We start from the raw sequence: 117,140 nt of genomic DNA on the forward strand, positions 1-117,140 counted from the left end.
AACGATGCTGTGCTTGATATAAATGCCGGCTTCGTTCACCTAGGGTGCTTTAGTTCGTCCAGGAGAAAAAAGTTTGGCTTCTTCCATAGTATATATCAGGCTTAACTTTTCCACAACTTCCCAAAAGAAGAAGAAAAAATAGAGAGGGATGGATGATGAGTCAGAAGAGAGAAAGGTACCAGATTTACTATCACTTCATCACAGCTGGTGACTATTTATTTTTATTTTTTTATAAGTCTAAGGTAATATAATACAAAGACTTACATTTATGCAAAACAATTAAAAAACTGCAAATATAAAATAGTTTGCTTGATTTACGCTGATAAATCACAGTCCATTTCTCCTTTTGTGTTCCACAGAAGAATTCAAGTCATATGGGTTCATTTTCGTTATGGAAAATGTGGGTGAGTAAATTATTACATAATTTTGTTGCTATGACTAGCTTTTCCTTCTCATGAACAGCCAAGTTGGCAGAGTCTATCTCTGCCAAGTTTGGAGCCTGTTAGGTAAGGGTATTTCTGTGTGATTGTGTTTTGCTATTTCTACTGTAGCTACACACCCACAGTATGGTACACAGTATAGTTGTATGATTTATTCTCTGCTAAACTGAAAAAATAAAATCATATAACCCAGCAGACAAATGCTTGCCAACGCCCTCGCCTTCACATAACCCTCTTCACATGTCTTTTCTGACAGTTGATTTATGGTCCTTTGTTCCAGAGTCTTACAAATCTCCTGCTCAAAAATATTTAATCATGAAGTTTTATATGATATTTGTTGTCATCAACTTTCTCTATGTAACCAAACAAATGCTTGCATACCAAATATTATATTATTTCATGAATATTGTACATGTAACAAAACATGAAAATCCCTGGTTACAAAATCATATTGGTTTTACACATCATTGTATTTTATCAAGTTAAGCCTTATAATTACCATTCTTAGTAGAATGAGATGAATCATACAAAATTAAAGATTATATTTATCAATTATAAGTGATTGCACATCGCTACACACATTTTAAAGAGGTCCATCAGTCTATAATCATTAATTTGTCAGGTACAAAAGTTACCACAGTTCAAAGCGATTTTCAGCATTATCTAGCAAGGCTAGATTAAGATGAAATGTCTTAGAGTTGCACAAATCTGATGGTCCTTGTAACCTTACAAGGGTGTGGGGGTTCCTGCTGAGGGCCTGTAATTTATGACGTTGAAACATTCCAAACTGAAAGGCTGGGGTTTTCCTAGATTCAAATCATGTTGCTGGAATTCTTCTGCGTATATAATCTTACACAGAGATGCTGGGCAAAGGCAAACAAGTGGAAATGCTTACGGAGTTCTTCTGGGCTGTGGCTGACCTGTTGCAAGATGGACTTCTTCAGCACCGAGTAGTCCAGGAGGTTTGCAAGCGGAAGCTGTTGTGCCGTGATCTGGGTAAGCAGCAGCAGAAGATTGACCGCCCACTGCTCCGGTGGCCATTTCAGAGCTTCAGCGGTGTGCTCAAAGAACTCAAGGTAGGCCTCCGGATCATCTTGAAGCCCCATCTTGTTGAGCAACACGTGGGGGTGTACTGCTGCCAGGGACAGAGAGGCCCCCCAGTCCTGGGGTACAAAGCTCTGCAGCACCCACCGATCCTCCTCCTGGGCCCAAAGGAGCACCTCAAAGTGCTGTTGCTACTCTATCCAAAGCTCCATGTTGGCCTGGTGTTGGCCCTGGTGGATTCTGGCAAGAGACCGGAACACCTTCTGCAGCGATGATTCCATGACAGCCTATCCTTCTTCCTCTAATACTGGCCGACCCCAGTTCTGTGCGGTTGCTATGGTGTTCTATGGTTGCTTGATCGTTACTTACTGGTGCAAGTAAACATTTTTAAAAAAGGCCCACCCTGACTGCCACCCCTGGAGTTACGAGTTTGAATCCAGGGAGTGCTGAGTGACTCCAGCCAGGTCTCCTAAGCAACCAAATTTGCCCGGTTGCTAAGGAGAGTAGAGTCACATGGGGTAACATCCTCGTGGTCACTAAAATATGGTGCACTCTCGGTGGGGCACATGGTGAGTTGTGCCTGAATGCTACAGAGAATAGCGTGAAGCCTCCACATGTGCTATATCTCCACGGTAATGCGCTCAACAAGCCACATGATAAGATGTGCAGATTGACGGTCTCAGACATGGAGGCAACTGAAATTAGTCCTCTGCCACCCGGATTGAGGCGAGTCATTACGCCATCACGAGGACTTAGAGCGCATTGGGAATTGGGTATTCCAAATTGGGGATAAAAAGGCGATTTCTCCATCCTATGATTGCCATATTTAAATATAAATTCACTAATGCTGAGCAGCAACATATTGCTATGGTCACATTGATCATTTTGTTTCTATAAGTGAGAGAGAGTTTCTGTTGATTGCTATTTTAACCCCACATGATATTTAGTTTTGAAGTTTCTTGGTTTCTCCATCTATTCCATGATTGCTCACTCATGTGTGGATTGTGCCTCTTCCAAACTTTCGTATGGCGATGTAGTTCTGTTTGGGAAGAGTACAGTTTACATACAGTATATGGCCTGATCAAACAAAAATTTATTTAGTCCCAAAATATACTCTATGCAAGTATGTGAACACAGATGCTTCTAGCTACACAAGCTTGATTGTTGCATTCTAAAAAGCTTCAGACTTTAATTAATTATAGCATTGCATTCTCAGCTTTGCCACAAGGGGTGCTATAGTCTGTATTAGTGTGAAATGTCTTCTTCTATGGTGAGTTTTCTTATATAAGTCAACTACTATCATGGCAGAGAAACAGTTTGAAGTGAGTGAGTTAAAGTCAAGTTATTTACAGCAATTTACCAGAATAAAAACACATCTGCTCTAAAGGCAGAAACTTTTGAAGCTAACTCTATCACCCCTTTACTCTACTGAGGTTTGTTACCACCACAATTGCGCAAGAATGCATGATAAATATGTTTAACCTGACCACTCATTGGCAAAGCGATGGCCTAACACTCACGTCTGTTTTTGCATACTTGCGTAAAGTATGTTTCTACCTTACACATAGCTGAGTTGCGTATTGTTTGCGTCTGGGAGCAATGCGATTTCAGGTTTCATTCCTGTCCATATTACAAACAGAGGGGGATGAGTACCAAAGTTTAATACTTAATGTTCAACCAACTCAAGTAATAGTAATAGTGATGCTTGCCATAGGAAGCATGACTAAACATAGAAGGATTGAAAATGATTTTATAGAAGCTATATCTCTACAGCTGAGAATGCTATTGTTTTGTGTGTACATGTGCAGGCCATATGCACGTGTCATAATAGTGAATGCATTCACTCGACTCTGTACAGCAATAAAGCTCATGTCCAAAAGCTGCTTTTTAATAAATGTGACAGCCTGCTTGTGTGTGCATTGCACTTACACATCTAACATGTATTTATTTAAGTGTTAGGGTCTATGTTGCATTGTCTTCTGGAGCTGGGCAGTGTGTGATGAAGCGTGTTTATGTTCCAAGTCTGAACCACTTCCGATCCCAGTCACTTTCCCAGGATGTGGAGAGAGCCAGAACGGGCTGTTTACATAAACTCTGGGTTATAATAGAACTTTGAGTCTACAGCATGTACACACCACATACACACACGTACACTGAAATACACTCTTGCACAGTAAAGCCAAGAAAACACAAGTCAAACCATCATACAAACAAAGCTTTGGGAGGTGCTATACACTGCCCGCGCACAACATAAATAGTAGATCTGGGGTGTAAATGATCCATGCAATGTTTGTGTGTGTGTGTGTGTGTGTGTGTGTGTGTGCTTTCAAACTTTTCCTGGCTCAGCATCATATACAAAACCCCCAAACCTTTTGTCCATTAACTCTACAGAGAGAGCTCCATTTCATTCCACTAACCTAAAGTACCATGTAATAGCACGTTTTGGACATGTACTGTACCATTGTAGTACCATGGTATTGCTGACTACTGACTGCTGTTTGAAAAAAAAAACAGTGGTCAATGGGGCCATATTGAAGGAGGGAATAATATATAAACTGTGATCTAACACATACTTGTATATGCTATATTTGATTTATTAAATTTTTTTATTAAAATTCAGTAGATTTCTTGACAACTTGTAAAACTTAATGAGAATGAGCAACAGGTTCTGACTTAGTGCACTGAAAAGTTCGTTTCTCGACAGCTTATGTTAGCCCTCCTATAGATTTTCCTTGCTCTGCTACAATTTTAAAACTTCTTCAAGAGTAGTGGGTTTTTTCACAGGTATACCAACAGCAGCGCACTGAGCTTCTGCTGTCTCAGACACAACACTTCTGCACTTCTGTTACTAATTTTGTGACATGAGATTTAGGATCCTCTCCGGGAACCAGCACCTTATCGTGGTGGAGAGGTTTGTGTGCCCTTATGATCCTGAGTGCTGTGTTGTCTGGAGTCATGTGCTCCTGGTAGGGTCTCCCAAGGCAAAGTGGTCCTAGGTGAGGGGCCAGTGTAAGAATGGTTCACACAGACTCTATGAATAAAACGGAAAGAGGAGGAGTTACCATGCCCGGAGGAAGCCCGGGGCCCCCGTCTGGAGCCAGGCCCAGATGGAGGGCTCGTCAGCGAGCGCCTGGTGGCCGGGCTTGTCACGGATCCCGGCCGGGCACAGCCCGAAGAAGCGACGTGAAACCCCCCTCTACATCCCTTGGGCCCACCACCCATTGAAGAAACTGCAGGAGTCGGGTGCGCTGCCATATGGGTGGCAGTGAAGGCCGTGGGCCTTGACGGACCAGACCCGGGCAGCAAAGGCTAGCTCTGGGGACATGGAATGTCACCTCACTGGGGGGGAAAGGAGCCGGAACTGGTGAGGGAGGTGGAGCGTTACCAGTTGGATCTGGTGGGGCTTGCTTCGATGCACAGTTTTGGCTCTGGATCCGTACTCCTGGAAAGGGACTCTATGGACTCTATTCTTCTCTGGAGTTTCCCAGGGTGTGAGGCGACGGGCGGGTGTGGGGATACTCACGAGCCCCCGGCTGAGCGCAGCTACGTTGGAGTTTACCCCGGTGGACGAGAGGGTCGCCTTCCTACGGGTTGTGGGGGGGAAACTCTGACTGTTGTCTGTGCATATGCACCGAACAGCAGTTCAGAGTATTCGGCCTTCTTGGAGACCCTGAATGGAGTCCTGAATAGGGCCCCAGTAGGGGACTCCATAGTGATGCTGGGTGACTTCAACGCACACGTGGGAAATGACAGGGACACCTGGAAAGGCGTGATTGGGAGGAACGGCCACCCCGATCTGAACTGAAGTGGATGTTTGTTATTAGACTTCTGTGCTAGTCATGGATTATCTATAACAAACACCATGTTCGAACATAAGGATGCTCATAAGTGTACGTGGTACCAGAGCACCCTAGGCCGAAGGTCGATGATCGATTCTGTAATCGTGTCATCGGATCTGAGGCCATATGTTTTGGACACTCGGGTGAAGAGAGGGGCAGAGCTGTCAACCGATCACCATCTGGTGGTGAGTTGGGTCAGGGGGTGGGGAAAGACTCTGGACAGACCTGGGAAGCCCAAGCGAGTAGTGCGGGTGAACTGGGAACGTTTGGAGGAGGTCCCTGTCCGCGAGATCTTCAACTCACACCTCCGGCGGAGCTTTTCAGGCATCCCTGTGGAGGTTGGGGACATTGAACCGGAGTGGGCAATGTTCAAAGCTTCCATTGCCGAAGCCGCGGTGGAGAGCTGCGGCCTCAAGGTTTTAGGTGCCGCAAGGGGTGGTAACCCTCGAACACCATGGTGGACACTGGTGGTCACGGAAGCTCTCCGACTGAAGAAAGAGGCCTTCCGGGATTTGTTGTCCCGGAAGAGGGGAAAACAGTTTAAACAATAAAATTCTCATTAAGCATGTTCACTTAATTGGAAGACACTCTGGGCTATAAATCATTAAATAAGATATGATTAATACTAAATTGACAAACTCAGTTCTCACATGTATGCACAAACGTGGTCAAACTCCACACATGCAGTCCATATGCATCCTTCAAAAACAACCCATAACCAGGGCTGGCCCTTGGGTTTGTGGGTACCTAGGCGAAATCATGAAAATGTAAAAGGTCTGCAAAGTTACAAAGCACAAAGTCCATGCCAAAGGGAGTTACTCTCTCCCACAGAAAACACTGCTTCTGAACTGCCGGAAATGCCAGGTTTGCAGTCCAGCCATTACTTCTGTGACTTAGCTATGTTACTATGTAATGCATTTGCATAATGCCCAACCTAAGGTATACTTCAGTTATGGTAAGGACCATTACATTTCCGACACACGCTCTAAGCGGTTGACCAATCATAACAGACTGAGCCAGCTGACCAATCAGAGCAGACTGGGCTTTTCGGAAAGGGGGGCTTTCACACAGGAGCTACAATAGTGCGTTTCAGATGTGCTGCAGCAATGTACAGTTTAAGAAAAATTATTTTTTTGAACATTAAAGCATGTAAACCTATTCTAGTAGACCCCCCAAGATAAAATTATGAACATTTAAATGAGCAAAATATGGGCTATTTAAGATTATTAAGTATTGTTCATTGTTAGATCATGTCAGGGGCGGAATGGCCATCGGGAGAACTGGGAATTTTCCAGGTGGGCCGGATGCAACACGGGGCTGAATGGGCCACGATAAGCTGAAATAGGCCACCGCATTATGCAGAATGGCCACAAAGTGGTGGCGCGATATGCCGAAGGGGGCAGCGATATGCAGAAAAGGACAGTGATCCCCAACCTTTGGGTCAGATTTCCCAACCCCTCCCTGTTCAACAAACCTTGGACCAGTTTCTATGTAAAATCCCGGGCCAATTTCTCTTCCCAGTCCGCCTTGGTTCATGTTAAATAATGTTAACAAATAAAATCTTAAGTGTTACCAATTTAAGTAACACAAAATAAGAAAATGCTATTTAAAATAGTTTAAATATTGGGAATGTATAAATAAAATTACATATTTTAAATAGGGCCTATAAATACAACACCTCGTAATATATATTTGTAAACATATGTAAAGAATAACAACACATTCTCACTCCCAAGGCATAAAACAAAAAGCAAAAAAGAGCCCAGCGCATCAATCTACAGACGCCAAAGGCAGCCTCTGGCATCAGTTTCAAAAAGTGTATTCTCTTCAGCGAGAAACCTTTGACGTCAAATGACTGACGCGAAGAGCATCAGAATTTAGCATGGTTTAATTATACGTTGGGGTACAATTTTGTCATTGTGACATACACCGATCAGCCATAACATTAAAACCACATGCCTAATATTGAGGAGGTCCCCCTCATGCCACCAAAACAGCACCATCCCACATCTCATAATAGCATCCTGAGATTTTATTCTTCTCACTACATTTGAGAAGAATAGGTTATCTGATTTACCATAGACTTTGTTAGTTCAAACTAGTCTGGCCATTCTCTACTGACCTCTCTCAGTTTCACAGAAGAAAGTCATACAGGTTTAGAACATTATGAGAGTGAATAAATGATGACCCCGTTGAAGTTTGAGTGAACTATTCCTTTAAAGTTTTTTAAAAGCGTTTAAAACTCGTCACTACATGAGCAATATAGTGGAATGGAGCTAGCGCAAAGGAAAATTAGGAAAATTTGCTAAAAGGAAGAAAAATCCATTATCCATCCCTCCACTTGAAAACCCAATTTTGTCCTGATCAGCCATTCAGGGTCAGGATTTATTTTCTATTTATGTTTGTTGGTAAGAGTTAAGATTCCAACGTGGCCAAGACTCACCACACAATCCACATCTCAATACTTCACACAAACACACACTTATAGAGAAGCATACACATGACTGACTAGCACCACTGCAAACATTAATTTCAGGCTGTCTGGGCCTGACAAAAGTGCATGCACACACATAATACATTCATAAGACATAACATTGACACACAAAGTAGATTTGTATTACTATAACACAGTGTCCAAACTAGATGCAACACAATGAAATGATAAGCAATAAACATCTCGTCCATGTAAATATGAGTTATTTTTTTTGTCCTAACCAACTTGGTGTTGAGCTGGGTACGGCCACTTTCAAATCTCATTAGTTCAAAATCCCACTCCTCATAACTCTACATTATATCATATGGGTGTAATTTCTGTGCCAAATAATTGCAAAAATTCTGATTGTTTTCAAACAGGTTTCTAGAGCACTCATCTGTATGCCACTAGTCAGACAAAAAGGTAGTGTCACCCCAAACTCACCTCATTGCTATGTCGGGATGCTCCAACAAAAAGAGGGAGGTTTTGATATTGCTACAGATCCTCAGTGTTTGCATTTCAGGAAAATGAACCTACAAATGGACAGGAGAGATAGGAAAAAGTATTTTAACATGGGGAAAAAAATACATCAGCTTTAACATCAAACATCGGATTTGCTGCAATTGTGTCACGTCGCACAGCAGTTTTGTGTTTAATGTGGACAGCCAAATCGCTTGTCGCTGGAAATGGGTTGTACTGTATATGTTGGCTAAAATGTCTGTACATGTTGTCTATGCACTTAGGATGCTATGTGAAACACCATCTGAAACTCTTAACAGCCAGATGAAGTGTAATGTATGTTTATTTTGATTCTGCTGGAGTTTGTGCCTGCAGTGTGCATGTGTTTGTGATTTAATGGAGTGTGCGGTCAGAGCCAGCAAACATATGTGACACATACGACTCTGATGTCTGTTTTTTCATAGAGACTGGAGTTCTGTGTTTCATTTCAAAAAGTCTCCATTAAAGCACATAGTTCTGCTGGGAGAGGCACTCATAAGCCTGTTCACTGAAACTCTTTCAGCCTACAGTACATGGAGCTTTCGAGATCAAAGTGTTGTGACAGATTTAGTCCTTAGTCATTTTCAGCCTAAATAAGCTTCACCATTTTCATGGCCATAGTGGATATGTATAACAGCAACATGACGTTTACAAGGAAATTAGAGATTTTGAGACTTGTGGATGTGTTAGAGCTGTGTTAGAGCTGTGTTAGAGTGATTTTTCGATGGATAAGTGGCGTAAATAGGCATGACGAAGACGTACATCCTGTCGTGGCTTATTACATTTATAAAACAGAGGCAATATTATAAAAGACACCAATGTTCGATAAACGCACGGGTCTCGAGATTTATTTTCAAACAGCATTTAACTAGATGCAGGATCCTAAAACTGCAGAATTTATGAGCGTAGCACAGGAAGACTTATCTCAGGGTTTGTTTTTTTTTTTTGCACAGATTGACGTTTTTTAGCTAATTTCGTTTTTTGCATATCTAAAATCAAAACACTGCCCCCAGGGGCCAAAGTTGTAAGTGTTGTTGGCTGTATCATCACGAGTGAGCTTCATTTTCTGGGTGTAATGTCCACAGAGGGGCGCCAAAAGTGAGGTTTGAAGCGAGTTGTTTTCAGCCGTTCAGGCCCTAATCCAGTGAAGATGGATGTTTTACAAACTGAACCAATTCAATGACGTAATTGCTGCAGTTAGTGCTGTAACGTCTATAAACAGAGAGGGGAAATGGGCCTGGGGTTTTTGTTAAACGCTCCTGTAGGTATCTTCCTGTAGTTGAAGCATGCTTCCCTCACACACATACACAACCTGGAGTACCCACCCAGAGGCTGGCATGAGAAAGGTGCTTAAGGTTTCAGAATTTGATGTCTTCAGTCTGGCACGGGTTTCCCTGGCATCTCAGTGTGCAAAATAAGCAAGTTCAACCCCCGTCCCCTCTTTTATTTATACCATGATCAATGGAAACATGGAAACACTTCACACTGAAACCAGCCCCACCACTCCCCTCTTCCAATATTCAAGCCAAATCTACGCCCTTGTCAGTGTGGCATTCATGTCTGCTCCACTGTTAAAAAATGGCCCGCTCAAGTTGGCCAGCAGTCTTTCTACAATCCTTGAACTTCTGTCTCAGGACAGTAGTATCAGCCATAAGTTCCTGGGGGAAACGGGGGAAAATTTGTCTTTTTCTTTCTTCAAATGCATGTATTTAGTGGTGCCTGCAAAATTAAACATCATACATACTACTGCTCATACTTAGTTAAATCTTTTAAAACCTTCAAAGCATTAAACTTCAATATGTAAGTTGTGCTCTGTTTGTGCTACGGACATGAATAATATCGTGGCTCCACAGGAGTGCAAATGCCACCCAAAATAAAAGCTTGCACACCCAAATGAAAGGCTTCACTGTGTTACACTCATATGTTGTGGTTATAATGTGAGAGCATGCACTGTGCAAGAGAGCTCCTTGTTTGGTCATAGGTTGAAGTTTTTTTTTACGCTTAAATATATGTAGGACTGTAAAATTGCATCAATATTATGCTGAAACTTTGATGCTTCGATTACAGAATTTAAAAATCAATAAATATGATTATAATAATACATAATATGTTACAGAGGCCATCTCTGATTACACGCACACTCTAGCAACAGATGCAGGGCGCGTGACTGAGGAAACAAACACGCACTTTAAATTAAGAAAGTTTTGTTCAGATTTTGCCTCATTGTTCATAATTGCATTTGTCTAAACAAGCAAAATATGTTACCTGTTCTTTTCTTTCCCAATTACGATATATTATGCATATTTTAGAATATTATGGGAATACACTTGGAAAGGTATACTGCACTTTTACTCTCAATCAATATTTGTCCTTAACATGTTATACGTCATTACGTTTTTAATTCTATGTGCCTGCTTGTCTTAAAGATTTAACTTTTCTGCCTTTATATTTAACAGATTTCATTTATATTGCAATTATTGGTTCAGTAAATTTTGAATACATTTTTTTGATAAAATCCCTTGATTATATGCAGAACTATTACACAGGCGTTTGTTTGTATGGGTACTGTAGCCAAGTGGTGAAATTTCATGAAATTTAACTCCAGACGTAAATTAGATGTGGCCCCTTTAAGAACCAGAGTTTTGCGAAATCTGCTTTCCGGCATTCTCTCGTGTTAGAGACGTGAGAACATACGTACAAGAGAGCGGCTGTGTTCATCATTTGAGAATAAATTGGGTAAATATAAAATTTCACACAAGATGTTCATAAATTGTTTTATATATGTTCAGAAGAGTTGTATGTTAAAACTGAGTGATTTTTATGGGTTATTTTTGAAGGATGCAAATGGATTGCATGTGTGGAGTTTGACCACATTTTGTGGTCAAGGTTTTTTAGTGATTTCTAGCCCAGAGAGTTTTCCAATTAAGTGAACATGTGTAATGAAAATGTTATTGCGTTAAACTGTTATATATGTCCTTAAAGCCTGATTAAAATGCATACATTTAAATGTGCATTAAATGCATAAAATGCTTTTAGTGATTTAAGCATGCGTTAAATCCATAAAATTCTGTGAATTATATATTAAGTTGATATATGCTGAAGCATATGGGTAGGCTAATGCCCTGTTTGTATTTTCATTTAACATTAGTCTCTACCGTATTTTAATTTTTTTGTATTTCAATACTTTATTTAATTGAACCATATTTCAGTTATCATAATTTCTTTCTATTTTTGTCTTTTTTGATATTCAATACATTGACTGCTGTTTTTTTTTTTTTTTTTTTAAATACGTTAGAGGTGAAGATACTTGCCTGTGAGACACAGAGTGGAGGTTGTCTTCAGTAGTGCAGTGGTCCAATGAACATGCGTCAGCCCGAGGTGACATGGTGAGGTGACGAGACTGCTGGAAAAGAGAGAGAGTTGCTGATTCCGTGGGGTACAGTTTGATGAGACACCTATCCAGTGACTTTCTACAAGCATAAAATAAGTATATTGGAGAGACATTCTGCAGCATAACCTTTGGTTTCAATGTTACAGACTGATTAAGAGACTTTTTGTTTTGCCTACCAAGTGAACTAACACCATTTTTTTCTGAGTTAAACTGAGATCATTTGAAAATTTCACAATGTCACAATCTGATGACAATAGTCCAGTATTACAAAACATTGAGGGTGAACATGGTGCAGGTAGTAGTATGCATGATAGTCAGGGACAGATTCAAGAAGTCAACAAAATGCATTACGACACCATGGAAGCTATCGATAATTTGAGTAGAGAGCCTATCAGGTCTTATGTTTATGTGCCAAGAAATTGTCACATCCAACCATTTAGGGGTGATTCCCGCAAAGATGGGAGGCATGTTGATTAGTTCACTGAAGAAGTAGACAGGGTATTACATGCTAGAAATCAGACCACAGAAGAGGTCAAATTACAGATGGGAAATGAACCAACGAGACCATGTGACCTCTTTGTGTACCTAAGAGAAAAGCGTAGTGTCTCAGTTATTACAAACAATCTATGCCATAAATAAATGGAAGGCGAGGATTTTCGTGCTAAATCTCCTGATTTGTCTCAAATTCTGAGTTCTATCCTGAAACAATCATCAACAACTATATCAGATGTGAAATGAGATCAATTTATTGAGGGGATTAGGGACATAGGCCACAGAAGGGAGCTTCATAATCTTGTGAGAGATAAGCCACAGTCAACATTAATTGAAGCCCTTATGTGGTCTCTAGAAGATCCAAAATCTTGTGTCACAAAATTGGTCAGCGACAGAAGTGTTGTGCCTGAGACAGCAGAATCTCAGTGCACTGTTGTTGGAAAACCTGAGAAAATAACCGCTACTCTTGAAGAAGTTTTAAAAATTGTAGCAGAACAAGGAAGAGCTCTAGGAGAGATAACACAAGCTGTAGAGAAACTCAGTTTGCAGTACATTAAGTCAGAACCTGTGGCTCATTGTAAACCCAAGATGCAGCCAAGGTTTACAGATGATGGTCAGCCAATATTTGTCCAGTGTAATGCTAAATCATCAGTTCAGCAGAGGAAACTTGCTCCCTCATTTGCTGTGAGCCAAGCAGTGTAAGGGCAATCCATAGGCTCAGCCAGTATAGATACATATCGTGAACGACTACACAAGCATGCTGTGGGAAAATGTACTGTCACTAATCTAAAGATTAGTGGAGTAATGGTCTCTTGATTACTTGATACAGGAAGACAAGTCAGTACTATTTCTGAGAGTTTCTTCAGAGAACACCTCTCTGGGGAGGATGAATATATGCTGTCCATAGCAGGTTGGCTGAAGTTTACAGCTGCCAGCTGTTTAGACATACCTTACCTAGGTTATCTTGAGTTGGAGGTTGAAACCGTTGGTATTACCCTACAAGAATGTGGTTTTCTAGAAGTCAGAGACTCACAAAACTCATGAATTACATGAATTATCATTAGTGTATCCCACCCACTCAGTGTAGGGAAATCAGAGAACATATCACCAAACTCCTTAAGAAAGGAGTGAGCCAAGAAAGCACTAGTGCTCATGCTTCACCTATCGTGCTAGTTAGGAAAACTGATGGCAGCTTCAGGCTTTGTGTCGATTATAGGCAGCTCAAAGACCAAGCAAGACTCATTTCCTCTGCTAGTGGATATCATCAGGTTGCTGTCCATGAGTGGGCTGGTATAAGACTGCATTTACGACTCCATTTGGGATCTTTGAGTATTCTCGGATGCCCTTTGGGGTTTGCAATGGACCGTTGATGTTTTAATGTCTTATGCAGGCTTCCATGGGTTATCTAATTTTTCAGATCATGCAAGTGTACCTTGATGTCATACTAGTGTATTCGCCCACTTTCTCTTAGCACTTTCTCTGAGACTGGAAGTAGTCTTTAACAGACTAAAAACAACAGGTCTCCAAGTTAAGCCTACTGATTGGTACTGACCCAGGTAAAGTTGAAGTGGTCAAGCAATGGAAAATTCCCAGTACAGTAATGGAATTACGCTCGTTCTTAGAGATTTGTAGTTCCTACAGAAAGTTTATTGAGGGTTTTTCTAGAATTGCTGGACCCCTCTATGATTTAATGAACCTGTCTATCTAGCAGTTTGGTGACACAAAGAGAGAGCTTAGTGCTTTGTGGTCATCAGAGTGCCAACCAGCATTTTAGCTGCCGAAGGTGAAGCTTACTTCTGCTCCTGTGTTAGGGTATGCAGATTTCAATCTTCCTTTCACATTGGAGGCTGATGCAAGCAGTGAAGGCCTAGGTGCTGTCTTATGCCAGCAGCAGGGTAAGGGTGGCAGAATCATCGATTATGCCAGTAGGAGACTACATAAAGAAAAAAGGAATGACAGAATTACAGTAACATGAAGCTTGAGCTACTGGCCCTGAAGAGGACTATCTCTGAAAAATTCCATGGTTATCTGCTGGGTTCCAAGTTTGTGGTTAGAACAGATAACAACCTCTGTGCCATCTAAAAATGGCCAATCTTGGTGCAGTTGTGTAAAGATGGATTGCTCGATTAGCCATTTTTATTTTTTAGGTTAAATACTGACCTGGACACTCTGACATCTGCTGATGATCTAATGCAGCCGGTTGGGTCCAAATCCAGCAGAATAAAAACAATAGTGCTCAGGCTGAATGTAATTTCTCCTCATTAGTTGAAAGACCAGGCCGTCTGCCCAGTAAATCTTAACTTCAGTCATTTTATTACTCTTCAGAATGCTAATGATTTGAGTCGGATGTGGGATCCCAGAATGCTTTTTCAGAAAGTCAAGCGATCCAGGGCAAAACAAATGCTAACTTTTGGGACACTGCCTTCGAATGCAGTAATAACTGGTACAATTGAAGCATCCAGTAGTGGCTGGTGCTTTTAATGAGTGGGGAATTGTAGATGTCACTTATCAATGGCAAAAAGTTAACTTCAATATTTTCTTTTTCTTTATTTTAGTGTCTTGCTCCTAAAAGCTCTATGTTTGTGGCTGTGATTTTACAGTTCAAACATTGCTTCAATAATTGGTCATTTCTTGCAAAGTCCCATCTATTTGAGAGCATCACCCAAACATACCCAGACAGACGCTTTACCTAATGCAGTTATGCTCTCATAGACGCCATAATTCAGACAGACAGGCAGACAGACAGACAGACAGACAGACAGACAGACAGACAGACAGACAGACAGATAGATAGATAGATAGATAGATAGATAGATAGATAGATAGATAGATCGATCATCTGACTTAGATGTTCATATATCAGCCATGTTAAAGAAAATATTGGATGTATCGCTAAATCATGCTTGTGCTCCTAAGATCACTTACACACAAGCACATGCATTAGTGACTCCTTTAGAGAAGGATGAACTGATGCCAGCTCCAACCATAAGACATGGGATACTTCATATGCCATTGTCTGAACCTTGGATTTAGGATGGACCTCACCGAACCTCACCGACATTACCAGGCAGGTTGAACTGTGATGCACCTCACTGATCTCTGCCAGCATCCGTATATTGATGGACTACACTCTTATTATGGAATACACAGACTATCAATTGCCAACAAAAGCCTTCATCAGCCAATTAACAAGGACAAAATGCATCTATGTGAACCTCTGCAGATAATCCATGATGGACTTCAAAGACATTAGTCATTAATCTTACAGTTCATACCAAATCTATGTTTAAACACTGACCCTTAACACTTACTTAAGTTTATTAATTTTAAACCATGACTTGAACTATACATAAGTCGTATTTTCATTATATTCATGATGTTAGCCAGAGGGGAACTGGCCACAGTGAGTCTGGTTTCTCCCAAGGTTATTTTTCTCCATTAATCAACATCTTATGGAGTTTTGTGTTCCTTGCCACAGTCGCCTTCAGCTTGCTCACTGGGGTTATCAATACAATTATTATTGAATTACTTATTTTTAAACGCGATTAACAATCATATTTTATCTAATTACACAATGATGATTCATCAACATTATAGACATTACAGTGTTATCTTCTGTTAATGCCTGATCTTCTGTAAAGCTGCTTTGAAACAATGTGTGTTGTGAAAGGAGCTATACAAATAAAATGTGTTTCTTAATTTTAGTGTCTTGTTCCTAACAGCTCTATGTTTGTGGCTGTGATTTCACAGTTCAAACATTGCTTTGATTATTGGTCATTTCTTGCAAAGTCCCATCTATTTGAGAGCATCACCCAAACATACCCAATCAGTCGGCTTCCAAGCGGGACAAAATTACATTGAATGAAATTCAAATTTCTAATAACAGATCGGATGCTTTACCCAATGCAGTTATGCTCTCATAGACACCATAATTCAGACAGACAGCCACAGTCGCCTTCAGCTTGCTCACTGGGGTTATTAATAAAATTATTATTTATTTACTTATTTTTAAACACAATTAACAATCATATTTTATCTAATTACACGATGATTCATCAACATTATAGACATTACAGTTTTATCTTCTGTTAATGCCTGATCTTCTGTAAAGCTGCTTTGAAAAGATGTGTGTTGTGAAAGGCACTATACACAAATAAAATTGACTTAACTTGAATAAGATTCATTCTCAATCACCCCCTGCAACAAACAGCAGTATTGTGAGGCATGGTTATTGTTCCCCCAGGTTATTGTTATAAACATGAGCCTTGTATGAATGGTCGAAGAGGATCTGTTGCTACAATTTTCAGAGAAGTTTTGGTGTTACTTAGAGGACAGGATAAAAGTTGAAGTCTTTTGAACTAATAATGCTTAATATGATATAACAGAAAAAATAAATACAGTCTTCTCTAGCAATCTTGATAGTGTCGCCCCCCTGCGATTAAAGAAAATTAAAGAAAAAAGCCCTGCACCATGGTACAATGATCACACTCATGCTCTCAAGACAGCAGCTTGGAAAATGGAGGGCAAGTGCAATAGTGTCTGTAGCTACAGACAGGCACTAAAAGCTGCCAGGTTAGCATATTTTAGCAAAATCATAGAAAATAACCTCAAAAATCCTAGGTGTTTATTCAGTACTGTGGCTAAATTGGTTAGGAATAAAACCTCAACTGTACCAGATATTCCATCGCAGCACAAGAGTAATGACTTTAATGAATTTCTTTAATAATAACATTTAAATAATCAGAAATAAAATTGGAATTATGTAATCATCGTCTCATAATTTTCCTCATGTGCAACTTCAATCCTTCACTGTCATATATCATGAAGTGCTAACAAATCTTATTAAAACATCAAAAGCCACAACATGTATGTTAGATCCAATACTAACTAACCTCTTAAAAGAGGTATTCCCTGTAATCTCAGAACCTGATTCTCAGAAATATTCTTAAAATTATTAACTCCTCGCTATCCTTAGGACATATCCCAAGAAACATTAAAATGGCAGTTATCAAACCGCTAATTAAGAAGCCACAACTTGATCCTGGAGAACTGGCTAATTACAGACTGATTTCAAATTTCCCGATTATGTTGAAAATACTACAAAATGTAGTATCTTCCCAAATATTTTAATTTCTACATGTTCTCCTTGTATATGCTTCCCCTGGGAGATATTATCAGGAATCATGGAATAAATTTCCACTGTTATGCCAACGATACCAAACTTTATATTTCTTCAAACCTGACAAAATTTCACAATTTTCCAAATTAGCAGTGTATCAATGAAATAAAGGACTGGATGGCCAGAAAACAGAGGTACTAATTATTGAACCAAAAACCTCTAAAAACAAGCGAATAAACAAACTAAAGACTAAAGAATCATCTTTTCACCCAAGCATACACCTAATTTATCCTTCAATTCACAAACAGGCTGCTTTAGTTAGGTCTGCCAAAACCAGACACATATCATGATCTATAAATCAAAGCCTTAATGACTTCTACGCTAATATTATTCTATTTGTATCACTATCCTATCCCGAAGGTCACCGGAACCGGCCAGATCCAGCTCCGTTCTTGCTTGGTGTCAGCCTTCACTGCTACATGTGTCTGAGTGACGATGACTAAATGCAGCTGGTGCCAACCAGACATCACTTCAGTCTATTATGATGAACTTCAGAGAATGAACTGATGCCAACTCCAACCATAAGAGGATATTTCATATGTCACTGCCTGAACCGTGGACTTAGGCAAGGCCTCACCGAAATGACCAGTCAGTTGAACTGCGATGCACTTCACTCATCTCTGCCTGCATCACCTTGGTCTATTGATGGAATACACTCCTGAAAAGGAATACATAGACTATAAATTAATTGACAACAAAAGCCTTCATCAGCCAACTAACAAAGGACAATGCATCCATGTAAGCTTCTGCAGTTAATCCAGGATGGACTTCAAAGGCATTTTACAGTTCATAAAAATCTTTTTTTAAACACTGGCCCTTAACTCTTACCTTCAATTAGTTTACTTATTTTAAACCATGACTTGCACTGTGCATAAATAAGCAATATTCGCTTGATGTTCATGCTGTTTGCCAGAGAGGATCTGGCCCCCACAGTTAGCCTGGTTTCTCCCTAGGTTATTTTTCTCCATTGACCAACATCTTATGGAGTTTTGTGTTCCTGGTCACAGTCGCCTTCGGCTTGCGAACGAGAGACATTGTGTCGTTGAAGTGACCATAGGGGTCGATCTTGAGAGCCTGAAACACCTTCAGATCTTTGATAAAAGGCCAATGAGAATTGGCGAGTTCAATTTGCATTCCACGCCCCCCGGCATACAGGTATAAAAGGGAGGCCAGCAGGCAAGTTCATTCAGGTTTTGCACTGAGGAGCCGATACAAGGTTCCGGCTGTTACAGTGGTAAAGTTCTGTCTGTGGCAAGAGGGACACAATGTCTCGTTCCCTCCATCAGGGAAAAGGTTACGACAGTAACCGAGACGTTCCTGTTCTGTCACTCACTCGATGTTGTGTCCATGTACCAAATGTGGGAGCAGGCCGCGTAAGCCTAAAAATACAGGGCCTAAAAAATGCTCATAAATGCGCTGGGGAAGGCGTTCTTTTCCATTTCTATTCTTTCAGGGGGAAAAGACCCCGCAGAGGCCACATCCTGCCCTGAAGATGAAGATGATAAACAGTGGCAAATACACCATATGAGCCCAATGGCCATACATGGGAGAGGTGCAGTGGTAAGTCCTGCCCTTCGCAGATTGACCACAGAGAGACCCCATGAGGGAAAAAGGCACGGTCTAGGAGGGTTCAGCCTCCTGGCACCTCTCAGCAACCTGATGATCAGGTCGTGCTTACCGAGGGACTTACATTGAACTACATCATGGTGTGCTGCTATGGCAGCTACGTAGACCTTGAGAGGAGGGGGACAGCTGCCCATCCAACTTCTCTTGCTGGAAGGCAAGCACTGACCCGACTGTGCAGCTCTGGGGGTCTTCATTCCGGGTAGAACACCACTAAGCGAAGATAAGCCAAGTAGAAGGGGCTCTGGCCTGAGTGATCGTGTTAACCACAGCGGCAGTAGACCAGTTAGGTCCACTGTGTCCAATCCAGGGACCAGACATCGAGATTCCAGAGGTCTGGGCGTGGGTGCCAGAGGGTGCCCCATCCCTGAGAAAGAAGGTCTTTCCTCAGGGGAACTCGCCATGGAGGAGCTGTCACGAGGAGTGTGAGGTCTGAAAACCAGGTATGAGTGGGCCAGTACAGAGCATGAGGGTGACCTGCTCTTGTCCTCCCTGACCTTGCACAGATCCTGTGCAAATAGGCTCACTGGGGGGAGCTGTGTGCCAGCGCATTGTTGTGACATGAGACGGGAGTGTAAACCGCCTTGGCAGTTTATGTAGGCACTGTCGAGGTGTCATCGAGCGCTGAGGGGACACTCCAAGCACTTACCTTGCTTCATGCATCCGGCACAAGGCAGGCCAGCGACTGAGGAGGAGGGCCTCTCGAGGTGTCCTCGAAACTCGTCACCGTCAGCCAGCCGGGGATGTGGTTTGTGTGGTGCAGCCAAGAATGAGAAGGGGGTGATCGCATTCATGATGTAATCACTCGGTGTTCAGTGGCCATGGGGGCGGCGACTAAGAACGCCGGCGATTGCTCTTTTCTTGACAATGTGGGTACTGCAACCCATGCGGGGTGCAGCGAACCGAGAAGAAGAGCTGCATTCAGCTCCTTCCTCAGGTGGCCCATCTCAAGGATGCTTGGGAGCCCTATTTGGGGTCTTGGCCACCGGCCGAGAAGTGGGGGGCTCTACTCCACAAGCAAGTAGTAGGCTCGAGCTGGGGTGGAGCCGGCTGGGTTGCCGCAGGGGGACGGCCTTGGCGAACAGACGGGGTGCACACTCTTGAGCCACGTTGGGGCAATATATGCTGTATAGCCTCCGTCTGTTGCTTCACCGCCGAGAACTTCCTCGACGGTGTCGCTGAAGAGGCCGGCATGGGAGATAGGGGCATTAAGGAAGCTTCCCTTATCAGTCACCGAGCACAGTTCTTGCAGCACATCGGGATCAGAAATACCCTTGTGCAGATCCCAGAGATAACCTCGTCCTACAGGCTTGGGAAAGGAGTTCCGGCCGATTCCGAACACAGGTGTGCCACGATCGCCTTATCCACCTGGCGAATTTTGGCATAACCCTCGAAGGATCTGGTCCAGGCAGCAAAATTTGCCCTCCACGACTGTATCAGCTCAAACAATGGAGGTGTGTGGTGGGGGGGTGAGGGTGCGAGCAGCGCGTCAACCAGCCAGCCACGAGTGATCAAGGACGGGCGGAGTTCAAGCCCGACACTCGCAGCGGCCCAGGAAAGCATGGCAGTGAGTTCATGGCAGTCCGGTCGAGTCTTCAGCATCTGACACCGCTAGGACGCCCTCCGATGCAGTGATCGACATCTCATCTGGGTCTTGGGCCCCGTGAGAGACATTAGGCTGGCACTGAGGCATGTTGCCTGTCTCATCCAGAGATGGACGGAGGCCAGCAAACGCACTGCACGGTGGACGGCCGGCGGAGAATTACCAGGTGGGACTGTACCCAGTGAAGCCCATTAAACGTCTCGCAGTGAGAACATGAACCATCCATGAACGCTTCCTCAACGTGACATTGGCCCAGAAACGTGATGCAGTGTTCATGACGTCAGAGGCGGAGAGGTAACAACCACATCCAGGAAAAGATACGTCTTTAAAAAGACATTCAACTTCACCATGCACACTCTTTTAGAGAAAATAAATTCTTCAGAAGGATGAGTGGAGAGAGATTACTGGAAAGAGCCGTAGATCCAACAGCAATGCTTTTAGAGGGAAGGTGAATGAGTGAGCAGACGACTTCAGCTTGCTGTAGTGCGACCACTCGGCCCCAAAGAAGAAATCTGGATGAACTTGCCTGCTGGCCTCCCTTTTACACCCGTATGCCGGGGAGAATGGCAAGCAAATTCTCATTGGCCTTTTCTCAAAGATCTGAAGGTGTTTCGGGCTTTCAAGATCGACCCCTAGTGTCACTTCATTGACGCAACATCGAGTGAGTGACAGAAGGGGAATATTGATTAAGAAAATATAGCCCCTTTTTATGGTTTCACGATCAAATGTTATTTCGGGATTTTCCATTTGCGCACCTGTGTATATGTGAAACGTTAGCAGCCCAGGAGAGATATAAGGAGGGATGCTTCGGTGGAAAAATGCAGAGCAGAACATGGCTTCAAACACTGTACATCTTTAGTTCTTCAAAAACATGGAAGCATACATTTCTACATACTCAAAGCAAATATCTATGAACATACTTAGTTATTTCATGTAATTCAAACCCCTTTGCTTGTTCTAGATATTCCCTTTCTGGCATCATGTTTCATTAGGATCAAAGTTGAAGAGTCAAAGTTCAAGAGTGACCATGTTTCCTGCCCAAGTAAAACTGGACCAAAGCACACACAAGTCTTCTAAGTTTAGTTCTCTTTTCAACAATGGACAGATCAGCTGTGTCAGTTTTATTGCCGTCCACTTTGCACCTGAGGCCATATATTCTGTTGTACACTTCTATCTCTCATTTGGTCTCTCGAGGGTTTTCAGTGCCTCTTCTCATTATTTCAGTCTAGGCTCTACTGCTCATTACATCTCCGCTCCTCTGCGTCTCCTCCAAATCTCGTCTGACTGCACATGGAATCTTGGAATTGAGACAAAGAATATAATCTGAGGCCCAAAGGTGGCTCCCCTTCCAAGGCCCCTTCTGGCAATTAAGAGGTTATATTCTTTAAGCAGGAGTGCAACTCAGAATGTAACAAATCTCTTGGAAGGCACTCAAGTGCAACAGTGAGGTCTTTTCCATTTTCAGCTACAGATAAGAACCCTGAAAGCTTAAACAGACATCTTTTCCCCAATTTTGTCTTCTTTATCAAGACTGTTGTCTTTTTCTGTTTTATTCTGCCTTTTTTGTTCTTTTCCCAGACAGATTTATATACAGTTTTGGGCCAGAGAGCACACATGAATTGGCATCCAAAAACCAAGATATTTTCTTGAAACTAATCTTGTGTTCAAGACAACTCAGAACTTGGAATTTTCCCACCTCCTAATTAGATATAATAATTGGAACAGCCACAGTCGGACATCTGACATGTGAAGTCAGGGTAGATCAATCAACAGAAGAAAATGAGAAGCATCATTTGACATCATTTCCAAGATGGTGTTGACCAACGTGCATAAACAATAGCTTGGTTTGTGAAATATAAAACATTTCAGTATTTTCACTGCACGAAGAGTTTGAATAAGCAGTATACAATAAATATACAAGAGGATGTTAAGAAGACCTGTTTATGTATCAATCAATGCCTATATTTTAACCTATTTTGCTCATGACAGCTAGTTTGCATCTGGAAGGCTGTGCATGTGTTTATGCATTTGTCATGTCACCATGTGACCATGCCATGTGATTGATTGGAACACACTGATGTCAGATGTGGGAAATTTCAGCTCAGATACTTTGTTTGGAACACAGCATAACTTCTCTTTTCTAAGCCATATATGATTTGTTTTTTTTACCAGAGCCAAAATGTCATTTTTCCTTCAATAAAATGTTTATCTTTTAAGCTTCACGAAAATCAAGCAGTGATGAAGGGGATGAGCAGTGTGGGTCTTTGCTCATTTATTCAGACATGCCAGTTATCTGTACTGCACATATGCCAATTATATTTATAACATCATCGATTCGGATACATTCAAACTGGTAATGCACATAGGATGATGTTAAAAATTCATGACAACCAGACTGTAGAAAGGCATGTCATAATTGTAACATGTAACAAATATAAAACACTATAATGTGAAGATTTAGCATATATTTAATGTGTATACACTAATGTTAGTCAAAAAAACAAGACATCATACGATTTTGAAGCACTGACTTCATTCACCTCACCAGACAACAATGTAAACATATTATTAAAATACACTAATATGCCTTGGTTGCTTTCTGTGTATCCTTCATGAGTTAAAACTAAGCAGCTCTTACATGTTTTAAAATGTCTTGATGTTTTGTAATATTGTGACCAAATCAGACCAGAAAACAACACAAAAACATTTGTAATTTCTGAATGAGAGATGTTTATGGTGATGTAATGTAGTCACCAGTCACACATCAGACCTGCCGCTGAACAGAGATTAATCATGAATAAAGTATATTTAAATGGCTGTGGAATTGTCTTCAGACCTGCATGAACTTTTCCTGGGACTTGGCATGAATCAACAGCATTATTATTTTTTTTGGTTTGTTTTTTCTTGATATAATTTTACAGGGTGTTTTTCTATTCTCCCGCTGATGGTCACAAATATGACGGCTACAGGGAAAAAGTGACATCACTGAAACAGGTCAATATACAGTATACTGCAATGTAAAATGTAAAAAACAAGCAATGTAAAAACTATTGAAACGAAATAGAGGAGAACAATAACGAAATAAAATGTTGGAGTAAAACAATGACTGCTTAACTTGTGCAGTTGTTGGCTGTCAGAATATCTCAAAGTATTAAATGATATCAGCATAACAAACATCAGGCCATAGCTTGTCATCTACCCACTCCATAAACTTTGACAGATGAGGCACTGTAAAGATGGTCATGGCAACTCTGAAAAGTATCAGCACTATGGAGCCACATGCTTTTTTTTGGCAATTGTCAGCTAAGAACATACATTGATGCAAGTGAAAACACTTGAGACCAGAAAACAAAAACATGCTTCTGGTATGAATCAGGGACACTTCTGCATTCATTAAAAGGGTGGATAAAGAGCCAAAGATCCATTGAGCCAATAACTGTAAATCCCACAAGGATGAGTTGTGAGTGTCACAGATGGTATGGAAATCCGTTATATATGACCATGTGATGCAAGCAGTTTTTTTAACTATTCATCTATTATCCAGTTGGCTCGCTCGTATGTGACATGTTAAGCCAAGGTACCATGGTGTCACCTGATTGGCCTTTTGACAAGTAAACTGGTAGCCAATCAACTCAAAGAGTTTTTCACTGAAAATGCTGTTTGCTTAGGAGGTTGCTGGGGCTTTTCTCTATCAGCTTGCAAGGTATGGTCTGCTTTTGGCCATGAAACATAGAAGTGTAAGCCTTGTTAATTAGCACTGGACTTTCCTGGTCAAGGTACACATTAGGAGTCAGGTTACTATCCATTTAAGCCATTTGGCCAAACAGGCCCAGACACACATAGAAATTGAGTTCATTAGTGTTATGCTATTTGGCACATGGCTCTTCAGAGCTGCAGCAGTACACATGTCTAGGTGATAGATCTGGGGTTTTTTTTTATTAATTTTTTTCTGTGCCATGCATTTTGTGAAGCTTTTCTGTTTTGCTGGGGGATTGTTTGTATTATTATTTCTGCAGCAGAATGTCTTACATGCTTTATGTAGCATGTTTTGTGTTATTCTAATTTTGCAGCAGCAGCAGCAGCAGCATGTTCACATGCTTAACTCAGTGTCACTGTGTATTTTCACCAGTATCTGTATTTTCTCTGAAGCAGCAGCAGCTTAGCAGATCTAGTCTGCCAAGACCAATATCCTATCAATATGCCATACCCACATTAACATGCTAAATCTTTCAGAGAGTTGTCATGACTGAAATGTTGTTGCAGCTGTATGTGAAAAGCAGGAGGTAGCAGAGGGGTGCATTGCCTCTGATCAGGACAGCGGACAAGGAATGTGCTTTCAATCTATACTGACCTTGTGTAGGAAAATTTAATCTTCCTTACAGTGAGCCTTTTCATCACATGAAACTGATATGCTCGTATCTGTGCTTCCTTAATCCTTGAAATGTGAATTTATGTATGAGAGTTTTCACAAGTTGAAGATTTATGTGACTGTATCCTAGTCTATACGAGGGTCCTAACAGAAGTGTGTATGTGGAGAATGTTTGCTGTGGCAGCCCCCCAATAGCAGAGTAGAGAGTGATGGAGAGTAAAATATCTTGGTGCAGGCCCCATTAACAGCTTTAGTCCAGTACCTTTTAGCCTGACATAAAACTGTCTGACAGGCCCACTCTCAGCACAGCACTTTTGGCCACCTCTCTGAGCAGCTCATTGTCAAAAACAGGGAGAGAGGTGTTCTTTTCTGTTACATGTCTTCTCCCTTTCCCTGAATCAACTTATTCTTGGCTCACCTTTGTGTATTTGCACTCTCAGAAACATTTTTCAACATGATGTGCATTAAAAACTCTTTGGCATTTCAGAGCTGTTCTCAAATTGTTTTCACTGGCTCCAAGAAGCTGTATATACTGTAGTTCTCTAAATGTTACTGAAACGATATGCGGTGTATGGGTGTTTATTACTGTAAATGCTTGTAACATCATAAGCTATAACATCTATCCAACAGTCTTGCTTGTGTCCGATAATCCAGCCCAAGGCATAATGGGAAATTTCACCTATAATTCTGTCATTCTCTTGCCTCATTTATTTATTCTGATAATGTAGATTTTGTGTTTCATTACCCATTGTCATGTTTCATGCAGGTTGGTACAACATAAGGTGAGTATTTGATTTTTGTTTTTGGGTCAACTATCCCTATATCCCTTCTGTTATGTTTAAAAATAATGAGACCTGTGTTGTTCGGGTTAAAAATGTCCCATAGACCCATATAGAGTTCAATAGACTTTCAGTAAATTTACAGCACACTTATCTATAAATTATGAACATGAAAATTGGCATAGGCTTACCTACATGTTTTGTTTTTACACTGAATAAAGGCTTCTATAGGACCATTTTAACCAGAAAGAGTGCCACCTATTTGTGCAATAGATAAACAGTAAAACAAAACAAAACAGACAGCTCTTTAACTCCTTATGTCTGAACAAATGATGTTCTCTTTCCATGTAGTGTAAATCAAAGAATCTAATGTAAATATTACATAAAGATACTTTTCTTTTTAGGCTAATACAAACGAACTGCTAAAAAAAAATCTAAAAGGGTAAAATGACAAGATAGTCCAGGAATTCAGTGCACCAGTCACCATCTAGTGGACATATGAAGACTTACTATGAACAAAAATATAATGATTAAATATTAAATTATATTTTAATAATTTGTTTTAATACAGCATAAAAAATACAGCCACAGTAAAATCATTGACAGGTGAAGTGAATACAATTTATTATCTCGTTACAATGAAACCTGTCAAGGGGTGGGATATAATAAGCAGCGAACAGTCAGTTCTTGAATTTCATGTGTTGGACAAGCGTAAGGATCTGAGTGACTTTGACAAGGGCCAAATTGTGATGACTAGATGACTGGGTCAGAGCATTTTCAAAACAGCAGATCTTGTGGGGTGTTCCCAGTATGTAGTGTTTAGTATCTAGCAGAAGTGGTCCAAGTAAGGACAACCGTTTAACCAGCGACGGGGTCATGTCTGCCCATGACCCTGTCGAAGGCTCATTGATGTGCATGGGGAGTGAAGGCAAGCACATCTGGTCTGATCTTAAAGAAGAGCTACTGTAGCACAAATTTCTGAAAATCTTAAATGCTGGCCATGATAGAAAGGTGTCAGAACACACAGTGCATCGCAGATTGCTGCTTATGGGGCTGCGTAGTCGCAGACCAGTCAGAGTGCCCATGCTGACCCCTGTCCACTGCCGAAAGTGCCTACAATGGGCACATAAGCATCAGAACTAGACCATAGAGCAATGGATGAAGGTGGTCTGGTCTGATGAGTCACGATTTCTTTTAGATCATGTGGACGGCTGGTTGCGTATGTGTCATTTACCTGAGGAAGTGATGGCAGCAGGATGCACCATGGGAAGAAGTCAGGCCAGCGGAGGCAGTATGATGCTCTGGGCAATGTTCTGCTGGGAAACCTTGGGTCCTGCATTCATGTGGATGTTACTTTGACACATACCACCTACCTAAAGATCATTGCAGACCATGGAGGCCCAACCTCGCAACTTACAGGACTTAAAGGATCTCCTAACGTCTTGGTGTCAGGTACCACAGGACACCTTCAGAGGTCTTGTGGAGTCCATGCCTTCATGGGTCAGAGGTGTTTTGGTGGCACAAGAGGGACTTACACAATATTAGGCAGGTGATACATTCAAATAAATGGCAAGAAAGCACTGTTCTTTTCAGTTGAAAGATATTTTTCTGACATCTAATTTTTTTATTTCTTTGATTATTGTATAGGCTTATACATGGTCAGGATGGATGGATGGATGGATGGATGGCAACATTATGAAAAAACCTAAAGAGATGATATTGTTATTGTGTGTATGGTTTCTTGTACAATATACTTTGAAAGGCTGAATGTGTTTGTGTGTGCAATAAAACTAAAATGGCAACAGAATTGTGATTTTTTGCTTATTTTATAACATAGATAATGACTTGTAACTCTGACTTGTATGCAGTTATTGGCGACTCGACTTGGACTTGACTTGGACTTGAGCAGTGAGGACTCCACTCGGACTCGAGATCTAGGGGCTTGACTAGAACACTGAAGTCAGCTGTTATGTGTAGTTTTTTTTTCCAGGTTTTAATTGAAAAAAAACAGGCATTTAATTAAAAATAGGTATTTTATTTATTTAATTGGTCTATGTGGCACTTCTGCTACACTATGCCCTTTACATTTGATCAGGGACCTCAAAATAGTGCAGAATCTTTATCTTGTTTTAATTTTTTTAAATCCTAAAAGTTAGGATTTTCCCATTTTAAATCGGGGAAAGCCCTGATATTTAATGTGTTCTCAGACATTTGGACCCCACTGTATATTAGCCTACTATATAAAATATTTTTTGTAAAAGACAAAAGAAAAGATTCAAAAAAATTAAGGAATTGAACTAACACATAGTTACTGTATAGCCATACACAAAAACACTAGTAGAATATGAATGAAAATGAATGAATAGAGAGTGATAGGTTGTTATACTGTAGATGATGAAGAAGAGGAAAGGGTGGGAAGGGGATAGATAAATAACTTCAGTACCTTCTGCAGGGACACAAACTACCATCCTGTAAAAATAAATCACACATCTGCTTCCAATGAGGTCCTGCCATATTAATGTCCCTAAGCTTATGGTATTCTTGTAATGGCCCCCTCTCTACTTCATGTCCAGGGCACAACATGCACGTCACCAACCCTACTCTTCCCCTTCCTCTGTCTGTTCATCATTAACATTAACTATTCTTTCTTTCTTTCTTTCTTTATTTCTTTCAAAAACATGATTTGGTCAATCATGCCATCCAGTGGTATAATATTTCTGGTTTATTGACCACACATCTGTGGATTAAGTGATATCAGACCAGACATCTGGGTATTGCTCTCTGATCCCTACAAGTAAACGTATAAATTTTTTTTTACTCAAATCAAAATGTTATGTCCTTTAATCCATTTCTTTAGCAAGTAGTCTTGTAATAAGCTGGATAATGAGCAGTCAAATTGTCATTTTTGATAAATAAACACCAACAGGTTCTTCAGAACTCTGATGCAAACCTGAGATCGTTTCTTGAGACTCTGCAGTCCTGCAGTCTCTTTCCTCTATAATGTAAATCAATATTTCAAGTTAAATTATTTATTTATTAGGCAGTGTGCCTGATCAACCCATCTGGGTTTATTTTGTGATAAGGACCAGCTGACTGTACATTATATCTTGCTTGTTAAACAACTCCCTGGAATCATTGATTGTAATTGGTCAATCGTAGCATTCAGTGGTCAAATATTTTTGAGTAATGTTGCTAAGCTCTGTAATTGACCATTGTCCCATACATTGATTTCCTACAGAGATACATAGTTTCACATTAAGGGCTTTGTAACTACTAGTTAGTTTGTAACTAAGTCAGTGCTTAATTTGGCTGCACCACCTGTTTTTAAGGCAAGACTTAACTAGTAGGTTGTAAACTCTCCATAAAGTAATGCGTTGTCGCATAATATGATGTTTACCTGTATTGATCCAATAAGCATCCTCCAAATTTGTACACAGAAGTATTAAAAAGCCGTGCATTTCAGTTTTATGTCATTACGGTTGATATTCAAACCTTGTAACCTGTAACTGTCAGCTGTAATACATTAAATCAACATTAAAATACGATACGTAATACAAGTAGCTACATTTGATAAGTAGTATGTTTGCCCTATAAATAAAAACTAATACAACAGGCTGGAAAAATAGACTTTTATTCAAATTAAATATCTTAAATATTTTGTATATGTTGAAGGCACCGGGTGACGCATCCTGAAAACGGCACGGTTAGAATGGTTTCATGCTGAAGAGCCACTTAAAAGAGTGTTAGAGCATGAAACTCCGTTACTCCTGGTCGGAGGCGTACGTAAACATTTAGTTTATACGTAGTGTTACATCCTACCTAAATTTAATAGTGCAATGCTCAAATATTTAGTAGTGCGTAAATTGTTACTTAGTGCCCATTTACACCACAACTAGGCTAAGTTGTAACATACGTATAGATGGTGCAACCAGCCCCTGGTCCTTATGACAAAATTAACCCATTCCGGGTGATAAAACACCCCAGTTAGGATCCATACAAAAATAAACATGAAGAGTATGTGTAGAAATAATGAGGTAGATTGAGCTAGCAGAACAATTTTAAAAAGCTCATAAAAGCTAAAATTTTAGTGTAGCTTTTATTCAGAAATTAAAGTAGGTTCTCATTACATGATGATTGTGGGTAAATGCATTTCCCCAATCTGTTCTTAGCTCACAGAATTATCTCCTGGACACCAAGCCAGAGCAAAGAACCCACATGTGGCCCTTGTTAAAGAACACAAGAACAGAAAGAATGGACACTGGTCTTTAAAGTGAGCATGAAACTGAACTGTGTAGCTAATTATCTGCAGACAACCTGAAAGAGCTTGTTTATTTATTTGAGAAAGATTGGTGTCCTACAAGGCAGATGCAGATATATGGTCCTCTCGCAGAGGGAGGCCTTGAAGAACTAAACTGTAGTTCCATCCAACTGAACTCAAACTACCCAGAGCCTATACAGAAACAGAGGAATTTAAAATGTTGTCCTTTTTATTATTTTGTTTATTATTTAACTTTATTGTTATTTTGTTGTGAATGTATTATTCATTCTCTGTTCATTTTAAATTATGGAGTAGGGTGATTCTTTTAAGTATTGCAAAAGCATACTGTTTAATTTACTGCAAACATAAATGTAAAAAAAAATAAAAAATCATAGTTTATAATTTTTTCTATTACATACAATATACAGTATATATACTGTAGTCATCACAACTACAGTCATCACAACCATACTTAAAGAACTCTCTTCTGAATGAAGAGCAGATTACAACAATGTACAGAGAGACAGCGTTATTGTGTGTCTTGGCATTTATCAAGTCAGACTGAACATTAATTTTCTTGATAAAACAATATGATCGTGTCTGATAACATGTGCATGTAAAATGGCTAGAAATAGCATTTTAGCTTAGCATAAAGCTGACAATTTACACAAGGTTTATTTCTATTTCTTCTGCTCCAAACGTACTTCTCTGTCTGCTCGTATGAATGTAACACATCATAAAAAAGTGTTTCACCGCTGTTCAAATGCACTTTGGATCGCATCATTTATATGTATAAATGTTTTCCATCTGAAAGGGCTAAATATTAAATGAAACAAATGACAATAAAATTCAAAGTAATCTCTTCAGTTATCAAAAATACTTTTTGAATGTAATCCCGTCACATGTATTCCGTTACTCCCCAACCCTGTCCATAATGCATTGATCAACTGAAATAAGGAAACTTCTCCATACATACACATAATTACAAACAATAATACAGATACATACTTCAGTCTCAATGAAACAAGCTTTTCATGCTTTCAGTTCCTGAGGCAGATGCATTGCGTGCCTAACATCCAGGGCCTTCGTGTCACTCTAAATGGATCGGACAGTAATTCACCCAAATCCTATCGCTACCTCTAATCTTATCACATGTGACCACCGCACGCTAATTACAGTGGTGATGCCCAGCCATTCGGTTCTAGTCTAGAGCAACTCTGCCAATCAACCAATTAGCCCACACTTCACCCTTACCCAACAGAAGGGTCAGTTGGTCTCATGAAAGACCCTATAATACTCAATCAAACAAATACTTAAATACTTAATCAGAAGTCCTACTTTTCACTATTGCCTCTCAGCCAGCATGTTTACTGTAGTTATTTGATTAGGCTTAGGCAGAATGACAAAGGACTTAAAGTTCACTACTAATTCTAAGACCTTGTGATTGCTACAAATAGGGTTAGCTACAAACACAGAAAGTTGATTTGCTTCTCATGGTAATTCTGAAATTAGCTAATTGTTCTTGGAGAAAGTACACAGGATTGCCTCTTGGGAAAAATCGGCATGGATATTTGAACAGCTGCCTGGAAAATTCTGTCGTCCAGTAAATTGTTGAAGAACAACACACTGGCTCTGTTCCAAAACCTAGTGAGTGCCTACTTTAAAAAGTTAGGCTAAGTTTAACTTCATTAATGCAACCTACAAATTAATTCCACAATGCAATACGATGAACAAAATGTTGATTATAAATAAAACTATTTCATTAGATACTGAAAAGTATCTATAAAATAATTCAGTGCAATTACAAATGCATAATTTCTCCCAATATTTTTGTGTGCTTCTCTTTGTGTAGTTACCGTTATGCCCGTCACATGTTCATTAAAAATCAACTGTGCGTCAAGTGACGTAGAGGATTGCTGCCTATGTAGAGCATTTCAAAACAGTCACTTATGAGCTGCCTTAAGAGACAGCTGCCTATGTAGGCAGTAGGTAATGAGACAGCACACTAGGGGGGCGAATTCAATAAACGTTGGCCTCTTGTGTGCCTCTTTTGCATGTGGTTTTTCAGTGCAAAAATCTGTGTTGTACTCACTAACCACCAGCAATCAAGTTGTACAAGCCACAATTAGAGCTGAATGCCGAGTATTTAAATTAAGCATTTTTCATTCTCCTTTCTATGTACATTAGGCCTATTATAGATTGCACTTTATTCACTTAACTATGGGATATTTTCTCGGTGCAATTACAGTAATGTTGCGCAGGGACATGCACAGACATTTTGGCGGGCACTTCTTATAATTATTATTATTATTTTTTTTAACAAAACATTAAAGATATTAACACAACTCTGACTTCCTTACCAATTTATTTGAATTCCCTCACACTCACGCAATTGTTCCATACTCAACAGATTTCTACAAAATAATCACTTCTTTAGTATTCACTAGGTTTATCACAACAGCAAAGGAATCTATGCCACAATGTGCATATTTTCTATGCTTCTAGTTTCAAGTATATATTTAGAATAAATGACTGCACCAAGGAGAGGGACATAGTTTCACTAATAATTTGTTTATTTTGCACAAGGCAATAAATCCTTTTTTTGGTGTTATTGGAATACATAACACTTCAAAATCAACAAAAATCTTCACACTAAACTGAAAAAGGCTGTTGCTGATATTTTGTTAATTTTACAGGACAAAACATCAAAAATAATGAAAAAACACGGCAAAAAATGATTGACAAAATACAAAAATACAGCAACTTAACTGAAATTATTACCAAAAAAGGTCTTGAACTTTGAAATAATATAATTATTTAATTTATCCTATTCACCTGTGTGTGCTGCACTGCTGCACGGAGACACGGGGGGAGGGAGGGAGACAGAGAGAGAGAGAGAGAGAGAGAGAGAGAGAGAGAGAGAGAGAGGGAGGGAGGGAGGGCGGGTATCGGAACTCGACAAAGTTTTATCTCCTGACCTGATATTTTGATTTGTAATTCAATAAATATATTAGTTTGACAGGGAAGCTGTGCATAAACAGGAGATATATATATATATATATATATATATATATATATATACACATATATTCATTTATTAAAAAAAGAAAGAAAAAAAAAACGCAACCCAGAAAAAAGGGCACTTTCTCTCGAGGAAGAAAAAGGGCAGGTGCTCAAGCCCACTTTGATGTCTATATGTGCACGTGCATGATGTTGTGGTATTACTGCTCCCAGAAAGCAGGCATGTAAATGAAATTTTCTTAAAATAAGGCATAGCTGTACATTTCCTAGTGGTGATGGCAGCAGTTATTAATCAAGTGATGGAGAAAAGCATTTTAACCAGATAAATGTCCAGCAAGGCTGGGACAAAGTGGGGCCTGGAACCAGATGGCATAACCCTAAATAAACCACAGCCAAAGGCACTATCTATAGTGGGCATACTGATCTTACAAGCTCTAGTGGATCTTGCATGTGGATAGTGATGTTAACACTTTGTGTTTCTATAACCCCCTTCCATCATGTAAAAGGAAATCACTTGTACCAAAAGAACCAAGGCAATTGTGCTCGAGAAGGGAAAGTTTGTGGACAAAGCACTGAAGTTGCTAAGGGAGGCTTGACAAAGGGAAAGTATTGTTCGATTACATGGCTGGGCAATATGAATATTAGAGCTTCTTGTGAAGTTGGACAATAGTCAGTCACACATCAGTCTGGTTTCCCTGGCCTGTCAGTGCCCTGCCGATTATTGAGCAAAGGACATTCATATGGCCTAAGAAATAATCTTTACCCTGGCCTGCTGAAAAGACCATTGTATGTTCTGGTCCCCCAGCAAAGAATGCTGGTTTGCTGGTGTCCCCACCAGGCATTTAAGCTAGTTTAACCAGCTCCATCAGAAAGAACATACTGCACAAAGAGCTTCACCAGCTAGGTTTTGAGGGTGAAAATCATGGCTATGTTGGTCTACCAGATAGACACACATCAAACCTGCAAAAACCAGCCAAGACCAGCATAGGAATCGATGCTGGTTAAGGTGGTGTGAACTTTAACCCTGATTGCAATCTAGAGAAGAAGCCTGGGTATTGATCTGGTCAGAACCTAGATGATGCAATGGCAGCCATGCAGTAGTTCACTAGAATGCTCACCACTCACTGGCTAATCTGGTTATGTATGCTTTAGGGTCAGGATTAGTTACAATAAAAAAAATATTGGTACTTTGCAATGCTGTAACCCCATAATTTATGATTGGGGTAATAGTTCAAGAATTGGCCATTGAAACTTCACCCCCACCCCACTTTTGTTTGTGTAATACTCACAAGACCAGAGACAAACACGCTCTCAAACCTACAGGTTCTCTACTGGAACAGTAATTCTTCCTTGGGCATCAGTAACCAAGAGAAATGCTTCACCACCACATACTTGGTTCAGTAAAAGTATAATAATTGTATTTATATTTAAAACACTGAGGGGAGCAGCAGGTCAAAAATAAAAAATACAAGCTTTTAGACTGAAAGCACATCAACACACAAATAAATATTTTCAGCTGGGGTTTCAATGTCCTTTTGTCCCAAATTCATTCCATTAGTAATTCATATAAACATCCCCAATACACACAAATCCAATACATACTAAATAACACACAAATATCAATAAATGCCCCACAATAAATGCACACCAAAACAAATATTAAAAGTACACACCATTGATACCAATCAAGCTAAATACATAGCTGTCGATTAGCTACAGTAGCTGATGTATGTGAGATAAATAACCTGCCTTCATACCCCCCACTCAAACACACACACTCACACACACACTCTCCCTCTCTCTCTCTCTCTCTCTCACACTCACACACACATTCTCTCTCACACACACACACACACACATTCTCTCTCACACACACACTCTCTCTCTCTCTCTCTCTCTCTCTCTCTCTCTCACACACACACACACACTCTCACACACACACTCTTACAACATACAAACACACACTACAAGTGCCGGGGGTCACTAGTCATCAACTTTCACAGTTAGACCCAGCCTCCCGTTGAAAAGGAATCCAAACAAGTCAAAGTTATTTCAGAGGCTTAAGTACCCTACATACTGCTGGCTTCCTCACCTGCTACAGGACTTGAAGAAACTTTCAAGCACATTAATCAAATGAGCAACAGGTGTGTGACCTCATTCCCCTCCAACGACAGACAGGGTGGGAATGCTGTAAATACTGACATTGCCCATCCTTTTTTTTTTTTATTTAACAGCTTATATTTGCGTAGAAACAAAACAATTTCCCCTTTTTCTACACCTCCCCCTTCTTTTAACTGACCTTTTGACATGACCATTTAGAAGAAAGCATTGATCTAAAGACTGTGCAAGCACAACCCAGCAATCCACAGCAGATAAGAGAGGAAACTGAGGAAAGTAACCAATTACAGAGTAAGATAGTTTTCAGGATTTCAGCAAAGGGTGATCAAATTCTACAATAACAGGCAATCATATTGAAAAAGAAAATAGTCTGATATTAAAGTGATTCTATTAGATATCGTGTGACTTATTAGATATCGTGAACAAAACATGGCTGTGATGCCCATAAAATTCAAGTGATTCAAGCTGGCCCAAGGACTGTGGCTCCTGTACTGGCCCTCTGTGATGGCCGGGAACCTCAACTTTAGCATGGGGAAAGTATGAAGACATGATTGAGCTATGCAAGAGGAGCGAGATGATGGACAACAGTGAGAGCCATTATGTGTCCAACATCCTCATCCTGATGGGACTGGTGACCTGTGGTTTGAATGCTTTTGATGGCAAATGTGCCATGACTCCCTCAACTCTGTCAAGTGAAAACCCATGTTGAAGAACTACATGAGTGGATTTGTGGTTTTCTATATCCCCCTATTCGTCACATCTCTGTTGTGTTTCTTGATGCAGAACTCACTGCACTTCACCCAAGCCAAAGGCCTGAATAATGAAATGAAGTACTACGAAGACACCGCCAGGACGATGCTTAATGTAGAGAACACTGGATATGACCCAGATTGAGTTCTGCTGCAGTGGTATCCACAACTACAATGATTGGTTCGAGATCCAGTGGATCAGCAACCACTACCTAGACTTCAGCAATGACGATGTTAAAGAGTGCTGTGAGGTTTTTTGTCCAAGTAAATAAGTAAAAAGCATGAAATACCATATTAGATAATTAGAGGTGGAGTATGATCTAAGGTGAATGGATTCAGGAAAACATAATTTATGTGATTTCTTGTTCAGATATTGTCTTGTGATGAACCTGGATTTCTGATTAAAGAGGTAAAATCATCTGTAAAATCTTAAGCCACTATCTTATCAGGGGCTCATTGAATGATGGATTGCCAAATTAATGATGAGGTGTTGTTGACAAGACCAAAGGTTTTGACCCGTATATTTCCAGTTTATTTTTCGGTTGAGTGAATGTTTAACCCAACAGCCTCACATCCATTCATGTACTACTCGTTGTCATATATTTTACGATAAAGCTGCATTAGACACTATAGACAAAAAATTACTTCTCTTGAAGGTATCACACGGCAGCTTCCAACTGGCAGCAGAGGAAAATTTGTTTTTGTAAGTGTCCAAATGTTTCTGTAACAAAGGAACATCTTTTTTACCATGTTCACCATCAATGTATGTTGTTCTTGGGCTAAATATCTGCCTCACAAGTTGAAGAAATGTGAATACAGGTTTTCTGCCTCAACACTGCACTGTTTAAGTGTGCGATACAGTTTTAGGATGGTTCACAGATGAAAATATTTGAAAACGCCTCAGGTGTGATGACTGAGGAAGCACCAACAGACAGCGTCTGTCAGAAAGATAGATCAATCGCTGTAGCGATCAGAGAGTCCCGCTTCCCTCGTATATATATAAATATATCGCTGCAGCCCGCTGCTCTGCCATTCTCAGCATATTTCTTCGCTAGTCTGCAATAAGGGTGGTGAGATGAAATACCTCACTTCTGTTATCAGAAAACCGGTGTTACGGAAGTAAACTAACATTCTTGAATGGGTTCAGGAAGGCAAGGAGGCGGCGGGAACTGGCAAAACATTCAACAGATCTTTAATGACAATGAAATTAACTTAAAACAACAATAAACACACAGACGCACACACACAGCAATCACGTGTCTCTCTCTCTCAAACTGGCATCTCTGGCTGCCTTTATCTCTCTCTCCTGCTGATTCATTGACTCAGTGCTGGCCATGCACCCTCACAGCCTGGCCACGCCCTCCTCCTCGTCACACTCCTCCACCACCCGATTCAGGCCAGAGTGCCATCCGGACTGGCCTACTCCCACCCAATCTCTGGAGGGTAGACCCTGCTCTTGCGGACATTCTGCCAGCCGATGGTCCACCCCGCCTCCAGGGAACCTGGGGAAAGATGAGGGAAGGACAAGGGGAGAGGGAAAGGACAAGTGGGTGAGACACAGAGAGAGAGAGCGAGAGAGGAGAAAAAAACTTGCTTGCGGTCCCTGGACATGCCGTTGCCTGATGCCTCAGCCACTCCTCCGCCCTCTGGCGGATGACAGACCCTCTTCCCTGAGTGGACGGCAGTGAATCCTCCAACAACTCCACAACAGCACATCCTTCCTGCTTCCCGGTTTTCTTCATCCCTCTCCCGGTTGATAGAACCGATTCTGCGCAGGACGTGCACCCTCATGGCCCGGCCATGCCCTCCTCCACTACCCGATTCAGGCTGGGGGAAACCACCAGCTTGATGTACTCCTCTCCCTTCCTGGAGGGGAAGTGTTGCCCTTCCGGCTGTCCTTCTGCCAACCGGTCTTCCCCGCCTCTTTGGACACTGGAAGAGACGAGGGGAGGGAGAGGGGAGAAAAGGAAAGAGTGGGGGAAAGACAGAAAAAGAGAGTAGAGAGAGAGAAAAAAAACCACTCCTGACCCCAACTGTGCCACCATTCGGTCCTCGGCCAGCGGTCCTCTGCGATGCCTTGTGATGGCACTGGACATCGCCTCCTGGCGGACAGCAGCAAGTGCATCGACCTCCTAGTGGATGTTGGAATATTGATCTGTCTGTCAATATCCCAACAAGAGTGTGAATCCTTGATGGATATCCACTAGCTACATGTGCACATGAGGGGTCCGTCCCTTCACCCTGTGCTCTCCGGTGTTGTAACAGTGGCCATTACTCCACTTCTTTCACCCTCTTCATTCTGTAAACTAAATAAACATGCTTGGGTGAGAGTGAAAATATATTCACAAGAATGAAAAATTGCCTTGACATGGTTGTTTACACTCGAGAATGAAAACACCCAGCAAAACAGCTAATACCGCTCTTCTGTACACTGTTGAGTGATAAATCCAATGTGTCTGATGAGTGCAGCTTCCACAAACTTCACAGGTAAGAGAACAAGTGTTCTATACGAAGGAGGCGGTACTCCCTGATCGCTACAGCGACTGCTCTGTCTTTCTGACAGACATTGTCTATTGGTGCTTCCTCAATTAGTCCCTTAATGCGTTCCCTTAATGAGATACCAAACAAATGTTAGAAAGAAAACCATTTAACACTTATTTGACCATCTTGGTGTAGTGCAATATCAAGACAGTCATCTCGTTTTCTATCAACTGCATGAAAATAAATATATCGCGACAATGGATGGTTAAAGAGTAAAAAAGGAAATAACAATCAAACTTCAGTATGCAAACAAATGCAGTTTAAGAAAAACAGATATAGCACACTTTTTTTTTCTTTCCTGAAATTATTATAAAATTATCATTAATGCTTGCAGGCACTGCAAAAACTAGATTTATACTAGAGTTTCCAGAAAAGTTCTGCCACCAAATTTGTGTTGTTTCCCTCAGCCACGGTAAAAATCGCTGTAACGCCACACCAAGAGTGGTTCATTTATTTTCTTTTTTAAACGACTGCAAACAGTAATATGATTAAAAACCCACAAATTTTCCGGAAATACTTCCATGTCCACAGTGAGCTTGCTGGACAGTGGCTTTCACTCTGGATTTTATCCTCTTCAGTGTTCCTGGAAGAGTGAGTCTTTGACTAAACTAGGACACATCCGAGAAAAGCTGTAGCCAGCAAAATGGGTTATTTAGGCCTACTATGAATTAGATTACACATTCACCTACATGAGCATACCTGCTCTGGAACATACAGTAGCCTGCCAGCATTTCAAGCACAATTACCGATGCGTACAAATCCTTTACAACACGCTATAATATATTTGTACTTTTCAGTTGACATTATGATTTAATAAAATTACTTGTCTGCATCTACGCGTCAACCCGGTCAAATTTCCATGACTTAAAAAAAAAAGTCAGAACAAGTATAAATGAAATAAAAACCTCTCTTAATATTATGTTTGTCTGTAGATATTAAAATGTCAACCATTACCAAATCTTGTATAGAAGAATTGATAACTGAACGGTGTGTATTTGTAGAAATACCAGCATTAAACTCTAAGCACCACCTTTTATTTTCATGACCAAAATTAAACAAAAACCGTCCGCCCGGTTACTTTTCTGTCCTATTATACATTCAATTGTTTAAAATGTATTACAAACCAGGGACTAAAAACGGTTCAAGGAACAAAAACAAAATGAAATATTAAGCTAACGTAACTGAAAACCTGAACAAAGTGATTTTCAATTGTTCTGGATTTAAAACTTAATTTTTAAATGCTGGTAACCGGTTAATTTTATTCCAATAATTTTTCATTAAACTAAAGGCCAAAGGGTTGGCAGTACATTTTTGGAACTACACCACTTCATGTTGCCTGACAAAAATGCATTCTGTGAACGAAGACCTTATTTAACAACTATGAATATTTACTACATATATTGTACATGCATGGCTAATCCAGATACAATGAAAACATTATTATTATCACTGAATTATTGTTAGATATGTTTCGACAGAAGTCAAAAGATCTGTAAATAAAATTATTCTTAACTGACTTTAAATGTAAATTCTCTCATCATTTGCACACCCTCATACCATATTTTCTTCAGCAGAACGTCTCAGCTCTGTAGGTCCATGCAATGCAAGTGAACAGGATCCAAAACTTGAAGCTAAAAAAGCTAATAAAAGCAGCATAAACGTAATCCAGAAGACTCCAGTGTTTCAATCTACGTATTCAAAGGCAATATGACAGTTGTGGGTGTTTAACAGATCAAAATTCACTCCTTAAACAACGGCGACTTTTGTTTTTGGCGATTCGCATTCATTGTACATATCAGCACCTACTAGGCAGGGAGATTTTTTAACTATTGATCTGTTTCTAATCACACCTATCATATTGCTTCTGAATATATAAATTAGAACACTTGAGACATATGGATTATGTTTATGCTGCCTTTGTGTGCTTTTTGGAGCTTCAAAGTTCTGGTCACTTGCTTAGAATGGACCTACAGAGCTGAAATATTCTTCTAAAAAATCTTTGTGTTTTGCCGACGAATGTCATACGCATCTGGGATGGCACGAGGGTGAGTAAATTAGAGAATTGTCATTTTCAGGTGAACAATTCTTTCAGCACAAGAATAGTTAACTGGCTTGTTCAACAATGCATTTTACCAACACGTTTCATTTAAACACAGTGTCTTTTTCTTTTTTTTATTTCATTAATGTTTTACAATATAGTACAATGCACCCATTTATACAAGAATTCACATATTAACAAGTCAGTCTGTGATGTGATATACTGCTGCAGCCACTGGAAGTGTCCCAGGAAATATGCTCTCTTAATTGGAAACAGGCATCTTATCTCAATTGAGCGAGGCATGAAAACTTGTATCAGAAAGAAGCAACAGTGTGTTTGTGTGTCTGCATCGCTGATAAAGAAAACTCTCTTGATTAGGACTAAAGCCTCAGTCTAAGGCCACTATAAAGAAAAAAAACAAGCAGTCTAAGGGAGATTGCAGCTTGAAACAGTATTAAGGATATGCAAATCTGCATTAATTACTGCTGCGGTGCAAAAAAAAGGCGCAGCAGTATCAAAACAAACAGAATGTCCAAAATTCACAAGACACGGCACACACATCAAAATCATGTTGACGAGCCACCTCAACTCATGGAAAGCATGTTTCTTTAGATCAAGGTCAAATACAACAAACGCCCTGCATGAAACACATAAATAACACACCACAAAAGAAAGTCGTAAAAACAGACCACCGTAGAAATTCATCAGATTAGAAACATACCAACTAAACACTCAAACACACATTCAAACATAAACCAGGCATTCAAAAGACAAATTCATGTGCTTGCAGACTTTCATCGTATTGGCTTGGCTTGTATTGACATCCAAGAAGCACATTGGGTGGCCTAAATTGATGGTTCACCCTTCAATGAAAATTCGGTCATCGTGTTGTTTCAACCCTGTGTGACTTATTTTCTTCTGTGGAACACAAGTGGTAAGAAAGTCAAAAGGGTTTGAAACAACATAGTTGTTAGTATGTGATGACAGAATTGTCATTTTGAAGTTGACTATCCCTTGAACAGAAATGTATTGCAGCATTTGAGATGATGGGGAGATGGGATGCTGTGTAGCCTGTATGTGGCGCTATACATGTGCTTGACTTAAAGGGAAGCAGCACCATTCAATTCCAAAGTGATTCTTGCAAAACTTAATATATTTGAGCAAACTACCTTTGAAAATAATTTCATATTATTTGGAAAAGACAGAAATTAAATAGCATTCCTATGAAGAGTATCCGAGTTGCAAAAGAACTCATTGCTGAGGTTCAACACCTTGGCTATATATCATTTTTAAATATGCATTTATACCAAATTAAAAAGAAAATAGGGAGAGAAATAAAATAAAGTCATGCATTCATCCACTGTCAGAAAGATGGAGGTGGAGAAAGAGAAAGAGGCCTTGGTGGTGGTGCCTTGGCAACCTCTAGCCGTGCTGTGCGGGTCCCCTGATGAGATATGGGTGGGCGTACGTGTGGAAAAACTTCACAGGACTTCACAGGTGCTGCCAGTCAATGCCCACCAAAGTCTGATTAGCCTCCTGGGCGTGGCCGATCTCCTCTGTGATGCTGTGCTGGCGCCACAGTTTCTGGATCTTTCTGTAGCGCTCTTGGCACAAGTGTAAAGGGTTTCCACGTCTAAGAGAGACAAGACAACAATTGATCTTTTACACCTGTTATGGGTAACTCCATGCTTAAAATATATGTGATGGTGGTTGTGACAGTTTGTTGCACCTGAGCCCTTGGTCTGTTTCCCCATAGTCATCCAGGTATGGGGGAGCGTAAAAACAGCCCTTTGTTTTACCAGCCAGAAACAGAACCTGACTTTCCCGCACCCTGACACACAAACACATAAAGATTAATGTCATGCTGACAATTGTAAAGCAATAAGTCACTCAAGGTTGTGAGTGGCAGTGGAGCTCCTAAACCCATAGACTGTTTAGCGCAAGATATAGCGCTTGTAGTAAAATTAATGGAAGAAAATGGAACAACCAGTATGGTGGGATTAGAAAGGAAGTCCCGCCTTATCAGTAAAGGAACCAATCAGCTTTTAGATACAGCCGTCAGTTACATCAAGAACGTGCATGTGCATTAGCTGGACCAGCCTGAAAAAATAGCATTAAGAGCTGAAGAAGCACAATATATGATACCAGTGTTGTCAGATTTTACTGCTGATTTGAAATATGTTCTTTGATCGGAATCTTGACCAACCTTTTTGGAGATTTCAGTCTTTCCCTGTTCAAGTAAATAGGAGTTGTACTTTTATGCCACTTGTCTCCATAGAAAATAGCATCCCGGGATGGGATGCCAAGATGGCTGCCAAGTGGACAGACTTGCCTTAAAAGGGACTGTGCCTAACAGTTCTACCTTGGTAAGATCCCTGTAACACTCGTGAACATTTGCATCATAATTTATTATGTATATGATAATAATCACAAATAATTGTTCAGTAATGTATTAATAGTTCTTATCCTAAAGCCACATCCACACTAATATATTATATATTGAATACGCATTTGCTACAGTTCTCATCCAAACTAGGAAAGTATTTTCTTTCTTCATAACCGCACATTTTAATACGTTAATAAAATTAAATCTTAAACCAAACAGTGTGGAAGTGGCCTTACTTAGCCTTAGTTCTTTGCCTTTTACAGTTGCCAAGCAAATCAGCAGGCTGGTGCATTTAAGTCAATATGAAATGGCATTCACAACTTGTATACTAATATACAGTACATCACAGTCGGTTCCGATCCTGCAATCTGATTGGCCAAACTGCGTTCCAAGACTGCTGATATACAGTCCAACAGCACTGGGACGCTTCACTATTTGTATCACTCTGCTTCTGTGTGCTTGTGGTGTTGGAGATTGCATATTTACATGAGTAGGTGGCGACAAATGAGCATATTTTATGTTTGTCAATAATTGACAACTAATTAATTTTATTTTATTTTTTTTAAACAATTTAATTCAGGAGTTGTACACAAACAAATCAATGCATGTGAATGAGAGTGATTTGTTCATGTGAAAAATATTATTTCAAAAACACGGATTCATAACAAATGAAATGTCACTGTAGGTCCATGCATTGTAGAGGGAGTTCTGCTTTATGCGCAATATTATTTAATTGTTTGTTAAAATGGGGTATAAAGGTAATATCACACTCGCAATCATGCTATAGGTCCATATCTCAGTAGGCCTGTGATTATCTGCAGCCTGTGTCCTTGTGCCTACAGCTGAATCATAGCTGTGCTGATATAAGGACCAACAGCACTCTTGCTCATGTGAAATATTTGAGTGAAACAGGAAATTCCACAAGGAAAAAAAAAAATAAAAAAAATGGGGGGCAGGGCTGATTTCAACCATCAGGAATTCAATGGATTGCGAAATGCGAGCGAGCATTAGATACCAGAATGAATAAGACTGTCGAAGGTGAGGGGTTTAAAAGTAACGGAATTATAAAGTAATTCAAGAAAAAGGCAGCTAATTTCAAAGGTTTAAGCAAGTTATTACATTATCAGTAAATACAACTATTTTACTATTTGAATAACACACATCACTGAATCGTTCACAGTAAGACCAGGAACATGCATTAAGAATGTTAATCGGGTCAGGTTTGATTTTATGTTGACTTTACAATGTTACGGCTTCAAAACCTAAAGCCAGAACTAGCATATTGATTATATAACGGTTCACCTACTGTATGTTATTCATAGATTTTAAACACATGCTAGAAAATGTGCACAAACCTGAGGAAGATGCCGACTCCAGCTCCGCATGCAAAAGTGTGCGCTGTGCATGCGCCCACATCCTCCCCCTCCAGCTCAGACTGACAGCAGTAGCTTTGAGAGCACAGCATGGCACCACATACCAGACACAGTGTAGGAGCACGAGACTTATCCCCTCCTGATTTAGGACACCTACACCAGGATCAAGGGAAGACAGGTTGATCATTTCATTCAGAAACTAGAAGTCTGTAGCTGCTATGCTCCCATCTGGAGGTCTTTGTTATTTGTGTGACAGAGGTGACTTACGTGAAGCTGGAGGCCTGGTTAATAAGGGCACTGTAGTCTTCTGGCAGTTCTATCAGATAATTGGACTCTCTGGGAAACCTAGGGCAGGTAATGGAGGGAAGAAAGAAACAGGTGAGCAATTGTGTGCCAGCTGCAATGAACTGAGTGATGAGGGTTTGCAATCAGCACATACCCGATAAGAGCCGCGCGGGTCTGAAGACCCTGCAGCACACCAGGATGAGAGCACCACCTGCAGAGCACAATTAACAGTGATCACAGCATTGTTCATTCAAGAAAGAGCTACACATGCAGAAGTACAGAACAGATGCAGCTAATTATTATGGCACAGTTCTTGTGACAGACATTTTTAATAAACAGAAGGGCTTAACAATGAGGATTTTTTCTTGCCATGCCTAGGGGTGTTGGGGTTGCAACTTATGACCATCACGGTGGTTAAGTGTAAACCACCAGCAGATGAACAGTGCTGTACAGTAGTTTGAGGGTAGTTGCGTTTGTGAGTGATATATTCTCATTGTAAAGTGCTGCGCATAGAGTAAAATATCCGTTTTGGAGTTTTAAGAATCAATATCGATAAAATCAACCAAAGATCGTGGTTGGTTGGAAAATCAATATTTTTGCAGGACTGTAGTGTTACATGCATGAGAGTACCAGTGTGTCAGCGACTGAAACAGACTCAGTTTCAGTCTCTCTTGTGCCTCAGAGCTCTGAATGCACTGAGAAACGCTGTTTTGCACTTATTTACGGTAGACAACCTGCTTCGTCTTTGTTGAACTGTTGGACATGATGTGCATGCACAAATAGTTGCATAAAAATATTGATACAGGGATATAAAGTATCAATATAATATTAATATTGGAACATCCCTAACGATTACCACACCTTAAGACATCGCTCAGGGTTTTATCTCAAGACATTTTCTGGTTTTCATCCCTAAAACACTCGTTAGAGAAACTACTTTCTTCTGCCACAGATTTAGCATCTTGCTTTAATACAGCTCAAGCCTCTGTTACTATTTTGAAAACATCACTTTAGAACTACCATCGGAGGCTTGCGCTGCTGTTAAGCCATTATTGGAGTAACAAGGAAGTGTGTGTGTGCATGTGTGAGCAAGAGAGAGAGAAACCGTGTGGAATTACCTCTCGTGAGCAGTAACATCCCTTTAAATTGCCAAGATATAAGTTTAAAGGAATATTCTGGGTTCAATACAAGTTAAGCTCAAATCAACAGCATTCGTGGTATAATATTATCACAAATTTATTTCCACTCGTCCCTCCTTAAAAATAAAGCAAAAAAAATCGAGGTTACAGTGAGGCACGTACAATGGAAGTGAATGGGGCCAATTTTAGGAGGGTTTAAAAGCAGAAATGTGAAACTTATAATTTTATAAAAGCACTTTCATTAATTCTTCTGTTAAACCTCATGTATTATTTGAGCTATGAAGTTGTTTATGCATGCGTGTGTGTGTGTGTGTGTGCAAAAGAGAGAGGGGAGCACGAGGGTGCTTTCCAGATATTAAAATTTGATAGGGATAATATATAAACTGTTGTATTGATCAAGTCACAGGGGTGTGTTTAATAAACATAACAATTCTCAAGAGCAATTTTTGAAGGGTTTTTTTTGTTATTATTTTATTTCTTAAACAATTATTTTAAGAATATATCATTATATTATTTACAATACACATATTTTAATGATATTTTAGGGGGGGGTCCTTTTCCGCCTATGATTAAAGCTCAGTTTGTTGATCACTGGTGTGTTAGTGTTTAAGCCAATGAATGTATGCGAGCGTGGGAGCGAGTAAGAGAGAGAGAGAGAGAGAGAGAGAGAGAGAGCGCGAGCAAGGGTGCTTTTAAACAGAAATTGAAATCAATTTAGTACATTGTCATACTTATCCGATGTACTTGGCCAATGTCTTTGTTTTAATTGGTTATTTTGCTGTGGTTCCCTGTCTAGCTTTTTGAAATAACTAGAATAATTTGGTAAAGTGATATGGAACCGTTATGTGGTCAAGACCTGGAACAAATTCATAGCCATGTATAAACTGAAAAATAATTGCACATTTTAGAACATCTGTCAACTAATAAGAATCATGCATTCAGCAGACCCGTGGTATAAATTAGATTAATCTGCCATATTACAAAAATATTACAACTAAAAGAACATCTGCACTTCTAATGAATCAAATGCACAGCTAAACTTAAACTTAAGTTGCGTGCAATATGCGTAACTTGTGTTATGAATAGGCCATTGCCGTAACAATACGCTATGTTTCGCAAAATCCTAAAGTCTTTAAAAATGGAAAATGAAGACTACACAACACATTATCAAAAGGATCTAATGCTTCACTACACTCATATGCTATTATTTCAGGTTTTTAGGGTCTTACATAAGTTGATCCATTAATGTGCGCATCGCCATCGGTTGTAACAGCGATCCTCGCAGCCCTAGCAATGCCAACATTTTCACTGGCCAACCACAAAAAGTAATACATTTTATGTTTATCATTATTAGCACATATTTTTTTGTGCCAGAAATCATTTACATGTGTTACAGTAGATGTCAAGTTTTCTTTGAGAGAGAGTCCAAATTCTTTTTTTTAATTTGCAACAATATCTGGAAAGTATACCACTACAGTATAATAAAACTACACAAAACGGTGAGTATGTTACCTCTGCAGCAATGGCTCCATTAGCTCCTGGTTGTTGTTGTAGAGCTGCACTAGGTTAGAGGGCAAACACAGATATCCACACAGAGCCTCCCATTCACCCGCACCAAGAGCTGAACACACAGTCATCATTAAAAACAATACGTAAGAGTAAAGGAACACTTCTAGTCAAACATTTGTAAACACCCACTTGTACTTTATTATTACTTTTACCCCACATTTCAGAGTACTAGTTAAGTCATCAAAACTATGACATAACAAATGCAAGTATGGCAATTACTGCATGTAGTGACCCATACATTTTATACAATCTTATATTTGAGCTTCAATTGTTATTGATCGTTATTAGAAAAAAATAAGCTTTGTAAAGAAAATAATACATAGGCAAGGTACATATTTGTCTGCAAACTAATTTTAAGGACAAAAAAGTTCCACAAGTAAGGGAAAGCAGTATTGGAGTTGTCATCTAATGTGAGAGTGATTTACCGTGTAGCTCAGGTGGTGCTGGAGCTCCGTTCAGATAGTGGAAGAATAGAGCTGCTGCTCTCAGGTAAGGCAGGATTCCTGCTTTCACACAGCGCCACAGATGCCAGCCAGAGCTCACCTCACGCAGCCAACTGAAACACAACCCTCTTAGTGGAGATATTCAAAGTTACACCATTTCAGAATCAACTAGTCAATAGATTGAATGAAGACAATACGCCACAAAACCATGAGCACAAGTCCCAGGTTTCCCTGTGTGGCAGGTGTGTTCTCACCTGCCCAGATGTGTCCTGAGTGTGTTGTAGAGCATACACACACTCTCCTCCTCCTCCCTCTCAGCTCCTGCACTCTCCTGCTCCATCCGCACCTCCTCTGATGATACACACAAGTTAACTTTCATGAACATGATCATCCAAAGCCCACGAGTGAAATCATGTATGAGTTTGTCATAGTCATATGCTTGTTTGTAAAGGCAGAGGTTCTGACCTGGTATGGAGGTGAGGAGAATCTGGACCAGGTGAGCAACAGTGACAAGGTGCAGGAAATGCAGCTGTGCAGTATCAGCACTCATCCCTGACGAGTCTAGACAGAGAACCGCTGGATGGGATAGCACCAAGCTCAGCTGCCACACAAGTAAAGTGAGTTCAGAGGACATGTGTGGCATCAAAGCTTCAGTCATTATTAAACGATTGAGTCTTCACTCCATGTACACATGTACATTTGTGTTGTTTTGTTTAGAGGTTGTGTGAGAACCATAGATAAAATACTTGCACATGTATAACATTGCTGTAAAAGATCCAGACTGATCTGTATGTGTCTGCATGTGAACAAAACTTTAACCCTTACAAGCTTTAAGAATTGAGAATCAGGAACCCGTTTTTGTTCAGAAGTTTATTAAAAGTGTAAATACTGATGATGATTCTAATGATCGTGATTCTAATGATTTTTAGTTATGTAAAAAAAAAATATGTTATGACATTTTGTTGGTGTACATTGAGGGGAAAAAGTATTTGATCCCCTGCTGATTTTGTACGTTTGCCCACTAACAAAGAAATGATCAGTCTATAATTTTAATGGTAGGTTAATTTGAACAGTGAGAGACAGATTAACAACAAAAAAATCCAGAAAAACACATGTCAAAAATGTTATAAATTGAATTGCATTTTAATGAGAGAAATAAGTATTCGACCCCTCTGCAAAACTTGACTTAGAACTTGGTGGCAAAACCCTTGTTGGCAATCACAGAGGTCAGACGTTTCTTGTAGTTGGCCACCAGGTTTGCACACATCTCAGGAGGGATTTTGTCCCACTCCTCTTTGCAGATCTTCTCCAAGTCATTAAGGTTTTGAGGATGACGTTTGGCAACTCGAACCTTTAGCTCCCTCCACAGATTGTCTATGGGATTAAGTTCTGGAGACTGGCTAGGCCACTCCAGGACCTTAATGTGCTTCTTCATGAGCCACTCTTTTGTTGCCTTGGCCGTGTGTTTAGGGTCATTGTCATGCTGGAATACCCATCCATGACCCATTTTCAATGCCCTGGCTGAGGGACATTGCCACGTCCATCGTCCCTTTGATGCGGTGAAGTCGTCCTGTCGCCTTAGCAGAAAAACAAACTTAAAGCATAATGTATCCACCTCCATGTTTGACACTGGGAATGGTGTTCTTAGGGTCATAGGCAGCATTCCTCCTCCTCCAAACACGGCGAGTTGAGTTGATGCCAAAGAGCTCGATTTTGGTCTCATCTGACCACAACACTTTCAACCAGTTCTCCTCTGAATCATTCAGATGTTCATTGGCAAACTTCATATGGGCTCTTTCTTGAGCAGGGCGACCTTGTGGGCGCTGCAGGATTTCAGTCCTTCATGGCGTAGTGTGTTACCAATTGTTTTCTTGGTGACTATGGTCCCAGCTGCCTTGAGATCATTGACAAGATCCTCCCGTGTAGTTCTGGGCTGATTCCTCACCGTTCTCATGATCATTGCAACTCCACGTGGTGAGATCTTGCATGAAGCCCCAGACCGAGGGAGATTGACAGTTCTTTTGCGTTTCTTCCATTTGCGAATAATCGCACCAACTGTTGTCACCTTCTCACCAAGCTGCTTGGCCTTGTAGCCCATTTCAGCCTTGTGTAGATCTACAATCTTGTCCCTGACATCCTTGGACAGCTCTTTGGTCTTGGCCATGGTGGAGAGTTTGGAATCTGATCGATTGATTGCTTCTGTGAACAGGTGTCTTTTATACAGGTAACAAGCTGAGATTAGAAGCACTCCCTTTAAGAGTGTGCTCCTAATCTCAGCTCATTACCTGTATAAAAGACACCTGGGTGCCAGAAATCTCTGATTGAGAGGGGGTTGAATACTTATTTCCCTCATTAAAATGCAATTCAATTTATAACATTTTTGACATGCATTCTTCTGGATTTTTTTGTTGGTATTCTGTCTCTCACTGTTCAAATTAACCTACCATTAAAATTATAGACTGATAATTTCTTTGTCTGTGGGCAAACGTACAATATCAGCAGGGAATCTTTTTTCCCTCAGTGACTTAGTAAAATGACTCTGTCAATTTGACCAGATTCATGTATAAAAGAGGCTAGTGAAATAACATCAACACAAAGCTTTAAAGTGTTTACTAACCAGCAAATGGAACATGTCTATATCCAGAATACACGGTATATTGTCCACCCGGGAATCAGGAACAAGGGCTGCACGGAGACATGAAAATATTCATATGGATTATGAAATTAAAATGACATACAGTGCTGTTAAAATGTGTTTGCCCATTCCTGATTTCTTCTATTTTTGTGTATTTTACATACTGAATTGTTTTAGATCTTCAAACGAGATATAACAAACAAAGGCAACCCGAGAAAACTCATAATATTTGGAACTTCGCAGTTCTGCTTTAGTTCAGCCACATTGGAGGTTTACGAGCATGAACTGCCCATTTAAGGCCCTGCCACTGCATCTCAATTGGGTTCAAGTCAGGACTTTGACTAGGCCACTCCAAAACTTTAATTCTGCTTCATCTGAGCCATTCATAGGTGGATTTACTCCTATTCTTTGGATCAATGTCTTGCTGCTTAATCCAGTTGTGCTTGAGCTTCAGCTCATGGACTGATGACTGGACATTCTCCTTTAGGATTTTCTGGTGGAGAGCAGAATTCATTTAACCCTCAATTATTGCAAGTCGCCCATGTGCTTTTTGGAGCTTCAAAGTTCCGGCCACCATTTGCTTACATTTTATGGACCTACAGAGCTGAAATATTGTTCTAAAAATCTTTGTTTGTGTTCTGCAGAAGAAAGTAAGTAATACACATCTGGGATGGCATAATGGTGAGTAAATGAAAGAATTTTCCTTTTTGGGTGAACTATCCATTTAAGAGCATATTAACAACAGTGGAGTCGATTGGCTTCTTTACATTATCTGTGCTATGAGTGATTAGAAATTTGTTTTTGTTTTTGGTCTACAACTGCCTGTAAAAAACAGAAAGACTGTTAAAAGGAGAAATTATTTAATGACAAATGGATGCGTGAATCGTCTTTGGACACACATTACACTGAACGAGTCAAATCAAACTTGTACATCAATTTGCTTAATAGCGTAATATTCGGTCGCATATGAGAGTGATTTACTCTAATTGTAGTTTGATGCCACATAGAATAAAATCTTGGATCTAAGAATAAGAATCAATATTGAGATTCATCTAATGAAGATCACCTTTCATAAGAAAATCTATATTTTTACACAATCCTAAAATGTTTGTAGCAAGTCATTTCCCATAATATCTGAACCATGCCAGAACAACTAGTTGGTGTGAATAGAAGCTTTCATGATTCTTACCAGCAAAAAGCCTGATAAAGTGACTCTGTACAGTGGTATGAGAAGAGACAGTCCAGCAGGCCGAGCTGAACCGAGTCAGAGAGCTCAAACAGTCATCCTACAGAGAGAGAGAGAGAGAGAGAGAGACACAGACGCCATTTAGGTGACCGAACTAACAAAACCCTATTATTTGATTAATATCTGATATCCACTGAACATTCAAATAAAAAGCCAGAATAAACAGCATATCTGTTTGATTACCTGTCTGCATGGTAAGCTTCCAAACAAAGGCTTCTCTTCATCCACCAGCAATCTCTCTGTGAGAGAAATGAGACAATCTTACTGTACAGAAAAAATTTTAAACAACAAGATATCCAAAGTGACTTACAAAAGAGGAATAGTAGTATCCAATAAGAATATATATATATATATATATATATATATATATATATATACACACATATTTATATTAGGGCTGTCAATCGATTAACATTTTTAACAGAATTAATTACATGGTGTCCCGATTATTTAATCGCATATACAAATATTTGCAGAGAAAGCCCCTCGTATAACAATAATTCAAATTAATATATATAATAAAAAATATTCTGATAATTAAAGTGCATTATATTCCTGTAGCAGAAGAGTTAATCATTGATAAGACCATTCAAAAAGCGGCTTTAGAATACAATGTATTGTTTACTACCATATTATTGATCATAATCCAATCATTGGCACACAGTTCACAGCAATCCATTTCACAAGTGAATTTGTCAATCAGTTGGAGATTTATTATGAGGGCTTGTTTAAGGACCCGTCAATGTACACCTGCATCAGATATGCTTGTGTAGCGCCTCGAGTGTGTTGTGTCATAAACATAAAACGTTTAGTTCACTAGTTTCAAGTTAAATATAGTTTAATACTCGATCTTTAAACACATCTTGAGATCCGTTAGTTCACATTTGCACTCCTTCAAGTGTTTTGAACGCAAGAACGTAACGCATGTTTCTGTTGTGGGTTGTTTTCTTCACCGTATATACTGTGCGTTGCCACACAGCTGAAATTTCACTTACTGCCCTCTGGAGTAAACAGGTGGTATTACAAGCTTGCATTTCTCAGGAATCTTCCTTATCATGGTGCGATTAATTGCTTTAACGCGTTATTTTTTGTCAAATTAATCGCACTGAATTAACACGTTAAATCGACAGCCCTAATATATATATATTTTTTTTTTTTTATGTTTTAACCATATACACATACATATATATATATATATATATGTTTATATAAAAAATGTGTTTACAGCTGATTATTATAGACAGAAAGTGAGTCTGCTTTATGGATGGAGTTGGGAAGGTCATTCAACCAACGTGGTACAGTGAAACCAAAAGTCCGGGAAAGTGTTTTGGTGCCTCTGTGTAGGCGCTGCTCATTAGCCGACCGCAGCCTTCTGGTGGGTACGTAGCTCTGCAGAAATGATTTTAGGTATGCTGGAGCAGACCCAGAGACTGTTCTGTATGCCAGCATCAGAGCCTTGAATTTGATACATGGAATGGTGTAACATGCACTCTCTTTATTTCATTAAAGACCAGATATGCTGCTGAATTCTGGATCATTTGCAGGGGCCTAATTGCACATGCAGGGAGGCCTGCAAGAAGTTGTGTGGCATGTTAATAGAGGAAGGGTCTTATTTTACTTATTAAATGCACAAGTAATAGTGCACCTCTACTCAACAAGACACAATTTGAGGCATCACTCATGTCCATAGCGCAAATGGTGCGGGACGGGTTACACGCCAAGAAAGTGAATGGGCCTTTGATTCCTAGAGATAAACTGGGAGTATGGACTGACCTATGGACTGAATGGTGTAGCCACAGCTGCCCCAGCACATGATTGGCACACGGGGGTCCTGCTCGTTAGGGTGCACCTTCAGACCAACTTTGTATGTGGCTGTCCCAAACGTGGTCAGCATTTCCTTTACGGTGCTTGAGTATGGGTTCCTAACAGACACAAATGATTTTTACTGAAGTTAGGTATTTTGTCTCAAGGACACTTAAGTTACTTATGGTCATTTTGGATGTGTTGTAGTCTTACTTTGGAGTGTAGTCTAGTTTGAAGCCATGAGGTGGAGAACAGTCTTCAGCACTACCTGTATCGGCACCTTCAGCACCTTTAGACAAACACATCATTTTTCTCTATTCACAAACAGAGCTATCTTTTTCTTTAAGCAACAATATAATGCAACTTTAAAAATGCTCAGACAGTTTTCCTATAAGTTGTAAGATATGCAGGCAAGTCTGAATTGATTGTGCAGCATCCTGTCTAATGAGAAGTGGTTGATAATTATGCCATCTGGCAGAACGGCTAAATGTCACCATTTATAATCATGAAAAATAAGTAAAACAATATATCCAATGAAAATAAACAATTAAGCTGTTAATGTTTAAAGTCATACAGGAACATGAAGCCTGCTGGACAAACAAGCACTTGCATGCTCCAGTGCACATTGTCAATGCCTGAAAAACCCTGCCCATGTTTCTTCAATTCTCTCAGCCCTGACCACTGATAGATACACACGCCCCGCACATGGATATTTACATATCACTATCAGTGGTCGACCGATATATTGTTGAGACCAAGAAATCAGCCAATATTCTGACTTTTTCATTATCGGCCGTTACATTTTCACGGTTTGATTCTTGAGGGCGCCGAAAATCGGCAGCTTGCACGTGAACCAACTGAGACTTGTAAATGACCAGTGACAATTTGTTTTGTTGTTACATGCCATTGTGTTACAACAATAAGTCTTTTGTGCAACACAGTGTCATTTAAACATTCCGCATATCAGAGCCGCGATACACTATTGATAGATAAAGTTAAAGTGCTCGTCTGTTTCATGCTCCCTCTCTCTCCTCAACAGTTTCCAGTCTTGTCTAATGATAAAAAGGCAAATATCAATAAAACTAATATCATATAACATCTGCAAATACCTCATATAAACAGATATTTACATCTAAAGCACGTATTCTATCAGCCTCTCTTCAGCAATTCCCTGTAACTTTTAACTTTCTTTTCTAATTATAAAAGGCAAATATCTATAAAACTTCTATGATATACCATCTACAAATATGCAGATATCCTGTTTAAACAGATGTAATTCACGAACCTCACGAAAATCCAATGTTTTCTTCATGTTGAGCACTCATCTAATATCTTCATCTGAAGATCTTATTCTATCAGCCAGAATCAAAACTTCAGGATCTGAATCAAAATTTCCTCTAATTCACAAATCATGATGGTCACTCTGTGACAATCCAAGTTTTTTTACAAAGTTAAACTTTTGTGTGAAATTTAGTAAATATAATGCTAAATAAGAGTTTATAATTTTTTTTTTAGCAATTTTACATTTATATTAATTAGTATATTACATTTTGTGACAAATCAGCACTGTATTGGCCTATCGGCAACCCTGCTCTCTGGATATCGGCCATAAAAATTAAAAAAAAAAAAAAAAAAAACATCGGTCGACCACTAATCACGATATAGCAATACACAGTACATAGCGATATACACGGAAACCTTGCAAATCACTGTTTTCTGCTCTGTATTTTCTAAAACAAAACCAATTCCACACCACAGAGGATGCACCTTTTTTTCTCCACAATCTCCTCCTAATGTTCTCATTCAAAGAGATTTGAGGAACAGCAGCCGCTTTGCCTTTCTCATGCATTTCTCCGTCAGAAAGTGCACGTGTGACATGAATATAATGATGTGCGCATTTCTTGCCATGTGGTGCCGATTTTATGTAAGATGATAATCAAATTTGTCAAATTTCTACCAGTTTATCGTGTCTACCGGTATATCGCCCACCCCTAAAAAATAGGATTCTATTTCTACTGAAATATTAAATACTCGCTTGGTGACTTCAAGTGATCTTTAGACATGATTCTAGATCAGTGATATTTTTAAGCAAAAATGAAGTCTGTTATGCCACAGAGACTTTGAGGGAAAGGGTTACTCACAGTTGTTCTTCTTGTGAGCGGAGTGCAGGGCTTTCATCTGCAGAGAAGTGATGTTCAGCCACTGGCTCAGATCAGGCTGGTCACTGCTGCACACATACACAAACACTTATTCAAATCCATCTTACAGTATATTTCATACTTTAACATTTTAAGTAAAGAATTCATATAATAAAAAAAATAAAAATAAACTTGACAATTGCAACAAGGCCAGTGTGTTGGAACATCTCATGTCTGCTGTGCATAAGAAAAGCAGCAGCATGGCTTTCACAATGTCAATGTTTCTGCTGCGGCTCTTAACAGAAAATATGCACATTTCTAGGTTACCCTAGTGAACATTTCACTTAGTAACTGCGCATAATTGAGCATAAATTTACAGCGCTCCGTTTTTGCTGCTGCGTTCAGAAATAAATATGTGCCACTTACATGCAACACGCTGTATGCGCAAGTTGTGTGAAACAGGCCTTAATGTTGATTACAAATGACAAATTCATTATTTAGCAGATGCTTTTATCCAAATGACGTACAGTACATAGGGCTGCAACTAATGATTATTTTTATAATTGATTAATCTAACGATTATTAGACTATTCGACCGATTATTGCAATGATTAATCATTAGCTCTTAACAGATTATTCAGCATGTGCCCAGAGTTAAAAGGTTGTATTAAACATGCTTACTAACAATAAAGAGGACAAAATCATATTTTAAAATACCTCTAAATGACATTCACTGAATTAAAGGGGAAACATTACTTGGATTTTTATTGTTTAAATAATAAAAAATGTCGCTGCAAAAAATCCTTTTGTTATCAAGTGTTTTTGTCTTGTTTTCCACTTAACATTGTCTAAAAATCCTTAAAACAAGATATATTTACTTCAGAAGCAACATATACGATATTTATACTTGCTTTAAGCGAATGTATCTTAAATATAAGTGTATTTTAATGTTTCTTTTTTTCACTTGTTCATACTTCTGCCAGTGCAGTAAAGACAAAATATACTCATATTCAAGATACATGCTCTAAAAAAAGTCTAAATATCTTATATGTTGCTTCTCAGGTAAATGTATCTTGTTTTAAGTATTTTTTGATATTTTAAAATATTAAAATGAATTAAATGTTATATTGCCAATAACAATTTTTTCTTCTGCAGTTTAGCTGCTAAAGTAAATGTACAGAAGACGTTTTAGATATTTCTATTAGAAAACAAACCAAAAAAATAATAATATTTTTTTGCATTGTCTAATGGGCTAATACTACACCCTCTCACCTTATTGATCACTTGATTTCGATCCATCTTTAACTCACAAAAAATAAACTTCCCGATTTCTTCCCGAAATCGCCGATTTTCATAAGATACACACCGTGACACTCATAGTATAATTCACTATGTTGCGAGCAATCACTTTAAACAAAATGTAGCTGCAGCAAGCATGCCCTAGTGATGAGCATCTCTGCACAAGACAGAATAAGACGTAGAAGTAGAGAGAGAAGTTTGAAACTCTCTCGTGCTGTTTTTCACGGACAAATGCCAGTTTCAGAGTTTGTGCTAATTTATATAGCCCGCTTTCTTATTATTTGAACTTTAATAAAGGATGCATTAAATATAGAATATAATGGCGCAGTTTCCTTTTTAGACGCTCTGACAGGCAAGTTTTGCTCAAGCGGAACACCAGGTACGGCGACACTGTTTTTCTGTATGAGCTTGTGTGAAGTAGGCTTATCACACAAAGGATCAGAAAGGTTGTCACATCTATAACATGTGAGAGTAATACACTAACGCCATCCTTAATCAGACAATCTGAACCACTCATTTAGGCAGACTCTTACGCTTACTCTACAACATACATACTCTCTGAGTATGTAAAGTACAGTTTTGTTGTACCTTCAGCATCAGTGTTGATGCCCATAATGTAACAGTCAACAGCTGAGAGTAACTCTCTTCTAAGTTTGTTGAAGTACCTGCAGGTGGTCTTAGTAAGAGGCAGTAGTGGGATGACTGTGTTACTCAGACACTCGCAGAGCGGACACAAGAACTCTCCGTTCTCCACGTCATAACTGGTGTGCACACGTAGCCTCTGCTGCCTGCGCTGCTCTTTAGCCTGCACCGCTTCAAAATACCTGCAGTGGGAGACATTATACACAATTAAAATTAAGGACTGCGAAACACAAATAATAACAGCACGCAATGGTTGGGTTCCAAAGTAAATCACGTTCATTCTCTCCAAATTAGGGCCAAGCAAAATATTGAATATTTATGATATAAATCGCATTGATTTTGATGACGATATAAATTAAGCAATATTGTGAATATCGCAATGATTTGAATGTGCTTTTACTTGACCATTAAGTTTCATCCAGAGCGCAGTAGACTTATTTCATTATTCTTCAGGGCTGCATAATTCAATGAAAATAACATCAAAATGGTAATATCGTCATATGTGATTATTAAACCGCTAAAGTCTGCGATTAAAGACAGATAAACAGTCTGTGTGAGCGCATGCTTCAGAATAAACCGGTGACGTGCTGTTCTGTGAACGTGCTGGGTTTATTGGCCCATGTTTTTAGCACTTTTAGAGACGCTCACATACATTGTAAAAGAAAAGTACTGCATGTTTCACTTCTAAACATTAGTAACTGCTTAAAGTTATTATACAAATCTACAAAAGTGGCACAGTATAACAGCGTTTCACCAGATGGGGAGGCTCAAGGTAAAGTTGATGTAAATAGGATAAACATGTAGAACTTCTACATAAAACAAATCTAATCCTCAAAATAATAATGATAATTCATTATTTTTTTATAATAGAAAACTTGACTGGGTTTCACAGCAATAATTTAGTATGATGCAATATTCAACTAGGATCCAAAAAGTGAAGTGGTTTTAGCACAACTTGTTCATTCACAAAAATTGTTTTAGTAAAAATATATGAGGGTAAATAATGTTTTTTCTTTAGCTACTAAGCATAATTGGGTTGTGAATCGAGAGAAAAAAGTTTTCTATGATAAAACCCTATTAAATTATGGTTCATGATGATTTTCACATGCCATAAAATCAGTGGACATGTTTGTAATGTTGTAATTACAATTTGGGCAAGATCTTCTGACTTTTTCCAGTGGACTTTTTTTTTTTTTTTTTTAATAATAGGATCAAATGGGCAGATTCAATACATATAAAACTATATTGGCAAGAGAAACTTAAATGTACAGATATAAAACATGGAATGCTGAAGTTTAATTTGCTGAAGTTCAAAACTATTATTTTCTCTGGCTTTCGTTCAGTCTGTATACCAGTCTGCAGCTTGCTGAACAGCCAGGTCCTTCAGTCTCTATCGCGCACACTCTGGGTCTCTCTCGGGCATTTTCTTTTGACAGTGGTTAAGACGACAGAAGTTGTACATTTACAGGCGATGCATAGAGATACGGTAGCTTGGTTCACCGCTTGCGGGTGAAGTCTCCATTCTCCGTACAGTAAATCCGCTCCCGTGTTTATTATGCCTGGGACACGTGTAGCGCGGAACGAATAATTGTGTGCTGCTCCACACAATCAGTTTCTGTGCTAGGATGTGCAGTCGATTCGAGCATGTACCTCCTGAAAATTTATATATGCCAATGTTAGCCACAGAAAGTGGGGAAAAACATTAGTGAATTTTTGCCCATTGTACAAAGGTGCCCCGGTTTGTTCCTGACACGCAACAGATGCCCTAACCCCGCCCAAATCAGACCCTGTAAGGATGAGTAGCCTGCCAGGAACAACTAGACACCTTTCTCCTATCGCATGAAGTTTCAGGAATTAAACAGATGGACACTGGATTAATTGCATAAATTTATTTTGTCTCAGCCCTAATATACATTTTTAAAATGCATTTCAATGAAAATGTAATTTTCCTTTGTGTTCATTTAGTGAAAAAATGTGGGGAAACATGTTTTTATTTTAAATAGATTTTTATTCAATGCCTTTAAAATGTTGAATCTACTTTCTACTGTTTGGATGAAATTATGGATCCTCTAATAAAGAGCAATTTCAATCAAATACATTTTTATCGAGATATATATATTGCATCTGGTCAAAGCGGCTGAAAAATATAAAGATTTAATTTTTGCTGCCATATTGCCCAGCCTCACTTCAAATTACTGTAAAAAAAAAAATAAAAATGTCCTTGCCGATAACATACCGGTCACATGACGGTGTTTTAGTGTCACTTAAAAAAAATTCTACAATTTCAAGCATAAAGTAAAAATTAAGAGAATAATGTCATATCATGACATTTTAGTTATAATATTTTGATAATAAAGTCAAAATTATGAGGAAAAAAAGTAATAGCATTACGAGATTAGTCGTAATATTTTAATCTCAATGCTACAAATTTATTCTTGAAACTTTTACTTTATTCTGGTAAAAGGCATGTTATGAGATTATTTTCAAAACATTTTGACTTTATTCACGAAAATGTTTTTTATTTTTTTACCATGGCACTAAAATGCTATCGTACTTTCAAGAGACCGTTAACAGCTAAAATATGCTTCTGTAGATGCCACGAGCCAGTGACATTTCATCTCCTTTTATTTTTACTTGTTTAATTTCTAATTTCCGTGAAATACTACATTACCCACAAACCTAAGGCAAGATCCACCAATCAGAGGAGGAGCTGTTACCATGGAACAAGGAATCATGGCAATCTGACTCAACAGCGATCGCCCACTTCCATTAAGCATTAAAAATGAATTGAATCAGTCTCTCTACAATCTAGTTTAATATTCTAACATTGTTGCTTATTCGATTATGATATTTGTGATGTTTAAAAGGATGAGAAGTTCATACCATCATAAAAGAAAGTAAACTTTTTGCACCTGTTCATGTTTGTTTGTTTGTTTGTTAGTTTCTTTGCCAACTTTCATACGCTTTTATATTTTTCCTAAGCATTAAATGTCATTATGTTGTGATTCATCTGGCTTTGGGTTAACTGTTTAATGACAAATGATTTTAAACCACTATGGAGAAAATTACTAGGAAAATTACTTTCAAAACCAAGGCCACTGAAAATGTGGGCAGTCACTCTTACATTATATAGCGTCCCACTAATGGAAAGAAGACATTTATCGCCATATGTGGTTCAAGATGATTCTTACCTCTGCCAGCAGTGCGAGTGCATGATGTGTCCACAGCTGCCAGTGTGTGTGCCGAACGACAGGTCAGGGTGCATGAACAAAGGGTCATACTTATCTGCAATACAAACGCAGAGACATTCATAAAAGAGTGATAATCAAACACAGTATATAACCCAGTATAATAGAAGAAAAAAACATTCAGTCAAACACTACAAGTAAGGCTTGGACACACTTAGTGAATTTATTAGAACCATTAAACAATTGTCCAGCATACATGTGAACTCAATACGGTTTAGAACGCATCCCAGGATGCAACTCACAAAGATATTTCCAAGTATGTCGAGAGTGTGCAGAGCTGTAATCTAGACAAAAATTACTACTATGAAATAACACACAGAAATATGGGAATTATGCATTGCCACAAAACAAGGTTCTTCATAGGTCTGATAGCTTAATTAATATTACTATCGATGAAATTTAAGAATAACAGTAAGTAATGAGTAGGTGTGTCCAAACCTTTTACTGGTGGTCTGATTTTATTTGCCTGTCAAGATGAACCACACACACAGACTAACCTGGGTTGTGTGGTGGTCTCTTGCGGTTTTTGGACATGACTGTGGAGCGCTGAACAAAAGCAGCAAGCACCATTGCTTTGCCATCAGCCCGGATCTCTTGTTCCTCCTGACACAAGATGCATGTCACCATCTGCCTTCTTTCACTGCCACCTGCACGCCACCGTCGCGGGCCCACACATACCAGTGCACTGTCACACGAACTGGGGCTAAGGGAATTATGGAGGTGTATGTTTCAATGCTGTGTGTTTATTAGGGCTTGGCGCAAAACCAAATATGTGCATATTTTGCCGCATTACATGTGTGATGTGTACCTGTGCTCCAGTGAGGAGGAAGGGGAGACGTCCAGCTCCTCCAGGCTCTGCTGAAACAGCTCTTTATTCTCATTGATGAAATGTCTCTGCATCTCTGACATCTGAGCCATGATCTTCTCCCTGCGCAGTCGTGCCATCTCCGCTTTCCTCTTCCGCTCTGCCTTATCTTTATCACGCACCGTCTATAAACAAACACCCAGTGTGAGAATAATGCAACATCAATGCGTCATGATACAAGTGTGTTGCCCTTACTAGACCCACCTCCTCTTGACTGTGCCCTGAGCTGTCAGTAGGGGGCGCACTGGCAGTGCACTCTCTTGTGGTCTTGATGCTGGCCACCATCTGTGGACATACAAGTAGAGAATCAGTACAAAATCTGTTCATTTTATTAGCATCTTTATTCTATTGTTTTATGGCTGTAATTGGTTTACTTCTTTTAATTTCAGACAGTTTACTTATTATAATTGGAAAAACGAGAAGCAATGTTTACCTGCAAAATACTGCTCAGGTAAAAATGTTTATTTAATATGCTACGTTTTCATTAGCTTGTATATTTTTGCTGTGGTATAGAGATTGGTATCAAGAGTTATGAAATGTAGCTGGTATTGTAATCACTACTAAAATGTTGGTATCGTGACAACCCTTGTTGCATGTAAATGGAGTATTGTTAAGCAAAATTATATACTTCGCTGTGTAATCAGACAAATCCTCAGAACTACAGGATAAATGGAAATTTGACCCCCAAACTCTACACACTTCCATCACATGCAGTGTTCTGCTGCAAATCTTGTTGACAGTTGCGCTATTTATACATTCTAGTGACAGGTATCTCAGTAATAAGATGCTGATCTGCTTTACCTTGAGGATCCAGCGGATCATGTCCTTGTACACCTCCAGATGAGGAGCATTCTGCAGGGTTTCCAATAAAGCCAAGATACTGGGAGTGTTACCAGGGGACTCACCTGGCCCTACAGTAAGACATCAGGTCAACCATCTAATCAAGCACAAGTGAGTGTGTTTGGATATGAAAGAAAGGTAAAGCCATTAGACACAGACTTACTGGAGATTTTGAGAGTGAAGTTGAAGCTGGTGTCATGATCTTCTGAGCTGCTGATGAGATGTTGCTGTTCTTCTACCAGACCCATGCCGATCAGATGCAGCACCTGAAGGAGAAATTCACACTGAACTCTAGACTCCACACTCAGTCAACCAACTGATGGTCTCTGATAGGCCATGGCAGGGTTCCCACTCTTTTCAAGACACAATTTTACAGGACATTTCCTGGACATTTTATGTGCAAAAAAAAGTTGTAATGTTTAAGCAAAAACACTCTTTTTCAAATTCTGTATTCTACAGATTAATTAAATGTAATCAAACCAAATAAATTTGTTAAAAAATGTAATCAAATGAAAATATAATTATTTTAAGTAAACTTAAAATTTTCTACAGAACATTGCATTATTTTTATCAGATGAAGTGCTTTTCTACAAACTCCTCACAGTACAATCTGAAGCAACATGAAATTAATTGCTGCACAACAATATCAAAGATGTGAGATATTGCTTTAGTATTATCATTTAATTGCATTAAACATGATATTGTTTCCCATTTCAAGCATCCATTTAAATTGAGCTTTTACTTTAACATCAAAAACACACAGAAATGCCAGTTTCTCACATCCAGATAAGTCCCAGTGTGACAATTAAACACAAACAAATATAATTTCATTAAAATACATACAGTATGTGCTGCACGCTTACTGTACACACACCTAGAGCACGCGTGATGCTCATGATGAGGTGTTTTCAGTGTACAAGTGGCTGGCTTCACACATTCATTTTGAAGAACGCAGCACATGTAAATTATATATTTATTTTATTAAACCCTTTAGCAGTTTAATAATCACAACTTGGACATATTGAGATTTTAATTTGATTGTGCATTAAAACATAACTTTTTGTCCCAAATGTCAAATTCTGTGACATTCCACATCTTAAAGCTAATGCAATTTACTGGATCAATTTTCTCTGCATCACGGAAATCATAGGACCCAACATGTGGTAAGGGTTAAGCAGACTCCAACTGTTAATAATTGAAAATTAATTTACAAACTAAGGTGTAAAGGCCGCATCACCACGCTACCACCTCAGGGTGTTAATTCATTTTCAAAAGAAATACGCAGTCCGACCATCATCATTGTCTAAACTCAAATGTTTGCGTATACACTACAGCAGTGTTGGAACTCAATAATTTGCACTCAATCAATGCTTAATTAAGTAAATGTAAAGACTGATAATTATTTTCCAGGACATTTAGGTGTTTTTCTCAATTTTCATGACTGGAAAACTGCAATGAAAAATGTCAGGATTTCCAGGATGCGTTGAACCCTGCATTTCAAAGAACATCTAAAGAATTTTTCAAAAATGGTAGAAACTGCGCAAATTTCACAGGCTTTAATCAGTCCAGCGTGTTTAGAAGTTCTCAGAATTCAACAAAGAGCAATTCATTAAAAGAACAAATAGAATTGACAAAGTTTGCAAGGTTTGTGGAATCAAATCTCAAAAAGCTACCGAAGCGTTTTGTTTGAGATAACATTGAGACCAGCTGGAGTCGACAAACTTTTCCTTGGTTGAAAACATAACTTTGAAACCAATAAGTCTACAGAATGGATCTATACATGATAAAATACCTTAAACGGAGCTGAAAGTGTTACAGTCCTATTAGTAACTGAAAATGTAATACAATTTGCCTACATTTTTAATTTGAACACTCAAGGGGCAAGTGAAATCTTCAAATTCTGTGGTGCTTCCTGTGAGGGAACAAGTTATGCTTGCACAGATTCCATGAGGTTCACGTAACATGTTGATCAGATGGCCTCTTCCTGTCAAAGTGGACGGTTCTTGGACAGAAAGAGTTATCCCCTTATAGTAATATGGAATATTCCAACCAAGGGAGCATTTCAAGCTTGAAGTACCACCTATTTACATCAAGGGGCATTAAATGAAACTCCAGTTGTATAGGCACCGTGTCACGCAACTGTACTGACAACAAACCACACTCAGGCTTGCTTCCCACTAGCGATGACACAAGATGAGGAAGCGTTGTCAAACACAACTGGCCGGAGCGCAAATCCAAATGCAGGTACCACGAGATGTTTTTCAAACTATGTTTAACTTGACACAGCGACCTAAAAACGCTGTGTTTATGATGCAACGCAACCAAAGTGAGTCACTCCAAAAGCGTCCGTTGGACGCAGGTGTACATTGATGCATCCTTTTAAAATCACTCATAATAAATCTATCTCGGACAGACTGATGAATTCAATTACTAAATGGTTTGCTGAGGACTATAGGCCAGTGATAGGCGGTGTTCACTTATACGGATATAAACAACATATTGCCTTCTAAAGCACTTTTTCAAAGCTTTACCTGTCTGACACAATAATGAAATGCATTTTAATTAACTGAATTTATAACATACTGCATGTTATATTTTTAGTTATTTAAATAAATCCGTTTCGGTGTATACTTATTTAATCATTATATATTAAATAATTGTTATTTGAGGCCCTTTATTAAATAATTTTTAAATCAAATCAACATCGATTGACAGCCCTAATCAATATATTACATGCAAGAAGTACTCATCATGTGTTAAATATTTAGAAAAGGCAAACACAGATGTCTTTATTGGTGCTGGTTTTCGCTCGCTCACACACACACAGACGTACCCTCTGGAGCATGGACTCAGACCAGTGCCCTCCACTGGGCTCCATGGACCATTGCAGTACAGCTCCCAGAATCGCCAGGAGTACATCACACTGCAGGATGTTCACCAGGCTGGCAAACAGCGGGCAGAACCGAGGAAGAACTGGTGGAGGGAGAACTAAAAATGCACACATACAAATCAAGTCAAACATCTGCAGTAACTTTATGAGCATGTACCACACTAATGGGCTAAAACATATGCAAAAGAGTTTTCTTTCATCATCTCGTGTTTGAGATCCACCTATGGGAAAGGAATACGCACCTGACCTCTGCAGCTGCATCCAATTGCACAAACTGACCTCTGCAGATGCATCCAATTGCACAAACTGACCTCTGCAGATGCATCCAATTGCACCAAGTCTGGCTTGAAAGACAGGAGCGAATGTCCAATGCCACTGTTAGGCCCCACTCTTACCTGAAGGCATAAGGACCTGCATGCGCTACTTTCCTCGGTCAACATTTGCTTCTAATGACCTCTATGCAGAATACTCACAGCTCGACTGGTTTTCACATTTGGCCGTGTCGGCTCTCGAGTGGGTGAATCAGACAATTACTCACAACTACAATCTTCAGTTTGCCACAAAACCCCCACGTTTTAGGAGCGCAATATTCTCGCAGACAAACGAAAGCTCTGCAGAAATAGCGACCAGCTCTTTGTCTCATGGGCTTCCCCCCACATGGTAAACCTTTATCAAAACAATGCCTTTCCCATTGGCTTGTGGAAGTAATATCTATGGCATATACCTCTAAGGGGCTCCAGCCCCCTTAGGCTTTAATGCCTACTCCATGGGAGGCATGGCTGCTTCCTGGGCACTGTTTCAGGGAGTCTCTCTGCAAGACATTATTTCAGCTGAATGTTGGGCTTCCCCTCACACTTTTGTCAGGTACTACCGACTTGATGTCACCAGGGCCCCTGTAGCACATGCAGTTTTGGGTGTGGGTTCTTCATAATGGGTTCGCCCATAAACCTTTCCCCCTATCACGGTGTAAGTGTCACCCCATAGGTTTCACATCAAGCACTTTGCATGGCCTCTCCACACTTCTTTATAAGGCGTATGGGTTATAGAGCCTGCTAATATTATATAGGATGCGTAAGGCACTGCCTTTAATAAGGAGACCATCCTTATTGGCTGAGAGCATCTCCTTGTGAGTGTATAGGGCAATTGGAGAGTTGTCCATATCTTCCCATAGGTGAATCTCAAACATTAGATGTTTTATAGAACAAGGGTTACAGAATAGGTAACCTATAGTGGGGTGATTTTAGCAAAAAAAAATTATCATGATATCAATAAAATTAGTCCTCCTTTTCTCCCATGTGGGCTTTATACATTGATTAGAATGCCCATTCCCTACAAGAGTTTTGCACAACCAGAGATTTTTTTACTGATTAACCAGTTTCAACTAGTACCATCACCCACACCCCATGAATGTAAATTAAAAATGCATATTAAAATAAAATGTAGACAAGATTATAATACCTGAATCTTCCCCATTTTGCCTCTTAATTTTTCTCTGAGCCTCTTCAGCCTAAAGGACCATACGAAAATTCATTTCACATGGGTTAAAAATTGAACAATTACACTTTGAGAGTTGTAACATGCATTGTTACCTTAGACTGGTCTGCTCTGGAGTAATGGTGGAAGTAAAGATTGAACATCTTTGCACACTCTGGCCTGAGTTTATAAAGTCCTCTACCTGTCACGCCAGGCTTCCTGTACAACACAAATCACACAGGATTACACACAGAGGCACAATCCAAATCTTTGTACTACACACTTAAATTCAGGATACTCACTTAAACAAAGCCACACTATCAATGACCCTCTCCATGCCTGTCTCTTTATTCTCCTGTGGGCAAAATACAGACAGGGACCAATCAGTTTTGCTCAATTACAGCGGTAAAGTGCCTAAAACGCCACTAGGTGGCAGTCGTTTCACAGAGGAAGAGGTTCAGATTTGCTCGCCTGTCCATTTGTCCAATTCAACATCCAACAATTTATATGTTGCAAATTGAAATACATAATTCAATCTTTTCCTAACAACCAAAGTTTGTGTAACTAAGATTCTAATAGCAATTTCAAACCATATGCATCTGTATGACCCATTGACAAGCTAATGACTGTCTTTGCTCAACAAAGTAGAAGATTAGCGTTGGGACTCGGAATGAACTGACGTTTTTGATTCTGATCTCATTTGTTTCTGATTTTGGTTCCTTGTCAACTCAATTAAGAATTTTTTTTTAGTAATTGAACAAATTTTTTACTATTCTTACTGCACTCACAGTAGTCTGTTGGAACATTACAATTCTTGAAATAAACTGGTTATTGTCCAAACATGATTAAAAAAATATTATAATCTAGCAACCCATCTTATTTTTTCTTATAAAACCACATAAAATTATTAGTTTGGTGGAAAAAAGCCTTAAGGAGTCTTTCCACTGCAAACGCACATAAGTGGCATCTACACCAGAAAAGGTGCATTAATACAGATGTTTAATTGTGGGAAACAATGTATAACAAGCTTGAAGCTTGCTTGTTTATTACTGTACACAGCTGACAAAAAAAAAAGGCATGCTGTCATGACAAATGCAAGTTTTAGGTGGCTCCGATGCATGCGATGCAATTTTGACGCATATTTTATTCATTTGTTTTATCCACATCGAATGTTCAAGAACTGTTAATACAAGCAAACGTCATTCAGTTTTTAATATTAAATAAATTCCCAAGTGTATTAAAGAAATATTTCTAGACAGCAAGCCTGGATAAAACATAATCTGCCAGGCTGAAGAGAAGAGGAGTTTTAAGATGAGATATAAATGCATCAATATTAAAGGATGCACAGTGGTGAATTATTTCACAGACTCAGGGCTGGAACACAGAAGACACGAATCTATACAAATCTATATCCTCAAGAACTTTCAATAAAAATGGCAATAAACATTAACTAGAAGTGCTTAAACCCATTGGGAACAATGGGCCTTTTAATTAGAGACTGAAGTCTTTGACAGACATTTATACAGTATGTACAAGCTCAACACTTCAAAAAAATGGTGTACTTTTTCTGTTAAAATATATTATTCTATTGGTGTTACACACAACCTCTCATGGCTTACCGCCTTAATAATTACTGCCCAAAATTAAGGCAATGATTGGTATAAGATGAAAGAGATTTTAAAATAATTAGCTGCACTGTAAAGGTGTTAACTAAATAAAGGTGGCTGTGAGGATTGACTCACGTTCTCAGGCAGGGCTTTGACGAGCTCGCTGTGGGCCATAGGTCGAATGCACAGCTGATGAACAATCTCTCTCTTTATCTCATCACTGCTCTCCACCTGACCAACACCAGCTGTGTATCGCTCACCTGAAGAAACAAAAACACACGCATGACTCATTTATTCACTTTCTACTGCGTCTGATAATCTGAATTAACGGCTATTACAAAGCTGAAGTGTGTCAAGTAATGATCAGGACTCACCCACGACCATAATGACCAGGTGCAGCATCTCTTCAATAAGTGTGTTATTCTGCTGAACCACATCCTGTCAGATTCAGAGAGAGAGAGAGAGAGAGAGAGAGAGAGAGATGCATCACTGGCAAAACAAATAGTTTAAAGAGATGGAAACAAAAAAGAAGAGGAAAAAGAGAGATTGCAATGTATGAATACCTTGTTAGCATTCTCTCTGCTGCTTCTCTTCCTATAGTCTGGTGCGCTGAAGATATGATAAAGCTCAAAACGACTCATCAAGATCATCAGGAAGTGGTTTGGATCCATCATGGAAGCTCCAACCTAGATTAAATAAAAAAAATAAAAAAAACACTTTGTACATAATCTACCTAATCAAAATATGTCCAAATCACATGAAAGAAAGAGCAAGAAAAATAAGAAAAACACAAAATGCAGACATGCAAAACATATTTCACATGAAGAAAACAAAGTTTATAAGACACGTATGTTTTTTTTGTTTTTTTGCATTGTAACATTTTCAGGACAATTAAGGCCCCTCCCCCAATGTTCTTATTTCTTTATTGTATTCTGTGTTGAGTTAGTTTTTATTTTATTTTATATTTGCCATACTCTTTAAAGGTGATTCTCTTTACATTAGCATTTTTTATGCATAATGTCTGTAATTATATTTTTACTTGAATATTTTCCAATTTAAAATAATATGTAATTATTACAATTGTTTTAATTATAAATGTATTTATCATTTAATTTACAATGAGATTTCTATGGTACTGGGAATATTTGGTTGTGAATAATATAATGTCACAATGAAAAACATCTTACGTAAAATTTCAATGGAACACACGCACATGTTTGGGGTCATTTGACTGAAATGTTTCTCATGATCTTAAACTTTTGATTTGAAGACATATGCTTAAATGTTTTTTTGATGACAAATTAAAGAATTTCAATACAAAAAACATTTTATATATATAAAAAAATTTAATTATTAAAAAACAATTATTATTTTTCGGTCCAACATAGATGGAACCTCCTTCAATAATGTTTAAAAATCATCCCAGGGTGATACCTCAAGAAGTTGGTCGAGAAAATGTCAAGAGTACATTTCTGCCAATTCTAGGCAAAGGATGACTACTTTTTGAAGATGCTAAAATATAACACAGTTTTGATTTATTTTGTATTTTTCAGCCACAACATAATTTCATGTTCATTTCTGTTATTCCATTGATTTTATTGCGTCACTATTATTCTGAAATGAGCAAAAATAAATAAAAAGATTAAAGAATGAATAAATAGCCCCAAACATTTGAACGCAAGTGTATATATAATTTACAGTTGAGGTCAGAAGTTTACATACACTTAGGTTGAAGTCATTAAAACTAATTTTTTTACCTGCTCAGATTTCATATTAGCAAACTATAGTTTTGGCAAGTCGTTAAGGTGGACCTCTACTTTGTGCATGACATGAGTAGTTTTTCCAACAATTGTTTACAGACAGATTGTTTTACTTTTAATTGACTCTCTCACAATTACAGTGGGTATAAATACACTAAGTTAACGGTTTCTTTAAGCAGCTTTGAAAAATCCAGAAAATGATGTCAAGCCTTGATGTCAAAATTGAGAAATCAGCCAAGACCTCAGAAAAAAATAAGAATTGTGGACCTCTAAAAGTCTGGTTCATCCATGGGAGCAATTACCAAATGTCTGAAGGTACAACGTTCATCCAAGCAAACAATAGTACGCAAGTATAAACACCAAGGGACCACGCAGCCATCATACAACTCAGGGAGGAGACAAATTCTGTCTCCTAAAGGTGAACGTAGTTTGGTGCGAAAAGTGCAAATCAATCCCAGAACAAAGGACCTTGTGACTATGGAGGAAAGTATCTACATCCACAGTAAAACGAGTACTATATCAACATAAAGGTTGCTCAGCAAGGAAGAAGCCACTGCTCCAAAACCGCCATAAAAAAGCCAGACTACAGTTTGCAAGTGCACATGGGGACAAAGATCTTACTTTGAGAAATGTTCTCTTGTCTGATGAAACACTGAATTGAAAATGTAACTGTTTGGCCATAATGACCATTGTTATGTTTGGAGGAAAAAGGGTGAGGAGCATTCAAGCCTAAGAACACCATCCTAACCGTAAAGCATGGGGGTGACAGCATCATGTTGTGGAGTTGCTTTGCTGCAGGAGGGATTGGTGCACTTCACAAAACAGATGGTTTCATGAGGAAGGAAAATTATGTGGATATATTGAAGCAACATCTCAAGACATCAGCCAGGAAGATAAAGCTCAGTTGCAAATGGGTCTACCAAATGGACAATGAACCCAAAAATACCTCCATTGTTGTGGCAAAATGGCTTAAGGACAACAAAGTCAAGGTATTGGAATGAACATCACAAAGCTCTGACCTCAATCAGATGTTGGCAGAACTAAAAAAAGAGTCCTACAAACATGATTCACTACTAACAAAGTGTATGTATACATCAGACCCCCTTGGAACGTGATGAAAGAAAAGCTGAAATAAATTATTCTCTCCATTATTATTATTCTGATATTTCACATTCTTAAAATAAAGTAGTGATCCTAACAGACCTAAGTGGGGAATGTTTTCTACGATTAAATATCAGGAATTGTGGAAAACTGAGTTCAAATATATTTTGCTACGGTGTATGTAAACTTCTGACTTCAACTGCATACATTTATTCAGCAAAGATAGTACCAACAGTCCTTTTAGATAATATGGATTTAAATGAAACTGCGAGACAGCTCAGAAACTGAATGGACAGCGAGAAGCTTTTTAAAAAACACAATTTGGGGTTTGCCTGATGAGACTGCCCTGAATGCCTACAAAGATTTCAAGCCAAAGGTGGAAACACCAGCAACCTTATTGAAACACCTTCAGACACAGCCCATGGCGTGTATATGTATGTATGTGGGGGGAAAATGACCTGGACATGTTCTTAACAGATTCATCCACAAACAATTAATTTATAGCAAAGTTTCATTAGAAACGTTTCAGAGGTATAGAGTCTGACCTGCAGCATAATGAGGTCTTTATCAAACATCTCCACCCTGCACTTCACGTTGTGATAATAATAGATCTGAAATGACAGTTCAAAAAGACAATTGCTATAGAATGCTACAAACACTGACAAAAATTACAATAGTAAACAATACAAAAAAACAGCAAAAGCTTCTTGCCTGATTGACCAATGAAAAGCCATTTCTTCTCCACATCCCAGCATGCACCTGTGCACAGAGCACTAGGCAGCGGAGCGGGTGCTCAATCAACATGGGAGGACTTAGTTCACTCTATGGAAGAAAAAAATCTCTGAAGTGCATTCTCAAGAAGTGCAGAGACGTGTGAAAGGCAGAAATTTGTCAGGAAAACTAAAACTTACCAGGGGCAGCTGTTCAGGGAATTGATAGGCTACCTCTGTTTTGCTCAGTAGAGCATGTAAACCTTATGGGAAGAAAGACAGCAAGCTCAGTTGATCTATGTAGCGTGTTTATATTCAGCCATATACACCTAGTAGTGCTTAAGCCTGTTCTGTATGTATGGAGTTCAGTTATAAATGGGAGTGAAAATAGAGTTGAAGAATTCAGGTATTAAAATTTAAAAAAAAATTTTAATCACTAAATTTGTATAGCTCTTTGGCTGCTATTATTACTTTCAGCTAAAATACATGTTAAGCTGATGGGCTTAATGCTTCTTGTGTTACAGGAGCAACTCCTGTATTCCGTACACACAAAGAGGGTTCATTTAGGGGATTCATTCACACACTGAAATGGGTTTGTCACTCCCAGAACTTTGTAGTATGAATGACACATTCCTGCACTGTTGCTTGTGTGAGAGCATGTCAATCTCACTTGCTAAAAGGCGAGACAAGGGCAGGTGTATGCTGACTTTCTCCTGAGAGACGCAGTAGCGGATGGTGTCGACAAAGTGGCCGCACATGCTGAGGATGATGGGCTGCTCTCCATCTGTGAAACCACTGTGGCAGTGAGTCAGCGCGCTCAGGCACTTCTTATAGGCTTCAATCAGCACTCTCTTCTGTACACACAACAAACACACTCATATTCAGGCTTCATGTTATATTATGAGTAACCAAAACACAGAGAACACAAAACGAGCCTTGATCATTTGTGTATATTAGGATGTGTGTTTGTTTATGGACATTATTTAGTTTTAATTTGCCTTTTTAAAAATGTCTTGTCAATTTTATAAGATTTTGTCTTTCGTCAATTTTTGTCAATTTTACTGAAATGGCATATCATTTTAGATAATGATAATGTGCAAAAAAGTGTCAAGCTGTAAGACCAAATTTAAGCATTTTTAAAAATGTATCAAGATTTATTAAGCATGTATCAAACACTTAAAAGATGTATCAATAGAAAATATAGCATGAGGAAATTGTCCTTGTAAATACCTGAGCTCTTGAAATAACATGTTTTGTTAAGTTTTAGAGATGGTTTAGGATATTGCATTATGTATACAGCATGTTTATTTTGCGTATTCACAATGTGACCAACACATACTGACTACAGTTTACACAGTTCAAGTTCACCAGTGCGGGTTGATATTTCCTTATCACATTTTGTTTTGTATTAAAATAGTTTAAAATAAGTGTCTGATAGGACTCACATCACTGGCACACCATTCCTGCATCATAGAGATGATGTGTGTGAGCTTCATCTGTAAAGTGAAGGCTGCCTCCCATTCCGGCTCCATCTCTATGTGCTGCCCCACTTGACGCACTACTGGGTCCATTCCCTGAAAAAGAGAACACAAAGCTGATTGAGTGCCTAATCTCAATAACCCTACACATAAAACCCTGTGGACAGATTGGTATAATCACCTGCATGCATTTTAGCAGCTCCAAGAAAGCATCAAAACCTTCCAGAAACTTCTCCCTGAGTTTGTCACTCCACTCTGTTGGACGGCTTATCAGGACATACCTGCATAAAATGACATTTTGGATGTCTAGGATTTTGTATAAAAAAAAACGAAAAATGGCACCCAACAGGATTTTAAAGTGCCTCTATATGGCATAAAAAATAGAAAACATGGTTGGTTGGTTGGTTGGTTGCTTCACATGTTGTTAAGACAGACTTTTCCTGTCTATGTAGGCAGTTCTTGGCCACAATAGACTACAATGTTGACCAAACTCCATGCTGGTATTCAAGAGTCTGACTAAGTCAAAATGGATTTGGAACAGTGAACAGATTGGTAGAGAACAGGATTTTAGGTTAACAACCACACATGCTACTAGTTTCTTACTTGAGGTCTCCTATAAGGCTCTGGACTCGACGGAATTTGAATGCCTGTTGTGCTGTGTAGCGTTCAAATTGAAAGCGGCCCTGCAGGTCTTGGTGTCTGAGGTGATCCACAAAAGTGCGGATGATGGTGGTCATCAGGTTCTCCTCTGTGATCAGCATCCGTGCCTGAGAGATGGACAATGATGAGGAGGTTGACAGTCCAGGGACACTGCCCACAGTTTGTCAAACAGGCAAAATGAATCCATTTATAGAGTGACAGTAGGTACATTACAAGCAATGCTTTCATTTTCTCCATTACATTCTCCTCAAAAGTGAGGATTAGCTTGACTGTAATCTGATTAGGAGTCATTATGTTACATGGTGTTTGGCATTAAAGGCTTTATCTGGCCTATAATATAGTAAAAACACAAGATTTACAATATGAACAAACTGCCGTCAGATCAAAGTAGCTAGCTCAAATATCAATACAAATGTTAGAGTAACCATTTAGTGTACAAATAAACAGGTACTGAGTGGAGCCTTTATTTCATTCTCTAATAGAGCTAGGCCGCAGGATTGCACAAGAGCACAGAAGAGTAGAGCAAGAAACATTGAATAAACAGGAAGTAGAAAATAGAAAAGGAAATGACAGAGGAAAGTAGAAGGGGAAGAAAAAGGGAAAGGTGATGAAAGGAGGAAAAGCAGGCAAGGGAAAAGAAAATGGAAGTAAAAAATGGAAAGTAAAAGGAAAACGGAAAGAGAAGACACAAATATGGAAAGGGAAGAGGAAAAGGAAGTTGTAAAGGAATGGAAAAAAAGAGAAGAGGAGAAAATGAAGTGGAAAAGGAGAGAAAGAGGATAATGGGAACAGAAGAAAAATAGATGATGGAAGGGGAAGAGGAAAATGAAGTTGGAAAGGAAAAGGGAAGAGAAAGAAATTTTGAAAACGGAAGAAACAAAAAGGGTAAGAAAATAAAAGATAGCAGATGAAAAGGGATGAAAAAGAAATGGGAAATAAGAGGAAGGGGAAAAGGAAGTGGGGAAAAAAATAGAGTGGAAAATGGAAAGGGAAGGAAAAGATTATGAAAAGGAAGTGGAAAAGGAGAGAGAGGAAAAAGAGAATACGTAAGGGAAGGGGGAAAGGAAGTTGGAGAGGAGAAGTGGAAAATGGAAGAGAAATTATGAAAAGGGAAGAGAAGAAAATACAAGAACAGAGAAAGAAAAAAGGAAGAAAAGAGGAAATGGAAGTGGGGAATAAAGTAAAAATGGAAGAGGAGTAGAAGATGAAAAGGGAAGACGAAGAGAAAAAGAAGAGACATGCCCAAAATGAAAAAGGTCTCTTCCTCACGGCAGGGCGTCTTTCCATGCATGTACTCACCAGAGAAGGCACGGTGAACATTTGCACAGAAAGGTCAGTGACGGAGAACTCCCTGTCGTGGTCGTCTTTCACAAAGTCGTTCTGCAAGCTCTCATAGTTCTGTAGGCAGCAGTGATGGAGGCGGAGGAGAGGAGAAAGAGGCAGAAGAGAAAGGAGAGGTATGTGGGATTGATGGTACTCACCACAGTGGGGGTGGTGAAGAGCTGCACTGACAGAGAGGTCACTGATACTACACGCTCGTGATCATCCTCCATAAAATCAGTTTGAAGGCACCGGTAATTCTAAGGGAAGGGGCACATTCACCTTCCAGTCAGAGGTCAAGGGCCATCATGGCCTGCAGTTATGTCCCCCAACTAATTTCTATATCCTTGGCACGTTGTGTTAAGTAACACCACGGCACAGGTCAGTCTTGAGAATGGGATACTAGTGGACACGTGGAGCCGGCGGACTTCAGTTACAGCTGACCTTAAGACATTCTGTTTTTTAACAGACTAGAGTTGTTTAAGCAATGTAATCTGGTTCAAAGCTCTATTAGCACATGCTGTCAGTCACACCTGAGTGCTCTTGGCACACTGGGAGACAGACTTCCTGCTGTCACAGGTCGACTGGATCAGACACAACATGGGTAGTATGTGGCCTGCAGTGGGCAGCGAACCAGACAGCAAAAGTAACGCTGCTGAGTTATATCTCTATATTAAATATACACACACTCTATCTCTTCAACATCACGTCACTGTGAATTCTATGTAACACCAAGTTGTCTTGCACTTAAAACAAAACTGTCAAAGCCCCAGAAAGTCAGTGATGAAATTATTATTATTTAATTTTTTTACATAATATTATTCTCTGATATATTATCCATATCTAAACCAAACAAAAGCAACATCTGGTGTGAGCACGAACCGTGGCATTTCAGTGCAAATACCTGCGTCTTATCACTAACCACCCGCAATCCATTTCAGCAGGCGCGATCAGTGCTGAAATTGCGCTGCATCTTCAATATTCAAAATGTCATAGAAAGGATGCATGATTGCGTGGAAAGGAATGTCTATGTAAATTAGCCTCATTAAAGATGGCGCTTCATTCATAAAAATTACCCGGTGCAATTTACTTCTCGCTACTACCGCCAAATGAAACAAGACTGTAAACCAAATTTTGTTTAATAGAGGTGTCTTGTGTTCATTTAATATTGATTATTTCCACAGTAATTCATCAAATAATGATCAAATGATGGAGAAGAGCATTCCTGTCATGTATCCAGATGTGTCGTGCAGTTAAGCACACTTTCTGTCTGGATCACAGTAGTGGAATAATGCTGTACAGTCCGTGCAGTGTTTGTCATATCAAGGTGGTCAGCTGCTTCCTCCTCTGTATAGCGCTCAGAATCTGCCTGCAAGATCAGAATTGCGCGTGCAATTTGTGTTCAGCGTAGACTTTGCGTGTGCAGTTGCGCTGTTCTGCATAATTCCTTAAGTGAATGGGGCACTAAACCAGAGCGCGTGTTAAAAAATAGCGCATTTACCATGCGCAATTCATGCTCTGTGAATTCCCCCATGTGTGTTCCATCCACACCAGCGGAAGAATGCCCGTTTGAGAACGGAACCGAAAGTCATCAAATTCCTCTGGTATTTTGTTTTGGAACCAGTTATAAGCAAGCATAAAACACACACGTAGAGGTATGCAATAACATATTCATCAAATAAATTCTTTATGAATTCTCTACGATTCATGACATAAAACATGTCTGTGAGAGCGAGAAGCGGGAGAAGGTCGATGTGGTGTTTAGGTGTTCAAAGACTCTAAAATATTATGTTACTAATAATCATTTTTGTTGTGTCATTTGAAATGTATATACTGAATATACAACTATACAACAAAGTTATGCTCAGTGAAAAGCAACTGCGACATGCTGTCTGTTACCAATGAAAATACTTCTTGACTCATCTGAAACAAACTGCATTTACAATGATGCACTTACAATGGAAGTCAATGAGGCAATGGTTTGCACTGGTAAAAATGTTAAGATACATAGTTTCGTATAGTGCTGCAACAGCTTATAGATAATTAACGATAATGAAAATCATCAACAACTAATTATCGATTAGTTCAATGCGCACGGCGAGCACAGAAAAGCTCACATTGACGTCACATTACAGCACAGTGAAAAATTTGTTGCATGAAGAAACTCGTTTGAAAAACAACGGAGACAAGCAGGATAAACACGACCCAAGTTGTCAGCAACGGGAGTAATTTTCATATGAACACTTCAATGAAGACCATAATAAGCATAAAGTTTATTGTGGACCAGTTACTACGTCAGGTGCGTTGACGGAGCGAATATGCTGTATGATGCGCTTATGAGTTGTTTCTCTCCAGTGCATAACTTACATTTTACTGCTATTTTCTATTTTATAATGTACTATATACATGTCGCAAATTCAAAATCAGGCACGTATTTGCATTGTGGAAAACTGTTTGTCTTTACCAAAAGCGAGTCTCTGTTAAACGAGTGCATGCATCCACATCAAACCAACCGAACACAACAGAAAAAGGGAGCGCCATCATTTGGATTAATCTGTACTTGGCGGTTTAGTAATCATACAACATCATACAGCTATTTCAGTTTCAATGTAATCAACTGTGCAGCTTTCATTTATATTACACTGAGGTCTCGGATCAAAGTATTTTAGATGGTTTCCCCTCATCATGTAAGCATGTATTACAATGAGCACTGTATGAGACTTTTCAGCGTGAGAGCGAATCTTCTGTACAGCATTAACAGATATTTGTACAATGTAAAACTTCAAATAATGCTGAATATAATGTAACAACGCCAAGAGTCCTGATATTTGACAGTCCTGATAATGCTACATGTAATGTCTGATTTCACTAGTAAATTGAATCTATGGAAACATTATTTTACTGGATAAACACACAACCAATAGAAACATAATCAGTGACAACACTATTTTAAAACTTACCATTTTAAAAATACTTCAAATGTATATAATCAGTGACAGTTTACAAGCATAAGTATCTAACATAATTATGTATTTTTCATCTGGGAAGAATTATATTTCTATTTTGATGTCACCAATGACCTCTGCTGGGCTGATTTTTAGACCCACTCCATCCCTGATGGATCATTTTTACACTTTAATGAACAGTACTTTTTGTTAAGTTTTACAAGTAAAGGAAAGGAGTTGTATTGCATAGAGTGTCCTGAAAGTAATACTAATAATACAATTTAACTATGTATAGAATTCAGAGCATTCATTTCATTTGTGTCATGACTCCACTCTTCAGTACGCATGGGGATGCACGAGAACTATGTGAGAGAATGCAAAGCAACATGATCAAATTATAATATCATCACTTAAATATAATATCTTTCACCACTTCCTTTCTGGGGCTTCACAGCCAACAATAATACATTTATATTAGTGTCAAGCAAATAATATGGAGATGGTTTAATAAAGATATGCAGTGTTAAATGTAAATGGATGTCTCACCTTTGCAAACTGAATGGCAAAAAGTTTCTTGTACTTTGGATCCATAAGCAGGCTGCTCATGAACAGCTGGTGGTAAACATTTCTCGCTCCTGCAGGAAAAACAGGTTGGAGAAAGCAAATAAGCTTGAGCTCAGATGGCTGAATCTAACAAAACCTGCCAAGAGCATGTCCAAATAAATAAAAAATAAATACATAAGTTATGAGAAAATTAAGCTTGTTTTATCAAGATTTGATGCTTTGCTTGAAGACATAATTTTATCAACAAGTAGCACACCCCACCCCAAATAGTGTCACAATTTAAAAAAAGTTCCACAAATTCACCACAATATTTTGTGGTGAAACAAAACCACAATATTTTGTGGTGAAATATTTTGTGGACCACAATATTTTGTGGTCCACAAAATATTTCGTCTTGTCGGCAGGTTTCTGCAGCATGTCAGAAGAGCTGAAGTCAGCACACTCATTCATTCACCTTTCCACATCTTAGAGTCACAGAGCATGAGTGTGTCCACTAGAGAGGAGTTCTCTCCCTCCAGCCCTTGCTGCAGTCCCACCTGACAGAGGATCCTCCTCAGAGCATCTGTTAGGTGACAGTAAAACACACACTGATTTACTGTAAATGCTTCTACATACCAAATGCCTTTCTTTTATGAACCAGTAGAAAAGGTGACTGGGAAAAGATTCAGTCTAGTGTACAATGCATTGAATATAAGACAACTATGCACACAGTACATGCCAAGTACAGTACTGCAGCTAGACTTCGTGTTAGAGTAAAATACTACTAATATGGTTCCAGAGTGATTTGAACCACGTCTACCCTGCAAGCAAGCATTATGACAAACTTTACTGCAATGTAGACAAAACAGCAGATATAATGGGTGCAAACAGAAATTTACGTAGCGTACGATAAATGAGAAACTGAATAACACGAGAGCTACAGAAGAGTTTGAAAAGGAATGCAAAAAAGAGAGAGAAGGATGCAGATTCAGACCTGAGGATCTGATGATTTGGCCAAGCCAGGTGAGAGCCCTGAGTGCGAAACACTGATGAGCCACCACCGAAGAGTGCATGACCTCAACCCGCAGAGGCTTTGTTTGACGACTTGTGTTCCTCTGCAAAACATATAGAAACATTTCCAAATTCACAAAGTAGACTTTTACATTTTCTTGGATGTTATTGTTTCACTGAGCTTGTCACGATGCAACTTGAGATTGTCTTCTCCATGAAGGAATCATGCGATGCTGCCTTAAAACCAGGCCAACAAAGTTGATGAAAAAATGCTGAAACTGCTACATGTAAATTTGGGTGAGTCCTTGGTTAACACTTAAATGCAAATATTTCCATTCAGATTACATTTGTTGTGCCAATGAATTCCCTAATTGAGAAGACCAATCAGCAAAGAGAGTACAAAACCTTATTGATTTACACATCCGAGGCAGACGGATGGGATTTATGATTGCTGAAAACTTACCACAATAACGGATTTGGCCTGCTCACAGAACTGGAAGTCCCCAAATCGAACAGACTTCCTGCCCTGAAAACCGTGAACAAAAGTATTCAATAAACAAATGCAAGAACAGGCTTAACTTTAAGCCAGGAGCTGAACACAAGCAAAATAATAAAAACAAAATGTTCCTAAGTTAGATTACAACAGCTGCAGCTGACTTAAAGGAATGTTCCAGGTTCAATACAAGTTAAGCTCAATCAACAGCATTTGTGACAATGTTGATTACCATAAAACATAACTTTGTGCATCATTTTCTTGAAAAAAAAAAAAAGCAAAAATCTGGGTTACAGTGAGGCTCTTACAATGGAAGTGAATGGGTGCCAATTTGTGAACATTAAAATACTCACCGTTTCAAAAGCATAGACACAAGATGTAAACAATATGCGTGTAAACAGGATTTTACTGTGATAAAATCGCTTACTAATGTGTGAATAGGGGTGAGCGATATGACCAAAATCCTATATCACAATATGAGTAATGATTATCAAGATAACAATATATACTCAGCAAAAAACAAAACATCCTCTCACTTTCAACTTCTTTTATTTTCAGCAAATGTAACGTGTAAATATTTGTATGAACATAAAAGGATTCAACAACTAAGACATAAATTGAACAAGACTAACAGAAATGGAATAATGTGTCCTTGAACAAAGGGTGGGGGTCAAAAGTAACAGTCAGTATCTAGTGTGGCCACCAGCTTCATGAAGTACTGCAGTGCATCTCCTCCTCAAGGACTGCACCAGATTTGCCAGTTCTTGCTGTGAGATGTTACCTTACTCTTCCACCAAGGCACTTGCAAGTTCCTGGACATTTCTGGGGGCAATGGCCCTAACCCTCATCCTCTGATCTAACAGGTCCCAGACGTGCTCAATTGGATTGAGGTCTGGGCTCTTTGCTGGCCATGGCAGAACACTGACATACCTGTCTTGCAGGAAATCACGCAGAGAATGAGCAGTATGACTGGTGGTATTGTCATGCTGGAGGGTCATGTCAGGGTGAGCCTGCAGGAAGGGCACCACATGAGGAAGGATGCCTTCCCTCTAACACAGCATTGAGATTGCCTGCAATGACAACAAGCTCAGTCCAATAATGCTGTGACATATCGTCCCAAACCATGACGGACCCTCCACCACCAAATCGATCCCGCTCCAGAGTACAGGCCTCAGTGTAACCCTCATTCCTTCGCCAATAAAAGCAAGTCCGACCATCACCCCTGGTGAGACAAAACCACGACTCGTCAGTGAAGAGCACTTTTTGCCAGACCTGTCTGGTCCAGTGAAGGTGGGTTTGTGCTCATAGGCGACGTTGTTGCCGGTGATGTCTGGAAAGGACCTGCCTTACAACAGGCCTACAAGCCCTCAGTCCAGCCTCTCTCAGCCTATTGCGGACAGTCTGAGCACTGATGAAGGGATTGTGCATTCCTGGTGTAACTCGGGCAGTTGTTGTTGCCATACTGTACCTGTCCTGCAGGTGTGATAGTCGGATGTACCGATCCTCTGCAGGTGTTGTTACACGTGGTCTGCCACTGCGAGGGGTCCTTCATGTCTCCCTGTAGCGCTGTCTTAGCAGTCTCACAGTACGGATATTGCAATTTATTTTCCTTTCCACATCTGCAGTCCTCATGCCTCCATGCAGCATGCCTAAGCCACTTTAACACAGATTAGCAGGGAACCTGGGCATCTTTCTTTTGGTGTTTTTCCAGAGTCAGTAGAAAGGTCTCATTAGTGTCCTAAGTTTTTATAACTGTGACCTTAATTGCCTACTGTCTGTAAGCTGTTAGTGTTTTAATGACCGTTCCACAGGTTCATGAATTGTTTATGGTTCATTGAACAAGTATGGAAAACATTGTTTAAACCCTTTACAATAAAGATATGCAAGTTATCTAGATTTTTACAAATGTATCTTTAAAATAAAGTGTCCTGAAAAAGAGACGTTTCTTTTTTGCTGAGTTTATATTTTGATATAGTTACACTTTTCTGAAAAATCAATAAAATTGAATTATATATTAAGCCATGTCACAATGTGTAATTTTGAGTAATCCAGTCAGTTAATTAAATATTTTATAAATGAAAACTTCATCTTATTTAATTTTCTCTTTATTTTGAATTTGACAAACATAGTAAAAGTAAAAAAAATACAAAATAAAAGCCACATTTCAGTCTGATGATGTGCACTAATTTTCTTATTATTATTATTCTTGTTGTTATAACTTTCCTCAAAAAACTTGTGATTTCTAAAGCCAAACAAATTCCACACCATGGAGGATGCACATTTTCCTTAATAATCTCCTCTCATCTTCTCATTCAAATGAATTTCGACAGAGTGTGTAATGCGTACATTATGTGCTGTACACATTTCTTGTGTGGCAATTTTGCGTTACCGCGATAAAGATGATAATCCAAAATGTGTACGGTTGACAAATTTCTACCAGTTTATCCTGTCTACCGGTATATCGCCCACCCCTACGTGTGAAGTTATATCCAATTTGTTACCATGACGATGTAATGTCAACAAACCCTAAAATGACTGTAAAAGCAACCATTTAAACAACTTTACAGCTCAAATAAGTTTTAACAGAAGAATTAATGTGTTTTCATAAAATTATAAGTTTCACATTTCTGTGTTTAAACCCTCCAAAAATTGGACACATTCACTTCCATTGTAAGTGCCTCACTGTAACCTCGATTTTTGCTTTTTTTAAAGGAGGGACAAATTAATTTAAGTGGTAATCAATATTATGCCACAAATGCTGTCGATTGAATCTGAAACTTATACTGAATCTGGAACATTCCTTTAACTTTGCACTTACATCTCTGTCCACAGTGGTGGCGAAACTGACAGCCTCTTTCTGGGTGCAGTTTACAGCTTTCTGTAGCGTATAGATGACCTGCTCATATGTGTGGACTTCATCATTAAACAGCATGCAGTAGTACATGTCTCCACGTGCCCTATTAAAGGAAAACATTGGAGTTATACTTCTCCACAAATATCAACATGCAACCAAAGTAAAAAAATGGGTCCATGGGTTAAAAGTTCAAACAAGTTGCATGCAAAAAAGTTGTTCCTTATTTCTGATTTATACCACGGGTCTGTTAAATCCTCGATTCTGATTGGTTGATGGACATTCTAAGGTGTGCAATTAATTTTCAAGTAAACGCACAGCTTTGAAGTAGTTCCAGGACTTGACCGCATAACAGTTTCATACCACTTCACCAAATTATTTCACTTATGAATACTAATAACTTATTAATCGTGTGTTTAATATACTTATAATACTGACTTTGCTCCTGAGATAGTTTGTGTGAGAGAGGGGAAGCACAGCTCTTTTTTCCACTATAGCTATGCAAGGCTGATTAGGGCGAAATACATTGTAACAATAAAACGTTATTTCAGATAATAGAAACTGTATTGATCAAGTTGCGGGGATGCGGCTCTATTTGTTGGTCTGGTATGTGTGTAAGTGCAGGTGAGACGAGGGAACACGATGGCTGATTTTAAACTGAAATTGAAATAAATGAAGGATAATTTAGACATTGTTTTTTCATCCTTATCCAATGGACTTAACCAATGTCTTTGTTTTAAATGCTTATTTTGTTGTGGTAGCCTTAGAACGTAAATGAACCAATCAGAATCAAGCAAGAGTAATGGCGATAGTGATGATTGTGTATTTAGCATTAAGGGAAAGGACATGAGTGTGCATTTGTCCTACGGTGACTCAAGGCCTTCAGGTAGCTCATCATCTTTATCCCATGTAAGCATGTCCACAGCATATTTGAGGATGATGGAGAAAACATTGTATGTGCGGGCGATCATCTCAGCAGAAATATTAGCCAATGGATCCTGCCAAACAAGATAGGGAGTGTGAGGTTCTCTAAAAACTAAAAATAACCAGTTTATTGTTAAACTTTAAAAAAGGTTTACGCTCTTTTTACCAATGAATTTCCGTGACTTTTCAATGACGTTTCCAGACGTTTGTGAATACTGGAAACCGGTTTGCTACTGTATCATTTAGAGTGATTTGAAAACCATTTCAACTCATTCATTACATAGAACTGACTCAAATGGACGAATCACTAGGGCTGAATGTTTTCGAATTTGGAAAATGTTAATTGCAATTATAACTGCAATTTCATTATTAACATAAAATAATAATAATAATAATAATAATAAATGTTTCCATGCGACCAAAATTACATTATGGGCAAACATGCTCTATGTCTATTGGCAGTACTGTTCAAGAAAGGATGTTAAAATGTTAGTCCTCTTAAAAAGAACCAGACTAATAAATACAAAATACAATTAAATATACACCGATCAGCCACAACATTAAAACCACCTGCCTAATGTTGTGTTGGCCCCCCTCGTTGTGGCAAAACAGCGCCATAGACTTTGTCAGTTCAAACCAGTTTGGCCATTCTCTGTTGACCTCTCTCATCAACAAGGCGTTTCCGTTCACAGAACTGCCGCTCACTGGATGTTTACCATTTAAAACGTTTGGGCTCACTTGACTGAAATGTTTCTCATGATCTTAAAAACCTTTTGATCTGAAGGCGTATGCTTAAATGTTTGAAATGAGTTTTGTAGACAAAAATATAATTGTGCCAACATATTCATTTATTTCATTACAAAACTAAAATTATATTTAAAAAAAAAATAATGTTTTTGAAAGGGTTGACTTGGACCAAATAATAAAGAAAAGCAGCTAATAAGTACCCAACATAAATGGGAACACCTTCAATATTGTTTAAAAAGCATCCCAGGATGATACCTCAAGACGTTGGTTGAGATTATGTCTGCAAATTCTATGCAAAGGGTGACTACTTTGAAGATGCTAAAATATAAAACATTTAATAACTTTACTATTATCCTTAAATGTGAAAAATAATAAAGAATGAGTAAGTGAAACTAAACTTTTGACTGGTAGTATGTGTGTGTATATGTATATATGAAGTTTTATTTTAGCGGTACATTGACGGAAGACATTACTGTAAGTGGTTGAGTGTGCAATGGCATTGTAATGCACAGAAATGCTCTCATCCACTCTTCTGTCCACAAAACCCTATGTTATTAGGTTACTTAAGATTTGGATTAAAGTAAATTTTAGTGGCAAAGCGTATTTTGAATTATGCAAATTAGCAATCATTGTATCTAGAGTGTTGTATTTTAAAGCGATATGAGCACGTGTAATACACTACAGAGAACAGCGCTGTGCACATAGTTAGAGCAGCAAGCATTTATTTATTTAATAATATATTGAGAGTTGATACACATCATACACCGTTTTGGATTTTATTTCAATTAATCGTTCAGCCCTATGAAATTTCCATGTTTTTTGAGATTTTGTTTTATTTCCACAACTTTTCCAGGCCTGTAAATTTCAATTGAAATATTTCCAAATATTTCCATGTTTTTCATGACTGTGGGAACCCTATAAATAAGATTTTGGCCATATCAAAAGTTAAATAACGCTAAGGTACTGTATTCTTCTATGCAATTATGAAAGTCACAGTCCTACCAAGTGGGTTTAGGAATTGAGAAGTGCTTCCTCAAATGTACTACAAGAATTGCTAAAGAGCGCACAAAATCAAAAGTGAGTTTCATATTTTTAATCCATGACTGTTGCCCATAAATCAATCTATGCCAACATACCCCTATAAAGTTAACACCATTATTGCATCTAATAGCAGATATACACATTTTAAACTTCTCTCTCCATTACGTGGATCTCCAGGTCACACCTACCAATGACCTGGACTAACGGCAGTAAGGTGTTACGCAGCCACAAATAAGTATTCCTGAAAGTTCGCCCAGGAGAGCGGTTACAAACCAATGAAACAAATGCAAAAACACAATTGTTTTGGCCAGATTTTCTTCTAAATGACGTCACACACGTTCGTTCTTCGATTTGGTAGGAAGTGTGCAGAGGTTTAGACTGTATAGGTATCTTACCTTCTGGAAAGTGTCACTGATATTTGGCTCGTGTTTCTGACAGTAAGGGCCCTTCTTCCAGGCCTCTGTGTCACCGCAGTCACAGAAGCCTCCTCCCCCTGAGGTAGTCATCTAAAGAGAGAAGAGCACAAAGACATTTAAATTTACATATAGTCAATTAGCAGATACTTTTATCCAAAGCGACTTACAAAAGAGACACACAGCAAGCAATTTGTCATACAAAGTTTGACTGCAAAGTTTAAACAGTGGCTGGAGTAGTAAAGATGCTAGCACTGGAGAAAGAGACAGACAAGGATTGTTTTGTTTTTGTATTTGAAGTGCAGGCTAAGTACAGTAGTAAGTGCAACAAGTGTGGGTTGGTTAAGTGCTCGCGGAACAGATGTGTTTTCAGCTGGTTCTAGAATGTTGAGAAGGTAACAGCAGATAATGTGGAGGTTGTATGTTCATTCCGATTGTGAAATAGATTTTGAGCCTCTTTGTGATGGGATCACCAGGCAAAGAGCCACATACACACACATATATGTCTGCACCAGACAGCTCATAGTTGATCACCAGCCTAAAGAGACCAGACTGTAAATAAACAAATTGCTTTTTGAGGCCAAGATTCATCTCCAAGTTATTAGAACTAGAACTCATTTTCATGTCATGAGTCAATCTGCAACAGATATATGACTGCCTGGTCCGGTGTTACTTAAAACAAATACTTGTGAGGGCTAATGGGTTTAATTATACAGAGTAGCTACAAAATGTATTTGGACACTGAGGCCAAATTTAAATCAAAGAATTTCACTGCATTAGACCAAAATATAAAACAGAAAGGCTTTGAACAAATGACACAAGATCTTGTGACAGAACTAATTTAACTTTTCTGAGCCATTCACTTCTAATCCAACAGGTTGCAAGGTCATTTTAGTGGATCTATGAAGTCAGTTCCCCTCAAGTTCACATTGGTGTGCCAGCAGAGAAATCACAGGTGTCGTTCATCACATTTTGTTTGACAAGCAGAAAGTGTCCAAATACGTTTTGTCTTCATGATGAACAGCATTTTTTTTTTTTTTATCATTTAAAGCCCAGCAAACTTCTTTTGATGAAATGCTTTTCTTCAAATATGTGCCATTTTTTATTTAATATTTATTTTTATATTAAATGTCCCCTGGTTTTATATTTAGCCATCTAATGCATTCCTCAATTTTTTATGAGTGTCTCAAATGTCCAACTTTTTTTTTTTTTTATCATTTAAAGCCCAGCAAACTTCTTTTGATGAAATGTTTTTCTTCAAATATGTGCCATTTTTTATTTAATATTTATTTTTATATTAAATGTCCCCTGGTTTTATATTTAGCCATCTAATGCATTCCTCAATTTTTTATGAGTGTCTCAAATGTCCAACTACTGTTTGGGCCATTGTCAAATCTATTCCACTTCTTTAAGGTAAAACTCCAATTAAACAAAACAATCTACTCTTAGTCAGAGGTAAAAGTGAAAAACACTTGATAATTTGATTCAGTTTGACCATTTGCTTTTCACAGCTATAAAAAGGTCCATCTGTAATTTGACCTTTACAAGAACTGTACCATGAGTTTTATCATAATGGTTGATCAAAACAAGCACAATTTCTTCTGTGGAACACACAAGATGTTAAGCAGCATTTCGCCACAGTCACCATTCAATTTGAATGTGTCTTTCTCCATACAATGAAAGTGAATGGTCACTGAGGCTAGCATTCAACCCAACACTTCCTTTTGAGTTGGGTTTTGGAATAATTTATGGTTTGTTTGTTTGTTTTTTCCTCTCTTTTTTCTCCCCAATTTGGAATGCCCAATTCCCCATGTACTAAAATTCTTCGTGGTGGCGTAGTGACTCGCCTCAATCTGGGCGGCAGTGGATGAATCTCAGTTGCCTCCATGTCTGAGAGCGTCAATCCACGCATTTTATCATGTGGCTAGTTAAGCACGTTACTGTGGAGACACAGCGAGTGTGGTTGCTTCACGCTATTCTTCGCTGCACCCATGCACAACTCCCCATGCGCCCCACCGAGAGAGAGAACCACATTATAGCGACCACGAGGAGGTTACCCCATATAACTCTACTCTCCCTAGCAACCGGGACAATTTGGTTGCTTAGGAGACCTGGCTGGAGTCACTCGGTACACCCTGGATTCGACCTCGTGACTCCAGGGGTGGGCCCCCCCAACACATGGTTTGTAAATGAAGCCAGAATTAAAATTTTTGTGTGAACGTTCTCTGTAATAACATTAAAGGGAAGTGGCTACAGTGTGTTTGTGGTGACATTTTAATTTACACTTACCCTGTAGCGATGCTCTTTGTGAACACTGCCTAAGAAGCACTGCATACACAGCACGCAGGTCGGATCGGCCGCACACTCCCTGAGGAGAAATAACATCAAATGAAGTCACATACAGATCACCAGTTGCTCTGCTTACAAAAGGATATCTCAGCATCAAAGGTTCACACACAACATAAAAACCTCGTAATAAAACCACAATGATAAAGCCGAAAAGATAGACTCACCAAGCACTTTATTAGGAACAACAGTAAACCTACTTACTCATGCGATTATCTCATCAGCCAACCGTATGGCAGCAATGCAATGCCTAAAATCATGCAGAACAGATTGGGGAAAAAATTATGACAGTGATTTAAGCTGTGCCATACTGGCTGATTTGAGTATTTCTGTAACTGCTTATCTCCTGGAATTTTCACACTCAAAAGTCTCTACAATTTTCTCAAAATGGTGCCAAAAACAAACAAAAAAAAAAACATCTAGTTCTGTGGATAGAAACACCTTGTTGAAGACAGAGGTCAACTGAGAATGGTCAGACTGGCTCAAGCTGACAGAAAGGATACTGTAACTCAGATAACCCCTCTGTACAATTGTAAAGAGCAGAATAGCATCTCAAAATGTCAAACATGTCAAAACTAGAGGCAGGTCTACAGGTCTACAACAGCAGAAGACCACATCAAGTTCCACTTCTGTCAGCCAAGAACAGAAAGCCGAGGCTGCAGTGAGCCTACCATTTGTGTACCTCAGCAGAAATCCAGATTCTTCACACCAGGCAATGTTTTTGCAGTATTATACTGTCCAGCTTTTGTAAGCCTGTGCCCACTGCAGCCTCAGTTTTCTGTTCTTGGCTGACAGAAGAGGAACCTGGAACCTGTTGTAGCCCATCCGCCTCTAGTTTCAACATGTTGTGCATTTTGTGATGCTATTCTGCTCACTACAATTGTACAGAGGGGTTATCTTAGTTACAGTAGCTTTTCTGTCAGCTCGAACCAGTCTGGCCATTCTCTGAAGACCTCTCTCATCAACAAAAATGTTTTCATTCATAGAACTGATGCTCACTGGATGTTCTTTACTTTTGGCACCATTCTGACTCAGCAGTTACAGAAATATTCAAAACCAGCCCATCTGGCAACACCAATCATGCAATGGTTGAAATCACTGAGATCACATTTTTTCCCCCCATTCTGATGGTTGATGTGAACATTAACTGAGCTCCTGACACATATCTTTATAATTGTATGTATTGCACTGCTGCCACACTATTGGCTGATTAGAGAAAAGCATTACTTGTTTCTGTACGGAAACAAAGCAGAACTGTTTGAAATACACACTCTTGTCACCTTCGGCCTCTTAGCCGGCTTACTGTGATCTAGCCTTAAGAATTTAACCTAACAGCAACCTGACCTAATTCAGCAAAGACTTCTGACGGATGTGGGAATGCAGTGGACCCAGATTATCCCAGGCCAAACTGCTACAACCACTTCAGTGTGTCAACTGCATAAACACATGGCTTAGGATGTAAACACTAACTCTGCATCACTGCGCCTTCAGACTAAACGCTTTCCGACTTCTCTGACATCCATTCTGTTCCAGAACCTAATGAACTGCCTGTAAAGAGGCCATTCAACCCAAACGCGTTTTTGCATCCATCTGCACTGTTTTTGTACTGCTTTTCTATGTAAACATCTGCTAGATAGATGTCTTTGACCTTTGTGGCCTGTCTCACTGTTTTTAGCATCTTGCGCATGACTTACTTGTTTTTAAAGTCTCGAGACTAGGGTTGGGCAATATGGCCAAAAACATTTTCATGATTTCATATTGTTCGATATTTATCACAATAGGACAATGGACAACTGGCTCTAACAAGGATAGAAAAAGATGTGGGAGGCCAGATGTACAACTAAACAAGAGAATAAGTACATCAGAATCTCTAGTTTGAGAAATAGACGCCTCACATGTCCTCTGAGCTGACAGCTTCATTGAATTCTACCCGCTTAACACCAGTTTCATGTACAGCAGTAAAGACAGGGGTGCAGGCCTTATGGGAAGAATTGCAAAGAAAAAGACACTTTTGAAAGAGAAAAACAAAAAGGTTAGAATGTGCAAAGAAAAACACAGACATTAAACAACAGATAATTGGAAAAGAGTGTTATGGATCTTAACCCCATTGAGATTTTTTTAGATCAGTTAGCCTATAAGGTGTGTGAGAAGTGGCCGACAAGACCGCCACATCTATGGCAAGTGCTACAGGAAGTGTGGTGTACATGTCTCAGGAGTATCTGGACAAACTGACAGAATGCCAAAGATCTGCAAAGCTGTCATTGCTTCACATGCAGGATTTTTTATGAGAACTATTTTAAGTTCTGAATTTTTTTCCAAATTGTAATAGTAATTTTTTACGTTATTAATGTCCTGACTATACATTGTGATCAGTTGAATGCCACGTTGGTTAATAAAAGTACCAATTTCTTTCCATAAGACAAAAATCTGTACATTATTCCAAACTTTTGGCTGCCAATGTACATTTCATACCATTAATGGGTGAGAAAATCATTCCAAATGTTTGTTAGACTTCAAGAATTATTGTAAACATCCGATAACTTGCTTGTTTACAAGTAAACTCCAGAGGGTAAGCTACATTTGAAGTATACTCCATTTAGGATTTATTCCTACATAAGGTGTGATCTCATTTCGATGAAATTTCCCAAATTTCATCATCTTCAGCTGAGGTTTAACTCCATTGAAAAACTTGTGAGGCTCCACACTCCAGCTCAGTTGGTGGCATAATGCACCATAAACTGGATTGCCAACCGCCAATAAACATCACAAGAAGAATTTCCTCCTTTTCTTAAAAAGAAAACAATAATCACACTGGTAACACAGGCAACATGCGAATGTCAAACTCTACTGGAATAATCCTTGCAAAGTGCCATTTGTACCACACATGGAGTTGCTGCCCATGTTAAGCATTCCAAATCAGTCTTTTATGAGGTTCAAACTCGTTTCGGATGCTATGAAGACAGCAAACAAGGTTTTTTCAAGCACCTTTTGAGATCCAAACAAAGCCATATTGGTGCTGTCTACATACGAAAAAAACATCCTTCTTTGGCAGGACCAAGGAGATTATAAGGTACTGATGTTCTACCTGCAGGAGTACGTTGGCTCCCCGACTTTGAAGACATGGCCACAGAGCTGTGAAGGCTGATTGCCCTGTTCCAGCTTCGCCAAGCCCATGGATGGCTCTTCCCCGCACAGGTACCACTCCAGTGGGGACTGAAGCAACAACTGGGCTAGCAGGTCCTCATTCTGAGGGTTCAGGTTGGGTCCCAGGCAGTAGATTTTGGGGACGTAGCAGGCCAAGTGCCGGTACACCTCTTGGGGCAGGTTGCTCACCTGTAGCCAATTCTGTGGACAGATGGGTAAAGTTTCAACAGATGGGTAATGAACAAACAATTGTTCAAGTAAAAGTTGATGCCTGAAAAACAGAAATAAAGCCCCTTAAGTGTTGTCATATTTTTGCACTTTAATTGGATTTTTGATTGGATTAGCCTTCAAGTTAATACCCTGTTAATTACTGCTACACAGCATGTAACCATGAAAAAGCAAATACACAAAGCCCAAAAAACCTTCAAATCGAAAATGACAAAGCAAGCAGGTCAGGTGGACAAAGTTTGAACAGGAACTCTGGTTGCTGGGATTTCTTCGACTGTAGTGCTTGCCTTCATTGCTTAATATTTGGATGGCCTTACGGGACAGCTTGGGAAGGGACAAGCAGAATTCACCTCAAAATATATATTTTTAGAACATCTCAGTTTCAGGACGCCAAGCCAATTTCCATTCATGATGATTTATGTATGAAATAGCCATGTGGTCCTGCTTATTTTTGGATAATCCATTAAGTAAATACATAACAAATGAAAGGTACTTCAAATCTAATGTTATTATTTCATTTTCTTTGGAACTTTGATGGATACACGCTAAAAGATTATTCTCAACAAATGAATGACAAGACTGGTATCAGCTTCATATATGTAACACTTGAGTTATACACAATTGTTTATAACTAATATTATAACAGTAAACATTATAACTAACATTACAAGAGAGATATATCCAACTCTAAAATCTGACTGAATGAGCCACATTCAAAACCTTTGTAAAAATGGTATGAATTTATACCATCTAACAATATTTTGGTGTTTCTTCAACTTGTCAATGTCATGCCCAAGGAATTATTTTTTTATTAAAGAAAACATTTCTACTTATTTATTTTTTGCAAGCTTAGGATATAAAAAAAATCTACGTAAAAACTGTTTTTTTTAACAGGACTTAATTATTTTCAAATGTTTGATTCTCCCATATATAGCCTCTCCATGATTTGAAATAAAGCGCAATAGCTGTCATGTAACTAATGCTTTTTATAGATAAAAAGAAAAGGAGACCGTTCATCAACATGTGCGCGGCGGGGCCAGGTATGGTCTTAAGCTGGTGTATAACTGCATGATAGACGAAGCTGAGCTACAAATACACTGTGTGCAATCGTACTGGGAATATTACCGCTGTCTTTTATATCAGTCTCCGTGATCACGTTCATTCAGGGCGCGAAACACGTGCAGCTGATCAGATCGGGAGCAGCATAATGACAAGCGTATGAATTCTTATTCTCTTCCGTATTCAGCCTTTGATGGATTTATAATGTAACTAACTTATACGTTTGCATTATTAATTTTTTTGGCAAAATTTTGATTTCTCAATTAAAAAATAATAATAAAGAATTGTCAAAACGCAAATTCAAATTAATTGAAAAAAATACAAAAAACCTCTAAGCCCTACCTTGTATGTGCAGATTTTCCTATTTTAGCCTCATCCCAGATGCAGACATTCAACATTAAACTAAGAAAATCCATTATAAAAACACAAATTAATATACATTATAAGATATATTACAATCTAAACAAAGAGTGAAATAAACATTTACCATTTCAATATTTATTGTGGAATAATGATTTCAATCAATCAATAAAATATATCACAAACATTAACCCTTCGCTAAGCTCCGCCCCCCTTGGTTACAGTTACTCGATCTGAAAAGCACTGCAGAGCTCCCCATTGTAATGAATTGGAGATTGCCGTGAATGACAAAATTTTAGACATATTATTCTAATTAACAGAATGGATAATATTTTTAGGTGGACTGGTATGAAGAGTGACAATGTAATGCATATTTGTCTGAAGATTTTTTAAGAGAAATGTTTAAATTACACAGTCATTTGATTAAAAGAGGCCGTGGAGACTGTGAATCAAATTTTAGGCAAATGATTATTACTACAGTTGGGAACTGAGAACAGGTTCTTGTTCTGAACCGGTTCCATTCTTAAAAAAATACCAGAATCGTATGATCTTCGTGACTTTTGGTAACATGGCTGCAATTTTTCACCAAAGCAGCTGGAACACCACTCTGAAATACTCTTGACAGTGTTTCTAGCAGCACATCTTTGCGGTAAAGCAGGCACACGTGCACGATTAATTCGGGCTTTCATCCATATCGTTGCGCATGCGACCCATTTGAATTTGACGTGAGAATTTGCTATTTTATAGTACCATGGAGAAGTTCAACCATCATGTGAAACGTCTTGACAACGGCGACATTCTGAACAGCACTAATGAGGGAAAGAGAAACACCTGCTCAACACTAGCAACAGTTGTAAGACTTTACAAATTTAAACATCAACACCCTTACTAACATTTATCCCAATTAACTGTAACAGCATTTTTCATTACAACTGTGGACGTTGTGGCCAAGAAAACTACAAACAGCATGAAATTTGGAAACAAGTCATGCGTATGTAAGTACTTTGAGTTGGATTAAACTGAAAAATAAGCTGTAATCAAATGATTGATGATCACTTGTGTGTGACGTTATTTTTATATTATTATCTGTATAATTTTTTTCAACATCTGAAGTACCATATTTTGTTGTGGATGTCCCAATGTGGAAACAAAATGTGCACTTTTCAGAGAACTCAATAAAATATTCAAATTATATTTTTGTTGCATTTGAGGGCAAAGCATTTTTAATTGTGTAAAATAGGCACATAATATAGGAATATCGAGTGCAGGGCCATGAATCGAATCAAATCTAAATTGTATCGCAGCAGACATTGAAGTATCTGCAAATATATTGGATGGCAGGCCAAGAGAATCGATATAAGATTGTATTGTGATGAAACGTCCGATTTACCCCCCTAATATTAAGCTGTAATACCCATAAAGGCTGCATGATGAATTGAAATAAGATTGAAATTGCCATTTTCCATGGTATGGTTGACCTTTACGTGGAATTGCCCGAATCAGAACCGGAATCAATCAATTCCTTCTGATTCCCATCCCTATATAGAAACTCCCAGAGGGAACTGGCTCAGTTTCCCCATCCCCAAAAATGACTTCCTGAATGGAATTATCTGGACTGCCAGGAAGGGAAATGTGATAAATTGGAGAATGCTGTAATGCCATAGTGCCACACCAAGCATTAAATAATGTATAAATATAAATATTATATAATTATTTATTTAATAAAAAAACTAGCCTTTATATTAAATGTAGCCTTTATTCAATAAAACAATCGGTATAAGCCTGTAGATATCAAACGCTATAGTGAAACCATCCACTGTATCTGTCATGCAAGACAAAAGGAAATAAAAGGTATAATTCTGACAGCTTTTGTTCATGAAGGAAATATTATAATAACCTAACTGACATCACACAGCAAGTATTATCCAGAGCCGGTCAGAACAGTTCTTTTTTTGGTACATACGGTGGTTACGATTACGGTGCTTTGCTAAAGGCAAACAGGGATTACGTATGCACAGTAAGCAGAACCTGGCACCCTCTGTGACTGTCTATATCGACCTACCAACCTGGATTTAGTACTAAAGCATATAGCCATATAATCTAGTGTCTGTAAAAATAAATAACCAAATAACCATGCAAGAATTTACAATCAAATAGGAATTTTTATCAGTAAAGATCAAAAGTGGAGACTATTAATTCCATGTTTTCATGCATATGTTAAGATATAGTCTAATATATCCAGTGTGCATTGTAGCCTTTCAACTTCTATCTGACAATACAAACCACAACATGATTAGGGTCTTGCATGTGATTTAAAATAACCAACATCTGAGCTATTTTGGTAAAAAAACAAACCAATAATTATTTTGAGAAGGGACATGATTAGTTAGCAAAACAACATGGATACGAACAAATTTACCTAGATAAAATAACAAATTAATGTTTGTTTTTACAACCACAGCACTGGTAAAATGTGTCAAACCCATTGCCTCCCTAAACGCCTGATATTCATTGGTAGAAAGCTCATAATGACGGCTTTACATCAGTAAAACACAACAGATCAATGGTTTATTACACAATTACTCATATCGACTTGTTTGAACACATTTATTAAGTGCGCCAGAGGAGCTGTCCACGCAAAAATGTAAATACCTTAATATGTGAGCTAATAACAGCATAAACTAGGCTATATTACATCAGAGTCTAGATGTGATGAACAAAGCAGGCAGCGTTGTTTTTATCGCAGCCTTCTCACAAACAATGACAAATCTGTTTAAAAGCCCATCTATTTGCCAGCCAAGCTTTCAGTAACGCTTCAGATGCGAGAAATATAAACCTCGGAATATTTCTTTATAAAACTTGGCGATGTTTTATAGAAATATAGTGAGTGTCAGGTGTGTGTTTTGCGGTTAGCGAGACAACACAGGGGAAGCAACCCAAGCTATAGAGCGAGAGAAAAAACAACAACATAAATTTCACCGGGCCCGCAACGATTTTAACATTTAAATACATGCAATTACTATGAAGAGTCGCTTTCGGAAGCATTTATAAAACTGTCGCCTACCGCAGCGGTGTCTTTAGCGGAGAAATTGAGGAAGTCACTGCACAGAGCGGACGGTGATTCGCGAACTGTCTCGACCGCCGCCATCTTTCCCTCAGTGTCCACCAGCAGCCAGCAGCAGTGGTGAGGGAAGCGGAAATCAGCCGCTCGTCCTACTTCCGCCACGGAACTGGAGTCAACTTTTTAGCTGACTAATGGAAATGTGTCGCTGTTGTTGCCCTGGTGACACGCCACTCCCTCTCACATGTGTTTTGCCAAGTCTTGTGGTGCACTTAAAATTAAAAACGAAAATGTTGTCTTATTTACCCACCCCCATGTCGTACCAAACCGGTATGAGAGGTTTTGATGAATGTTCTCACAGCTCTTTCATTATGATGGCAGTTCATACAGACCACAACAAAATACCATAAAAGTAGTCTGTACTACTACTTGTGCACTGTATTCTTAGAATGCCGATGGCATGAAAGCTCAGTGTGAGTCATAATTCTATGAAATTCTTCCTCTTCGCTGCAGCTGTCAAATATTGTTTCCCATTTCGCACATTTAAATTAGTGGTGTTTGGTTTCAACATAAGAGCCAGTGGTGTTTTGGCATCAACGTCAAAACTGGCACAACACACCAAGGTGGTATTTTTAGAGTGAATATGAATACTATTTCAGAGCTTATTTGGAGGGAATATTATCAGTGAATAAATATTTATTTTACTTTCTGTTCCAAGGGTTACTTGGGGGGAGCTTGACAGTCGGGGTTACTGTGAGAGTATGTGGTTTTTACATATGGTAAAGAGCTGTATGAAGATTCTATAATATTTCTTTTTTTTTTTTTTGTTCCATGTAAAAATAAGAGAACACATGTTTGGAACAACATGAGGGTTAGTAATTATGTTTTTGTTTTTTGTTTTTTTTTTTGTGAATTTTTTTTTAACCCTCTTGTTTTCTTAGGGTAATATTTGATCCAGCACATGTAAAGAATACATTATGAATACAGTATAATTTTCCAGTACCAAACATTTGCTATACTTTGTCAAGACCATCAAAGCTAACAAAATAAAAAAGAACCTTGATTTCTGTTTATAATTGTTTAAGAGAAATAACAATTTAAAGCAAATTGTTCCTTCCATTGTCTTGAAGGGTCAATTTTGACCCGTATAAGAAAGACCAGATGTGACCTTTCACCTTGAGACTTTTTGGATGTTATACAAGTTTACATTGCAACTTGTATATGTAAACTTTACATTGCAATTATGGATTAAATTTGACCTTTAAAATATAAATTTTTTCTCAAATAAAGCCTCTAGCAGCTAGAGTCTAACCCCATGCTGTTCTTGCTCCCCCAACCTGCTCCATTCGGTGCTGCATCTATCCCACAAGTTGCATTCTTTTCTTTCAATAAGTGTTTCTGCACACATACACATGTCCACACGCACACAGAGGGTATTTTGTACAGTTTTGCACAATTAATATGTTAGTAAATAAGTTTACTAAACAATAAGAGTACAATGGGGCTAAATGCCCCACAATGGTAAAAGACCTTTTCACTCTTGATTTTCTACAAGCAGAATAAATAAGAAATTGTTGTAATATAGTTAATATAGTATTTATAATATAGTTAACAATGTAAATTAAGACATCCCTGACCAATGTTTAACAAGTTTGTAACAAAACAAAACAAAACAAAAAAAACTTTTAAAATAATTTTACTCCATTAAAAGAATATTCCGGCTCAATCGACAGCATTTTTGGCATAATGTTAATTAGCAAAAAAGTTTTAGGGTTTGTTGACATTACATCGTCATGGCAACAAAGTTGTAAAATTGGCTATAACTTACACAGAAAAGGTTAGTAAGTGATTGTTAGGACCCAAGCACTGTAAGTGGGGGGGCCCTATTGTTTTCTTAAGAATTACTGTTAACATTCTTCTTTTCAAGGTCTCAGGGGATTTTGGGTCACTTAACATGCTCTGTAGCACATGCCTTTTCACCTACAGTAACCAAACTTTGTACACATATAGATCTCATCAAGCTGGACACCTTTCACCCTCATATCCATAGGCTCTGCCCAACAGGAAGTCTGCCATGTTGCATTGTTTGAAAAACGCATGATCTGGAATTTAAAATACTCCTCCTAGAGTATTTATGTGACATTGAAGATGCTAAATTGCGAACAGATTTTTTATATTTTTAACGGTGTTGCCATGGCGAGGCGATAAAATAATGACAAAAAATAATAAAGAGGTGAAGTATGAAGTGCTCATATCTTCGGAGTGCATTGTGTCAAAATTTAGATTTATGTTTGGTATTGGGGGCTGATCACATGGATATGACTATTGTGGGGCACGATCGTAGCGCCACCAACTGGCACAAGGAAATGGGCCACTTTTTACAGACTTTGGAATAGCAATCTTATTTTAATCTGAACTGCTTCAAATTTATTTCATAATGTCAAGACAGTACAGATTTAATATTATGAAGGGATTTTCGATATCTTAACTACTGTTGCCATGGCAACATATTAAACAGAATCATAGGCCATTAGGGCTGGGCAAAGCTTCATTCATGGGTGTGTAGAGGGGGCTCAATAGTGCCAAATAGAAAATGGCCATGTTCAGGGGACTCTTTAGCACATCCCTTTTCAACTACAGTCACCAAACATTTTACATATTGTATGTAGATCTCATCAAGCTGGTCAACTTTCACACCATAGACATTAGCTCCCAATAGGTTGTCAGCCATTTTGGATTGTTTGAAAATGGCATGCTCTGGAATTTGAAATACTCTTCATAGGGAATTCATTTGACTGGCACCAAACTTAGGAAACGTCATGCCAAAATATTGAAGATGCTGAATTGTGAACGGATTTTTGATGTCTCAAACAGCGTCTCCATGGGGATGTGATAAAGTAAAAAAAAAATAGGAAGAAAGAATTATGTCATATCTTCTGCATGCATCATTTGATTTATTTCAAAATTGACTAATATGTTTGGGCTTGAGGGATGATCACATTGATGTATCTACTGTGGGTCACGGTCGTAGAGCCACTAACTGGCAGCAGGAAGTGTGGCCCTTACAACAGTCTTTGAAAAAAACATTTACATGTACACAAATCGCTTAAAAAATGTGTATGCATTGTTTTACTAAAGCCGCCAGGAGGAAATGGGCCCACTGTGCTTGGGGTTGTTGATTGCTGCTTGCAGTTATATTATCACACTATAATCATGTTAACACACATAGTGTTTATGTCTTGTGGCTATAGTTTTGAAACAGTGAGTATTTTAACTTTCAAATAATACAAAAGTTTTAACAGAATAATTAATGTAAGTGAGTAAAATTATAAGCTTCCCATTTCTGCTTTTAACCCCCAAAATTGGCCCTATTCACTTCCATTGTAAATGCCTCACTCTTATCTCGAGTTTAGCTTTTTTTAAAGAAAAATTATTTTTGTGGTGATCAACATTATGCCACAAAGGCTGTCAATTGAGCTTAACTTGTTTTGAACCCGAATATTTATTTTGAATGGCATTTTGAATGGTTTTCAATATGGGTAAAAAATGACCCAATGGACAAAAGGAGGGTGCTGTTTCACAAAACAATATGAGGGTTAAGTATGTGCAGTTGGGGTACAAAGAAGGAGGCCAAGCAGTAATTTTTATTTCATGTTTTTTAATTAAACAAACCTTCATAATTTAGATCACATCACACAGATACATACCCACATTGTAAACATCTTTTAAAGAAACATATTTATTTGTTTAAAAATGTTAAAGATTTCCAGAAGGAAATACAAGTGCTTGCAAGGCAAGAAAATAATAGCTTTAAAATGTTCTGTAAGTTTAGTTTTTTGCATAAACACTCATAAAAATAATTCCAAGATTTACGTATTTCAATTTCATAACAAAATTCCATCATACTGAAATTAGGTAGTCTTTAATAAAATGAAAAAAAAAAAAATAATAAAAAAAAATATTTAAAGTTTTATCAGTTTAATTTTGTTAAACATTACACAATTCAATCTGATGGAATTTTGTTATGAAATTGAAATAATAAATCTTAAAATATTGTTTTAACAGAGGGAGTGTCTCAGTCAGCTCCCTACAACTTGAATCAGTATTACGTCAACACGAATTCGGGCACTAAAAATTATTTACTAAAAATAAAAAAGCGCACCTACTGCTGAAATCTTCTACAAAACAAATTTTTAATAGAAATTTTTGTTGAGTGGTTATGGCTAAATTAACTGCAAAAGATTCATAGTAAGTGTTAGAAGGCAACATTTTGAGCTTGCAAGCAAAGTATTGTTTGTAAGTTACAAAATCATACGTGATCTCATTTAGACCATCTAACAAAGTATTTAGCAGGGCTTTCTACTTTTATTTATCCAGACTGATTGCTGGTTTCTGTAGGTCCCTGGATAGCATCAAATGTTTTCCCATCCATTTTAGCTTGTTGAGGGTTTCATGGCATCATAGGTAGCTACGGAAACATCAATCACATCACTTTAAGGGATATTTCCTGGCATATTTCCTGAGAGAAACAAGGAAATATCTGACACTACAAGAAAACAATGTAAAGCTGGACAGGATTTAAACCATCAAGGAGGAAGTTTGTTGAAGGGGAGAGGTTGAAAAGAGGGATTCAAATTGTCAGCCAAAAAGGTGGAGGAATTAAATACAATTTAATTACACTTTTAATTTCATGCACTTTAAATACTGCAGACATTACTTTTGAAACATACCTCAGTTTGTAAAACCAAACAAAAAATCATGTTGACAGAAATGCACTTAACAATGGAAATCTATAGGGCAACTGACTTTCATTATACAGTAAGTGCATAAGTCTCTTACATGATGCTGGCTTGTGCTGTATCAGTTGAAGCAGCAAACTCTGGAGCTCTTTCACATCGGCCTTCAGCTCACTCAGGTCTTGACTGTGCTTCTGCTGGTCTTTCTCAAGTCTGTGAAGAGTCTTGAGATGTTCTGCTTTCTCTGGAGGTGTGACGCTTCTACCTCTGTAAGAAACATGCGTTAGGTGGTCTTTCTTGGGAATATCACATGGCACAATACAGATTATAGGTAAATGGGAATATTTGAACGAATGTAACAATCTAAGAGTAGTTTTAAGAAATGTATCAATCAACCTAGTGGCTTCTTGTGTGGCGTAGGCTGATTGATGCAAGTGTGTCTCTTTTTGGATGTTCAGATATTCATCTAAAGTATCCTGCAAAACATACACAGTTTCAGTTATGTAAATCTAAGAAATACTACAGTTCAAATAGAGACTTAAAGGGACAGTTCACCCATTTACTCACCGTCATGCCACCACAGATGTGTATGACTTTCTTCTGCAGAACACAAATTAAGATTTTTTAAAGAATATCTCAGCTCTGTTGGTCCTCACAATGCAAGTGAATGGTGACCAGAACTTTGAAAGCACAAAAAGCAGTATAGAGGTAATCCACAAGACTCCAGTAGTTAAATCCATATCTTCTGAAGCGATATGATAGGTGTAGGTGAGAAACAGATCAAATTTTCAAGTCCATTTTTAACAGTAAATATACAATTTCACTTCCACATTCTGGTGTGGACGTGACTTTCAATTTCACATGCAGCCACTAGCTGGTTGGGGCTGTTCAAAGATGGAGATTGATAGTAAAGGACTTAAATATTTAATTGTTTCTCACCCATATCTATCATATCGCTTCAGAAGATATGGATTTAAACACTGGAGCCTTGTGGATCAATTGTATGCCTCCTTTATGTAATTAAATTTAACCTTCTGAGTTCTGGTCACCATTCACTTGCATTGTATAGACCTACAGAGCTGAGATATTCTTCTAAAAATCTAAATTTGTGTTCTGCAGAAGAAAGAAAGTCACACATCTGGGATGGCATGAGGGTGTGTAAATTATGAGAGAACTATCACTTTAACAATTGAGAGATGAAAATATACTACATGCGTCCATATTTAACAGACAGTTGCTAAATATAGTCCAAATGGCATATAAAGGTTGTAAAGGTTGTATGAGGAAAATTTTAAATTTGTAATTGAACTATTCTTTTAACCCAGACACCTTGATCTGTTCCGTGAGCTTCTTCATCTCAGCATGCTTATTTGGGTCAATGGTGACATCGTCATCGTAGAACTCTCCAAGAGGTGCACAATGGCAGTGGATGTACTCTTTGTCATAGCAACGTCTCAGAAAAGGCATGGACTCCTCTATCTGCAGAATGATAGCTGCTTGTTGCATCACTGCATTGGCCAATGCATTATCATAAACCCTACAAACACAAGTGTTTAATATGTCATAGTTAAATTAATAGTTCACCCAAAAATCAACATGGGATTATTTACTAACTGTCATGCTGTTCCAAACTCATGTGCTGCTATTTTTAGCTAAGTAAAATATTAAATTTAAACATTAAAGTAGTCCATTTAACTTGTGCACTATATTTTAAATCTTCTGAAGATATATGATAGCTTTGTGTGAGAAACAGAAATAAAATGAAATCATTATTCACTAATAATCTGATGAGTTGACGTGTCAGTCCAGGATTGAATCCATTTACATCAAAACTCCATTGGGTATCTTTTAAGTGTTTTAAAAAATAATGCAACATGCCGGCTCAAATATGTGTAATGGAGAATGAGATTTAGAGTTGCAGCGGAGGGGAAGATTTTCAGTGAACAAAGTTCTAAATTTCAGTCTGTTCCTCACACATAGCTTGAGAAGACTCTGAATACAGCACACAAGTTGTCTGAACAACTTTTATGGTTCTTTAATCATATATAGTTTAATACTGTTGCCAGCATATGGGTTTAGAATGACATGAGGGTGAGTAAAATATTACAGTAATGTCATTATTGGGTGACCTATTCCTTTGACGTTACAAAGAGCGAAGGAAGTGGGTACATTTATCCCTTTGATTAATACCTTTGGAAGGTGTCAGAAAGCAGAGCAATCAGCAGATTGACACAAAGGATGGCAGACAGGGCCAGGAATGTTCCACAGAGCAGGTATGCCATCACTGCATCCACATCCAACATGGCATCAAACTCATAATCATCCACCAGGGTGATACGGTACAGGCTGTACAGCAGCTGAGGAACAGTCTCCATACTTGGGATCTCAGCTAAGCCTGAGAGCAGCAAATTAATAGTTAAAGTTATAGTTCACCCAAAATGAAAATTCTCTTCTCATTTACTCAACCTCATGCCATCACAGATGTGTATGACTCTGTTTTTCAGCAGAACACAAACAAAGATTTTAGAAGAATATTTCAGCTCTGGCAGCATAAAAGTAATCCAAATGACTCCAGTGTTTAAATCAATGTCTTCTGAAGCGATATGATAGGTGTGGGTGAGAAACAGATCAATATTGAAGTATTTTGCCCTCTAAATCTCCACTTTCACTTTTACATCAGAAAGTCACATGTGGTGCCTGTTTAGTTTCACTTTCACATCTGAAAGTGAAAGTTAAAGTGGAGATTTAGAGTAAAAAAGGACTTCTCACCCACACCTATCATTTCGCTTCTGAAGATATGGATTTTATCATTTCGCTTCTGAAGAGATGGATTACTTTTATGTTTCCTTTATGTGGTTTTTGGTTTTTCTGATCACCATTCACTTGCATTGTATGGACCTACTGAGAGGATATATTTTTCTAGAAGTCATTGTTTGTGTTCTGTTGAAGAAAGAAAGTCTCACACATCTGGGATGGCATGAGAGTGAGTAAATGATGAGATAATTTTCAATTTTGGGTGAAGTATCCCTTTAATGTCTCATGCATTAATCTTCCATTATACAAATATAAAAGTCTTTGTGCAGCATGAACCTCCAAATATGATCCAGAAAGCACAGGCATATGGAATGTAGATCTCTATATACAGGAAGAGGAAACGCAGCACATCTCCGGCAATCTTCCCCAGCATGACAATGAATGGACCCATAGCCCTAGAGTATAACATCTATATCAGTGATATAACTACAAAAATGTGCAGAAATTTCACCTTTACTGGTACAACAGCTTGTCACGGTAGAAGTACTCTCTCACGCTACAAGTTAAAGTTAGAATGTTGTGATTCGATATCCCAGCACATGTATACAAATTGAGCACATTGCAAAAACCCCCTTCCTTATTTTTCTATGGTTATTGTAACACTGATTATATATTACCAAGGTTACCTAGCCACAGAGAAGAGACCACCCGTGGTGTCAGTGAAACCAGAGATATTTGGGCCACTGACCAGGTGGTACCATTTGGCTGCAGGCAATCTGGCTAGAGTGTCATCCTTACAGTCAAGGTGTTGACATTATACATGATGTCATTGGTTTGCAGCATATGTGGTATATATGTCTATGGTAAACGCTATTTACGAGGTAACCCTATAGAGGTTAGAAAGTCTATATTACCTAAATGCTCTGACATGCTTCATCAGCCTTAACCACAGGAAAATAATGGACACTGCAAAGAGGCGAAGACTGTTCTCTCGAAGCGAGTTAGACACCAGGAATATATCTGCCACATGGACACCCAGAACTGCCATTAGTAGAAAATACACAACCCAGTCAAAGATATTCCTGCAAGAGACATATCAACATGAATAGTCAAACAGTCAATTCATTATTCACATACTGTACATATTCAAATTCTTTCACATTATACTTTATCATTAGGTCATTATGAGTATATTACCAGGAGTCTTGAAAGTAGGTTCCTTTTAAGGTTCGAATGGACTCAATTTGTGCTTCTAAGTACTTGCGTTCCTGTATTAACCCAAAACATATTAATTATGATTTTTGTCCTTACAGTTGTGTGTTTTTACTATGATGTAAACACTGCATTTACATCACAGTGAGCTTTAAATTAAAGTTCTATGGATAGCATCTGTCAATTAGCACAGAAAACATTTTGAATCCTCCCTCAGTTTATACAAAATAAAAACAAATCCTCATGCCATCCCAGATGTGAATGACTATCTTTCTTCTACAGAACACAAATGAAGAAAAGAATATCTCAGCTCTGTAGGTTCATACAACGTAAGTCAACAGGTCCAAAACTTTGAAGCCCCAAAAAGGACATAAAGGCAGCATAAAAGTAATACATAAGGCTTCAGTGGTTCTATGTCTTCAGAAGCAATATAAGTGCAGGTGAGAAACAGATACATTTTTAAGTAGATTTGTGCTATAAATTCTCCTCCCTGACCAGAAGGTGGCGATATGCACAAGAATGTGAATCACCAAAAATAAAAGAAGAAGAACCCTTAAGAAGAGTGCTTATGAGGACTGTTTGAAAGTGGAAATTTATAGTAAAAAGAGGACTTAAATATTGATCTGTTTCTCACCCATACCTGTCATATCACTTCTGAAGTACTTTTATATTGCCTTTATGTGCTTTTTGGAGCTTCAAAATTTTGGCAACCATTCTCTTGTATTGTATGGACTTACAGAGCTGAGATATTCTTCTAATAATTATTGTATGTGTTTAGCAGAGGAAAGAAAGTCATACACATCTGGAATGGCATGAGGATGAGTAAACGATTAGAGAATTTTCATTTTTGGGTGAACTATTCTTTTAATAAACCAACAAAGCCTCATGACCATACATAGTATAAGTGGGTATAGAAAATTAAGTCTATGGGGCAAGGCATTCCGGAGGGTTTAGTATTTTGCATTTTCTATTTTTGTAAAAAAAGAGCTTATTTTTATTCTTCCATACAAAAGTTGTTTAAATCATCCTTTTACCAATAGGGCAACTTTTCTAGGCGGATGAACTTGTTATGTATGACTAATGTAATTCCTGCAGGCGGAGTTTGCATGTAAACAGTCACTTTCTGCTATCCTTGTGCGTACTGTGCAAAAGTTACAGGGTTTCCTGCCGTTACATGTTCATGATATTAACTAATATTGTATATAACTTTACACAGACATGATTTGTTAATCATTTTTATCATATTTTATCATCTTGTGGATGTGCTTTCAAAATTGTGTGCATTTGAATGTTTATTCTGGTGCAATGCCTTGGCCCATAGACTTCCATTATTTATTTAAAAATCTATATATTTGATCCCCTTTACTCCCAATGTGGAATGCCTAATTCCCACTACTTAGTAGGCCCTCGTGGTGGCGTGGATACTCACCACAATCCGAGTGGTGGAGGACAAGTCTCAGTTGCCTCCACTTCTGAGAACGCCATTCCGAGCAAATTAGCACGTGGCTCGCTGTGCATGACACCGCGGAGACTCACAGCATGTGGTATTCTCCACAATCCATGCACAACTTACCACGAGCCCCATTGAGAGCGAGAATCACTAATTGCAACCACAAGGAGGTTACCCAATGTGACTCTACCCTCCCTAGCAACCAGGCCAATTTGGTTGCTTAGGAGACCTGGCTGGAGTCACTCAGCACACCCTGGATTCGAACTCACGCCCCCAGGGGTGGTAGTCAGCATCTTCACTCACTGAGCTAACCATCTGCCTATAAAAGTAGTGCCACTGCTAAAAGGATGATTTAGGCAACTTTACAGTGCAAATAACACATTTATGAACGGAATAATTCATTTAAGCATTTTAACAATATTGTATGCAGTACTTTTCTACCTTCAACCTTTTTGTAACGCCTTGCCCCATAGACTTCCATTGTAAGTGCTTTATTGTAAATGCGATTTATTTTTTATTTTTTTATTATTTTAAGACAAATCAAAATTGGTATGCAGCATTCCACAGATGCTGTCTTTGAAGCTTAACTTGTGCCAACCTGCAACATTCTTTTAAATGTAACAAAGACTTATATACTGTATGAGAAAACACATTTTGCACATTCAAACTAACCTGACTGGGTTTATAAATGGGCTCAGTGTGTTACCTCGGGCCACATGGGGTGAGAGCAGCTCAAGTCATCGTTGAGTTTCTGTACAGTCCAGCGCTGCCAGACCTTGAGTTTCCTACCCGATCGCAAAATCTCCATCACTTCCTTGTACATGTCGGTCACAGTCAGCACCAGTGCCAAAACTAACAACAACACACGCCACCAGTCCTACACACAGAAGTAATTATGAGAAAACTCATCAATACAGCCGTCTTTCCAGAGATCATGCATCCGTTTGCATTGTGTGTTCTCAGAAATATTAGGATATTCCACCCGTTGCAATATTAGGGTAGCAGCAGTTGTTTATTTTGGCTTACCAATTGGTGGACGAAGTACATGAAAATCTATACATAAGTCAAATATATAGGTACAACTTTACAATAAGGTTCCATTTGTTAACATTAGCTAACAATGAACAATTGTATTATAACACTGTACTAAATACATTGTTCATTATGAGTTTATGATATCTAATGCAATAACTAATGTTAAAGAATGGAACCTTATAGTGAAGTGTTGCCTGTATGAAATATCTAATGAAATATTACTCTAGTAAACATAGAAGTACTCTTTTTAAAAGTGTACATGAAAGTTGACTAAAAAACTAGAAAAGTACTCACTTTTGATTACACAAAAAACAAACAAAACTAGAGGCCTATTGCTGTTGGGCAAACATTTCCTTTATAAATGCAGATTATAAAAACTTTGTCTCCATCATTGGGCTTACCTGAGGAAGAACATACCGATCACTCTCCTCTGTCACAGACACTGATATAGCTACTGTTGTCCAGGAGACGATAAAAAGGAAGTTGAGAAGCAAGAGTATCCAGGCACCCGTTCTGTAGCGGTGGAATGCATATAATTCTGATGTTAAACTCTGTTGCTGTTTCTCCTTATAGCAGCATTAGACTTTGATAGCAGTTTACCTGCCGTATAAGTTCCATTTGACAGTGATGAGTTTCTGAACTACAGGATGCATGATGAGGTCCAGTTTACCCTGGTTCACAATAAACTCCAGCTGTTGATAGAGACAACTCTTACAATCTAATGCAGCACTATTTGTAATGCATGTGGGAAACAAATGTTTTAACATAACAAAAAAGTGCCATGTTATACCTTGTTTTTTGGTCATGCTGCCATTATAATACAATTATTATTATTATTATGTACCATTGTAGTACCAACCAAGTTATTCTAAGTACCATGGAGCACTATATACACTACCAGTCAAACGTTTGGACACATATACTTCCATTTTAAAAGGTGGAACACTTTAATCATTAAGTCAAAAGTACAAAATAACACAAATGGAAGTATGGGAATTATGCAGTGACCCATAAAATGTTGCTTCTTTAAAGTCGCCACTCTTGATACCAGCTCTGCACACTCTGAATATTCTCTCCACCAACTTCATGAAGTACCACCTGGGATGCTTTTAAACAGTATCGAAGGAGCTCCATGTTGGACACTTGTTGGCTATGTTTCATTCACTTTCCGGTCCTATTCATTTATAACAAATAAATAAATTGTCTAATTAAAATGCTATGTTTGTGAAGAAATTCACAGGAAGCGACATGTTCATACTACTTTCAAGCATTTAAGCAAAAGCCTTAAAGGGATATTTCACCAATTTTTTTTAATTCTCTAACCATTTACTCACCCTCATGCCATCCCGGATTACTTTCTTTCTTCTTTTTTTTTAGAAGAATATCTCAGCTCTGTAGGTCCATAAAATGCAAGTAAATGGTGGCCAGATCTATGGAGCTCCAAAAAGCACATAAATGCAGCATACAAGTAATCCATAAGACACTAGTGTTTAAATCAATGTCGTCTGAAGTGATATAATAGATGTGGGTGAGAAACAGATCAATATTTAAGTATTTAAATACCAGTAGGTGGCGATATGCATGAAGATTGCGAATCGCCATAAAAAAGAAGAAGAAGAATGTGGGGGGCCTGGGTAGCTCAGCGAGTATTGCCGCTGGCTACCACCCCTGGAGTCGCGAGTTTGAATCCAGGGTGTGCTGAGTGACTCAAGCCAGGTCTCCTAAGCAACCAAATTGGGCCGGTTGCTAGGGAGGGTCACATGGGGTAACCTCCTCGTGGTCACAATTAGTGGCTCTCGCTTTCAATGGGGCATGTGGTAAGTTGTGCATGGATCGTAGAGAGTAGCATGAGGCTCCACATGCTGTGAGTCTCCACGGAGTCATGCACAGCGAGCCATGTGATAAGCTGCATGGATTGACGGTTTTAGAAGCAGAAGTACTTGTGACTTGTCCTCCACCACCCGGATTGAGGTGAGTAACCGCTCCACCACGAGAACCTACTTAGTGGTGGGAATTGAGTATTCCAAATTGGGAGAAAAGGGGATAAAAAGAAAAATGTATGTATATTTATATACATAAAAATTTATATTTATAGTAAAAAGGGCTTAAATATAGATCTGTTTCTCATCCACACCTATCATATTGCTTCTGAAGACATAGATTTAACCACTGGAGTCAGATGGATTACTTTCATGCTGCCTTTATGTGCTTTTTGAGCTTTAAAATTTTAAACCCTATTGACTTGCATTGTATGGACCTACAGAGCTGAGATAAACGTCTGAAGTCATACACATCTGCGATGGCCTGAGGGTAAATAAATGATGAGAGAATTTTTCATTTTTGGGTAAACTATTTCTAAGATCAAATGGATTTAAGACCATAAATGAGAAACATATGAGAAACATACATTATGTCAAGTGTGTGCAAACATTTGACTGGTAGTGTAAATACCACATGAATATGGTGATCATTTATTACCCTGGTATTTCATGACACCATTATCAGTATAACTTGATACCACTTGAAGTATGTTTTTCTAAGAGACTTTTATAAGGGAACTATTAGATATGTACCGCTGATGATGGATCAGTTATTTTGGGATTATTCTTGGCAGCAGGCTCTGGCTCCATGAGATGAAGGTAGTAAAACTGCTGCCGGGCCATGCGGTCTTTCACATGGAACTGATTCATTGCCAGATCAGCCTGTCAAAACCAAAATCATGATTATTGCAAAGTACAATGTGTACTTTTTTTATCAAAGTTATCAATGCACATTTCATACACAACGGTAATTCAAAGTGCTTTACATAGAAGAGATTAAAATAAGAATAAAAAAATAAGAATAATTGAAACAGTTTAGAATAAAATAAAATAAAATACAGTACAAACAGTCGGACACACAGTGGCACAGTGCTCATTCAGTAAATGCACAGCTAAACAGATGTGTTTTGAGTCTGGATTTGAATGTGACTACTGTAGGAGCACATCTGATCTCTTCTGGAAGCTGGTTCCAGCTGCGGCTGGCATAATAGCTAAAAGCAGACTCTCCTTGCTTAGAGTGAACCCTTGGTATTTCTAGCTGATGTGATCCTAATGATCTGAGTGATCTGTTGGGTTTATATTCAGTGAGCATATCTGCAATATATTGAGGTCCTAGCCCATTGAGTGATTTATATAGCAGTAATAATACTTTAAAATCAATCCTAAATGTAACTGGGAGCCAGTGTAAAGACCTGAGGACTGGTGTGATATGTTCATATTTTCTGGTTCTGCTCAGAATCCTGGCAGCAGCGTTCTGTATGAGCTGCAACTGTCTTATGGTCTTTTTGGGAAGGCCAGTGAGGAGTCCATTACAATAATCCACCCTGCTGGTGATGAAAGCATGCACAAGTTTCTCTAGGTCTTGACTGGAAACAAAGCATCTAATTCTTGCAATATTTTTCAGATGATAGTATGCTGATTTAGTTATTGCTTTGACATGACTACTGAAACTAAGGTCTGACTCTAGAGACACACCAAGATTCCTGACTTGATTTTTAGTTGTTTGACCCCTAGCGTCAAGGTATGCATTCACCTTGAGAACTTCATCTTTGTTTCCAAACACAATGACTTCAGTTTTGTCTTTGTTTAACTGAAGAAAGTTCTGGCACATCCAACTGTTAACTTCATCAATGCATTGGCACAGGGAGTCAATGGGGCTGTAATCGTTAGGTGATAGGGCTAAGTAGATCTGTGTGTCGTCTGCATAGCTGTGGTAAGCAATTTGGTTCTTTCTCATTATTTGGCTCATTGGGAGCATATACAGGTTGAACAGGAGTGGCGCAAGAATTGAGCCTTGAGGGACTCCGCATGTCATGGACGTCCACTCAGACTTATGGTCTCCTATACTCACATAATAACCTCTCCCTTCTAAGTATGACCTGAACCATTTTAGGACCATCCCAGAAAGCCCCACCCAGTTTTCGAGCCTGTCAAGAAGTATGTTGTGATCAACAGTGTCAAATGCAGCACTGAGGTCGAGTAGTACCAGTACTGATAATTTGCCTGTATCAGTATTTAAAGCGAATATCGTTTATTATCTTTATGAGTGCTGTCTCTGTGCTGTGATGCGATCGGAAACCAGATTGAAAATTGTCAAAGTATCCATTTGAGTTCAAGAATTTGTTCAGCTGATTGAAGACAACTTTTTCAATGATCTTGCCTATGAAAGGCAGATTTGAGATCGGTCTATAGTTGCTTAATATGGTCTTATCCAGATTGCTCTTTTTCAAGAGGGGCTTGACAACTGCAGTTTTCAGGGAGTTTGGAAAACTCCCAGAGAGAAATGAAGAGTTTATCACTTCTAGGAGATCTGCTTCTAAACAGTTGAACACACTTTTGAAAAAAGATGTGGGAAGTGCATCAAGGGCGCAGGTTGATGTTTTAAGGTGCTGTACGGTTTCTTCCAAAATTTTGCCATCAATTTCTTTGAAATCAGACATAGTAACTACATTCTCAGGTTGTGGTTTGATTTGTCTGACCCCAGCACAACTCAAGGATGCTGATTATTGATTTTTTCAGAGAAGAAAGAAGCAAACTCACTGCACTTGCTGTCTGAGAGCATTTCACTGGGAATCTGGCTTGGGGGGTTTGTCAGTCTCTCTACAGTCGCAAAAAGAGTGTGTGTGTTGTTTAAGTTGCTGTTTATAATATTCGAGAAGAAAGTCTGTCTAGCTTTGCCTAGTTCCATATTAAAAGCATGGATGCTGTCTTTGTAGATGTTATAATGGACTACAAGTTTTGTCTTCCGCCACATGCGCTCTGCTTTTCTGCATTGTCTTTTCATCTATTGCACTGCTGTTGAGTTTCTCCAAGGTGCTTTTTGTCTGCCAATCTTCTTCCTGACTTTCACAGGAGCAATATCATCAATTACACTTTTAACTTTTGAGTTAAAAGAATCAAGGAGAAAATCAACAGAGTCAGCAGATATACTTGATGTTAAAGACATAGCCTTCATAAATAGTACACTAGTGTTCTCATTTAAGCATTTCTTCTTGACAGACACAGATCTAGCTTCAATGGCAGGAGAGATCAATATATCAAAGAAAACACAGAGATGATCAGACAGTGCTACATCCTTAATAACAATTGATGAAATGTTTAGACCCTTACTGATAAGTAAATCTAGAGTGTGTCCATGATTGTGTGTGGGTCCATGTACATGCTGAGTCAGATCAAAAGTTTTTAAAACAGTTATGATTTCTTTTGTCATATTGTTTTCTGCATTATCTATGTGAATGTTAAAATCTCCAGCAATGGAAAAACAGTCAAACTCTGAGGTAATTGTTGATAACAGTTCTGTAAAGTCCTCAGCGAAGGCTGGAGAGTATTTTGGAGGCCTGTAAATGCGTGGAGCACCTTTTAACACACTACCCAGATATTCGAAAGACGGGTAATTCCCAAATGATATTTGCTTACATTGATAGACATCTTTAAAAAGAGCAGAATGTATGTAAAAGTTTGTCTTCTAAAGGTTTCTAGACATTTAATACTCACCACCGGTGTCATTTTAGCAATCATGGCAGTGATGCAGAGCTGTCCATCAGAGTCCTGTACCCCAGCATCTGCTCCAAACCCCAGTAACAAACGTGCTGCCTCACTCCGATCTGTATAGAAAACACACACACAATAAATACCCAAGGATATTATAGTTTTTAACAGCGGCATAAAAGTGTGGGCGGGGGACTGTCTGTAGGTGGCTCACACAGACCCAACACTTACAGAGCAGTATTAATATATCACAGTATATTTTAATATAAGTTTGATATAAGTATTATATTAATGTATCCGTATTATTTACTTTTAATATTTGTAGTATGTTAAAGAATCAAGTATTGCAAAATAATTGCAAAATGTCTCAAAATTTGCCACAAAAATAAAGGGCATCTAGCTTCTGTTTCACACATGACAATAAAAGAGTGAGCACAAGCTGGTCCTGAATCAATTATTTAATCAATTAAAATAATGACAATCGTGCATGTGCAATTTATTTTTTCATTGTGGGATTTAAATGTATCCAAGTGGCTCAAGTGTTTTGAGTACTTTCACCAGTTTGTTCAGATCCATTTAATGATTCAGTGATCATTCCTGGTGATGCCAGAAGGTGGCGACAAATGAGTGTCTTGTGTGAAATGAGTTAGACACTGAATCAACGATCAAAAGAAAATGTTAATCCTTTAATCCTGATATAAACTCCACTTACAATGTGTGCTTTAAAGAAGGATTATCCTTTGTTTTTCTCTGCAGTGCATTTCACGTAACGCTGCCAATCATCAAGAATGATACGCAGATAAATAACTCTCGTTTGTGTGTTCCTCATAAACTAGATTATTCATTTAGATCAATGGCGATAAAAAACATGGATTGATGAGAATTGTTGACAGCAACTTTGTAGCAATGAACTGAGCCACGTTGATTAGACTGTCTGACTGACGGCCTATTACATAAGTGTTGTTTCGGCTCATGAAGCTTACCTGTGATTGGCTGGATGGTCACTCAATCAGCCCAAAGTAACATTTACATTTATGCATTTGGCAGACGCTTTTATCCAAAGCGAATTACAGTGCACTTATTACAGGGACAATCCCCCCGGAGAAACCTGGAGTTAAGTGCCTTGCTCAAGGACACAATGGTGGTGGCTGTGGGGATCGAACCAGTGACCTTCTGATTACCAGTTATGTGCTTTAGACCACTACACCACCACCACTCAAGTAACAAAACACTTGAGTGGTGGTGGTGTAGTTTAGCTTGGAAAAATGCGGGGGACAAAATTCACTTTTATAAAGAGTGCGGGAGGACGTGTCCCCAACTTCCCCTGTGGCTGCTATGCCCTTGGTTTTTAAATTAGATTTTATATCTATTTTATGTTCTGTTTGTCCTTTATACACTGAAAAACTTGTGGTGAAGTAAAAATAGATGTACTTTCTACAGTGAATAAAGTTTCTACAGTGAGTTAAAGCTTGATCTTAAAAATAATACATTTGAACTCAATTCAAGCATGTAAAAATGAACGATCTAGCTTATAAGCATATATTATTAATCGTTTGTTCAATAACAACAGTCATCAGATTTGTCACCTGTTGTATGGAGGATGTGTAGAGATATGTTCTGACTTTATAGACTTCTATAAGATAAAAAAGAACTTACCAAAGTTAGCTGCCAGCTGTAGAGGCGTCCTCTCTTTATAGTCTCGTACAGTCATGTCCGCTTCGTTCTGCAGTAACATTCGAACTGCCCCAATTGAATCATTCTTAGCTGCAAAGTGCAGCGGAGTCTGCTTGTCTTTATATGTGCGAGCTTCAATGTCAGCTGCCATTACAATGAGGTATAACAAATAAAACTGAGCTTTAAGATGATATAGATGACCACAGATAATAATTCTGATTCATCACTCAGATGGTAAAAAAACTGAAAAAACATGATAATAGTGACATAAAATGGAAGTCTATGGGGCAAGGTATTCCAGAGGGAATTTCAATCAGAAATGTTTATTTCTGTGAATTAGTCCCACACCTAATTTACACCATTGGTTGAGTCAGTGCTGTTGTGTTGGGCTGGATGGGCTGCTCAAACTAATTAATTTTTTTAGCACCACTGAGACAACCTTCGAATGATACTTATAGTTATCTCTGCATATTAAGCTGTGATATTTTAACATTGCAACATTTTCACACTTCAGCTTTAACCTAAGGATGTGAAAAACACACCTCCTCTTTCTAACAGGAACTGCACCATGTCCTCATAATCCAGGGCTGCGGCTACATGAAGGGGTGTGACTCCAAAAGCATCTGCCTTATGATAATCTGCCCCTCTCTCCAAGAAAAACCTCATGACGTCCACATTCCATGCCCGAGATATCTACCAGTCAGCACAAATGTTTGCAAATGATGTGACTTACAGGCAAGCTGTCACTCTTAATATCTGAATACAAGCAATGAAGTCCAGACAAAGTGTATACTTGAACACACCAGTGACAATTTATTGCATATACTGAATGCCTTGTGTAAGGAGTCAAACATTAACCTCGTGCAGGGCTGTTTGCCCATATTTATCTGCTGAGTTGGGGTCAGCTCCACGCATGAGAACGTCATTCAGAAACTGCAGGTCCACCTGTAGCACAAGCACAATCACTGTGTCATACTCACCAATACAGTATATGACATTATGTCTGCCAAAGCTCACCAAGTCGTGTAGCCTATTAAGAAAACTTTTATTGTTAACTACTCTGCTGGATAATGCCACAGCAAAATTGACAGTAATTCCAGTGCAAATCCTGAGTGAACATGAAGCCAGATCTATTGGCAATTAATTTTTTTTGATCACATTGTATTTGAACCTGGACTACTTTAATAATGCCTTTTGCTTCTTTAGTGTCATATTGTAGCATATTGTAGAGTGATCACTTCACTTCTGGGGATGTGGGCTTCAATGATCAATATGACGAATGCTTTTTCTCCATGATGTGAGTGTTTCTGTTACAAGATTTATAAGTAAAGGTTTTTGTTATTTTGACCTCTTTCATCCGAAAACCGAAATTAGCTTTTTATGCCATTTTCGGCAGCCGCAATTTTTCTGCATCCCTAGTTGGTTTTATATGTTACCTCATCTGTGTCTTTATTGCTGGTAGCCAGGTCTCGAAAGTGATCCAACAGCCTTTTATTGAGCTTGTTTTTATTGTTCTGTCCATCTACTGCATCTTCATGTAAGGCCAAACCCTTGTATTTTTTGCCTATAGATTCATCTAAAAAGAAACAACAATTTAGACTGATATTACACTGATTAAAAGTAGCATGATGTTTCCATGGCTTTTTAAACATGGTATCATGATAAAACGATGACATTGTGGGCATGTATCATAATACCACATTTTGTTTCATTTTACCTTGTTTTTTTACATTTACCATGATAATACTTTTTTCTTTCCAATGTACCATGGTATTACCTTGTTGTTTGGTATTGGTACTATGGTATTACCTTGTTTTTTGGACATTTACTATGGTTATATGTTGTTTTTTTCATTTGTATGTTTTTTTTTTTTGGTAATACAGTGTATTTGTACATGTACCATGGTACCGTATTACCTGTGTTTTTTTTTTTTTATACATGGTCCATGATATTACCATGGTTTTTTTAGATATGGTCCATGATATTACCATGTTTTATTAGATATGGTCCATGGTATTACCATGTTTTTTTAGATATAGTCCATGGTATTACCATGTTTTTTTTAGATATGGTCCATGGTATTACCATGTTTTTTTTAGATATGGTCCATGAAATTACCATGTTTTTTTTAGATATGGTCCATGGTATTACCATGTTTTTTTTAGATATGGTCCATGGTATTACCATGTTTTTTTTAGATATGGTCCATGAAATTACCAT

The 117,140-nt window shown here is 38.6% G+C and overlaps 2 protein-coding genes and 1 pseudogene across 6 annotated transcripts; 1 reads left to right on the plus strand and 2 right to left on the minus strand.

Moving 5' to 3' along the window:
• Nucleotides 1-35,556: 35,556 nt before the first annotated feature.
• Nucleotides 35,557-36,148, plus strand: LOC127617759 (peripherin-2-like; annotated as a pseudogene).
• Nucleotides 36,149-40,573: 4,425 nt separating this feature from the next.
• LOC127618205 (E3 ubiquitin-protein ligase UBR2-like) lies at nt 40,574-96,675 on the minus strand. 5 transcript variants are annotated; one of them, XM_052090523.1, is made up of 47 exons: nt 96,535-96,675; nt 91,765-92,024; nt 88,623-88,701; nt 86,316-86,426; nt 84,076-84,206; nt 83,176-83,314; nt 80,328-80,390; nt 79,848-79,968; nt 79,329-79,436; nt 78,857-78,945; nt 75,345-75,443; nt 73,989-74,152; nt 73,567-73,666; nt 73,353-73,481; nt 72,578-72,761; nt 72,109-72,170; nt 71,909-72,019; nt 71,743-71,808; nt 68,900-69,022; nt 68,711-68,774; nt 68,472-68,596; nt 67,032-67,084; nt 66,846-66,948; nt 66,715-66,763; nt 65,200-65,354; nt 62,530-62,632; nt 62,328-62,437; nt 61,731-61,811; nt 61,470-61,651; nt 61,159-61,364; nt 60,605-60,698; nt 57,437-57,595; nt 55,476-55,558; nt 53,548-53,623; nt 53,305-53,453; nt 51,715-51,770; nt 51,475-51,571; nt 50,268-50,335; nt 48,116-48,251; nt 47,905-48,001; nt 47,633-47,778; nt 47,151-47,259; nt 44,654-44,710; nt 44,482-44,559; nt 44,197-44,367; nt 42,185-42,286; nt 40,574-42,088 (listed from the first exon to the last, which is right to left on the minus strand). In XM_052090523.1, exons 1-47 carry the CDS (start codon nt 96,616-96,618, stop codon nt 41,947-41,949), a joined length of 5,274 nt encoding a protein of 1,757 aa, XP_051946483.1. In that variant the 5' UTR covers nt 96,619-96,675; the 3' UTR covers nt 40,574-41,946. The 5 variants fall into 5 exon arrangements, with proteins under 5 accessions (XP_051946483.1, XP_051946484.1, XP_051946481.1 ...); XM_052090524.1 differs by having other exon boundaries at nt 47,633-47,763; nt 55,476-55,561; XM_052090521.1 differs by having other exon boundaries at nt 55,476-55,561.
• A 3,862-nt stretch (nt 96,676-100,537) lies between these two features.
• Nucleotides 100,538-116,745, minus strand: si:ch73-193i2.2 (transient receptor potential channel pyrexia). Its single transcript, XM_052089838.1, has 18 exons — nt 116,730-116,745; nt 116,357-116,496; nt 115,779-115,865; nt 115,463-115,613; nt 114,903-115,064; nt 113,253-113,455; nt 110,292-110,420; nt 108,319-108,410; nt 108,120-108,231; nt 107,390-107,560; nt 105,219-105,289; nt 104,936-105,103; nt 104,358-104,476; nt 103,458-103,662; nt 102,597-102,804; nt 101,664-101,743; nt 101,371-101,534; nt 100,538-100,999 (listed from the first exon to the last, which is right to left on the minus strand). The coding sequence occupies exons 1-18, from the start codon at nt 116,743-116,745 to the stop codon at nt 100,965-100,967; spliced, it is 2,313 nt and encodes a 770-aa protein (XP_051945798.1). The 3' UTR covers nt 100,538-100,964.
• Between the last annotated feature and the right edge of the window lie 395 nt (nt 116,746-117,140).

The sequence above is a fragment of the Xyrauchen texanus genome, chromosome 24 (assembly GCF_025860055.1).
Source record: "Xyrauchen texanus isolate HMW12.3.18 chromosome 24, RBS_HiC_50CHRs, whole genome shotgun sequence".
Lineage (NCBI taxonomy): Eukaryota > Metazoa > Chordata > Actinopteri > Cypriniformes > Catostomidae > Xyrauchen > Xyrauchen texanus.

What these genes read in the sequence shown, in the direction of transcription:
- si:ch73-193i2.2 (XM_052089838.1), bottom strand. An exon ending in AGCTCACGGAACAGATCAAG is followed by an intron (nt 101,744 to 102,596) that starts GTGTCTGGGTTA and finishes TATGTTTTGCAG; the next exon opens with GATACTTTAGATGAATATCT. An exon ending in GCCACACAAGAAGCCACTAG is followed by an intron (nt 101,535 to 101,663) that starts GTTGATTGATAC and finishes TGTTTCTTACAG; the next exon opens with AGGTAGAAGCGTCACACCTC.
- LOC127618205 (XM_052090521.1), bottom strand. Translation starts at nt 96,618, where the DNA reads ATGGCGGCGGTCGAGACAGTTCGCGAATCACCGTCCGCTCTGTGCAGT. An exon ending in GAGCCAACGTACTCCTGCAG is followed by an intron (nt 88,702 to 91,764) that starts GTAGAACATCAG and finishes ATTTCTCCTCAG; the next exon opens with GGAGTGTGCGGCCGATCCGA. An exon ending in CCAAATCATCAGATCCTCAG is followed by an intron (nt 79,437 to 79,847) that starts GTCTGAATCTGC and finishes GTCACCTAACAG; the next exon opens with ATGCTCTGAGGAGGATCCTC.